Consider the following 128,604-nt stretch of genomic DNA (forward strand, 5'->3'; position numbering starts at 1 on the left):
GCACCCGCCCTGCCCTGGCGGCACCCGCCGGGCCCGGGCAGCACCCTCCGGCCCTCGCGGCACTCACCGGGCCGTGGCGGCACCCACCGGGTCCTGGCGGCACACACCGGGCCCGGGAGGCGGCGTTCACAGCCGGGCTGACGGCGAGCGGAAAGCCGGTCCCGCACAGGCGGCCTGTGAATCACTGCCTGTCATCTGCTGAAAGCCTCTCCACGGGCTGAATTACACTGCAGTGACTCTTCTTACGACAAAGAGAGGACGTGGAGAGTTTAATTATAGCACATCCCGCTCTTTAAAATTTAGGATGTAAAAAAGCACAAATGACAATAAGCATGTAAGCTATTTCTGAGCGTTTTTAATATTAAAATTTAGCCCTTGTAGGTGCAGAACAGCAACAAATCCCCAGGGATCGGAGGAAGACATTTTCAGCAGTTCGCGGCAGAACAAAGGATTGCAGCGCTAGCGCTTTTCAGAACTACAGAAGCTGCTTCCAAAATAAATCACAATGTTCTTTCTTCATAAAAGAGCTCATCATTCTATCGTCACAAATGCACACATTCAGGGAGCAGACAGAAATACTTAAACATTAGAATTGTCAGTTCCTGCTGACTGCTAAAAAAGGCTAAAAACTCTTATTTGAAGAGATGAAAAGGACCAGTGCTTTCACAAATGAAAAGCAGGAACGAAGCTGAACTGTTCATTCCTTTATCAATGGATATGTACACAGTACTATAGCATAAACTGTGAAGAACACACAAAAAAGAACGATCATTAATTTAACCACAAGGACTAAAAAGAACTGCAATTTTTTTTTTCCCTTAGCAGCCACTTTATGTTATAGTCAAGCCTTTGCATATAATTTAGGTAAAATGATGCTCTAGTTTACATCAGATTCACTTCTATAAATTAGTCTTCCACATCCAGAGCAATGAAAATAAATTCCAGAAATGTACTGATAGCCCCAGAATCCTCACTTTTTACCAGTCTTGGTAATTCTTGGAGCTGAGCCATAGTTAGGAATTACAGGATATTTTGGATAAAAACCTTTTAAGCATAGTTGCATGTAAGAAAAAACAGTCTTATTTACACATTCCTTGGTGACCTACAAGGAAAACTATTATAATAAACAGATCTTTCCCTCATTTTAGAAGCACAGAAGACAAGCAGCTTCCACAAGGAAGCATAGAGTAACCTCCTCCCCTGCCATCTTCAGCAGATGGGTATGTACAGCAACAGGAACCTCAAAACTACAGAATAGTGCTGATAAAGAAAAATGAAAATATCAATTCTAATTTCAATGTGGTTTTATATTCCATCCCAGTCTGGAATTAATTCAACAGCTCATTGCCTGTGTAATGTTCTCAATGTAACAAAAGTGTGGACTTTGTCTCCAGGTACCCTTCCTGATGTTTGCTTCCATTCCACTCAAACATTTCTCACAACGCTCCCCGTTTTCTAAACGTGCATCCATTGCTAAGACTCTACGCATTTCTCATTCAGTCAAAAGTACTGAACAATACAGAAGCAGTGAGTATTTTTAACTTGCTGAAAGGAAGGTGCCTGTCAAGCAGTGAGACCAGAAAAGGAGCTCTAATTAGAGACAACAGCATGAAGAAGGTGCAGGTCAAACCCATGCCTGTTTATATGATATATCCACATATGACTTTTGGGGTATAATGATACATCTAATTGTGTTCAAATGTGTTTGTTTTGCAGGATATCCTTCTGTTTATGTGATAAGTGTTTCTGTTTCTGTGAAATCTTTTCTGTATTATTTCCCAGATCCATACGGTTTATTTCCTTGGTGCTAAAGTATCTCCTGTTTTGGCAAGCCTCTCTAACAAGGAATGATGAGAAGGACAGGACAGGGCTGGGACTGATGGTGGAGAGAGAAGAGAATTCAAAGCCTGCCATCCCTAAAGTTTCAGACACAAATCCTTTCCCTGTTCACGGGAACTGCCAGCCACGTGCTGCAGCTGTGGGCACAGAGCTCACTGGCACTGCCCCCTCTGCTTTGGCACACTGGTCCCCCTGATCCTTGGTGGTGCCCTGGTGAGCCTGTGAGACATGTAACAGATAATACACAGTCTCTAGTAATTATGACAAAGTAGGTTTAATCCCCACAGAACAATGCCTGGGTAAGAGTGCTGTATTTGTTTCCCATTACACCTCTTTCATTTGGCATCATTTACATCATCTACTACTACACATTCCTTGCCCAGTGCAGAGACAACATGGTGAAGAGCACAAGCTCTTCTATTTTGGGTTCTATTTTGGCTCATACACAATCAACCCATTTTCTATTCTGGAACTCTTTATTTCCAGCGATGTGAAATGAGCCAGAAAGAACACCACTTGCCTATCAGATGCCAAGGAGAACTCAGAGGAATGGCAATTAGAGTGTTTCTTGATATGGTGAGAGCAGTTGTTATGAAGCGAAGAGAAATAACTGAAATGCAGCCTTTCAGTGTTACATCTGCAGTTGTTTTATAACCACACTTCAAAGTTTTTCCTCTAACTGATGAAAAAAGAAGGCAGATGAAAGCAGGAAGAAGGCACAACAAGCCACCTTGCCAAGTTTATGCCTAGATGGTAGACATTCCTTACTTTTGTGGATTTGCTTTCTCTACTTCATCTCGTATAATGCAAATTATACACTAAATAACACAGTGCTTAAAAGGAAAAAAAGTGTGGGAACAATTACTGGCGATCTTTATGCAAGGCATTAGGTGTATCTATAATCATCTGAATGTAAGTCATGTATTTTGCACATATGTGTGCACTATGAATAGTCCTCTTGATTTCAATGCAATCATCAACAATTAACCTTGCACATGCCTGAGGGTTTGTGCTCTACAAATCATTTTACACACAGCATTTATACACCACCTAAGGCAAAGAGAAGGATTTAAGACTCTAGAACCATGAAAAATAATAATAATAAAAAAGTCAAAGCTATTGCGTTTTCAGCATTTATTCAAGTTCCATCAACTTTACCAGCAGCATTTCCTATGCTCATTAAATGTACATTTTTGGTCTGCAAAGCTTACAAGTTTTTCATGCTTCTGCAATGTAATGTGATGTTTTTACATGAGCAGTTCTTAACTGAAATATTCTTAACCAACTCATTTTGTAAAGCGAACTTTAAAAACTACCAGTCCATATCTTTCATATTAGCTTCAAGGAAATGCCCGCTTTTAATACCTTTAAAAATAGTGATCCCAGTTTGTTCCTGTTGGGCTTTTCTCTTTTTCCGATAATAATTTATAGCTTTGAAATTCAGCATGATTTTCTGTCTAGATGTATGTACGAGAGAGGGATACCTTTTCATTGGAAACACAGAGCTTGGAAAACATTGTGTCAGTTTCTTCCCCACCCTTTCTAGAAAAAGAACCCCCAAAACTACCTTTGAACTGAAATACAAGTTCCCTAGTAAAAACCTTCCCAAGAGGACAAAATGCTACCGGGGTTATGGGTATCACCTCAGATCAGCCCTCTGGAAGCCTCTCAGCATTACAGACCTCCTGATGTTCTCACCCACTCTTTAAGAATAATTTTTTTTCATAATTGGGAGGTTTAGCTTGGACATTTGGACGAATTTCTTCACAGAAAGGGTGATCAGATATTGGAATGTGCTGTCCGGGGAGGTGGTGAAGTCACCATCTCTGGAAGGGTTTAAGGAAAATTAGATGCAGCGCTCAGTGCCACGCTCTAGGTGACATGGTGGTGTTTGGTGGACTCAGTGGTCTCTATTCACCGAACCGATCCTGCGATAAGCTGGAGTCAGAACCGAACAGGTTCTGTGATAAACTGGGGTTAGAACAGAACAGATCCTGCGATAAGCCGAGGTCAGAACCGAACAGATCCTGTGATAAGCCAAGGTTTGAACTGAACGGATCCTGTGATAAGCCAAGGTTTGAACTGAACCGATTATGTGACAAACTGGGGTCAGAACCGAACCGATCCTGTGATAAGCTGCCACACGCCGCTCATTGGAACCGGCTGAAGTGTTTGCTCCGCGCTGCTGACGCCGGGAGCCCGGCGGGCAGACCGGCGCTCGGGCCCCCTCCTCCCTCAGGGCAGCGCCGGAAGCAAAGGCTCCGTGCCCGCCGCAGCCGCCGGGGCTGCCCCGCTCCGATCGCGGGGCTCCAGCTCCACCTCCCGGCCCAGCCGGGCGGCGGGCGGGGCCCGGGGAGCGGCTCCTCCTCTCCCGGCCCCACCGCCCCTCCTCTCCCGGCTGGCACCGCCTCCCGCCCCGCACCGCCCCGGAAGGGGCCGCCCGGGCCCGGCTCTTCCGGGGGCGGCGGGTCCGGCATGAGCGACGTTGTGGAGCGGACGCTGAGCGCCCTGCCCGGGCTGCTGGGGCAGCACGATCCGGGTGCCGGCCCGGGCGGTGCCGGCGGCCCCGGCAGGGTATCGGCCTCCTCCCGGCTCGGCAGCCTCATCCGGAGCATCACGGCGCTCACCTCCAAGCACGTACGGGCTGCGGGGCCGGGCTCCTCTCCCTTCCCGCCCCGGGGGAGCCGCCGCGGGGCTGGGCTGGGGGCCCCGGGCGCGGCGTCTCCCCTCAGCCACGATAAAACCCCGATAAACTCCCCGTGTGTGTGGGTGGCCGCGTTCTGCTGCTCTGGGCCCGGGCTGGGCGAGCACGGCCGCGGTGCTGGAGGCGAGCGGCCCCCTGAGTGTGGGGCAGCGCTGAGTGACCCTGTCTCCTCTGGTTCTTCTTTCACGTTTTGCCTGTGAAAACTATGCGAGGTTAAAACAAGTTTAATTTTTCTAGGAAGAAGAAAAATTAATCCAGCAGGAACTAACCAGTTTGAAAGCAACAGTTTCAGCCCCCAGCACAACACTTGTAAGTTCTGTTAGTGGCTGCAGGCTTTGGAACAGCAACACCGAAGGTGAAGGATAGAGTGTTCTCAGTCTTTATCACAGCTGGATGTGCAGGTTATCTGCATTATAGATATTTAATCATCAGCATTAAAAAGTACCAATACGTATTTTTTTGCAGCATGGTTAAAATAGTGAGAACACTGATTTTGATGGATGTAAATAAGCAGTAACGATATGAACCTACTATCATTCTGTAGTTTCTGAAGTATTGCAGACAGCAAAGCTAGGTGATGAGCTGCTTCCATCAAATAATGCTCTTTGCAGGCTAACATTGTTCTTACAATTAGTTTGTGCTTTTTAAGAAGCTGTGCTTTGTTGTATACGCTATTGTCATGTCTGAGTTTCAGGAGATGATGTATTCTGCTTTGAATTAGTTAATACATACGTCCATCCCATGAGTGAGGATTTTTGAAGGGAAAATGAAATTTTATCTTGCATCTAGTGAAGATACCATCCTACGTCAGGGTAGTAATTGGTAAAAAGTAATAGTCATAATGCTTCAGATAATCATAATGCTTCACATAATTAATATTTTTTATGTTGGCATAATTAATCTGCTGTTGATCACATGCATACTAATCAAAATAAGAACCTTTTTAGGGGTAGAATAGGAGGAGTTCTGCCTTTTTAGCAGAAATTTAACACTGCTTTGCAGAAGAAGTTCATGGCAAAGAAAAAATTATGAATACTGAGATTTTAGAAAATGCGTAAATTCACTTGTTTCTGTGAGATAAAGTTCTCTGTTTCAGTAGAGCAGTGAAGAAGAGCATAAAACATGTTGGACTTAAAATTTTCAGTAAGTTGTTTCTGGTATTTCAGAGGCTGATGAAAGAATGCATGGTGAGACTCATCTATTGTGAAATGCTGGGCTACGAGTCTTCCTTTGGATACATCCACGCAATCAAACTTGCCCAGCAAGGGAACCTTCTGGAGAAGAGAGTTGGTATGTGCATGGAGCTGTAGCCTTTATAATGTTCTCAAACCCCCAGTTTTAAAGTTTTTCAGGATACGTAATTCATGTCAAATACAACCTACTTAAAATGTTCCTCATTTTCTTGGTCTTGTTTCGTGGTCTGTTACTTTTTGGAATTATCGAAATCCTTGGCTTGTGAGGTGCTCTGTGTGTGCTTGCAGCACCGAAGGCAGGGAAATGAATTTATTTTGAATCATCAGTTCCTTCATTGTTTTGAATTGTGACACCAGTAAATAAATAATTTAAGAGAATATTTGTTAAGCACATCAAGCAGAAAATGAATTTCTGTCAGGATCTGGTATCTTTTCCAAGTAGTAGTGCAAAATTAGGTAAGGATGGTTCTGTCAGACAGATATTTAAAATAGGAGCAACTGTTATCGAGCGGGGATTTTTTTGTTGGGTTTTTGTAACTGTTTAAGTTAACTCTTCTTGTGTTACAAACAGTCTTAAAGTTTCTGTCATAAAGTTGCTTATTGCTTGAAAATAGTAATCAAGTCTGTTTTCTTTTAGGTTACTTGGCAGTTTCTCTATTTCTACATGAAAATCACGAACTGCTGCTTCTACTTGTGAACACAGTTGTGAAGGTATAGTGGGGTTTTGTAAAACAAAGAAAAAGGAAAATCTTACAGGCACAGGAGAGGCCATGTGCCAGATGAGCCAGTGGGGAAGAACACCTAGTTGAACAGAGAGCTTTGGCTGTAGCTTGGTGGGAGGGGCTGTGGGGTGAAAAACTTGGACCCATTTTTCCCATTTTGTCACACATAAATTGATTAATTTGATTAATCAATTACTTTGTCACAAGCAAAGACAGGCTGAAATAGCTTTCCCTGCCTTTTTAATTTGATCTTGATGTTCTTGCTCTTGAAGCCATATTTTAAAAGTTCTTTGAGAGGAGATATGCCATAAACTTTACTTTATAAATGGCTGTGGGTGGCCTCTCTAGGGGGGTAGTTCCAGCCTTCTTGTGAAAGATTTGAGGCATGTCTGTGCAGAATTTAAAAGTCTAATGAAAAATTGACTGTGTTTTATGTCACAGGACTTGCAGAGCACTAACCTGGTGGAGGTGTGCATGGCATTAACTGTTGTCAGCCAGATCTTTCCACGGGAGATGATTCCAGCTGTCCTGCCCCTAATAGAAGACAAGCTTCAGCATTCTAAGTAGGTGTTCATTACAGAATTTCAAATGGCCTTGTACAGCTGAATAACTTAATTTTGTAAGTAGTTTTAGTATAGTGTTTCTTCTCTCAGCTGGTCTTTTTGAGTCATCACCTTTAGAAATAAATGCTCGCCTTGTGTTTTCTCTTGGATTCTTGTCTCATTTATTTACAGCTTGACTGAGTATTGAATGGATAGCAAATTTTTTCATGGCCAGTGTGGATAGGTAAATGTAATTGAATTTATTTGCTGGAGTCCTTTTAACCAATATGCATGAAGAAGTGTTTGTTGAGTAGGTGGGGAAACACATCCAGATCCTTGAACTTCACTGACACTTTTTTCATAAAGCTCTTTAGAGAAACTAATAAAAGTGTATCTGTGGTTACCCTTAATTTGTTTGAATTATAGTTTACTATATCCCATAAAGGGAGGAAAATAATGTAATTATTGATTTGAGAGGGAATTGCAGAATGAATTAATTCAGTAATTTCTAGACATGTATTTTTTGGAGCTGCATGTATGACCACAGCCGATGAGTCATGGCCTATTTCATTGTTTATTTGGTGGACATTGTTTTAAATCATTAATCTGACATCCATCCTTACTAGGCTTTAAAGCTGGCTTTGTCACTTCCTTGCTTAGGTGGTATTTGCAAAGTCATTTGTTGCCAACATGTAAAACAGGGGTTCTCATCTCTACAAATCATGATCTGGGGTCTGGCAAGTTTTTTTGTAAAGTCAGGTACTTAAAGTTTTGTTAAATGTAAATCTCATTTCAGGGAAATTATCCGAAGAAAAGCTGTTCAAGCTTTATACAAATTCTATCTCATTGCTCCTAATCAAGTTCAGCACATCCATGATAAGTTCAGGAAGGCTTTGTGTGACAGGGATGCTGGAGTCATGGCTGCTTCTTTGCATATTTATCTGCAAATGATTAAGGTAGGCAAAGAATTAGAAGCACAACTGAATTTGGGAGATATTTTTGTGTTTTTTATTTTAAATACACAGTGTGCTCTACAAAGATGTTGCAGAAAAAATTCACTTGTAGCAGTTAGAAAAGTTAATTTATGTAGTCATGTGTTACATTTGTTTCTGCCAATCCTCCATTTAACTGGGCAAATCCACTTCTTCAGGGTCTGAATGCTCAGCATTGCTGGGTCCTTAGCTAGGGGATCTAAGTCCTACAGTGGGTTAAAGGGAAATTTCCTTGTAAATGTGTCACACCTGCTCCCTGTGCAAATGTGTGAGAAAAGAGCATAGGCTTAAAGGGAAGAGCATATGGGTGCTGAGGGTTGAGAGCAGAAGTCTGATTTCAAGAAATGATGCCATCAGTGCAGGTATTTTGATCTTACTCAAGTTGTGGATGATTTTTACTTTTGAGTTGTTGTATTGAAATATTTGAGTTGAATTTAATTTCCATTATGTAGGAAAACTCATCTGGATACAAGGACTTGACTGGGAGTTTTGTGACCATCCTGAAGCAGGTGGTGGGAGGAAAACTCTCTGCTGATTTCAACTACCACAGTGTGCCAGCACCATGGTTACAAATTCAGCTTTTAAGAATTTTGGGGCTGTTGGGAAAAGATGATCCAAGGTAACCAGATTTTTCTCTGTAAGTAATAATTTGAGATAAAGTAATAGCCTGCACCTCATAGGCTGTAAGAGGCTTTCAGTGTCAAAATTCTTGCACATTTGTTTTTAACCAAGAATTAATTTCTGCAGAAGTAGTTTCTTAGCTTCTGGACTGTCTAAATTATTGTTGTGGAATATGATTAAAATGTAATTTTACTGAGACTTCTATTACAATGTTACCAAATAACAGTGAAGAGCTGGAGTAAAACTGTTTTAAAAAAGTGCTGCCATTTTGTGAGGACCTGGTTGTCCGTGATCCTTTTTCTGTTGACCTGTTTATTTATGCAAGCAGCAAGGGAAGTGTTTTTATTCTTATAATATGGTAAATGTTTCTTTTAAAAGCTTCAAGCATCCTGTTAAATGCCATTTAGGATCATGTTATAGAGCTCTTCTGTGTTATAGCAAATTTGTGAATATGAATAATGTGTTACAGGTTTCAATAATAGCTCTGAACTGTTTGGCAAAATAAGACTACCTGCTTATTAGTGGTGCAATTAATTGTAAATATTTTCTTAAATAGGACAAGTGAATTGATGTATGATGTTCTAGATGAATCTTTAAGAAGAGCAGAGATTAATCATAATATTACATATGGTGGGTAAGGTTATTTTATGTAATTATCAATATTTGGAAAGATAGAAAATGAGTAGTAGATTATGCTAAAATACTTACACAGTAGTTTTGAAAAATCTAATTATAGTCTTAACATTAATTGTATTCTCAAGTGTCCAACTAGTAAATAGTAGCACAAGTGATGCATTGCTGTACAACATTAATTTTTTATCATTAAAGTAAAACACATCTATATACAGGGAATTCTGTTTAGCTCAAAAGCCTTTATCCTGTGTTTGCATTGACCCTGCCCTTAATTATAGAGTCAGCTGCTTCATGGAAGCTTTTAGTGGACATTGCTTAAGTTGAAATAAGCAATAAAAGAAAATCCTGCTGATACATCTCTGTGTGGTAGAAATGTTTTGATTTATCTTTACTGCCCTGAGAAAGGCAATACTGTGCAGGGACAGTGTCAGTTCTTTACAGCTGTGTAGGGTGTCCCCTCTGGGCACAGTTAATAAACATTACACCCCCAGAGTTCAGTGACTGTGCTGCCTGTGGAAGGATGTCTTTGGCACGTGTCTCAATTGAAAATTTCTAAAATGTAGCTGAAGGTTCATTTTGGTAGAAGTTCTTTGTCTTCTCCGTAGAGAAAGCTGGTTTTGTTGCTACTACAAAGCACAAGGAATAGTTGCACTGGTAACTTTTTTCCTACTAAAAAGTTGAGCAATTTATTCGTCTATTTTCTTTGTCTTCTCCTTCCCAGGTCTGAATACCTCCCCAAAATCCCAGTTCTGATGCTCTGGAACCCTGATTAAAAGCTGTTTTACTAGTTAAAAAACCCTACCACCACATTTTTTAATTGTTAAACAAAGCCCTGCAGATGTGCTCAAGTCCCTGTGCTAATAGAATGGAAAGAAAATTGACACTTTGTTGAAACAATAGTGAGGAGTGAAACAGAAAAGGAACATGGCTCAAAGCTGTAGATGTCTAACACCTACATCATACATATGTTGTAAAGCATTGTGTAAGCCTCACTTGCATAAAAAGGGAGGCTTTGGGGAAGTATTCTCTTTTAGTAAATAATAAATGAGGGAGCATCTGTCAGATGTTTAGAGTATTCAGCTGATTGCTTCTGTTCTTTTAGGCAAGAGCATACAAGTTATTAGGAGAAATGTTGACTTTAAATACAAACTATTTGCACTTCCCAAGAGTTAAACATTAAATTTGTTTTGAGCACTTAAGGGGGCAAAGTGGGCAGTTCATTATAATTTGTACAATGACATAGTAGTTTTTGTTTATCTATGGCAAGCATTTTATACAACTGTAGTTGATAATCCCAGACAAAAGAAAAATGTAATTCTGAGTGATTGCTCTTTCTTATAGAGTCATTGGTTATGGCAGGTTTCTTACAGGCAGTTTTGTTGTGTGCTAGTCTTTCTGAGATGTAGTCTGTAATGGCTAAGGGAGAGGGGGCTGTCTGTTGGACAGTTCAGTTAGTCACTGACTTACAAGAACAACATCATTTTAAGCTCTAATTAACTTGGGATATTAACTTGGTCTGTATCATTGCCCAAATTGTTGCCATGAAGGAGTAACTAGTTTTTGTGTATTGTTCAGTTTATTTCTAGATTTTTCTCAAACAACTGTACAAAGCTGTTGGTTTTATTTTCTGGTTTTGTTTGTTTTGATTTTTCATTGGTTCTTTTCTTTCAAGAATGTTCTTGGGATGATTTTGGCTGTTGGTAGTAGCTAAGAAATTATATGAGTTACCAAAAATAATTTGTCTCAAATCCTTTATAGTTGCTTGTTGGCTTTCTGAAGACTGTCCCAGTCCAGTGCCTTGAGCAGTAGGAGACTTCAAGGTTGGAAGAACTTTAAGGACAGAAAGTTGTTTGCAGGGGCTAATTAAAACATGTATGTACTAAAGGAGATAGACTTTTACCTGCTTTTCCTTATGTCAGATGGTACTCCCTGCTTAGATTCAGTGGGAGTGGGATAGCACTGCCAGTCCTTGAGGAACACTGAGCTCATTTGTTTGTTAAAAATTTTGGATTATAGAAGTATTCAATACACATTAATTATGTGTCTTCTCCTCCTGCAGCCATCCTGTTTGAATGTGTCCAAACAATTTACACCATTCATCCCAAATCAGAATTACTTGAAAAGGCTGCCAAGTGCATTGGAAAATTTGTTTTGTCACCCAAAATTAATTTGAAATACTTAGGTAAGGATGCCTGATTTCATTATGCTGTCTTTAATTTGGCCATAGTCGTAGCATTGCCTTACATCACTTGCAATCACTTTCATTCCAGGGTTAAAGGCTCTGACCTATGTTATCCAGCAGGATCCAAACCTGGCACTTCAGCACCAGATGACAATCATTGAATGTCTGGACCATCCAGATCCCATTATTAAAAGGGAGGTCAGTTGCATTTCTAAATGTCAAAAATTTAGGTAATTGTTAAGGTGGGGGATAAGTTTTGTAAAATGAGCAATGTAAAAATGTTATGTTTCCATAATTGTGAGAGAACAGTTAAAAACACAGTTAATGTGAAAGCTGTCTAGAGAAGCAGTGTATCTCATTTAAGAATAGTTGCTCAATCTGGTGTACTAAAGCTGCTTCTTTTTTTGAGTCCTCAGAACCAATTATTTCTTTGTGCTTTCTCTTTCAGACTTTAGAGCTTCTCTACAGGATTACAAATGGGCAGAATGTAATTGTCATAGTCCAGAAGATGCTTGATTACTTAAAAGAAAGCCAAGAAGAATATGCCATCATCAGCTTAGTTGGCAAAATAGCAGAACTAGCTGAGAAATATCCTTTTATTTTTCTGAACTAGCTGAGAAATATCCTTTTATTTTTCTGAAACTTTGAAGTCAGAGCTGAGGCACCTGTAGCACTGATACCTATCAAAGCATCTTTCCTGATCTTGTGAAGTAGGAAGTGTTAGAGCTGTGCTTCCCATCCTTTCAAATGCAAAAGAAAGCACATACAATAATGACTACAGTGTTTCTTGTGTTTCACTGAGAGAAACTAATTGCACACAAATTTTGGCTTTGGAGTTTAACGTTAAAACCTTGTGTTTTAAATTCAAACTTTGAAGCCTTATACCACAGCATAGAGAGAGATGTCTCAGTGCTACTTGAAGTGCTGTTCTGTAATTGTGGGACTGATCTTCCCTGATAGAACTCTTCATTGGTGTAAGGATTTTAAGAACAGCACACTTTGATAGAAATGAAGAAAAGATTTTTTTTAAAAATGCCATAAAAGATGAAAGTAATGATTAGGGATTTGGTTTATTATGTGCATTACTGTTAGATCTGCCACTGCCTGATTTCTGTGTGTGATTTTGTCTGATATCTTGAGTTGTAAACTTTTAATAACAGAGAGCTGCCTTATCATCCTGTTTGTGCAGTGCCTGGCATAGAGTACTGTACTAAAAAAAGCTGTTGTCCTGCAGTATGCAAAAACAAATGCAATAACTCTGAAATTTCTGTGCTGTTTAAAATTTCCGTTTATTAACAGTGTGTTTTCAGGACTTGCCTGACACAAGGCAAAAGCCAGCATTCAAAGTTAGCAAAAGCTGATCAAAAGTTAAATATATTAAAAAAAAAACAGCAAGGATTTATGTGGAGTGCTTCAAAATGTTTTTGTAAAGTTGGTAAATCAACAGCACTGCTGAAAAAGACTGTTTCTTATCATTGATCAAGTGATGCTGGATAAACAAAAGATTGGAAGCCTAGCACAGGACAAATGTGAACTTAAAATAGAGTAGGACAAATGTGAACATATTGTTCCTAATGTGTGTGAGGCCTGCATGAACTCAACTTTTTCAACAGAGTAACTTCAGGCTTTTCTAGCTGGTCACCAGTTTTCATGACATTTACAGGAAACACTTCCTAAAAGATCCAGGAATATTTCCTCTTTAGTTAGATGAAGCTGATATTTGCCCATCAGATCTCCAACTTACTGGGAAGATCACAATGGGCGTTCCTGTGGAAATATACTAAAATAGAGAGAAAAAGTTATGCCTTAGCATTTCATTCCTTAACATCTGGACACATATGCCCCTAACAATGAGTGGTTCATCCAGACAATGAATGCTGTGTTCTCAGTTGGAGGTGATGTTATACATTCTGATATCCCAAACAACTTCCTGAGGCTGTTGGCTGAAGGTAACACCCTACATGCTCTAAAGAATTAGACATGTTCCTTAATAATCTGGGTTTGTTTTCTTTTCTTAAAATGTACTTTGAAATATTTGGTAGGATATGTTATTTGTGTTTCACAGAAACTGTGCTGTTTTCTAGGATTTGATGATGAAAAAGAAGATCATCAGCTCCGGGTGTATGCAGTACAGTCTTACTTGGCATTACTTGAGGAGGAAGATAAATTGTATCCACAGAAATTCCTTCAAGTTATGAGCTGGGTAAGTTAGACACAGGTCAGAATTCCAAACACAGATTTGAGGAAACTTTCAAAGGTGATAATGTTTTTAATAAATATTTATTAAACTTTAATTTTCAGTCACTTTTACTTGAAGTCAAGCTAACATGCTGAAATCTATTTTAGTGACCTCTTTGGTGGATGAGGACTATTAATTTGTGGTTTGTGGAAAAGCTGATTTGCTCCCTTTTATGCAGGGATGGCTTAGCAGCCACCTGAATCTGACTGCACACCATGGAGCCTTTCTGTCTCCATCCAAATTAGCCAGATGTGGTTGTGAAATGCTCTTGTAGCCCTGCAAATGGCTGGCCAGGTGCTGTGCTGGTGTTGTCTGATACTGGGGAAGCTTGAGCTCCCACCCAAGGGAGAGGCTTCAGTTTGAGGAGGTGGTGATTTGTCAAGGCCTGGTTATGTTTAGCTTTCTTTTCAAGACAATTTTTTGATTTTTAAAAAGCCAGATGTTGGAGTCTGTTGAGGTGAACACAAAGGTCACTTCAACCCTTTGACATATAAAACGCAACATGGTAAAGAAATAACTTGGAACATGCTTAAACAATAGTTTCTTGAATGTGAAGTGGATTTATTGTGTTATTTTTAATACCATATTCCAATCTCAAAACTGAGAGCACTGCTCTAAATGCATATTTGTCTGTTCTTTGTGAATAGGTGTTGGGAGAATATTTCAGTCTTGTTACAGATGTTGATCCAGAAGTTATTTTGACAAAGCTGCACAGCCTGCTGAAGAAGACTTTTGTTACTTCTGAAACTAAAGCGTGGATAATGGCTGCAGTCACCAAGATAGCATCACACACTTTGTGCTCAAAAACAGTGGATGAAATAATCCAAGAACTCAGCAGCTCTCTGGATACATGCCTGAGGCAATATGCCTTTGAACTGAAGCATCTGTGTGAAGACAAAGCACTGATGAAGACCTTGCTTCCATTTGATGCTAGTTGCAGTGACCTGGTGGTAAGACACATTCCAGGTTCTTTTTCATGAACCATCCATGGGGATGAATATTTTGGTGAAAAGGTGTTTCCAAAATGAATGATATTTGCAGTTCTCACTGGATGCAAGTCTGCTTAAAGTGAGTTTTCAGAAACTTCTTCAGGCATATGGGATGAATCAAAGTGTTCTATACTGAAAGATAAAGAGCCATGGTGTTTTAGTTAAGTAAGCTGGAGTAGCTTTTAGCAAAATTATCATTTCATACACTGGTTTATTTTTAGTTGCCTTTTGTTTTTTTCAAAGATGAGGTAGGCCTGCTTTAGTGATACAGTACTGCTTTTGAATTCAAAGAGTTTGCTTCCTATTTAAAATCCACTGATTTTGACCATGAAATTTCCACAGTAAATGATGGAAAAGATTCTGTCTATATAGCATCTTAACTGGTAGGTATGTGACATGTGACTTGAAGATCCTGATTTGCTGATAAGACACCATACACCTATCTGGTGACATCTGCCTCACATAGAGCAAATGCTTTCATTGTCTTTTCATTCCTTTAAATTCTGTGTAGGTAGATGCTTCCTTATCTTTTCTGGATGGGTTTGTGGCTGAGGGACTTGCTCATGGTGCAGCACCATATAAACCTCATCACCAGAGACAAGAGGAGAAACTTTCTCAGGAAAAAGGTGACAGTTCACTGCATTTATTTAATACTGTGAAATTACCTGAGAAGTATTAACAGTTAAAGTGTACAGTTAATTTATCTTCTTAAAATAATAGCATCTCAATGCAGCTCTTGTCTGTAGACAAGAGCTAAGTTCAACTTAGATTTTAGTTCCCCCTTTGTCTAGCTGATGTATATAGATTGTTGTTCTGTAGGTGAGAAAGTCTTACTGTAATCCTTGCTGTTCTAGAGGATTTGAAATTTGTGGGATTATTAAAATGAAAGCCTGAGAAGTCCAGCAGTACAGGGATATATATTTTCAGAAAATAGACCTAATTCTTACTTTTTTATGCCTCTTAGTAATTTTAAAATTGTCTGTCTTGCAGCTCTGAATTTTGAACCTTATGGATTGTCCTTTGCTTCAAGTGTGTCCTCATCTGGTGTCACTGGCAGACAGTCCCCCACTGGTTTATCTTTTGGCTCTGATATATCTGGGAATAGTGCTGAGACGGGGCACAAAGAGTGAGTTAATTTGTGTTTGAAGTGAAGTACATTTAAGCTTCTGTTCTTGTCATTGTCATGGGTCCTTGTTGCTTTATTGCATGGAACTAGAAAGAGTGCAGTTAAACTTGGAAACTTATCACATAAGAAAATCAGTTGTTGGCATCTGCGTAATACGTAGGAAAACAGCTGATGTTTCAGACTCTTCTGCCACTTTCTTCACAGACTGCAGTTGAGTGATGGGTAATGCAGTAAAATTGGGGCAGGATTGCCTGATTATTACATTGTTTGCTATTTTTTCTGCTGTATTTCTTTTTCTAGAGATAAAAGTGAGGCTAAGGTTTGCAGTGTAGGATGCTCCTTTTATTAGTGCACTACACATCATTTCCATATGCATAGTTTCATACAAATTAATAACTTCATTTATACTCAGCTAAACTGGTATGCAGAAAACCTTTCCAGAGTCTTTATATTTTACTCCTCACACTTGTCTATCAAAGCACCAAAGTAGTGAATGGTGTTTGAGTGTTGGCATGTTTTTATGAACATGTTCCTGTGGCTGATCCTGCTTTGTTTTGTTTGCCTTTTTAGGACAAATACTCTGAAACTTGAGGGAGTACGCAAGCTGTGGGGGAAAGAAGGTTACCTTCCAAAGAAAGAAAACAAAACAGGGAAAGAAAATGAGCCACAACCAGTGCCTTGTGGCAGCTTATTAGCAGGGCAGGTGGGGGAAGCTCCTGCACTGCAGCCTGAGCAAGGTGCCAGCCTGTCTGAGGAGGACAAAGAGAAGCAGCAGTTAGCATCAACTTTGTTCATTGGGCTGGGATCAAGTGCTGGTGTCAGCCTGGTGAGTGATTCTTTTGAGATTTAACACTTTAAAATTTACATATGGTCTTATTGAAAATTTTAGATACTTGTATGCAAATGGAGATCAAATTAGTGATAAGACAACCCCATCTCCCCAAGTCATTGCAAAACTATTGAGAATGGCTTTTGCAGTGTGATATTTTATTGAAACCTGAAACAGCTTGATGAAGCAACCTCTGAGGCAGGTCTGATTTGGTAACTGGAACTTTCCTCTGTTTACATGTTGTGCTCCAAGCTGTAGTGGTAGTTTTCCTGAACAACTGTTCCTTGACCCAGCCTTGTAGAGCTGTCACCATTCACTTGGATGTGAGGCTAGAATTTGAAAGCCTATGTCAAGACCATTTTAAATTTATGTATGGTAGTACGCATATTAGCCAGCTCAAATTTTGGAACTTAGCACTGGTTAACCAGATACTACCTTTGCTTAGTCTTTTATTAATAAGAGTTTTTAGTTAGTTAAGAGAATCTTGAGTCATTCTTTCATTATAAGCTAATTTAGTCCTCTGTAAGAGATACAGCAAGCCCCTTGGATCCGTTAAAATGTTTGGAATCTCTTTGTATTTGTCATCTGTTTTGATTCCTTGTTCCTTCCTCCCCTCCTCACTGCATGGTATTAACAGTAACACAGTTGGTTGCTAGGAACTTTTCCACCCATTTTTTTTTCTCTTTCCTTTTCAGATGGGCAAAGCAGACACAGCTACTCAGAAGTTCAAAAGGAAATCAAAGATAACTGAAACTCAGCAGTTGAGTGAGGAGGCATCAGACTTCCAAGCCAGTGCTGCTTCAGATTTTGATCCCTTACTTGATACAGTACCTGTTAATGTGGAAGACTCTGAGGGAAGTCTGCACACAAGGTTAAGAAAAGCCTCCCCTTCTTCTTCAGATACTGTAGAAGACAATTTGGCATTTGAAACACCTCAGTCCCTCAGAAAATCTGTGCTGGATGACAGAATTTCAGCTAACAGGCTGTCACAGTCATCTTTGTTTGCTGATGGCAATATTGAAATTTTTCAGCCTTCTTCAAGTGCTCAATGTGAAAGTGCCAATGAAACACCATTGGTCCCTTCCTTACCAGAAGAACTTGAAGAGCTTCCTCACTCTGAAGTGGTGGGACTTTGTCAGAGTGATGCCTTAGCTCTGCATTTATGTAAGGTGTGGACAGATGACTCTCTGTTGCTCATTGTTTTTGTTTCAAATAAAACCACTTCTGCTCTTCATGCTGTGAACTTAGTGTTTGAAGAAACAGAACACTTCCAGGTAAGAAACTTTGTTTCCATTGTGTTTTAAATTCACTTGGAACTTCTTGCTTTTTGCTTACATTTACCAATGCAATATTTGGTTTAATGTGGTAGCCATGCCTTTTTCCAAAGTTTTTCCTTTAAAACCTGTGGTGCACCTGTTACACATAGCTTTAAAAGGAGTTGAGAGAAATCTCACTATAAACTTAAACTGTCACTGGCTATAAAAGTTAGCCTCTCACTTTTTCAGTTCACCTTGATTTTATTTGCCTCTGTGTAATGAATATTTGTGATTTTTTCATTCTGAATGCGAAAAAAGCCCCAAATGCAAACCTCACTGGTCCTGCTTGGAGTGATATGACTTGAGTTCACCTCACTGTGTAGCTTTCTTTTGTCTGGGTTTGGCTATTGTGCATTCATTTGTATTTACATGATAGGCAAACATGATGCTTTCCTGACACCAATTTGTGTAAGCTTTTTTCAGTGCTTTTTCCAAAGACATCAGTCATAGTTCACTCTCATGCATTTAGTTGAGGGTGCAGAGGAGTTGAGCAGTTAATTTTTTTACATTGGTTACATTAGAGATTTAAATATGATTTGGTAAAGGCATGTTATAGTCATAAATAAAATTTCATTTAAATATTTGGAAGGATATTTAGGAATTGCCAATTGATTGATCTATCCACAGATTTTGCTTAAAAGAAGCACAGAATTATTAAGCAACTCCGCAAGTGATAACTGGATAAAAATAATTAGGTGGATTGGTGCTTTTAGAATTGACTTAATCAAGGAACTGCTAATTGGTTATGGAGTCCCTTTCCATTTCTGACTTGAATCAAACTTGTCTTGGCATTGATGGAGAGTGAGCATCTCTTGTCTAGATTTTTCTAATAATTCACCTAAATTCCCACCCAGACCACCACCATGGATAGAATTTCTGTTACCAGTTTGTTTGGAGAGCCAGGGCCTGCTGAGTAATCTAGAAATCCTCCTTTTTATTAGGGGTGTTTTCTCAACTTCTTGTTTCAGTATATGGCTTGATGTGATGCTGCTTGCTTGTATATTAGTTGATGTTGGGACTGAGCTGCAGAATTCAGATTCCTGGTTGCAGTTCTTTAGGGCTGGGACAAGCCAATTGTCAGAGATCAATTTCACTGGTGCTGTGTATCCCATAGGATGTTTGTGGGTGTTAGTGATTGATTTATCCTTCATGAGGGCTGAGATATGGTGGCTCTGTTCACTTGTCAAATACTCCAAGAAAAATCAGCAGAAATAAGAGCCACTTACACAGTTTTATAGCTGTATCTGAATCACTTGCACAACTTGACAGCAAGACTTACATTCTTTATTCCTTTTATGACATTATATAGATTTTGGAGAGTGCCACGTCCCATTTTCCTGTAATTGAAGCTCAAAGTGTGGAACATTGCCAGAAATGTGTGAGGATGAACAAAGTCTGTACACAGGCAATTCTTCCTGCTTCTGTTAGCTACCAGTCAGAGATGGAAACTTGCCTTGAATTTTCAGTAGCTTTATCATTGATGGACTTCATCAGGTAAATAAAATAAACTGCAGTTTTTAAAAACATTTGTATACAGCTCAGTGTTAGACAAGGGCAGGATGATTTGGGTATTGACTATGAAAATACAAGTCTTCACCTTGAGCAGCTAATTCAAATCTGAAATGGCTGATAAAGATAATAAAGGGTTATTTTACACTTGCAATAAAGGGGTAAAGTTCCAGCAAGTAATACAAATGCAGGGAGAATATTGACTGGAACTGTTTTTGAGGAGGTTAGCAGAACAAAGAACAGAAGGACATGATGCTTTAAAATATGGCAGAATGTAAACATTTCAAGAGGAAACAAGTGGTTTGAGTGCAGAAACCAGAACACTATATGAAAAGGTTGAAACTTTTGCAGAGGAGGAAGAAAGCTCACTCTTTTCATTTTTGAATGCTGCATTTATTTTAGGAGTAGGAAAAAACAAGTGTCCTTTGTCCACCAGACATTTCTTTTGAAGTGAAATTTGGAAATGAATTTTTTTTAAAATTTAGAAATCTAAAGCATGGCATAGAAACGTTTTTAAAACGTGAAGTTGTAAAGAGGAGGGGTTTGATTAGTTCAATACATATTTAATTACTTTGTGCTCTATTGTCCAGCTGCTTCCATGTACAGGGGTTTTTTTGAGCCCAAAGATACTCTGATTTATAAATATTGTTTGGCTAAGAAATGTGGTGAACTTCCTTTTAGGCCAATGGAAATGACTACAGAAGACTTTGGGAAGCTGTGGTTGTCCCTTTCTAATGATGTGAAACAGAACATAAAAATGTCATCTTGCCAAGATTCCCTTTCAGCAGCCCTGGACACACTGCAACAGAAGCTGAAACTCCACAGAGTTGATGTTATAGGTGAGTGAAAGTACACTGTGGGGGTGCTCACAGGATAATTTGTCCCAGGAAGACAAGTGCATGGAAGAGAGAATCTTGCAGGTTAAGGGAGGGAATGTTTGGGAGCACGGTGAGCAAGGGACTGGTGTCCCATGGACTTTGTTTGCCTCACTCAGGGGTCTGTGGGAGGGTGATGTAAAGGTACAAGTGTTCAGCAAACAGTTGATTTTACAAAGGAGAAAACTTGCACCGTGAAGAGTTTTGGGTAGGGCAAAGAGGGAATGAAGCTGTATGACAAATCTGAAGCTGGCATTTTGGCATGATTTGTGGTGATGTGTTCCATGAGTTAGAGGTAAACAGCAGACATGGAGTGTGGCAAATGCATTTTCTGTGAAGTCTGCTACAGCAGTTGTTGCTTGCTAACTGTTACTGCCTTCTTCCTTACCTCTCTCAGGCAATGAGGGAATCCTGGCCTGCCAGCTCCTCCCATCTGTGCCCTGCCTGCTGCACTGCCGTACCCACTCAGGGATGCTGGCCCTGTGGTTCAGGTCCCCTTGTGCTGCTCTTCCAGATGGATTGCTCTATCAGTGTCAGAAGGTGATGGAGGAATCCTGAGAACAATAGTGCCTGCCTTAATCCATTTGGTGTGTGAAAGCAAGTCAAAGATTTATACAGTTGCACAGATAATTACCAAAGCTAAACTAAGATACTGCTTCTTCAAGTATTAAAAGTTTTCTTCCAGCTGGCAATGTCCAAGTGGACTTGTGGGGGAATAATGGTGACCTAAATTACCCCTGCAAAAACATGCTCAGGACTGTACAGTACATTAAAGTATTGTTACCTGTGTAAGTGAAATGTATATTAATTTTGTTGTAAATGACTGAAAGTATTTATTTTTATTACACAGCTTTTATAGATGCCAACACTTATTCTTCATGGCAACTACTTAAATATGATTTTGAAGAAAACATATTTCCATTATGAGGTCAGACTTGATCAGTTATTTAATTTTATTTTGATAATTTTTCTAAAGCTATTTTTAAGCACTGCTGGCAACAAGACCCATATTGGTGGTTATATAAAATAGCTTATGTAGCAGCAAATGCATGGTTTTAAAACAGTTAAAAGATTCTAGGGAGGAAAACACTTCCCATGATCTTTGATGTTTACCATGGAAGGGATAACATCTAAATAGGTTTTTGATAGGAGTCAGGCATGTGAAATTGTTTGGAAGCACCTTGTGGGGGATTATCTAAAGCCCTTCAGGTTAGTTCCTATCTGCAGTTCTTCCTGCCCCAGATTTCAGTCTCATTGCCTTTCCACAGGGGTTTGTGACAGCCACTGAGTATCTGTGCATGTCTAATTCCTCATGGATCAGCTCTGAGATGACTGAGCTGGGGGCACTTGGCTGTGGACATGTTGACTCCTTGATTTTTGTTTAGTGAACATGTTCACTGCTTTCCAGTCCACCCTATAAATTTGATCTGGCCAAAATCCCTGTGCATGAAAATTCACAAGGGGAAAGCTTCCATTTATTTTTACTTGTAATTATTTCTAGCCTGGGTATGACTCATCACAGGTCTGACTTGCAGGGATGTGGCTGTGCTGTGTGTGCATGCCTGGGAACTGCAGCAGGGCATGGGGGATTAAATCACAGCAGCAAATGTGGAAAATGTGTCTGAGCAGATTGTCTCCTGTTCCTGAAGTAACCTCACAATCTTGAAAATCCAGCAATCTGAATTTATTTAGATGCTAAATGAAAAATAGTGCTGGTTAGTATTATTTATAGCTGGTCATGTTTTCTATTTAGGCATCCAAGATTGTACACACAGTTCAGACATGGTGCAAAGGGATTCTGTGGTAGAGTTCTGTACTTTGTGTGTTTAATAGTAACAAAGAACCTCTCACGTGTCAGCATTACTGATTCTCACCTGAGAAGCACTGGCTGTAAAGGAAAACAAAGTATTCTTTGATGTTTTGGTAAACATTCATGAAATTGTTGTAAGAATGTTAATGTGCTGATAGCAATTTTTCTTTTAAGTCGAGCTACTTGTGTTATCACAAGTATAATCATCCAAGCAAATTCCTTTTTTATTGTTGTTTCAGTACCCTCTTACTGAGGAATTTAAAGTGCACTGAACCTGTAAATATATTTAATGTTCTGCATACTTAAATGTTTACTTGGCACTTCAAGACAGTTTATATAAATGAAAACTGATTTATAGTGGAATAATTTCCAGCAGATGATTGCCCTGCTGGTAAATCAGACTTGTGTTATGCAATTGGACTTCTGTGATTATAGGAACTCTGATACAAATATCTGTTTGTGGCCTATGCATTTAAACCATTTCAGCAAGGAGATGTTCAGTGTCCTGGTGTTTAAAGAACTGCAAAGACAACAATGCCTTCTGTTGTTAATTAATGTTCTCTGTAACCTTTCTCACTGTATGAATAGTGTATGTTAAGGTGTCAGTATTCTGATTCTAATTGCTTTATGGTATCATCACTTAAAGGAGTGTGCAGGGAATTGTACCTGTGTCAGTCATTTTTGGATTGCCCAACAAATACTGATCTGAATCTCTCACCATATTTGCATTTCTTGCAGTTTAATAAAATTCAGTTTTATTTAAAAAAAAGTTTGATACATGTTAAATGTTCTTTTCCATCACATGTAGCAGTGTTTCTGTATATTAAGAACTATTTTAATTGTTTCTTTTTGCATGTGAACAGTGAAACATCACAGATGAACCTGTTTTCCAGGAAGGGAGATAAGGTGCAGAGAAGCAGGTTAGGAGGAAGAGAGCACATAAAGAGTTTGCATGAAGGAGTTGGCTCAAGAGGCACCCAGAGGCCAGTCAGTCTGTACTGGCCATGCTGGACTGGCAGGGACTGGCCCAAAACTGTAAGTACCAGGGGGCCTCACTGTTCCACGGCTGTGTGCCCTGTGAGTCCTGGACATGGGAGTGGGAGTCAGCAGCAAAGGGATTGTATTTGATCCTTATTTCAACTGTTTGTCAGCTTCTACCACCTCATCCCAAGTATTTTCAGGTATTTTTACTGAAACAAACAGGTAGGAAACTGGAGGAAGTGCAACATGGCAGCTTGAGGCAGGATGTTTTCTTAGATATGGACTAAATCTTTTGGATTTTATTACTTTCTGCTAAATATTCCCAAATCCTCCTCATTCTGTAAGGACCCAAAAGAGTAAATTTGTGTAATGGATGGCAGGATCTTGAGGTTTCCCTGTACTTGCAAGTAGCTCATAAATGACATTGATGGTTTCTAAATATTGGAAAAGTGTTTCTCTCTTTTGTAGAGTCCCACAGCATAAAAAACTCTATTATCTTTTTCTGTATGGGTAAGACTGTGTGTGGTCTTTTTCTGGCATTGATTTATGTAAAAACAAAAATAGACCTGCTTAAGTTATCCAGTTAAAACTTGGTTTTTGCATTTCTGTTGCTGTGGTGAAACCTAATTTTGCTTGTCTGCTTGGTTTTCTTCAGGGGGGCCTGTCTCTGAGAATATTTTCCTAGCACAAATCAGATCACATGTTCAGTCTGATGTGCAGCTCTGTGGTACAGGCACCATTTCATTAACATGTCAGAAGTGGTCACTCCCATGAGAGTTTGTTAAACATTAGCATTCTTGTCTTTATTATATAGAGTTGGCAGTGATGAAGCAAAGAATATTGTGTCCTGCCATGATATGATTCATAAAATTACCCTGACAGAAATGTTTTACCAGCAGGAAGGCTCAAAGCACCACTTAAGGAGATTGCTTTAAAGTTTGATTTTAAGGTAGTTGTCAGTTTTCTCTTTGTGCCAGTATTTCACTGCTTTCAGTATAATTGCCATGTGAGCTGTTTGCAAATCCTGAGCTCTTTCAGCCAAAACAGTTTGCCTTTGCTGGGAATAAGGACAGGAGAATAAATGTTTCCTGTTGAAATGTTCTGGTAGGTTCCAGTACCTCCATGGTTAGGACAGGGCTGTGAAATCTGTCAGGAATATGATTTCTATCTGCCTTAAATCACATCAAGCTAAACAGGGCTGAACATTTAATTGAAAACTTACAAGAAGGTCCTTGGAGGAGTGAGATTTTGGTTTGTGGCACCTGCTCTTTTGCTGCTCTTTGTGCTTGTGATACAACAGAGGTGGTAGGATAAATAAATAAAAAGGAAACAAAAAGGGCAGTAATCACACATTTTTAATCCACAAATGTGATAATACATAATATATTTAAGGTGACCTGAACATTGCCCATATTTTAGCAATGTTTTTACATACCAAGCTACAAGTACAAAAGTAAACAATGAATATACAGGATATGCAAGTATGAGAAATACTTGAAAACATATCTTTCCTTAAGGCTACTCAGATTATTTTTAAATAAAACAACAGATGTTCAGCTGGTGTGTTTAAAATACCAGAATCTGAATATTGATACTTGAAACACAGAAAAAGTCACAAATACAGGATATCTCTTTCCTTTAGACATCTTGAATGTTGAATAATCTTTTTCTGGCCTTAAAAGAAGAACTTAAATTTGTTTGCCACAAATGAAACACACAAAATCTGACATGTGCACTGGGACAGGAGCATTGGATACAAGAAATACAGTTCAAAAGCATCAGTTGACAAGTACATGCCTGGAAGAAATGCAGGTAATGATGCATGTGAATATGGCTCTGCAATGGCTGAACTTGCAACCCCAAATGTTGCTGTTTCATTTTTGTGTTGCAAAGGAGTTGTCCATCTTCATTGCAACTAAATCTATTTTTAATGGTTAAAGGAAATATGGGGGGAAAATTTATACCATTAAAAACTGTTCTGCCAATGTCTTTCATTTTTACTGTGCTTCAGATGAGTTCTCCTGGGAACAGGTAAAAATCCATCTAGAACAACCCAAGTGAGTATATCACCTGGGTGTGTGTATTCTCAACTGTATAAAGGTAGGACAGTAAAAACTTGTTACAAGAGATAAAATATGGTTATTCTGGGGTGAGGAAAGACAGAAGGATAATAAGAATTTTGAACAGTTTTCTCTTAATACCATAGTATTTGAGAATTTATTTAAATGAGAAACATATTTTTTTTTCTTATCCTAAAGTAATGAGTGATCAACCTGTAAGTGTCCCTTAGAGAGGAATGGCTTTCAAATATATTTTCTTGTCTTTGTCAACTTTCAGATACATGCATCTCTCTATCATAGTATACATGATATGGAAGGTATTACCCCCAGATGATGGCACTGTCTGCTCTCTGTGTCAGCTGAAAGGAGAGGGCTCCTGACTCTGCAGTGCCAGGAGACAGAGATGAGTCTGGAGGATAAGATGGAAAGGGGAGATTTCTGAACATGTGTTTTTCACTCTGGATCAGTCTCCACCTACCCAGGTTCTGCAAGGGGCAGCCAGAGCATCCACTCTGCTCCCACACTCCCTGTGTCCAACCATGCCTGCACAAAACCCACTTTCTTGGCAAAATGCTTTTAGTTTGAAGACATCACTATATCTTGCTTCAAAAAAACCCTAGAAAATTCACTGAAATCATTCTGAACAAAAATTCACTCCAGGAACTCACCAGAGTCACTAAGGCTGTTCTGTTTTGACAACTGTGGATATGCTACACTTGGAGGCACTGCACAAATAGTGGATGGGGTTCCTTTGTATCCCACCTCTGGTTTACTGTAGGCACAAATGTCATGGGTACATTAAACCAAGAGTATTATCTAGGCTGAATCTTTTGAGGCTCAGGGATGTAAATGTTGGTGTCTCAGGTGTGCTGCTCCTCACAAGGGCAATTTCAAAATCTTCACTGAGAGTATTTTATTCTGTCAGGCAGAAGAGTAAGAGCAGCACAACCTTTAGTCTGAGCTCACCTGCTGTTACCCAACAGACAAGCCCTGAGAGCAGGGGAATACTATACTATTTTATCTGCCTTTGAGTTTGAACCACTGAGCTGCTTTTCAAATTAAAATGAAACCTCCTCTCTGTTGTTAGCAGGTATAAAACTAAATTGATGAAACTGTTGCTTCACCGAGCAGTTCTTAAGATTTTTCTCCTGCTTGTATGATTTGTTACTCTCTTATTAGATTTATAGACCATGTAAAATCAGAGATGTTTTCTCATATTGATTCCTGATCCTTTTGAAAGGAGTGAACTTAATCCATTACAGCCCTACTTTCTGTCAAAGCCTTTTCAGTTAGCATGGAAATAATAAAAATATATGCACTAAGGGCCTTGGGGGTAAATTCCATGTATTGCTCTTGCCTTCATCTGTCTATTTTTATGTAGCCATGCATCTGAGTTTACTTTCTGTTCACATGTTCAGCCTTGAACACAAAGCTAGCAAGATCATGGTGAATAGCAATCTGTGTCTGAACAATACATATCAGCAGCCTTGTTCATTCTGCTCCTTGAAAGAGACTGAGTTATCTGAACAAAGCATTAAAATCAACAGCTTTCTCATTTAAGTTTTCCACTTCACCACGAGCCTGGTGAGCACCTTCTGGGCCCTGCAGGGGATTGTAGTAAGACTGATGGGAAGGAAGCTTGCTTGCCTACCATGGCTTAGGAAGGGTGGCCAGTTCTAGAGAGAAGTTTTTGGTCGGTTTCTTGCCTTGGAGCGCGGTTTCAAAGAACCTTCTCGTCGAGCAGTTTGTTGATGCCGTTGCAGATCTTTTTGAGGTAGGGCCGGCAGTCCCCATCCAGGCTGTAGAGGGCAGACAGGAACTCCACATCTGCAAAGTGGTTGAAGACGTGGTTGATGCGCCCGTGGGAGCGCGCCGTCAGGTGCCGCCCCACGAGTTCGTGCACGAGCTCCTTGCACTCGTGCAGCAGTTCTGCCAGCACGTTCCTGTCAAAGGTGTACTCCACCTCGTAGAAGCTGACGATGGTCATGGCAGTTTGGTTCAGCTTCTTCCTGAACTTGTCCACGATCTCCAGCTCTTCCTGGTTGAACTGGTTGTTTCGGTAGAGGATCCCGATTTTTATGGCCACTTTGATCAGGTCTTTCATGATTTTATGGGCTTCCTTTTTGTTCCTGGTGTGCTCCTTTGTGACTTTGTACAGCTCGTCGAAGATTTCGCTGCTTGTGTCGTCGATTAGCATGTTAGCCATGGTTTTGGTTGCCATTTTACTCAGGATCTTTTTCTGGGCTTGCAGTGCAAGATTCTTGGAGCTGAAATAATCGGGACCTGGTTTGGGAAAGAAAAAAAAGGGGAAATGTTAATTTTATTTGGTGAATTATTTTTGCAATCAGTTAAGAAAGGAAGTACCTGCATGCTTAAGTGAGACTTTGCACGTGGCACTGACCAGAACAGTCACAACTGCAGGAACGCTCCCAGCACACTTATTGGCAGGTATCCTTGGGGTTCCACCCTTGAAACATGGGTGTAAATATCTTTACACCCATGTTTCAGGTCTTGGAGCCACTTTATTTTAATTGCAATAAAGAACAGAATTTCCTGGCAGGGGATATATATGCTGATTCCATGATAGTAATTTAATTTTGTAGTTCAGTATGAAAGCTTTCTTGGCAGAGAAATCTGCTGAGATGTGGTGGTTGAAATAATACATGAAGTACCTGAGACAAGCAAAAAGATATAGTGACAAGCAATATATGAACCTTCAGAGTCATTGGGAGGCACTGTTGTTCCATGGTAAGGCTAAGCAGATTCACAAAAATGCATTTATTTTGCCTTAATCTGTAATATCAATGCCTTGTCCTTTTGTTATCAATTTGCAAAATTATAGAATATGACTTTTATAAAATATTGGTGCCTCAGTGTATGCAGTTCCTGACAGACAAAAATATCTGAACTATTTACATTTATCAAACAAATATTGTGTTTTTTGTCTTTTACTCATATCTGTGCATTTCTCTCAGCAGAGCACCTGAACACATGGCTACTGCTGGGCTTTTTATCATGAACTATAATTCTTGGTCGAGATTAATTTGACTTTCCTCTGTTCTTCACATTAATGTTGGCTTCTAACCGATCCTCTGTGCACAAAGCAACGGAAATATGGCTATGAAGTAATGGTCCAGGTTAATACTGGGGCAGCAGAGCCTCTGCTGGATCAAAGGGCACTTTATCACTGTATGCAGGTGGTGAAGAGGGTGTGTGTCTGGGGAGGACAGCCAGTGAGCCCTGAGTGATGGCAGAGTGGCCTCTTTGCTCCCAGACACCTTCCCTGCCTTTCCCTCTCATCTGCCCTCAGTCTGTGCTCCTGCAGAGGAGGTGTCCCTGTGTCCCTGCCAGCTGGGACCTCGCTCTGCTCACCAGGACACCTGGCTGCTCCCGGGGGATGGAGGTAACCATGTCCTTCACCAGCTGCTGGGAACCCAAACCACTAAGAGATTAAAAATGACAATAAAAATCCAATCTGCCAGTACTTATTCGATTGTGGGGTCTGAGTGAGTCTTTAAGCTGGTGGGGTGAGCTCCAAGGCCCTTTCCAGCTTTCAGCACAGGAGTGCTGTCACTTCTCCTCTGCTCCTTACACCCTCGTGCCAGGAAAAAGGGGTGCTGGCTGCCAGTGCTCACTTGGAATTTAAAGCCCTCTTTTTAATTCTGATTTTCAAGTTGGATGGAATATTAAAGTTGTCATCTTTGTGCGCCACAGCTGTTAAAGAGTAACATTTAATTTCAACTGAACCACCACCTGGAAAAAATAATTCAATGTGCTTAAAAGAATTGCCTGTCATTTGGAGAGAAAATTGTGGGGCTGAGCTGCTGTCTGGAGGAAATAGGAAAAACTGTGATTTAATCTAGAAATGATAAAAGCAGGATGAAAGCATTCTTTCACTTAGCAGTACGTGGGCATATAAATAGTATCCGTGATGAGTAATTATGTGCATTTGACACACTGAAATGGGAGATTGTTAGTGTCTGTTTCTCTAGTGAGTGCTTGCTATTAATCAAGTGGATGTAGTTGATCAGCACCTGGTTTGATCAAAAACTGAAAAGAATTGCAGTAGATTTTTAGGATATTAATTTTACTGAAGTTCACGACACTTCAGCCTCGTGCCCTTTGCCCAGGGGAGAGCCCAGCTGAATCCTTTGTGCCTGGCCCTGCTGCAGGGACAGCTCTGCAGAGCTGCTGCAGTTCTGTGCTCCAAGCAAAGCCGGCAGTTGGGGTGAGTGAAACATCCCATCCCATCCCCATCCCACACCCTGGGGGGGTCTGGGACCAGCAGAGCCAGCAGCACCTTAAATACAGACACATGCAGCTTCCCTCCCTCCTGTGTGATCTCCGAGACAAAGCTGGACTTTAAATTAACACATAAAAGCTTCTAATGAACTTTTCAGAAGGGAGAGTTGTCTGGCACAGAAAATAAAGTGTGATATATGTTTGTGTGTCCAAATTTCTGTCTCTTATCCACAAAACAGGGCAGTGTGACCATCAAACACAGTGTCCCCTCTTTTTTGGGACACCCTTGGGTTTGGTAGCTCAGACGATACCACAGGTCCCAGTGAAAGGTGCAGGCTGTGGAAAGCACAGCACAGCTGGAAACCATCAGGCCAAGTTTAACTCAGTGTTAAGGCTGGAATGCTTTTCCACAGTGAGCCCCAAGTGTGGGATCTACTATTTAATAGCACAAGACTGAGCTCCTCCTCATCTTTCTAAAAGTAAAATAAATAAATGTATTATTGCATTGCTGCTGTGGCTCCCTCCCCACTTTGTGCTCCTGCCTCTCCATCCTATCCTTCCATGGCATCTGCAGCCCCAGCCATGCCATTCCTCAGGATCCAGGCAGCCCCAAACCCTTTGGGCAGGCTCCTTTCCCCTGGCTCCCTCCAGGGCCTGTGCCCTGCACTGCACAGTCTGCAGGAGCTGGCAATGGTTTCACCAGGAGCTGTATCCCACTCAGCTGCACCAGGCACAGGAGGCTGCAGGGGGCACAGGCAGAGCCGGGTGGGCACAGATTGCAGTGCACTGTTGAATACAGAAGCTGCAGCTGCTGCCACAGTCCCTGCACCACGTCAGGAGCTGCTGCCAGGCTCTGGAGGAGGTGAAGGGCAGCATCCACCTGCTCCAGGGCTGCCAGCAGAGCCCCAGCATGGCCTGCCCTGGCTCGGCTCCTGCTCTGCACTCAGACCATGCGTGTGGGATGGGGAGAGGGCAGGCAGCAGCCATCAGCCCCCTCGTGCATCCAGACAGCGGCGTGGGGGCTGCTCACAAAGGGCTGTGCTTTGGCTCTGGGTGTGCACAGCTTTGCAGCAGCATCTGCTGGAGAGGAAGAGAAGCTGTTTGGATTGATTGTCTGGATTCCTGCCTCCAAAATCCCACTGTGCTCAGACACCCAGGTGATAGCTTGCCTTTCAAAGATCACAAGTGCTTAGCCACATGATCACATTCAGGCTCTGGTGGGGACAGCATGTTTACCGTGGCAGCCTTTTCTTACTGCAGCACATTGCTCACTACACAAAATACATCTTCACCTCCTACATACAGCAATTCTATTTTCTGCTTTCTTTCATACAGCAAAACAAATCAGCAACGACATTATAGATGCTATTAGCTTTCAGGAACATTTCACCAAGGCTAAAAATGAAAAACCACCCTCCAAGCATACTGCTTTGTTGGCTAGTTATTAGCTTCCATTATAGAAAATCTGACATCTTAGTTTTTACTAAAGAAAGGGCCAGTTCTGCTTCAGATCTGCTCTCACCTTCTCTCTGTCATCTAGAGAGCTGTGTATGATAAAAGCTTTTAAAAAGCTCCTCGTGGTGGGATTGATCCTACAGCAATCTTCCATCCTCCTGGAAGTGCAGCTGTCCAGCCCTGTTTCCCCAGCTGTGGTGCCCATGGAGGGCAGGAGGATAGGGAGAGGCTGCCCAGGCAGTCCCATGGTCAGGGCAGCACACCAGTCCCCACCAGTGACCACCCAGCTCCTGGCATGCAGTGCTCAACATGACAAAGATGTCTCACATCCACTAAACTTAATAACACGATTGCTTAATAACAGAGTTGCTTAATAACAGAAGTGCAGAAAAAGTTTGGCAACTCTAGAGAGCGGATGTAGGAGTTTTGTATTTGAGGAGTTTTTGAGACTAACATGCAAGAACATCTGTAATATTCTCCAAACATTTTGATTACAGATGGCTGTACCAAGTACAAAATGGTCAGAACTAAATGCTCAGCAATACTATTTTTATGTAAATCTGCCTTCAGCTGCTCTGTACAAAACACAGGCAAATCCACTCAACCAGAAGATACTTCCACTATGGTGAGGAGGGAGAATGGTCAACATTTGCTGGAAGCAGTTATGAGGATATGGAAAGCAGCCTCCTGAACAATGAATCCATTTTGCCACCAGTTAGCCACTTAGTCAAAGCCATGATACCATTTTGCAGCCAGCATATTTTCTTCCCTGGATAATGGCTGAAAGCTGAGTTGAAGTGAACTCTGGAGAGAGTGTGGCTTCACCACAAAAATGGGGAGAGGAGGAGTTGATCTAAAGGGTTTCTGTGGAGGCTGCCCAGTGCATTTTTAATTGTTTCAGCAGGCTGGCTGGGATTTCACCTGACACTGGGAGCTGTTAGCCAGTGCCTGCTGCAGCTTGTCCTAGGCAATCCCTCACCTCAGTCCTTGGCTCCACCTGCTCCAGAGTGAGACACACGAGGAGCTTTGCCTGATTTCCCACTACCTTGGGTGTGACCCCACCTCAGAGCACTCAGGGCGGTTGTGCTTTCCAGCCAAGGAGTGCACGTGGTGGAGCCACTGAGCAGCCTTGAGAGCATCCTGGAGAGGTGAGTTGAGCTGTTTTTAATTAAAGGTCTGAGCTAAAATCGTGAAGAGGCTGCAGGTCTGAAGAGGGTCCCTGCATCTGTGCCCCAGCTGTGCTGGAAGCAAGCAAAGGGCTGAACCTTAACTGAGCAAGATAGAAATGCATAAGAAAGTAAAGATGATGAAGAGGCTGAAATATTTTTAATACTCCTGAATCTTCACTTTTAAAATGCAGCTTCTGCAGCAAAAGACAGGCTTCAAGGAGTCAGCAGTGCTGCTGGAAATGTGGGCATCCCTCCAGCTGCTAGCGTTGGCTCAGGCTTGTGGGAGATGAACCAAGCCAAGGGCCAGGCACACTCTCAGAGTCTGCCACAGTGTGAGGGGGCTTGGTTGTGAAAATTGTTGTAGAAATGTGCTGTTTTAATGACTTTTGTGACCCACTTTGAATGCATCTGTGTACTTTAACTTAGTAATGTACCTGCCCCTGAGCATGGAGAGTCTGGGAATGGCAATGAGGCAGTTGGATTGTAAAACTCTTGCAGTGGATATCTGAACGGTTAATCCAGTGCTGCTGCTGGTGTTGATAATTTACTGCTTGTTTATAACCTAAAGATTTTCCTCTAATGGCTCCTTTTCTTGACATAAATACAAAAATGCTTAATTTCCATCATTCAGGCAAAATGTTAGAGGAAATGAGCTGCAAATGTGTGTGTTTTATTTATCCATCAAGTCTTACTTGCATGTTATAGGATTGATTAGAAATGTGAACTGTAGGATTTAGGATTTCAATGTAGCTCTAAAAACAGTCCCCTGAAGCCACTTGCAGTGCAGTGTTTTAGCCCTGGGCAGGCCAGGCACGAGCTCTGAGTGTGTCTATTGCTCTTGGACAGCCACAGGAGCACTGCAGAAGAAACATTCAGTGTTTCCAGTCACTTTCAGCCAAGAAATCCAATAGAGCAGATGGAATACATCAGCTTTCAGGGAGGGCCAATTTAAACACGTGTAAGCACCACAGGCCCAGTGCTCAAACTTTAACACTTCCAAATTGTTACTGTGAGCATAAAAGGGTTGCTCATATCCGCAGTGGAACAGGAGATTACAGACTGATAATTATATGATCCTGGGAGAATGTACCAGTGCCCAAATGTCTGAAAGCAGGACTTGGACATGCTGGAAAGGGCAGCAACAGCCCTGTGCAGAGGAAATATGACTGAATGGAAAAAAAGACCATTTTTCCTTTCAGTGCTTTAGATGAATAGTAACTATACCACAAAAACAGCTCTGTCTGGGAACCTGGGGACTGGGGATTCCAATGGACAGTCTTATTTCTGCTGCTGGTTTGTATCTGGCATTTACTTTTCTAGTTCTCTATTGTTGCTACATACTGGAGCTGCCTTTCAATACCTGGAGGAGGTGGTGGAAGGCTGGGGCCCTTCTGTAAAGAGAAGAGCAGTGAGAGCGAGTGGATAGATTGCTGTCCTCTGGGTAATGCAAGGAGCCTGTCCAGGGGAGAAGAGCTCAGCTGCAGTTTCCATCAGCTCTGATGGAGCTGCCAAAGAAGGGTCTGGCTGAGTTTTGCCCCTGGTAGCTGGCTGGGAACTGAACTGCAGTGCTGTGCTGCTCTCCTGGGTCTGGGAGCGGTGGTGATGTGTGGATGACAGCAGAGCTGTCCCAGAGCTGAGCCTGGCTCACAGGGTGGAAACCCTCCCAGGCACTCCCTGGAATACATGGCAGGGCTGACAGCAGGCTGGGATTTGGTATGGCTGCTGTTTGACATTACAAATGAGACATTGTGCTTGGTCACATCCTGCAAACTCGCAGCCAGCCCGTGGGAGAGGAAACCCCTCCCTGCCAAAGGGGCTCACTGGGGATCATCTCTGCCCCTGGGTCCCACAGACCAATGGGCTGGGCCAGGCAGCAGGACCAGCCCTGCTCCAGCTGGCACATGCAAGCAGCAGAGACCTCTCTGAAAGTGGCCACTGAAGCTTTTAATTTTATTAACCAGATAATGTTAATCAGAATCAAAGCTAAACCAGGCTGTGGCTCAGGGAATGGTATCTTTGTAGGGTGACTTTCAAGAGTTCATTTTCAGCTTTCCCCCTTGTATTTTGCAGCTGTGCCAAGGCAGCAGGCACAGCTGGTTAGGTCCTGGCAGCTGGCAGTGAGTGATGCAGGGCTTGCACTGCGCCTGGGGCACACCCAGGGTGTGAGCAAGGCTCTGCCCCCAAGTGAACTGCTCAGGAGTGAAAGTCTGTCTGCCAGGAGTGATAGTGAAATACCAGGGTGTTGGGGTTTCTAAGCTTTGCTATACAACCTAAAGAGGTTTTGATAAACTGACCACTGTATTTTATAAACAGGTTTAAAGTCTTTTGATGTCAGTTTATGTTCATGTCAAAATACAGTGCAAAGAGAGAACAGCCCTGTCCCAATAAAGCTTGTTTAGCTCTGCCTGACACTGCCAGACAAAAAGGTTCCCCACTGACAGCAGAGTTTTGACAAGGGGAGTTTGGTTACTACCCCTGCAATGACCTATGGATCCTGTTCTTGTTTTGAGACAGGTGTTTATGAATATATTACTGTGGGTTTTTTTAAATGCTAGTTTTACTCTAAAAGACTACTTTTGACCAAAGAGGCATGGTGGCACACCCAAAACACTACAGGCAGATCTTATCTAAGCATGGATAGCTCACCAACCACAGCAGCCCTGGTGGCACTCAGGGACATTAATTGGCCAGGAGTTTTTGGCATTCAAGCTGTCTGTGAAGTTTTTTTACTCAATATAGGCTCTCCAGAAATCTTGGGCAGGAACTATTGAAGAATTTAACTTCAGCCTCTGAAACATTTTGTGTTTCATGGCCTTTGCCTTTCCCATGATCATCACATTTATTACACTGTCCTTTCTAGAAGACACAGCAGGGAAAAAAGAAGCTATCATGGGGACTGTGTGAAAAAATACCCAATTAGTCAAATAATTATTATCTCTATAGGAAAATTAGGCTTGTTTTAATGTCTGGCCATGTAATTTTCACAACAGGATTGTAATGAGTTCTTTGATATGTGCTAAGGGGTTGTTTATTGCTTAGAAGGGACAGAGGCTCTTGGGGAATATCAGGCACATAATGAATGATAAACAATTATCTTGTTAAGGAATGAAGGCTTGTAGGGTTCTTTGAAAGGATTCAACCATCATGTTCTACCACACTAAGTTAACAATTATCCAGGAAAGAAAGGATTTTCTTGCCAAAGTGTTGTTTGTCACAGAGACTTAAAAGCCATGTGAAACCTTTGAAGATCTTGCAGCTGTCCTGTTTTATCCAGATGCAACTGTTGTAGCAGCTTCTCTTTGTCAATGATCTGTAGAACTTGCTTGCAGTGGTTCCAAACTGGGAGATTTGCTCTGAACAAAAACTTGAAAAGCTCTTTGAACATTGTGACCCTTGCACAGGTCTGGGGGGCTTTCAGTCCAGTTTCATCAATGACTGGAATTGTTGATGAGCGTGTGCTCATGTGTTCTTTTATCCCCTCCTCTGGCAGGGTGAGGGACAGAGGGAGGCTGTGCAGGCATCTGTGCCTTTGTGGGCTTGGTGCTTGGCAGTTAGCGCAGGCACCACTCCTGGGTAAGGGGAGGCTCAGATTTCCCGGTGCTGCTGCAGCTCAAATGCTTTCTGCTCCTTCCAGAGAGGTCTCTTTAGCATGCAGGAGCTGGTTGTTCCCAGTAGGAACAAAATAATATGCTGTTAGTAAAGCAAGGCCCATCAATATCAGCCCTAAACTTTAAACAAGGCCTCTGTGCAATCTGGGTGCTTTAAATAGTTAAAGTGCAGCTATGAAACAAGCTACTGGGGACTGCTTCACCAACTGCTATTTTTTCCCCCACCCATTTCTCATCCTCTCAGGAAGAAAATGTTGAGGGTTTATTTTTGTGCCTTCAAATTGCTTGCTGTTGCACTACACTGCTCTTTCTCCGGAGATAAAACGCCCTTGCCTTTTGCATAGAATAATTCTATTTTTGACTCTAATATTTTAAGAATGGCATGAAAAATAACCACGTCTGTGCTCTAGGGATGTACAAAATTCCATGAGAAAGCAGGCACTTGGGACCCCAAGGGTAGCTGGTCTGGAGATGCTGTGAAAGTGAGATGGCATTTCTCTGTAGGCTGCAAGAACATGGGAGGGGGAAGCATTTCTGCTAAACCAGGTCAAGGTGATAAACTGCAAAGAACCCACACCAGGGTGCAGCTGCAGCAGGTGTGAGCTGAGCCCTGCCATGGCCAGAGGGAGAGGGCAGCAGCTGCATCCATCCCTGCAGAGCTACCGCAGACATGCCGCCAGGGGTGTGAGAGGCACAACTGCAATTCACTCTGCTTCTGGGGTTCTTGGGTTTATAAACAGGCAAAACCCCTGGTAACAGCCCTGTGTTTTCTCTGCTTGCAGTGCTGTGAGTGCACTGAGCCAGTGTGAGCTGGCTGGGCTGGGTGACACCTGTCAGGGCGTGTGGGAATGGGAAGAGGCCAAGGGCAGTGCAGGGGAAAGACAGGCTGTGGGAGCTTGATGTGAGTTAATGGCATCTGTGTGTCTGGCAAAAGAGGGAGATACTTCTTTAGGCACACTGTGTGCTGTTGTTTTCCTAATTTGGTATTTGGTTGCTTGACCACTTGGTTTTGAATTAAGGTGATGGATGGAAGGGGAATAAAGCAATGCCAGATATCAGGTGCAGCTGGAAAAACATACTGTTGGTCCCTGAATAAAAAGGCCAGAGGAGCTGTTAATTTCCACATTTAATTCCAGCCATGCCTCCAAACTCTGTTTATACCAGAGAAAAAAGTCAAATGAGGGGAAGGTGAAGAGGACAATAATGGCAAGAAATTTCTGACAGCAGTTCACTTTCCTAAGTCAGGAGCAGACACTGTAGACTGATCACAACATGTTTAAAACTATTAAAGAAAGAAGGTTTCCTTAACCTTTTGCATAGGCTATTTATTGTCTAATTTTTATTCTCTGTGTATGTGTTTTCTGGGAGTCAATTTAAAAAGAAATATTTTGAAGCTGCTGATTAGTGCTCACAGCTCTGGAACATGAGGGCTCCCATGTGGAGCACAGAGAGGCACAGCTGAGGCTGTCTTACAGCTGGGAGGGCAGGACTGATGGGAGTGTCACTAAGCAAACCAAGGATGTCAAACCTGCTCCAACAGGAGAGCCTGGTGTGGGCATTAGGGAGCTTCAAGTGAGGCTTATCCCATGATGGGCTGATGTTCCTTAACAGATTAAACAAAAAACCCAAATCCCAACCCTCCCCCTCAATAAAACAAACACAACCCCTTCACCAAGCAGAAAATCCCACTCAAAACCCCAACCCAAAACTACTGCTAGAAGAGGCTCTGCAGATGTGTGTGTCTATTACTAAAGGAATCATTTTCTGAACCCTCCCCTTAGTGATATTGTCTGTGTCACAGAATCATTACTTACAAGGTATGTGGGTGCACTTGTCTCTGTATTTATAACAGTTTTCACTCCCTCCATGAATGCAAAGGCCTGGAGTTGTAAAGGCATCTAATTTATCACTGACTGCAGTCCAAAATTTTAGCTCCTATTCTGAGAAATGTGCAGGAGGTAAAAAAGGACTTGAGCAGATCTGGAAGAGTTGATGCAACTTGTGAAGTCTTTTGGGGTAACGAAGGTGCTCTGGGTTAATTCATGGCTCCCTCTCCTCCTGCCTCCCAGAGCATCCCCTGCTCCCTGTGCCCCAGGGCTGTGTCCCACTGCAGGCAGGGACAGCAGCAGCGTTTCCGAGCCAGCTGTTGAACCGCTGCTCTTGCAGCAGCTTTCAGGTGCAGACCTGAGCTCCAGCGTGGCAGAGAGGCTTTCGCTGCTGCTTGAAGCAGTTTTGTTCTATCCAGCACCAATTAATTGTTGACTGTGCTGCAGCTTTTTGAGCCCAGCACAATACCAGATGGGAACGTTGCTTATGCAAGTTCATAAAAGACCTAAGGGTACCCTTCCTTTCTGAGCAAGAGCTGCTGATAATATCAGTTTCTGAATGATGCCTGCTCTGGTTTCTTTTAACTCTTTTGAAGTTTTGGGGTTTTCTTTAACAATTTCCTTACAGACAATCTCACTGTAGCCTTGCTGAAACAAACCCTGCTTGCTGTTTGATTATAACCACCAGGACTGATATTGCAGAATCCACCTACAGTGAGTTAGTTCAGTGGTGTAGTTATAAATGAACTGGTGGTGTTGCAAGTTTAAAAGAGAAAATTTATTTTTCAATGACAAGCAAATGAGTAAATTCCTTTACCTTGTACTTTAGGCATTTCCCCCCTTCTTCAACAGAGAGGAGATTAAGCCTGTGCTATACTGAAAGAGCTGCCCACATATGAACACTGGAGCTCTGCACAGCTTTACAAGAAAATCTGACCTCAACATGTCAATATCCTCAATGCAGAGTGAAACCAATGCCTTGTTTTCTGTCTGAGGGTGCTAGAAAAGTATTTGTTAACAACAACAAAGCTGAAACTGAAAGGGCAGAAGATGTGATTACTTAGAAGAAGAGTTTGCTGTTTAGTGTTGGTCCCCAAAGAGGACAACAAAACTAGAAGAGTCTCCATGTATTTATTATTTGGAACAATGCTTTACTGTTTGCCTGGTCATTCAAAAGAAAAGGAAAGACATTTTTACGGTTGCAGAACGTTAGGCTGTGTAGAATCCTTGAGTAATTTTATTTTCCTTATTTTTGTTTCTTCTTTCCCCTGTCCCTAGAGAAGGATTAGTTACTGGGGAGATGGCCAACCCAGATTCCAAATGGAAAACTCCTGAACAAAGGAAAAATTAATGCTGGTCAATGCAGCTGGGATTCATCACATTCTGCATCCCTTACAAGTTTTTGTGCATCTGATTGGGGATTTATTGGTAGGAACACGTTGCCTTATGCCTCAGATGTGATCTATAACCTTGTTTTGCTTTAAATGAAGTCTGATTTGGTCTTTAATATATCCTTTGTGTGATCTGCTCTGCACTGCTTGTCTACAGTGTCAGGTCAAGCATCTGATCAAGATGCACAAAACAGTAGGAATGAATATGTGATGAATTCCAGTCCTGTGGAAAAAAGGACACAGGTTAATATATCTGTCTGTTCCACATGAACCAGACTGCCTGCTGGACTCTCCACACTTGTTCTTGGCAATCCTGCCATAGGGAATGACCACTGTGAGAAACTTAGCCCAGGCTAATGAAAGCTGAGCCTTACAGTACAAGCAAAAGATTATTTCTTTTGGAAGGACAGAAAAGATAGTGCAGGAAGGTAGAATTGCAGATCAATTCTGTTCCTCTTTGGTTCCAAACCTGCATGGATATTATCTGCTATTATCTGCTAAATTTATCGTGTTTTAGTGTCTTACACCAATGAAAGAAAACATCCCGAGTTTATACTGGGAAAAAAAATAAAAAGGAGGAGAAACCTGACAACTGGTGATGGTTTCCTTGTTGTGGGTTTAAAGTAAACTGCTGAGCATGGCATCAGTATCTTCACAGTGAGGTGACTGACCCACGCAGCACAAACAACACCCGACAGGCAGAGCTCCTGCAGAGGATAAACACTAATGAAATAATCTGGTTTGTGCTTTTGCCTTGTTCATTGTGTATATACAAAGTACATCATGCCAGGAGGGAAATACTGATGACAGGGATGCTTTTGCTGTCATCAGTCTCTAATAACAGGGTAACAGCAGTGGCTGTAACACCCATGGTGCTGAAGTTCACTCCAAGTACAGCTCTGTATTTCAGGAAAGCAGAAATGGGAAAGATGCTGGAAAAGTACTGAAAGGGTCAAGACAGTTCTTAGAAGCTCTGTTTATTCTGAGGCATGTGAGTAGCAGCAATGTGTTATGTGGGGGTTTTTATATATTTATATATATGTATGTATGCACATGTATCCTCATTACATAACACTGCAGCTCCAAGGAGTCATGATTGAATTTGCACAGGAAAAAAACAAAACTCACTGCCTTTGCACTAGCTACAGAAAAGCCTGACAGGACAAGCCTCAACAAACACAGATAACCAGAATGTGCCATCCCTGCTGGTTTCAATTCTGTGAAGCCTCTGAGCGCACAGGCTCTGATTTGTGATGATGCCCACATGTACAGAGAGCATCCAGCTGGGCCGTGCAGAATGGAACCTCTGGGTGCAGCAGTGACCGTGGCCTCTGGAGAGGCTCCCCAGGAGCTGATCTGGCCCAGGCTGATGCCAAGGGAAGCCCTGCAGCTCAGCCCACACTGCTGTCCTGTGGCTGCCCCAGCTGCCCCAGAGCTGCTGCCTCTGGCTCTGGTGTTGGCGATGGAACAGCAGAGTCCCACAGCCCTGGGGAACATGGGGATCACCAGCAGGAACCCATTCCACCCCACAACTGACACTTCTGAAGGGACTTTGGTCAATGCAGCCCTTTCTTGATCTCAAACATGAATTCTTAGAGTGCCTGTGGTACCTGCTGAAGAAGCAGGGGCACTGGCCTGTTACTTCTCCTTCTGGAGCCATTTTAACATAGGCAACTTCTTGAGGCTGACCTAGAAAGTTCCCAAAGGTGAGTTTAGATCCATGTTATCTCTCCTGGAATTGACAAGGTATTCAAAGACTGAACACCCTTGTGGAACTTTCTCAGATAGACCAGTAGCCACCTGAGGGAAAATACTGCTTATTTTCCTCTTGCTGCTTTGTAGGACTTGGCAAATCCTTCTTTCCTAGAAAATTAATCTTGCATTTCTTAGTCCTGCCCAAGGACACTGGGCTCAGTGCTATTTCTGCCTGAAGAAATGTGACAAAATCCAAATTCTTGCTCCGCTCTCATCAGTCCTGTAGGAAAAAAATGGATTTTGCCCAATCCTATGTTTCCCATTCAATTTCTTCTGCAACAAAGGAAAGTGTTAATTCCTTTCATGAAGGGGGTTTGGGCAGTTCTGGCATGTCCTGCTGCAGCTGGGCAATCCCCAGAGGGGACTTGGTCAGGCAGGGATGGGTCAGATTGCCTGGAGCCCATTTCTCACACCTGGCCCAAGTCCTTTAGTGAGGGGGTCCAGCAACCCCTATCACACACTTGGCTAGAGAAATAAGAGCCCCATGCTCCTGCTTCTGTAGGGTTGGATTTTCCTGCAACAGATTTTCCTATCTGTGGCTCCTGCTTGTGCTCCAGCCATTGCCATAGCATATCCCAGAGACATTCACATCTAAGCACACAAGGAATGAGCAGAAAGCAGAGATCTTTTGATCAAATGAGACGTTTCTATGCTTTCAAATGGAGATAGGAGCCTTACAAAGGAATGACTGTATAGGTGTAATTCATTGCTGTTATTTCATAAACCACAATAATCTTGAGATTCCTATGGGTTTGCAGCAAAAAGCCTAGAGAGTGATAATCCTGTGTTTGAGCTCTGAATATAGGTATTGCTCATAGGGAGTAAACTGCTGGCAGGAACACTTCAATAAACTCTATCATCAAGCTGAATGATACTTTAAAATAATTGTTTTACTTTTACTAACAGTTATTATTAATTTAATGAAGTTTCTCAGGATGCTTTAAACCAAACGAGAGAATGTTTGCAGTCCTCTGCATGGAGACACCACACATTACATATTCAGCAGGAAAGGTCTGGCAGAGGAGCCCTTTTGTTTATTCTCATTTCCTTTTAGCCAATGCTAATCTGAGCTCCTGGTCTCATGCTGTTAAACCCTACACTTCAGTATAGCTGAAGCTTCCCCTGGCAAATAACTGAGCAGCAGTTTAACCCTCACCTTAGTGAGCTGGGTCTGCTGCCAAAGAGAGCTGGCCTGCTTTTCTTTTTTAGGTTTTTTCCCCTCCTTTCCCCCACCCAAGTCTATTCAAATAGTTTCTTTTGCAGCAATCTGTTCTCTTCCTGTGGGCCTGATGCTGTTGCTGAGGTGCCCTTGGCACGGAGCTCTTCAGGCCTTTGCTCATCTGCATTTCCTCAGCTCCTGCCAGCATTGCTCCCTCCCTGCCCAAAGGGCTCACAAGGTTTGTTTCAGGAGCAGCACCTCCCCATCAGTCAGCTGTCTTTTCTCCAAACATAAAACCAGAAGGTGCTTTGCCACTTGCCACTTTTCAGTATTTTCCCCCCAAATACTCTCATGCTTACATAGAAGCTTTAGCTTTTTGGCTTGCCTAACAACCAATGCAAAATATGTCTGTGATAAAATTGCATTTTCTCATGGCAAATGGGCTCCCCAGTGAGCCTCTCAGACTCCCCCCTGTGTGAGCTCTCATTAAGTCCAGCCCAGTGGTGGTAGTGTAATGTTGCTTCAGTGGACATTTATTTGACTTTAATACACAACAAATTGCTTGTGGAAAGCTTTTATCAAAGAAATAAAGCTCCAGATACCAGAACTCTGTCTCTTATCTAGTGAGAGATAACCTATAAATCCAAGCAGCATGTTGGAGATTGCAAGATTTCTAACAAATGGAAAGAGTGGGGTAAAAATAAGAAAGTCAGCTGTCATTGTGTGTGTTCTGGTCCCATGTTCATGCTCGTGGCTGGCTGATGCAATTTCTTCTTGGAACTCACACAAAGGATCCATCCTAAGACAGCAGCTGAAGAGGGATTTGTATCCAGTGACTTTGGTTAAGTGAGACCATTAATGCTCTGAACGCAAGTCTGTAAATGTGATGATAAATATGGTTTATTCAGGGCAGCTCTGAGTTTCTTAATCAAGATGGTTACAATAATGATACTGTTTTGGAAACTGGTCAAATAGAACCTGATAAATCTCCTTAACAATCTGATGGATATGGTTTGTAAGATTCTAGAGATGCTTGACAATTGTACAGCAATCTGCCTTGTTCCAGAATAAAACTTGGTCCAACACTATAAAAAGAATGTAACATATTCCAATATTCTAAAAGTGTACACTTGGATGTCTTAGTTTGGGCATTCCTGTAATGGCTTCTTCGAATACAATTTAATTGCTTTCTTATTTTACATTTACCCATAAAAGTTCTTTATTTTACAACCAATGAAACTATATGCATTTGGAGGCAGTTTTTTCCCTTCATTTTCTTTCCAAAGAGAAATTTACAAAAACTGAAATATATGGCCAAGATGTTGTTGTAAGAAAAAGTTATCTGCTCAGATAAGCTACAGAAAACAAAATGTTTAAAGAAAATACTTGCTTTTTTTCTTCACAAAGGTGAAGAAAGTACTGCCTTGTGGAGGAGCATTTGCTGTATGGGGATTTGCCTCTGAAATAGCTGGGGATCCCAAAGGTTGCATATGGACAAGATTTAGGACTCCATTCTACTTCCTTTTACGTAGATAAGAATCATTTTGCTATATTCAGAGTTTCATGAAAGAAAATCTTTGCTGATGTAAATGATATTGGCCCAAAGTGGCGAGGTAAAATTCTGATGTCACATATGATGACACAGAGCTTTCTTTTTCCACGATGTACTTAGGTTTGACTCAACCACTTCTCATCCAATTCTGACTTAATCTCCAGCAGGTTCTCTTTCCTAATTCTCTTAGAGGGAACTCACTATTTAAAGGGGACATATCCCAATCAACCCTTATATATATTTTGGGTGCACTTCACCACCTTTCTCAGAAAGCATTTTGGTACAAGACATTTGATGTTATCATTCTGATTTCCCACAGCTACCAAAGCATAACTCTGCATTGCACAGTGGCTCCAGTCTGAATTAATGTCTTGAATTTAAAAAGTATGTCTGTCTCAGGCTCTCACTTTCCCCACTGGGGACTGAATCAGCAAATAAGAGAAGGACTATTTTCTGGTTTCTTTTAGTCATGTTTATTTTTCACTAAGACAACTTTTCAGAGAACAAGCTGAAATCTTACTGTGTCTGCTCTTACTTCATTCTTTTTTTTTTTTTTTTCCTCACCACAAAATAATATAAATCATCTGGAATATGGGATATAAATTATTTATGTCAATGGCTACATTTAGGAGTGACTTTTAATGGCATTATCTTTGCTTCAGAAGTGAAGAGACTACAAGCATAGGTCAATACAGCAGTAAAGGAAAAAACAGCTTCAGAGACAGGAATGGAGAAATGTGTGCAGTGGATGCTTTAAAGTTTTGAAGTGTAATAGGCTAATTCCACCAAACTCTAATGATTTGTCAGATCTCTGAAACTCTAAGTTCTTTGTCATTTCTTGGCTGTCATTTTTGCCATGCATGCTAATTACTGTATTTTGGTTAAATATGGGCAACTGTAATCACACTCTGTTCTTCCAGTCCTGCTTGTGCAATCTTTCTTTGTCACACAAGAAAAATGGACTTTCATCTTCAAAGGTTTACATGGGACCTTTAAAAGATTCCATGCCAAAAGTTTCCTCCATTCCTTGCAGAGTTTGCAGTGTCCCATTGCAGCTTTACTCCCATGAATGAGCTCCAGGGAGTGAAGCTGCTGGGGCTGCTTTCCCTGATTGAGATGTGCAGAAATGAACTGAGCACTCTAAGTGGAACAAAGAGATCCAATGTGGACATTTCTGTGTGAGTGTAGTGTGGATGTTTTTGTGTGAGGGGACCTTTGAGGTCCTATGACAGTCTGTGAGGGGTTGTCACGCCAGCAGAGCCACCCCCACACAAAAATATAAAATCCTTATCCCTTGAACAGCTGCCATAAGGAGCCTTTTCTCCCCAGTGAGTCCTGACTGAGGCACTGAAGTGGGAAGGAGTGAATGAAAAGAGGTTTGGCTCTGCATTGCCAGGGCACAGCTCTGAGAACAGAGCTTTTCAGCAGTACCCTGATTGGAATGGCTGCAGGCTCAGGGGACTCCCTGTTGCCAGCCTTGGCACCTTGCTGATTTTCAGCACTATTTGTTACTTTTTTTAAACCCAAAGCCAGTTGAAACTAATGAAAACACGCTTCCTTAGCAGCCAGGGATTTTGCAGCCAAGCGCTGCTTAAACTTTCTAATGTAAATAGCTTTGTCATTTTATAGGGTATGTTCTGAGTTAAATGAGCATACCTTACTGGGAAATTGAATTTAAAAATATTGATTTCCACCCTTCCTCATATCTTTCCAAATATGTCCTTAATTTTTGCCAGTTCTAAGGTGACCCTGTTCATGCAATCTAATGTTTAATAGCTATATTGAATAATATCCCAAAGATGAGTCACGGCGTGGCTGAAATTTGCACTGAAGTCATAGAAAAACATAACCCCTGAATCAAAAATAATTTGTGGTCTTTCCTATACCCTCTGGCCCTAGGTACAGAATCAGCCTCTGAAAAGGTTTGCTTGTCTTTAAAATAAGCTAAATCCTCTGGTTACACCAGCACAATTCCCCCTGTGCTGGCACACTGCTCCAGTTCTGCACCCAGAGAGGGAGCACTCCTCTCATCACATTTATTTTTAATAAGTTGTCTGAAGAACAATACCCACTCTGCACCTAATGAGACTTAAGACTGGACAAATACCACAACTTTATCTACTTATGCAGTTGAGAACAGGGAAATCACAAGTTACAGACTGTCTCTAGCATTCATATAAGCTGGAATTCTTGAGCTATTTTGACAGAAAATGTTGGCTGGATGAAATATTGTTGGAAGTGCATGTATTTTTTCCCTAAAATCCCTAGTGATTTCCTGTCAATCTCCCAAGGTTTTCAGCCCTTGCTTCTTGAGTCTGCCATTTGAGTTAGCCTCGCTGCACTGATTTTGGCTGAAAAAGTGAATTGCTCCCCAATGCAATAGGGAATCCAGCTCAGTCCTCCTCTTCGGACTAAGAGAGCTGATACTGACTTTGGTCATGTAGACTTGGTGTCTTTTTGGAAAAGAATCCCAAACAAAACCATCAAAACAAACCAAAAACCCCAGAAAAAATATATATGTATAGATATGTTACACAAATTTTTTTTTTCAGGGAATTTTTCATTCTCAGTGACAACGCAGCACCACTAGATTTTGCAGTGCAAAGACTGGCTTTTAATAAAATCTAATCTTGCATGCACTTATGTAGATCTCCCTAATGATAATTCCATCTCTCTGACACCACAGGACTGGTAATACTAATTGTTTCAGCATGTTATTATTGTTTTAGTTGTTATTGCTGTCTGCTGTCCAAAGCCTTTGTCATTTCACAGGACAGCAAATGCATTTATTGGGATATCCTATTTCTAAAATATCCAACAGAAAAACTATTGTTATCATAAAATGTTCTAAGTGTATGAAGCATGAAAGGAACAACCCTATTTATACACATTGAAGAGTTAAGTCACATACTTTGGGAACACTGTCGCTCATTAAAAAATTATTTACGAGTTGAATTGTATCACTTCTAAATATACGAAGAGTTGGGATGGCTTCCAACAATTACTGAAGAAGCCAGCCAAGTGACGCTTTCCAATTAAATCAGGCTGAGTTGTTTGGTTTTCTTTTTCTTTTTTAACTTCTCAGTGTCCTGTGTTCTTGCTTCTGTTTTTGATGATCCAAACAGACAATGCATTGACCTCGTGCAAGTGCAGTCTCACACGTCTCCTCTCTGGTCTCCTTTCATGTGCTGGGGAGCAGGAGCAGTCTCTGCAGGTACTCCCCACATGAAAGGTGTCTTTCTTGTCCACAGAAGTGCTGCTGCTGGTGCTTCAGTCCTTGCTTTTATTTAGAACCAGTTGTTATACAAAACTTCAAAGTTTTAAACTTCAGATAGCTTATTTATATTTGTAATGCTCAATCTTTGATAATGACTGTGTTAAAAAACCTGAGTAAGGAGTGCAGAGCTGAAAGCACTGACTTCCATGGCTGTGCCTGTGCAGTTCAGGCTATACAAAGAGACAGATGAAAGTCCATGATGTCTAATTTATTAGAGGGGAAGTAAAGAACAAATTAATTAAAAAGAAAAAAGCTGGACAAAAAAAAAAATTACTAAGCCCTGAAGTATTCCCTTTCCTCCTTGTATTGGATGAAGCTGAGATGTTTACAGGGATGTCATGCACCACTACTCACGTGTGGTATCACACTGGTACCAGGTCTTGATAGAGAAAAAATTCCACAATTCACCACTGGTTTATTTCCTGGGTGAAGGATGTTATAGAAGGTTACATCTTTATATCCAGGCTGAGTCCTGGACTGTAGACTGGAGGATATACCCAGACCACAGCAGCCCATGAGCTTTTTACAAGATGTCTGAGAAAAAGGTAATTATGAAAACCTAGTCAAGTCTTTATAAGCCTAAATTTACTGTAAGCACTCTGAACTGAAAAAAACTTATATAATCTGCAAAATTAAACAGAACACTGAAAACACAGCAGCAGACTATTGAGTGCTTATTCCTTCCCATAGCTGGCTACAGTCATCTTTGCTGCAGAGCTCACTTTGTTCTATGCTGAAGAAATATGTCAGCTCCAGAGAACATAGGGCCTGCCTTATTGCTGGGGTTGGAACTTTGCCACTCAAAGATTTAATCAGAATAGTTTATTTTTTTCATTGCTCTGGAATAGATAACAAACTCATTTGGGTTTCTGGCATATTTATTTAGCTCTGTTACAGGTTCACCTACTCACCCATGATGGTTTACAAGATTTAAATAAAGGTTTCTCCTTGATTAGTGCTGGAAAACGAAACCAGCTTGTGCAACTTGGAAAAATGATTTAAAATGATGGAAATTATTCCTGTACGAGGAAGACAGAAATAGCCCAACACAAGTGCATTCTGCAGTTGCCAGTTGAAACAGCAGCCTATTTTGTGCTGTGCCTTTTACTGATTAATTTCTAGGGTTGTTCTCTAAAAGGAATCTACAGTTAGTGGGACTGAACTGCTGCTTTCTGTCAAGTGGAAACTGAGTGGCTGTTCCATAGCCCTTTTCCAAAAGCTCCCTTTGAAAGCTGAACACTGGAGCACAGAGATGTGCCAGAGCCTGCATGTGGGGATGCAGGAATGCAGCCCTTCCCCAGGGTCTGCAGGTCCTGCCAGCTCCTCCCTTTCTGCTGGGACAGAGGCTGTCACTGCCCATGCCACACTCAGCAGCTTCAGCCAGAGCATTTGGGAAGCCAAATCCATGTGTCACATGTCTGCATCTTCACCAGCCTCTCCAAGAGCATCCCAGGAACAACGTGCAGCAGTCCTGCAGGTGCAGCAGGGCTTGACACACACTCTCCTTCCCAGAATGGAATTTCCCTGCCATGCTCCTGGCACTTACAGACCTGTCTGCTGTTTTCAATAAAGATTTCTCTGGTTGGTTTCAGGAGCCCAAGTTTTCTGGGCACGGCAGTACCACCTAGCAACAGACAATCTTTAGGCCCTTAATGAAGTGCATCTTATGGGTCTCTTTTTTACCCACGTGAATTTCACAGTCTGAGCTGGGATCAACAGATGAAAGAGTGGGAGAAAGGGAAGTTTTATCCCTCTTCCACCCCAGTTCTGCTCAGCTCACTCATCTCATTATCCTCCTCTCCTGGGTCAGGCTGCATCCTCCCCTGCCCCAGTGACAACAGCTGGTTGTTCAGCACATGTCCAAAATAGCACTGGGCTGTTCCAAAAATTGCTATAGCTTCTCCTCTGGGGCACAGCCAATGTGGTCTCAGTCAAACTATTTATTTACAATACATCTTAAAAGCCCTCTGACATCCCAATCAGTAGCAAAATGAAATAAACATTGATTTGTAACAAGATGTATGACTCTTTCTACCATCAGGGAGAGGAAGGAAAATAGAAGCTTTAGAAACAATCAGAGTAATAAGTTTTGAATCCTAGTCTAGAAATAGCAACACACACAAAAATAGACATTTTTAACATATAAAGATCCAAAACATATTTTCTACATTTTTGTAATTTGAAGGCTCTCAAAGCATAACGAACACAAATATCTTTTTGTTTGCAGTGTATATCCTGCTTAATAAACCATCACACAAAGCATTTTGGCTCTTAAAATAACTGCTAAAATGAAGGCTGTCTAACAGAGCATAGATTGAGATGGTTATTAATGCTAACACTTGGCACCTAGCTAGTCTGTCAGAGGCTCTGCTCAGTAAGAACTGAGAAGTTCATTGCACTTGTCTCAGAAACGTCTCTCCATAATATCCATATTTGGAAAAGAAATGGGAAAAGACACTGAAGCAAAATATTCTTTTCCTCTCCAAGGAGAACTTAAGAAAATGTTATATTATCTAAGATTGTATAAAAAAAATGCTTTCACAGCAATCACTTTCTGAGGTATTTAAAATTCTCTTACTTGACTTAGTTAAAAAACAATGTCACTGCTATCTCAAATTTGCTAGAAAGAGACTGACAGATCTGCCCTGAACTTCAAATATCAGGCACTTGTTCATTGTTCTTTCCTAATGAAATATCAAATTTTCACTCCTGTTTGAAAATCAAATGACAAGACTGTTTGACTACAACAAAGGCACTAATTAGAAAATTCCCCAGCAAATGACACAGCCAAGACTGATTTCTGTTCAAGACTATGATGTTTACCCTTGTTTGGGTAAATAAGAAATACAGAAGACAAGGATAATTAGTTATTTTGTGTATCCTAAACATTTTTAGTACCAAAAAATTTCCACATAAAATTATACTTTCAAATCTTCTAAAAAATCCCAGTATCATCTTTTACTTCCCACCTTCTCCTAAGCTGTAACCCTTTTCCTGCTGTATATGTTACCCATGTCAGAAAACAAATTCCTTTTGTTTTAATTTATCCAATCACATCATCTTTGCTTGTACCCATCAGATTTGACACTCAAGCTGAGAATTTTCATTAAGGCCTGCAAAAGGAAAGATTTTGGGACACAGCTAATCATGATTCCTTCATCCTTCCCATGTACTACAAACCACTTGAGGAAATGTCAACTTTCCAAAGCGTTTTAGCATTTGAACATTTTGATTGAGAAGGAATCCTCAGCCTGTCAGTGGTGCTGGTTTGTGCTTTTAAACATGAACGGTGTCTCTTTCTGCTCCTGGCAGGGATCCCACTTCACACATCAGCTAATTAACCACAATTTACACTGAAGTACCAATGATTACTCTGCTGTAATGCTGCTGTTTCTTAGCAACCATGAAAGATATGGTAAAGGATGTGAGACAGAGACCCAAATAACATCATTTCCAGGTTGAGAACTTCCACCTAGACTAACCTACAAGTGGGACAGTAAATTAATTTTAAATTTCCATTTCCTTACTTCAGTGCTATGTGCCTTTTAGCCTCTTGACAGTTTTTCCCAGTCCATGATGACAGGTAAGCATTTAACTTCCCCAGAGCTACTCCAAAAAAAACTTGTAAGGCCTAATTAGAAAAATATTTCCTGCATTATTCCCATGTGATGACTTATGTCTAGCACTAATTCCTCACTTGATGGGAGTTCTACCAAACCAAAGCTGCAAGGTTAGGCCTTGCTTCAGTGTTACACAATAAACAAAAATCTATTTTATTAGTAGCAAATTGGTAGTAGGTAATTATGTTTTTCCTCAAAATCTTAATAACGTTTTTTGAGCATTTAAATTGCTTGACTCTGATCTGAAGATACTTTTTTATATATTAACCAGCTTTATACTACAAGACAATTCTGTCAATGCTTTTCAAAACTATTGACAGAGTTTAAAATGTCTGACCACTGAAAGTCCAATTAAAAATCAAATTCCTTTAATATTTGATGAATCCTTTTATGACTTGCTATGTATCTCTACTCTGTGATTTCTGCTTCCATATGATGATGTCAAAAGTGCAGATTTAATTTTTACTCTGGAAGAAACGGAAGATTGGTTTCTGTGATCCTATTTATATTCTGCTTTTGAACACAGGAATGACTGATGCAGAAAACCAAAAGACAAACTTTGAAGTACCAAAGTAGGACAAAACCTGGTGGCTCCAACTCAGATGAGGCAGGTGCCCCCGTTTTGGATTGTGTGTCCGAGGCACACGGGGTAACACCGCCAGCCCTGGCAGCTGGGAAAGGGATGAGCTGCCCTGGGAGGGATGGGCTTGATGCAAGAACTGGGGGTCTCATGGGTCACCTGGGGGGCACAACCCCTACAGGATGCATGTGGCACTCACATTTGCTGGAAAAATCCCTTTGCCCGGGATTTTCTCCTGGGAAGCTGAGAAACCTCAGAGAAAAAGGAAAACATTAGTGAGCTGATTTGCTTCTCCTGTGTTTTGCTCCTCTGGAATGTGTTTGGAGATTGCTTACCACAGGTAATTGTTTCATTGGATTCTGGTGTGTTTTGACTCAATGGTCAATCAGGGCCAAACTGTGTTGGGACTCTGGAGAGAGTCACAAGTTTTCATCCTTATCTTTTTAGCATTGTGTAAGTATCCTTTCTGTATTCTTTATTATAGTATCTCTTCAGATAATATAATAAAATATTAACTTTCTGAGAACATGGAGTCAGATCCATAATTCCTTCCTTCACTGGGGCAAATACAACAGATGCAGAACAGTGTCTGCACCACCACTGTGGTCAGCCTGTGATGGCAAATTTACCGGGCACCAAGGGCAGAACAGGGATGCCAGCCCTTTGCCAGCCCTTCTGCACTGGCACCTTCCTGGGACAGAGCACAGACCCAAACACATTAGTGCTGTCCCCGCTGCACCAGGTGTTTCCCATTGGCAGAGCCAGGGCTGCACTGAGCAGCTGCACCTGGGGCTACAAGAGTGGGAGAGGCAGGGGAGGGGGTTATTCCTGCAGGGAAGGCTGGAGGAGAAGGTGGCTGTGCAAGGCTGGAGCACGGGACACGCAGCTTGCACGGTGAGTGAGCAGCTCCTGGCTGCTGCTGGTTCTTTGTCTTCTTGCTTGGGGCTGTTTGTTTTGAGAAATTGCTCTGCTGGTATCACAATGCACTCAGTTGTCGTTTGGGGTTTTGCTGCTGTGAGATGTGGTGTGCTGGGCTGGAAGGAGCCCTGGTCCCCCTGGGGGCTGCTCTGCCCAACAGTTCTTGGGACCTACAGGTAAAACCTCTGTGAGAGAGGGTGGCCTTGTCACAGCACCCCAGGTCTGCATAGGGCAGGCTTTGTGCTCCTTTTTGCTGCTCTGGCAGCAGGTACAGGCGGAACCTGGGGCTGTCTGGATTGGTGATGAAGTTTTGTTTCATTATCTTGTGGAACTGAGAATGGATACAACTACTTGTATGAGTTTTTCATTGTTTTTGCTGAAAGAAGCTAAATGTAAAAATCTGACTTTACAGTTTTTTATTCATACATTCATAGTGGTGTCTGGCAGGGCATTTGGCAAAGTTCTGCAAGAACCAAGGAGTCAATTCCCCTGGCACTGTGTGTGGTAACACCTCCACCAGCCAGGCTGACTATGGGTTTAAAGGACACCTCTTCACTCTCTGACTTTAAAAGGAAATCTAGTTTGGCAATGTTTGGAGTCTTGCTTGTTTAGATTGTGTGGTTTTCTTTTTTGTTGTGTTTGGTTTTGGCTTTTTTGTTGGTTGGTTTTTTGCCATTTTAAAGCAGAGATATTAATTAGTAGTCTGAAAAAAAAAGAGAGGAAACCATTGAATTAATCAGTACAAATAAGTACATTCTCCATGCTCAAGAGGAGTTCACAGAAAGGGTATTTTCTTGTAGAGCAAGTTTACATGGTCCTTGGGAATACTGTTCTATTATCATTTTACCTGCTTTCTGTTGAGCTACTTTATTTTCCTCTAGAAGAGCAATGAATGTGTATCTCCTTTAATATTCAAATGCACATCACCAAGGCTTGATAAGTTTATTTCTGGTAGCAGCATAGCTGAACATGATACCACGATGCCAATCACTTTGTTATAGTAGTGTTGTTTGTGCATTGCACTTCAGTAACTTTGCTCTGATGTGCTTTTCTTGTACAGCTCAGAGAGACTTTGCAGCTCTCCCCCTGAGAGGAAAAATTACTTTCCTCCTTGTCTTCCCTCTAGGCAATAAAACTTCAGAAAACCTTTTTTTTTTCCTCCCCCTCTTTCAGTCTGTTTACATTTTTCCAGGGAAAAGTTAGAGCACTATGAAATAAGGACTAAGGCTAACTATAACTCATAGGTTCTAACATTCCTTTTTATTTCTGGTTAAAAATCAGATTCCCAAGACAGATGGTCTGTTTAGTCTATCTTGGGTCACTTCAGGAATAGGTCTACTTTAGTAACACTCTTTTTTCCTGCTATGTATAGCTGTGTTATAACAAGATTAAAATAAAACCCCCAGATGTTTAATGTATAAAATGACATTGTCTAGTTTGACAGAAAGTGTGTCTGCTCCTCAGCACCTACACTTGGTACTCATTTGTCTCCTGGCCTCACTGCTCTGCTGAGCTCTACATCAATGTATAATCAGTCTGTAGGCTGGAGTAGATGGTGACTTTTTAATTAAAATCCATCTTCCTATTTTTCCAGTTGTAACTTATGCTTACTAGCAGCACTTTGTGGGTATTAGTCCAGTTGCATCTACAACTATCTGTGGGTGATACATTTTGCTATTAATGAAGAGGGGGAGGTTTGCCATGAGGTGTCAATAGTGGCTATAGGGTATGGAGGTACCAATGTTATTGACAGACCACCAGGTACAATCTGTGATGACTGGGACTGGCTCTTGTGCTGCCTCCAAAGCCGGCTGGCCCAGCAGGTGGCTGCACCTGGCTCCTGCAGGGACATTGGCTCCCAGACAGGTGAGGCCAGGCCAGGCTCCAGGGCAGTGCCTGCTGCAGCACCCGAGGTGATGCTGGCAGGAATCAATCTGGGGAGATGAGAATGGGTTGGGAAAGTGATCTGACAGCATGGGGTACACCTGATCTCATGGCTCAATGCCAGCTATGGTTTTTTGGCTGCTGCAGACTGGAGGATAAGAATATTTGAGTATTTTTTTTTCATCTGTCTTTAAGATCCTCTGCAACTGAACTGTCTGCATTTACACCTTGGAAAGCAATGCTTGTGTTAAAATCAGCTGCAGTGTCATTAGGTAACTGATCACTGAACGAGGTGCAGCTGGCAAGGGCTGTTTGCTCCATCCTAACACCAGCCAATCCACACAGCTATTAACTGAAGGAATTGTACCCTCCAGAACCATTGGAGGCTTTGTCTAAAAGGCTATCAGTGTTAAAATGAGATGGAGTTAAGGAATGAGTTTTGGCGAAGTTTATTCTGTGTGCTCACATGGAAAGTGAGTCAGGTTTGGTGTAAATAATGGTTGTTTACATCACTGAGCTAAAGCTTTGAACTTCTGTGTATTGTTTCAGTGCCATAGAAACCTGTGGGTGAAGGGAAAAAAAAAATATAAATCATCTAATCCATTCCTTTCTCTGATAAGGCTGCCAGGCTAGCAGAGATAGTTGTCTGCTCTGTTCCTCAAGACCAAGGTTCCCTCTCAGTGGCTGTAACTCTGATTTTCCCAAAGTCAGGCTGCATCTCCCTGGCTGCGAACCTGCTGAGTGCCTCTTGTCCCTCCAGCAGACACTGATCCCCTGTGCAATAACAGGGCTCAGCATTCCTCCAGTATGTGTGACTGTGGAAAATGTTGTCTTGCCATGATTTCATTTCTAGGTTAAATAAACTGATCTTGAGAAGTGACAGAATGAAAATAACATTATCCACTACAGCTGCTCACTAGGAAGGGCTCAACTTGTGTTTCGACAGGCAAGGTGACTCTCAGAGCTCTGTTAAAGAAAAGCTGTGTTTGGCTGGAGCTGACTTTGGAATTTGTTGTATTTCAGGCCAGATTTGTTGTATTTCACCTGGCTTTGTAGAATTTGAGGGTTAGTGCCAGGTCACCAGATCCTGCGACCTTTGAACAGGACTTATTGTTTCTTGCGCTGAGGCACTGCCTGAGATGAGGCAGCATTGGGCAGATGGTTTCAAAGCACAAATTCACACCCCAGGAAGCCAGCTTCCTGCAGGGAAGCCTTAACAGACAGGACTGGAAAATGTCCATATTCCTTGGCCTGCACACAAGGGAGCTTGGCAGCAAGCACCTCTTGGGAAGAGGATTGTGTAGGTGGGTTATGTATGTGGAGTCCACACAAACTCCTTTATGTGCAAGAACTGAAACCTGGGCTGCAGAGCAGGTAGTGGCTCTCTGTGAGGTGGGAACACTTTTCCCTGTGGCTTACAGCAGGTTTCTCATGGATGATGGAGTGTTACACCATGGTGTGGGCACAAAGGCTGTGCAGGAAACCCTGTGTCCAATCACTTGATCAGGATTTTTCTTTTGTGCTTGATCCCACCTTGCAAAGACTTGTATCACAGAATACAGCAGCAGTCATCAGCAGGATAATGCTGCCAAACCCCTTCTGGTAAATTCTCTCTGGGTGAATGGCTTTCCTTATTTCAGAAAGAATATATTAAAGGGAAAAGCAAAACAAAGTAACACAGGGTAACTTCAAATTGTGGGGTCTGTTTTGATTCCAAACATATTTTCACTGCTAGAAAGCAAAACAGTTGGAATCAGAAACAAATGGGGAAATGGAGGGGAAAAATGTGTGCTCCCTTTAGCTCAACTGATAAAAATATGAATTGTCTACTTTTGCTTGTAACATTGCTTTGTCTCATGATATGCAGTAGCACTGTTTATTGAAAAATATAATTTCAGTCATCTGATTAATGTGACAAAAAGTCAAGTTTGGTTGAGATAAAGTAGTGTACAAACTGCAGTCTTTTTCATAACTGAAAGTCCTTATTGAATGCATATGCATCTTTCACATTTGAGATGTGTGAACTGCAGAAGTGCAGATTTCTTCTCTGGTAGGGAAGGAAGCCCTCTGATAATACACCTATAAAAGTACCATGAGGGACCATGCCTGCATTGATATTAGTATTTACATGTTGTTCATAAAACATCTCAGGGTTCTCACTGCACAAGTGTAATGAAAGACATTCCTCATCTAAAAATAGTGAAGGTAAAAACAGACAAAGAACAGGAATGGGAGGAGAAATAGACACAAGTGAAAAACTTGCTTAAGGCTGTCATTAAGATCCTGCTGACAGCCCAGTACTTTTTCCACCAGATTTTGAAAAGTCATCATATGGGAGGTTGCACAAAGAAATTAGCCCAGTATCTTTACAGTGTCCTTAGATTTCCAGTTTTACTTGCTTTGAAATTCAGGAAGGTGTTATTTAACAAAAACCTAAAGCTGCAAGGTGTATTTTGAAAGATATATAGATTACAGATGCCTTTACAATGTACTAAATTGGTTTAATATGAATACAGTGTTATTAGTGCACAAACTTAACTGGGATGTCACACAAAGAAAGGATTCCTGCCACTGTGTTTTTTTTTGGGTTTTTTTTTGTTTGTTTGTTTTTTGTGTGTGTGTTTGGGATCCTTTTTATGAAGGAAAAACTTATTTGGAAAAAAAGATAGAAAGAAAATATCCAAATGAGGATGTGAAAACATGGCAAAGCCTCTCAAATATTGCCATTCTCTGTTACTCTGCATGTCTGTCCCTGAGTACTGTTAGAACATCTCTGAATTACATAAACCCCCAGTCAGCAATCCATCTGTTGAGATCTGACACATCCATGCACATCCTGCACTTCCTAAACCCCTTCGGTGCAGCCATCTAACATTTCTTCTGTGATATCTGCTCTACCTAAATAACTGCTGCTGCAGAATCAGAATGGCTCAGGCAGCCCTGTCCCAGGATTAATTTTTATTTGCTATAGACAAGATTCTGGCTCCCCTTTGGCATCATGAAAGCTGGGTGTCTGTGAGCCCAAGTGGAAGTAACTTTAAATACCAATTTTGTGTGTTTGTGTTCATATTAACTCCTTTGTGGTGTGTCTGCTAAAAAGAAAAAGAGAAGGAAAGAATCGAGTAAGAGCACCTGGACCAACTCCTCCCACGGTCCATGTCTGCCACCCTCAAGGGCTGAGTGGAAGTTACAGAAGGTCTGCATGCAGGATTTCCCCCCAGCAGCAGCAGAATGATTCCCTAGGGATGCAGTTTCCTGGCCATGGTGTGCCTGGGCAGCTCTGGAGGGCAGGGACTGCTCTGTCCCCACTGGCTCTGCACTTCTGATGGCACTACCATGCCCTGTGGCATTCTGTCCTCCCCAGAGCTGTTATTCCACACTATACATCTCAAGAGTTGTGGAGGCTACACCTTCTCTGGCTTATTGTGACATTTATTAAAAATATTCAGAACTCAGTGTCAGCTACTGATGTGTGTGCAGCTCCCACTGATGGTAACAGGGAATGGTGATCAGCAGAGTGAAAAACATGAGCCGGCAGGATAAACGACTTCCACTCTGCACAACTCTGTTCTCTTTACTAGGTGTTTCTGATGTTCTGTGTGTTCCTGTGCAGGAAATTGCTTTTTTATTGTTTGTCCTCCTGCCTCCCTGGGGATGGTGCTAACAAACCTCCTGAAGTCTGTGACTTGAAAGTCTTCAGATTTCCTTCTATATATAGCATTTCCTTACTTAGGGGAAATCTTTTTTGTCCACTTTACATATGTATAAAAAAGCTTAGTTATATTCAATCACGTGCTGTTTGTATAAAATATGTTTTCAACTCAAAAAATGCTAGACCAAGGCAAGCTTCAGACCAAATGAATTCAAGTAGATAGCTGTAAAACTACTTCAGCAACAAAATTGCTGTGAGCTTTATGATCTCATATGTATTTTTATCACTTTATCATAGTAAAGAAACCACATTGCTTTAAAAGCAAGTTAAGTACTTATTTAAAGATTTGTTTTCAATCTCTTTAATGGCATATGAGCAGAGTTTGTATTTGAGTCAGTGATGAAGTGACTAAGCATAGGCCTTAACCGTCCCTAAAATAATGGCCATAAGAAGTGTATCCACTGCCTTAATGCCTGTAAAAGAGAGGAAAAAAGGGAAGTATTCCAGAATTGGTTGTTTAACATAATGCCATGCATGCTATCTGAATTCCATCAGAGGAGGCTACGAGGAAAAAGGAATTATAAATACAGAAAAGCTTCTTCAGTGGCAAGTATATAATTATTTTTTTAAACAACCCCTTGCAGTCTGCATGGGTTATTTGCTGTGTCTAGTCATGCTGTATTTCAGTGCTCAGCCAGGGGTGTTCCACGTGCACACTGCTGCTTGTCATTGACTGCTGTAACTTCAAGGAAATTAAATTCTGTTCTACCAAAATATGGAAAACACTGAATAATCTCTCCCCCACCATCACCCCAAGTTCTCTTCCTACGTGTCACATGTCTGTTCTTTAATGCAACTCAGCTGTTGCTAAGGCACCACTTCCCTCAGCAGGTCCTGGAAGGTAAATACAGAGCTCAGCCGGAGCAGGGCACCTGCACCCACCCTGCAGCCATGGATGGCAAAGGCACACAGGGCCTGGGCAAGCTGAAACAGGCCCTGGCTGCAGGATGGGGATTGCCCTGCTGCCCTGTGCCAGGCCACGGGGAGGGCAGGGCTGTGCCTCCCTGTGTGCCAGGCAAGGCTGTGCCCCTCGCTGGGCACTCACAGGGTGATGCTGACCCAGGACATGGCTTGGACAGAGCCATCAACCCAGACAGAGGTGCTCTGGTGGGAAATGGGGACCCTGCTTCTGGGAACCTTGTTTCTCTCCCCCAGTGATGGAAGGTGAAACCTGAGTGTCAGGGTGGCTGCTGACCCTCCAAAGGGCAGAATGGGCTCAGTTTTAGTTTGAATTAGCTCAGGGCAGTCAGTAGCAGAGTGGAAGGGTGGATGTGGCCCTGTGCTGGTGTTCTGGTGAGGCTGTACCCACCTGGCAATCCCTGGGCTTCAGCCCTTCCCCTGAAGCCTCCCTCAGTGCTCTCATTCCTGTGCTCTCATCCCTGTCTTATTAGCAGAAGAAAATCCAAATAGACATTCTCGTCCCAAGTGAAGATGAGTTTAGTTTACAGAAGCATATTTTGCCTTTGTTGCCTTTTCATAGCTGTTTAAAGCTTCTGATTGCTTTCTAGAGGCAATTTCTGTGAATGCTCTTCTAATATTTTTTAAATGAAAGCATATTGTCACTTTTGAATAAATATAGATTTGTTACCTTGTGTGAGGGAGATCTGCATGCTGTGATTCAACACAAAACTCTGCAAAATGCTCTGGTTTCCTTTATTCCTGGTAGTTAAGCTCTATCAGTAGAAAGCAGTGTCCTCCTCTGACCTCCTTTGATCAGTGCCAGTCACAGGCTGCTGTGTCTGGTGACAGATGCAATTCTCCCCTGAACCTGTTACTCAAGCCCAATGATTTGAACTTATAGGGGTGAAGATATACTGTTTCTTTAGGGAGTTGTTCATTCAGGAATGCATTCTGGAAATAGCTGGGAAGCCCTAGTGAAGATGCTATGTGTTCTCACTTTTTGGAAAATATTGCAGCTACCTGTTTCAGTATTTCAAAATCAAATTAACTTTCCTGATCCCACTTGGAAGCCCACTGTCTGTACTTTTTGTTTGCCAGAAGAGGCATGTTAGTTCCTGTTTCTAGAACCTTTAATTACAATGCCAAGTCAATATCTTACTTCCATCAATTTCCCCTTTCTTGAAATATAACCTAACAGCATTTATTCCCTTCTTTTAGTGGTAGAAATCATAAACCCAAGAGCATTTGAGAAGAAATGAGTTAAGGAACTAAAATCAGATCAATACTGGAAGATTTGAGGCTTGAGGAGGATATCATATTGGCTAGGACAAAGAAAAGTGAGAAATCAGTGAAGTGCTAGGAAGATGTGGGTATCTGGAGAATGGACACAAATTGTTAGTGTAAGATATGAGGTTAGATAGGAAAAGAGAGAATTTACAAGTGTTCTAGAGGTTAGAAGATGGAGAATGTAGCCAAAATGTGGGTGCCTGCCTTCCTGCAAGAGCCTTGGCCTCTTTGGTGGCAGGGGCAGCCCAAGCAAGGGTGCAAGGAAACTTCAGACCTGCCTTGCCCTCTCCATGTGCCTTTCCTCAAAGCAGGAGGAGTCTCTGCCTGTCCTCCCTCACTGCTCCTGATGGACTGCAAACATCCGTTTATACCAGCACAAGTTATGTGGCAACACAATACTGAAAGTGGCTATTTTCTGTCTGTCCCCAACTGTCTAGGCTTTCAAACTCCTAGCACAGAGTAAAATCAGCAAGTTTGAGAAACTTGTGCAGAAGTGAACGACAGCAATTAGTTAAGAGCTCTAGCTCACAGTTTGGCTTCAGAAGTACAGGAGATATCCATGTCTGGAGGATAAACAGATGCCAGCTGATTAACTACTCAGTATTGGGACTGCTTTAAACCCTCTGGCTTCTGATTTAATCCAAACTACAAAGTTAAATCATGGAATTGTGGAAAACATTGGTGTTCATCTGTCCTTGAGACAATTTGTTCTTGGCTTTCCATCAGTTCTGTATGATTTCTGTAAAGGGAAATGCTCTACAGAGAAATGCCAGTGGTGACTGTTTTGGATGAGTGTACAGGTCTGGGGGTTTGGGGTGGCTGTTTTTGTTTCTTGTTGTTGCTTTTGCATTTGTTTGTGGGTTTTTGATTTAGGGAGAGGAATGGACAGGGCTGCAGGCAGGAGCAAACTCTCTTGGGGCTGCATCTGCCCCAAGGATGGAAAGTGTTACATCCTTCTTAGGCAGGATAATCTGACCTTTAAGAACTGGTATAGAAATAGACTCTTAAAAACAAATGCAGGGAAGAGAGAAGCCACAGGAACCTCAGCTGAGGTCAGGCTAGATTCAAACACCAGAAATTTCTGATAGGGGTGAGGTTTTAATCACTGAACAGAAACTTCCTCTCAGGTATATAGACCCTGGTGTATTTAAAGAGCAGTGGTCAGTCCAAAGGGATAAGAACAGTATATTTTATACACTGGCATGTACAAAATTTGTGTAAGTGGTTTTTATGTATACTTAGGCTTGAACTTTTTTATCCCATTCTTAAACCTGTAGTTCCAGTCAATATTTTTCCTCACCAATTCTTTATCACTTTCTAATTAATCCAGTAGCTATGCATCATAATGACTGCACTGATTACTTTTGTATCTACTAGTAAACATTCTTCCTAACAGTGGAGATGATTAATGTATAAAAATAGTGAGGTACCAACTATAACTTGCTTTGAAGTGAATGTGAAGGTCATTCTTGATACCTTTAGCCTACTTCCTTCTCACTTCTGGGAGTCAGAGGGAAATGATGCACAAAACCACAAAGTAAAATTAAATGCAAGTAAACAAAAGCTACAGATATTCACCTGGCATAACACTATATGACACAGAGCTTTTGCTGAAAAAATAATCTGAAAATAGTTATCTTAATAAAAAAAACTAAAAATACCCCTGACTTGAAAAGTCTAAGAAACCTGTATTTGTTTGATCTGCATCTGTCAGTGATTTGACCATCTAAACTAAAGGCTCTAAAAGTAAATGGAAAATTATGTGGAAAGGAAGCACTAACACAATAATAGTGTTAATACATTTCTTCAAAGAGAGAATTTAGCTTTTCCTGCAACACAAACTGCTTGGATAAGCAAAGTTAATGCCAGGAATGAGATGGTGATAAGTGAGGTACTATGCTAACTTTTGCTATTAGTGTTTCAGAAGATTGTCTTTCATGTTAAGCTAGCACTAGTCAGAAGGCCTAGGAGAATGTCTCCATGGTGAAGTGTTTGTTTCATAGATGGAACAATCTTCCTGCCCTAGTTTGTGGTGTTGCATCAACAGATGTCAGCCAAAAAACACACCTGTACAGAGGGACTGGTCAGCCTGTTCCTCTGCAGAAAGGCTGAGCAGAGCCAGCTGCTCAAACCTGACATAAACCAGCATCTGCACCAAGGAGGGATCAGTGACCCCTGGAAAGACATCCAAGTGACTCTTGCTCTTTCCCAGCCTATTTTGTTAAAGATGTCTGCCTTAAAGAGCAGAAAAACTCACTGGCTACCAGCCCATGTCTGAGCTCAGCCTGGCTCCTCAAGATGATGGCTTGGCTATAAAGCTGTAGTTATTGCAGCGAGTCTCAGCCTCCCATGAATCTCCCCCAGCTGCACTTGTCAGCCCATGAGATGACCTCCCATAATGTAACTGGCAAAGAGTTTTCTGCAGGCAAACAGCAAATAACACACTTTTAATTGGGCAGGGCTCCAAACCCAGGTCTGAGCCCAGGGAAGCTGCCCTGAGCAGGGTCCCTGAGCAGGCACCAGGGGCCACAGCAGAAGTGAAGAGCCTCTGCAGCCTGCTCTGACCACAGGGTCTCTGTCTGCAAATACACCAGCACAGACCCTTTTGTCCAGGCATTGTCCTGCCATCTGGATACTGCCTGAATTCTTTCCCACACTCCAAATGTTGTTTAATTCATACTGGCCACTGTTATCCTCTGTCTCATGCCAGGACATTTAGTGGGAGGCTATCTAGCATGGGCTGAAACAGTGCCAGGAGGAGTATTAATAGATAAACAGTTTAGAGGATTGTGTACCACTGCTTGGGCTCACAGCCAGGTTCTGCTTAGTTTACCAGATAAAACAGGGAGGTCTCAAAGTTACAGCGTTCTCCTGCCTTGCTGGGAGGGCCTGTCACCCTAAGGCTGATGCTGTGGGTAGGATGCAAGTGCCAAAGGTTTCTCAGCATTTTCAGAACTCTCTCATGTGTTTGGCACACTGTTGTCCTTTTTACCTGGGATTTATAGCTTGATTGCTCTGTTACCAGCTAAATAAGGTGACATACTCTTCCCACCATGACTTTTTATAGTCTTTGCTGTAGAGGAGATGAAAGGCTAAAAGATTTATTTCTTCAAAGAGGAAGTGTGAGTGTTTTGAGGCAGTGCACTCATTGCTTTGTACAGGTCACTCCTTACTGCCAAAATATCACTTTAAATGGAACTCAGTCTCATCCCAGACCTTTGGCAAGGCACACAGGAATGGCCAATAATTGCTGTGTGGCAGCAATTGCTTTGTATTCCTACTTATGAGTTTAATATGCCATCATAAATTCCTTGTCCATACCCACATATTAGAGATTAGAGGCTTCCTGCTCACTGACTGCTAGCAGCACCAACATTTCAGGTGGGGAACAGCTTGGTCATGATCTTGCAAAGCAGATGAGCTTGAGCTTCCAGCCAGTGCTTCATGAAGTTCTTATTTGCACTTGATTTTAAGAACAGAGCCCTGAAAAAATTGACTTGTTCAAGTGAATTAATGTTTGTCCAAGGTGTCTATTCAAAATGATAAAAGTGGAATTATTCATGGTCTTTACTATCCTTACAGTGTGATTAGAATTTTTCCCCTTTAAAGTTTTTAATCCTTTTTTCCCCTGCTGGACAAGGCTCCCTGCGTGGCAGCTGCTGTGCTAATGAGGGCTGTGTATGCAGACCAGCAGCCCAGGTGATTCCTGGAGGGAACACTAAAAGAAAAGATTCCCCCGGCCAGATCTTGGCTCACATCCCTGCCCTGGCTGCTGCTGCCTGCTCATCCCAAGGCATCTCTTGCCCACTCTCTTGGCAGGCAGAGCTGGACCTGTCTCAGTTTGCAGGGTGATGCAGAAGCCCTGTAACACTCTGGTGCACAGGTCCATGGCAGGTTGGCTCATGTCTGTTGTCTGTCCATCTCTTGTTTAATTAGCTTTGTTTTCCTTTGTTGTCCAGCAGAAAGCAAAGGGAGAGCCTTTATTAGATAGTTGCTAGAAAGAACTTCATAAAAATTCTTTGCTTTTTAAATATTTTTTTAGTTTTCATACCTAGAACATGTTATCTACTATTTCTTCTGGCTTGTCTGAAGTATAATAAATATTCTTGTTTATCTTTGGAACATTCTATGTAGAATCAAAACAAGGCTTTGGTAAACTAAACCCCTCCTCCTTCACACAAATATTCCTTGGGGCAAAGGCTCTATTTTTCAAATGTGTGTGTGATACTGCAAAAGGTTCAACAAGGCTTACTTGCACTATACATCACATAAGCATGTTACTGATTCCTCAAATAACAATTCTTAAATGTCTTCATTACACTTTCTAATTAATTTTGCATTTACAAGAATATATTAACTCTTGAATGGCATTAACTCTGTAAAACAGTGATTAAAATATATAACAGGCTTCAAAGATTAACATCACAGAACTACAGATAGTTCACATAACACGATAAATAATTTGCAGAAAAAATTACTTGCTAAGCATTGCAAATCAAATACTAGTACAGCTCTAGAAAAATTATTCATGTCTGTAGAGGTCGTTTTACCTCAGTAAATAATGTTTAAATCTTTTGGGTCTTTTACCAAGTATATATTTATTGTCCAGGGGAAAGCTCAGATAATTTATCAAATAATTTTAAATGCATTACCATTTTTTGTGCTAAGAGTTCCAGGGTAAGATCTTGGCTCTGTTGAAGATATACTGAACTCATAATCAGGCTCCCAGTGCCTAAGTCTGGTGATAAGGTCACCTTCATCTTGTTAACCTTGCCATTATACAAAGCTGTAGGCTTCACACTGTCAATTCTTAAAAAAGCCCCAAAAACCAAAGCTCTGCCACCAATTTAGAGCTCTAGTTGGGTAAAAACTGCTCTTTTCTAGGCCAAGCATCTTTTGACTTCTGTGGAAAGAAACTCAGAGGAGGGACCAGCAACAGTTTGTTCTCCACAGAATGTTAAACTTCATGAGGATAATCTGCATTGTTTCAGACGCCATACAGGCAATTTAGCCTTTGCTTATCTTATGTTACTATTGTAACATAACAGCTCCATCAAAACAAACATGAAAATCCATGCTGTGACTTAGTGGCTTGTATAAAGGCTTAAATCAGTGCACATAAAAGCTACATGGCCAAATTCCAGCCTGTTTCAGCCTGGGAACCTAGGACAAGGCACACCAAATGAAGGTCTCACACCTTTATTCTCCTACATGCAGAATTTCCAAAGCCACTGTGAAATCATTTCTGCTGGTGATGACCTGAATTTCTGTGAAATGTTACTCTGAAAGATGACATGGAGGATCATTCTTTCATGTGGCAGGATGCCTATGAAAGAGCTGAGGGAAAGGAGACCATTACTCTATTGAAAAGGGCTTTTTTGAAACCCAACCTCTCAATAGGTGGACATTAAAAAGTGAGAACAATGTTCTATTTCAAGATTACCTGTTCAGTTCTCAAAAGCTCTTCTGTAGGACAAGAAAAAGAGAATGTGACTAGTCACCTCTACAGTAAAACTAGAAATTTCATTAGCTAGTAAGCATGTAACTTTTCTTCTTTTGCACCACAATACATATTTTTTTTCAGAATCATGAAGACCTGTTTAATGCTTTTATTAGGAGTCTGTCTCATGAGTAACCATTTTTGAAAACCAAAGCTTTCTGACCCTATAGACATCTCAAGTGGAGAGCAGTAATAGATGGGTGTGGGAGGCTTGTGGGAGCCAAGGCTGTAGAGCTGGATGTTGTTGGAGGTGTGGTGGTTTTGCTGTTTGTTTGCTTTAAAGTACAGCTGACATCTTGCACTGCTCGCATATAAGGAGCTTTTTGTTTGCACCATATGAATATGAAGATGCTATTGTGACAACGTGTTCGGAATAAATACAGAAAAAATACTTCTGCCTCCTTGAGACTCGAGTTTGAAGAGGGCTCTTAAAGCACAGAGGCTGCTGGGATCTTGGAGCAGGACTGCAGCTGGTTCTTGGAAGCCACGTGTGTGTGGCAGATGGAGGGGGGGCACCAGGTATCCTCCTGCACACCCTGTGAGCCCAGGAATGGCAGGGGTGCCCTCCCTGGGGCAGGACAAAGGGCTGGGAGAGCAGTGCAATCCCTGAGATGGAAACATCTGTGTTGCACCAGCGTGGTGCAGCCCTGGAGATGAAGCACAGTGCCCCCGGGGGCTCAGGCACGGGCCAGGCTCAGCAGTGCCCGCAGGGAGCCCGAGCTGTGCCAGCTGAAACCGGGCGAGCGCGAGGGCTGGTAATGAGGAGAGCGAGCTGAACGCTGGGCTGCTCTCAGCTTCAGTGTGAAATTCCAGCTGCGCTAAAATCAGTGTCCAAAATCAAGCACCACCAGGACTTCGTCCCAAATTTTCCCCAAGGCACTGTGCTTGCCCTGTGTGGGGTGGGCAAGGGGGTGGCTGAGCCCTGCTCTGAGCCCCTCAGCTGCTGTGCCTGCAGCACTGACTGACAGCCTGACTGAACACCCACATACAGAGAGAGGCTGCACCACACATATGGCAGAGAACAGAAAAACACCCAAGGAAAGCTAGCAAAAATATCTATTTTTCAGAAGACATGGGGGATACAAAGAACATGTAATTCTTTAGTGCAGGAAAAAAAAATTGCAGCTGGGTAAGACAAAACATCCAAGTTTTCTCTCTGTTTTCCAATTTTATTCTACTGCATAGGCATCTGCCATGTATGGCCAAAATATCAGATTTTTCTTCTCTTAAATGGAACAAAGAAGGAATAGAAAAGAGGAAAGGAGAATGAGGAACATCAACGCTTGGCAGCTAGGAAGTGATGACATGAAAACCACTTATGGCAATCTCTGAGCATAGTTATTTTAAATTTATTTAAAAGAAATTCCTATTCAGAACAGGAGTAAATTGTTGGCAGGAGCTCTATTATATTAATTTGTCTATAAAGTAATGTTTGTAACTTGCTCTTCATGCATGGCTTGGAAGATTTGTTTGGATGAAAAATTATAGCTGTTGGTGGTCTATGCAAGAAAGCTCAGCCTACCAGAGCTCTGTGAATATAAGGAGCTCTGTGACCTGTTGCTGGTCTTCTTCAATTTTCTAGATCTCAAGTAAGAAGATACAAAGCAAGATATCAGGAGTAAATACCCCTATATTTAAAACTGAATTAGATTTCAGATTATGCTATGAAATGTTCTCCTGGGAGACTAGAAAACACATTTATCTTATGACTTCCTACTGTTGTTTATCACTGCTGTATTAATAGGACAGGTGAACTATTAAAAAAAAATGCTTTTCTGCCTTTGTAGTTAGAACATTGGTGCTCAAATCCTTCTTTTTAGGGATGCAGGGGGGTGTTAGCTGGCATGAAGTATACATGCAACCTGGACTGGTTATGGTGAAAAGATTTTTCTCAAAGATCTAATAACATGGCAACTTTCTATTTGGATTTATTATGATCACTGGGAGTATTTCAGGCATCATTCCAATTGCACTTGCATCTGATGCCAGTTAAATGGCTTCAGAGAAGGCTGTCTATGACTTTCACTGTGGGAAGCTGGAGGTCAAACAGGTTCCTCCTGCGCCTGGTGTCAGTGACAGCCCGAGCATCTGTCAGGTGCCAGCCGTGTGTGTGACACCCCTGCAGCCCAGTGCAGTCTGTCTGTGTGTGTGACACCTCTGCTGCCCAGTGCTCTGTGTGTGTGTGTGACACCCCTGCAGCCCAGTGCAGTCTGTGTGTGTGACACCCCTGCAGCCCAGTGCAGTCTGTGTGTGTGACACCCCTGCAGCCCAGTGCTCTGTGTGTGTGTGTGACACCCCTGCAGCCCAGTGCTCTGTGTGTGTGTGTGTGACACCTCTGCTGCCCAGTGCTCTCTGTGTGTGTGACACCCCTGCAGCCCAGTGCAGTCTGTCTGTGTGTGTGACACCTCTGCTGCCCAGTGCTCTCTGTGTGTGACACCTCTGCTGCCCAGTGCTCTGTGTGTGTGTGTGTGACACCTCTGCTGCCCAGTGCTCTCTGTGTGTGACACCTCTGCTGCCCAGTGCAGTCTGTCTGTGTGTGTGACACCCCTGCTGCCCAGTGCAGTCTGTGTGTGTGACACCCCTGCAGCCCAGTGCTCTGTGTGTGTGTGTGTGTGACACCTCTGCTGCCCAGTGCTCTGTGTGTGTGGCACCCCTGCAGCCCGGTCCTGGTGTGGCACCTTGGTGCCCGCTGTGCTGCGGGTAGGGTGCCACCCCCTCTGCCCCAAGGCTCGGGCACCCAGAGCCGTGGCCGGGAGGTGACAGCGCATCTCGGGGCCACGTGCTGTGCCGGCAGAGCGAACCTGCCTCTGTGTGTTTCACACGAGTTTGCTGTCCCCGTTTTACCATGTGTGCAGGGTGTTCTTTGCCTATGGCATCACCCATCGTTTGTTTCGCGTAAGCCACAAGAACGGGAAGGTTTGGAAAGGGCAGGAGAGGTTCTTAATTTTTTTTTCCTTCTGTCTCATCCAAGAACTATGCGGGTTGCAGCAACCAGACAGCATGGTTCCTGTGACAAGTTAAGACTTGAAAACAAAAGCCCAGCATGCCGGGGACTCGGCTCCGGACGGGGGCGGCCCCGCTTGGGAACGCGCGGCGCTCCCGGAGCCGCAGCGGAACAGCCGCGACCAAACCCCGAAAACTTCCCAGCCCCTGGGTATGGAGCACAGCCAGCGGCAGCACCGCGATGAAATCAGCGGTCACGGCGCAGCCCGTGGGGCAGCTCTCCCGCGCCCGGCACAGCGGAGCCCCGAGCCCGCGCTCCGTGCCCGAGAGCCGCGGGACCGGGGGCGGCGCTGGGCTCTGCCGGGAGCGGGGACGGCGCTGCCCGGAGCCGCCTCGGGCACGGGGACCCGAGAGCAGCGGGGATGGCGCTGCCCGGTGCCCTCAGCCCGCCAGCGCTGCCCGGAGCCGCCTCGGGCACGGGGACCCGAGAGCAGCGGGGATGGCGCTGCCCGGTGCCCTCAGCCCGCCAGCGCTGCCCGGAGCCGCCTCGGGCGCGGGGACCCGAGAGCAGCGCACGGGAAGGGACCGGACCCGGACCCCGCTCCCCTCCGCCGCGCAGCCGGCCTTACCTGCGGGCGAGACCAGCTCGCCTTCGCTGAGCTCGGCCGAGTCCGAGTCCATGGTGCCGGCTCCGCGGGCCGCCGCTGGCAGGCAGGAGCAGTGCCCGGCGCGGGGAGCGCTGCCCGCTCCCTCCCCGCCGCCGCCGCCCCGCCGAGCGCCATTGGCTGCGGGCGCAGCGGGGCGGGGGCTGCGGGGGCGCGGCCGGGAGCGGCTCCTGCCCAGCTCTGGCGCGAGTTGGGCGGCGCGGCCCGGGGCAGCGCCCCAGGCAGCGCTGCCGAGCGCAGAAATACCGAAGTGACCGTCCTGTGCGTTGCCAGCGCATCGCCCGTCTGTCTTTTCCATCGTCTGCTTGCGGGCATCTCCCCTGAGCTTCAGTCGCCTTGTCCCTTTCCCCTGGTTCCGTCTCCTTTACGAGAAGTGTGCTCAGAAATTAGAGAGGAAGCCAATGGGGAAGTGCCCGTTCTTGTTGGGTATTAGTGCCCAGAGGAATAATGGAAGTCTGAAATCTGTTCCTTCCTGATTGTATATTTTTCCGGGGGAGACAGCGCAGTATCTGGTAAATAGCCGTGCCATTAGACGGTTTTGAAGTGAAAACTGGTCGAAGTTAGATTCTGCAGGCTTTGCTTCTGTCGTACAAGCTACTGCAGATGTGAGCAATCCTTTAATTCAGAGGGTTGAGGTCACTTTTTCAGCTCTGAGGTTAGCCAGATCTTACCCTTTGCTTTTATTAATTTCTAGTTTTTCTTGCTGTTATAGACCAAATGGGACTCAAATTCTAGCACAAAAATCTTAGGAAAGTAGTAGCAAAAAGTACTTTTCTAACTGGGAACAAAGTGCCATCTTAAAACAGGCCCTAGATATCTGATGGATCCATGGCTATGTCACATGCTAAAAGCTGCCTGGGGCCCTCAACACTTACCTGCAGCATGCTGAAGCTCCAGCCAGAGGTTTATGCCTGTAGCTGTAGACCACGGCTTGAGTCTGGAATTCTCTCCCCAAAACCACACACCCCTGTTGCTGGAAAAAGCCATGTCTGGATGCTGCTTTCAGCCTGCATATAGAAAATTATCTATTGCATCAGATCAAGCTTGACACTCTTGACAAGTGTGAAGACTTTTTCTTAACATAAAGCATGAGATTAAAAAAAGAAAAGTATTTCTTTTAACTTGAAGGGCCCCGTCAAATTCTTTCCAGGGATGGCTTATCTTGTGCAATGCTACAATACTAAAAATTAAGCCCATTTTATGTTCTAAGGTTGCTTCCCTGCCTTCAAATCAGGTTGAGCCTGAAGAGACAAAATACCTCAAACTTTCTGACCCTGGAAAGCACCAACAAAAGCTTCAACCTCTGGAGTGAAAAGTTAATTCTCAAGTAATTTGGGACATTGCTGTCATAACCTCAGCCCATACTGTTAAGACTCTTATGCGTTTTATTCCATGAAAACAAATTCTGACTTTTGTTTGTAGATGTTTTCATTAAGTTTAAAATGACATTCTAAATGCTGCTGAACATAATTTCATAAATTAGTATCATTAGAAGCATCTAAACCAAAGTGATTCTAGGATCCTGTTGTGAAAAGCCAATGCAAAATTTGACTGCAGAATATGTGGGGAATCTACAGTCGTGATATAAACAATGTAGCAACAGAAAAGTCCCAATATTATATTACAGAAATAATCCCAGATGCCACACCAAGCAGAGAATCTGAGACCTGAAAGGATTTTAGTCTCTCTCTCATTCTCTTTTTGTTATTGTTGTTCTTGTTTGCATTTATGGTTGTCAAAAGCAACCTAAATCACCTCCCTAAAAAGCACAGTTAGCAGGAGGAGCAAGTTTGTGTTTGAGTACAATTAATTAATTTTGTGGACTGTCTTCAATTGCTAGAAACTAATGATAATTTCTAACCTGGAAGAATTCTGACTATTTAATGGCAATGGCTGTAATCAGATAAGCAGAGGAACATGGGGGTTTTTGAAGGGATGTGTCAACAGAACCCTTCCAGCTCTGTCAAAGGGGGCTGCCTCTGCAGTGAATTTTGGCTCATGCATGGGGCTGATACAATGCAGCTGTGGACGCTTTTCTAAGGTGTGTTCCATCCACTGGCCTTATCCTATTTTCTGTGTGGGATTTTTTCTTTTCTGAGTGAATAGCCTTTGCTATAATTGGAATTAAATGTTAAGGTCTTGAATAGTCCTGCTTCTCTGCTACTGATCTTAGTTCAGTTAGCAGAAGGAAAAGTTATTTTTCATGACCCTCCCCAAGATGGAAGTCTTAGCATGGAATACTTAGAAAAAAAGACCCAAGCCCCACTTATTTGAATTCCTGTCAGTTTTTTATCCTTGTATAAGCACACTAATAAATGTAATGATGGAAATGGTATAACTCAATCAACATTGTATTGCATCATGCTTGCCATACATACATTGAGTATTCTCATAACTCTGCTGTAATTACTTGCTGCTTGACAGTAAATTCTGCCTCAAGATTACTTTCCCTTTTTATTACTGCTAACCATAAAGCAGTTAGAAAAGTTTTCAGCTGTAACAGAATGAGCATATTGTTTCATTTCAAAGCATATGGTTAGAATTCAGGGCTTTTTTCCTCTCAGTGTTCCCTGCCCAGCACAGTCCCGCACTTGGTTTAACATGTGACCTGGAAAATTCCATATGCTTAGAGCTCTGAGCTTCATAGTTTCCACTCCATACAATGGTGGTGCAGAGAAAAGCACAAAAAGTTTATTAACAGCAAATATGCACTTATCTAGATGCCCGTTCAATGAATCTCCACATGGAGAAAGCTGGCATTTCATGATTTATTTTTGCATTTGGTACAAATAGTGCAATTACTTATTAATTGTTATAGACTGAATCTCTGTGACTGTAGCTCTGCAACTGCTTCCTTTATTCCTTCATAAAGACTGGGATGTTTAGAATCTGGAATGTTTTTTCTCAGGAGCCAGTTAATATATTTGCCTATAAATCTCTACCAACAGGGTGTAGCAGGGGAGCCAGCAACACTGGAGCTGCCCCCTGTAATCCCAGTTATATGATGCTGCATCTCTGTGTGGCTCCTCCATTCACGTTTCAGCTGCATCTGGTCTTGATCTTCATTCCATATGGAACTTAGCTGAGACTCTCCTCTGCCCACTCATTGTGTGAGTGCTGGAGATGTGCCTATGACAGCTTTGGGACTCATGCTTTTGCAGTGTTCCATTGGCAAATCACACTTGCATGTTCACACAGATACAATTTCATTGTATTCTAAATGCTTAGGGTGCCAAGCTACCATTCCTTCCATGTCTTACATTTGTCCTTACAGGCCTGCTGTGAAATCAAGATAGTAGTATTTTTCTTTTTTATAGTAAAATGAGCTACTGAAAAACTGTGTTTTAAAGTCAAATATAGAGCACAAACTTTCACCTGAATCCCATGAGCTGTAGCTGAGCAGTCCAGTTATCCCTTTCTGCTGAATGAAAGGCTGGTAAACTGCCTCTGCTTTGCTACTTAAGCTTTCCCCCTTAAAACTGAGCCTTCAAGCCTATGATAGAAAACAGTCTCTTTTTTCTGCATTGTTACATGTAACAGAACCCCCTCTACCCTCTTTGTGTTTGACTTGTCTCCTTTACACTGTCCAGACAGGTGTGTAGGATTGTATATTCCTCTCAGTTATAAATGTAAAAATGCAAGGTTATATATTTTACTCATCAATTATTTCTTTATTTAAATTTATCTACCCTAGGTACTGTTTCTAAACTTGTTGAGTGATATTTTCATACATGTTAAGGAACTTTTCAGGTCTGACCGTTTCTGAGACTCTCTGGCAGTGACACTCTAGCCTAACAATGCCCAGCACCATTGCTACTGAATGTATTAACCAGAGCAGCATCTCCACAGGCTGACACACTCTTGCAATGTGCTGTAGCAGGTCTTAAATTTTTTTCCCAATTTCTTTCTGGTGTATCTGTATATATTTCATGAAGAAAACTACCCCACACCATTATTGCCAGAACATGAATGATTGGTGTCAGTAGATTCTCTGTCAACAGTTTTGTCATGTTGGCAGCTTAGACTCTTGCTGGTGTTTGGAAGCCAATCAGCGTGCACTGCAGATATACATCTTGTGTGCACTGCTAGGAGATTTTCACTGCAATCATGCATCTGTTGTGATCTGCAAACAGTCTGATTTGATTTGGAGTTCAAATGATGAACAACATGTCTGTGTTATTTAATTCTTTCTCATGGGCCAGTAGGCATTCAAAGATTGAGATTTTTGTGACATGATGTAGGCAGTGCTTGTACATCCTGTGTTGAGAGGATAAATATGGAAGAGTTCAGTATTTCCTGTTCCCTCCCATTTTAAGTAACTGTAAGAGATGGGGAGCATCGGTTCTGGGTACCTACCATAGCATGGATGTATTTTTAGCCATTGGTCTTCTGAGTTATGTTCTGCCTCTGGTGCTGACTTCCCAAAGCAGAGCTGAGGAAGCAGTCACAGGCTGGGGCTGCAGCCTACTGCTGCTGTGAGCCTGTGCTGTGCTGTTTGCAATGCCAGATCTGAAGATGGAGGCTGAATTTCAGTCCTACCATCTCAATGCCTTGGAAGCTGCTCTCAGGAGATTTTAATTCCAAGTGAAATAAAGTGAAAAAGCAAAGTAGTAACTTATCCCATTTCCTCTTAGCTTGTAGAAACAGGACTCCTATGGGAACTGAGCAGCAGAAATGTTCATGTACACTTTTGGCCATGAGGATGTTGTTACTTTTCTGTTCAGTTTTAGTAGGATTTTGCCTGTAGAGTAAGGCTTTTTGTATTAAGCTCTAAATTGGATTTCCTGGGCAGTTCTTGGTTTTCCACTACCTTAGTGGTATTGAGTTTTATTTTCTTACAGAAACTTGACCATTCCTTTGTGTGAGATGGTGATTTATCCTGATTTATCCTGTGCTTAGAAAGATACAACTCTTCTGAGTTATAGATGCAATTACCTGTATATCGGCAAACTCTTGAATTCGTAACCTGGCTTTTTAAGTGATTAAAGAAATGAAAGTTACTTTCCAAATGAAAAAAACCCTGCTAATTCTGTTGGTGGGAAATTTCTTATGAGGAATTTCTGCATGGAAATTTTATTGTTTAAAAAATAACTCCTCATAAAAAAGGGAGGAATTTAGGCATTATAAGTAATTATCAGGGCTTTAAAATAATTTTAATTGCTATTTTACATTTCATTACAGATAGGATACTAATAATAGTAAAGGATAAATTTTTCCTTTCTCTGTTCTGGGAGTGGGGAAATAAATTTTAAAGAATTTTTTCTCAAGGGGATCACTGTGAGCTATAGGAAACCAGGGGATTTTCTTTTGTTTTATTCCTGTTCTGAAGCTGTCTAGGGAAGGCAGGGGGACAACTGCCAGTCTAAACCTTTTTCCTTTCTGCCATTTTCTTTGGGAATTATTTTTAATTCTTGTGGTGGTCACTGAAGTTATTTTAAAATATGTTACATTCCTTAGTTTTCACATGTTACTGAGTTATGCCCTTCAGTACAAGGGCTGATCACCCTATGGCTGCATTTAAGCCTTTGACCTTGCCTAATATGCAAATTAAACACGCTTAAGCCAGCAGTGCCTTTTTCTGAGCTGTGTTTCAGGATGCTTTGAGGCAGTTTTATGCTTCTAGCCTGGAAGATGGGTCATCCTTGTTTTCATCCCTGATTTCAAATTATGTGTAGGAGGATTCCACAACTTCACCATACTCTGAGAAAGCAGAGAAAATTGTGTTGCTAGGAAACCATGGAGGATCTATACTGTACTGTCTTTCCAGAATGTTTATAGGTAGCATCAGTTACTTAATTAACTTCTCTAATCCTGTTCTTTATGCTAGCATCCACTTTTTATAGTCATGCTGTTTGTTACATGCTTCTGTAGAAAATGCTTTCTTGCTGTGGTTATTTCTGTATAGCTTTATTTAACACACAAACCCCAACTTCCCTAGCATTTCAAATTAGGTTGTGTTTGGAAAGCTCTTATTTATTCACATAATAATGATTTATTTATTCACATAATAATGATGCCTATGCATCCTGATTTATTAGAGCAGGTAGGTCACACTTTCCCACAAAAGACAAATGCTGAAATCCACGGGGCTGCATGTTCTGTGCAGAACTTTAATAAATTGGATATTATCAGGACAAGTGTTAAAGCATTTAGTGCTGTGCAGCTGACTGGGTCTGGATGCTTCTTTACATTTGATGCTGACTCTGACTTTGCAGCCATGAGTGGTGCCTGCACACTGGCCAGGTGACAGAACCCATGATGAGGATTCCAGCCCAGGAATGGCACAGCTGTCACTGAGAGGGTGACGCAGCAGCTGGGGTTGGCCTTGGGGCCGAGTTTCTGCTGAGAACTATAGCACCCCTTGAGCTAAAGGGAATCTCAGAGGCAGCAATCAATATTTTGTGGAGCAATTCACTCACATCCACAAATGGATCAGAACGCTCAAATGGCAGAATGTTAATATGCTCGTTTGTGGTTTCTGTAGAGCTTGATGTGATTTTTGGAACAGCATGGAAACATCATCTTCATCTGACTGTGTGGGCATTACTTCATGACCACCTCTAATAGCATGGCAGAAAGCACTCTGCTGCCCACCTATCTATAAATAACTAAATATCATCAACCCAGGAATAAAATTGCATTTTATGGGTAGTCTTGGGAACATGTAACATAGGCAATTAGATTACATGTAGTCCTACAACACTTCCACTGAAGGGAATGAAATTACTTAGAAACTTGCTGTCCAGGCCACTTGCAGGTGAATTATTTCTCTTGCACACCCATAAATACAATATGTGAGGAACTTGAATTCAACTTGGACAATGCAAATCTGTCTTTAGATAAGATCTAGAAACTTTATTGTTTCTAATGAAATTTTTGGATTGTAGATCTTGAGTCCTTTTTAGCAGCTAAGACAAAAGACTAAAGACATTCTTTTAATATTGTTGGCATCAGTACTGTGGGATGTCTCAGCCTAATAATATCTACTCAACAATTTTATGTGAATTCTACCTATTTCCAGTATAGAATCACAGAATCGTTAAGGTTGAAAAAGGCCTCCAAGATTGAGTCCAACCTTTGGTCAAACACCATCAGCACTGAAGTGCCACATCTATTTCCCTGCTGCTACAGCTGTTTGTATGAGGGGTCATGGTTACTGTTTATACTCCTTCAGGAAAAAGAAATACTAATCTGAAGGAAGGGAAAATACCTTGAATTTCTGCCTTTCATTGCTGCTCCATGTTTAGGACATAGAATAGAGAGAGGGAGTTTGGGACAGAGCTGCTGTGAGAAGAATTCACACTGTGGTGCCTGAAGTCTCAGATTGTTTTCACTGTGTGATGGACTCCCTTTGCTCTTTCAGTGCTTTATTTTTCAGAGACATGCAGAGAAAAGTAGCTGGCAAAAACAAGATTGTGCAATGCATAATGCAGTAGTGCTGCATTTAACTTGTGTGATGTGTGTGTGGCTGCCAATGAGGCTGTAAAGGTGCTTGGGATCACAGGGCAGTCCAGGCTCTGTAAAGGTATTTGGGATCACAGGACAGTCTGTGAAAGCACCTCAGGACATTAACCAGTCAAACCTCAGAGGATACAGCACCAGTCTGCAGGGCATCTTCCCTCTTGGCGTGTTATGCACCTGAAAAGACATAAAAATTAAAGAATTAAACCAAAAACTGTAGGTAGGAGAGAATCCAGATCCATTATCCGAAAGCACTTTAGAGCCAAAGATGATAACCCAACCACTCCTATAACAACGCTTTCTACCAAGGTTTTTGTCATAATAAAATGGCAATATCTGGGTATTTGAAAGGAAGGTCAAGTAAAGATTGAGTCATGAGGGAGGCTGAGCATTTCCCTCATTTTCAGAAAAACAGGTGGAAGTGGAGGCTCAGCATCTCCCAGGAAGCACTGAGCACCACGAGGGGTTGGAGATGCCAGGGAAGCTGAGTGTTGGTGTGGAGGGTGCTGGAGTGGGATGATCAAATGAGCAGCACGTGGTGCAAAACCTGAGGAGGAGACAGCTCTAGGTGTTTTGGAATGTGAGAATCCAAACCCTCTCTGTTGTGCAGGGCTGAGAGGCCCAGCTCCTTCCTGAGAGCAAAGTGAGGGAACAGCTTGGTGCTGGTGTCCATGGGTGGGTTGTGTAACACCACTGAGCTCCCATCAGGGGTTCAGGGAGCAGCTGAGTCACTGCAGAGACTCATTGTGAGAGCACAAGCCCAGGGGCAGAGCGGTGGCTGCAGCAGGTGTTATAAGAAAAGAGTCTGAAGAAGCACAGAAAGTCATCCCAAAGTCAGTGAACTGAAATGCTGCAGGGGATCATCAGGGTACTGAGGCAAGCATGCTCCTTCCTGAGATTAAAGAAAGTTCCCCACCATTTTGAGGGACAATGAACCCTGATTGAACCCAATAAAAGACAATAAATCACACCCAGAGAACACCAGTCTGGCTAAATGAGACCACATAACCCTAAACAGAACATTCAGAGCCTCATTAGAGCCAGCCAGGTGCCATGAAGTTATTGGTCTGCTGAGAATTTAGAGAGAAGGATCTATAGTAGTGGCTGATATCATTCTGGAGATAAAAAATATCTTATCTGGGGTAAAACTGAGCCTGGCTACTCGTGATTTTACTGAAGGACAGCATTCTTTGTTCTAATGAGTTCTAGGGATTTAAGAGGTCTGATAACAGAGTTTAGCACTGAGGGAGGAAGGCATCCTGTGATGTTGCTGCCATCTCACAGCATCATACAATAGCAATGAGGACTGAGTCAAATATCCACAGCTGGGGCACAGTTGCAGCTAAATTTTGGTATGAAGTACTGGAACTATGAGGAGAGCAAATCCTTAGTTAAATGGTTATGTAACTTGTAAAATTTTTAAGCTATGCATAGATTTAAGAGGTGGAAATGAACATAAATATAAGTAGTACAAGGATATCTACAGTTGTCACTACAAAGCATCCAGGATCACACTGACCACTAGCCACCTACTTTGGGATAACTGCCTCAATTTCAGAAATGCACTTTAATTCTTTAAAGTGAGATGCTATTGAAAAAATGCTATTTGAAAAGGCAATCTCACACAGCACTGGACAAAGTGTATGTGGGTTGGATTTAAGCAGTCCATTTTCTGTATCCCACTAATGTGCTGTGATAAAATGAATCCTGAAATACCTTGTATTATGACTCATCTGATATTAAGATGTGTCAGTGTTCATAAACAATGCTGTTCATCTTCTGTGTGTGTGCATGTGTAAGAGGTGTAGGTGGAAGCTGAAGTTTTAGTTGTGATGACTCAGCCTTTATACACTGTTTCTCTTATTTCTGATTTATGAAGAAATTCTCTTCTTTCCTGTGCACTTAGATGGGTGAGGTTCAAGGGCTCAGTGAGGAATGTAATATGTTCATTTCCTGGAACAATCCTGAGATTTTTATGTCTCTGATATTTGACTATTGAAAATTCCATCTTCTGTCCAAGGCAGCCATCTGGATTTTGGCCCTCATTTCTTCACTCCCTTTCTTTGTGATCCCCTTGAGTTAATGGAGAAATTTCACCTACCCTCTCCTCTGTTGGATTCTATATGATACGGCTAAAGTGGTTTTGTGGGTAAAGGTTTTAAAGAGAAATATGCCTTTTATGAATTTCATATTCTCATTCCAGACTATTTGATAAGCAGCGATCTATTAGAATACAGTGAAGAATGTGTATGCAAAAATTAGGGAAAGTAAGTTTTGGTGGCGATTTAGGTCTTGGTTGGTACAGAGATGAAATAGGCTGTTCAAATTTCCACCGTGCGGGGGATTTTTTGTTTTTGTTTTTAAATGAGAACTTGTATCATTCTAAGTATTATGCTCTGTAATTTGCATAATCCATCAGGTGATAAAATCTCCTTAAATAAAGCGTGAAAAAGGTGAATTGTTGAGTAGCAGGGCTGGGTTCAGGCAGTGATTTGCAGCGGGAGCCGCAGGCACCCAGCGCGGCCGGCAGATGGGGAGGGGATGCTCCGAGCCCTGCTCGCCTGGCAGGCACATCCCGCTGCCAAAGGGCTCCTGCACTGCCCGTGCCTCGTGTTTCTTACAAAGCAAGAACCTCTGCTGCAAAAGACGGACCCTATCTTTTCTTCTTTTTAAGCTATCTTTTCTTTTCATCTATGATTTTGCGCCATCTCTTTTCACATCTCTCATTTTGTGACTTTTAAAGCTTTATGGATGGTGATGGCATGTAGAAATCAGGTGATCATTACAAAGGCAGGACATGAATTCATATATGTGGGAGTGGAGGGAAGAAGTGTGGAAGGGCTGAATGTGTTTCTTTTTAGCATCATGAAAACTCAAAGGTCCATAATAGAAATAGGCCTGCCCGTCTCAATATATTGCAATGGTGTGTTATGTGTTATAAGCTAATGATAGATTATGAGGCTGCAGGAGCATTCTAAGTGCACAAATATACATGGTAGTTGCAGCTCTCCTCTGGCTGTTGAGTGCAGATGTTGTTCTGGAACTTCTCAAAAACCTTGTTGTGTCTGGTCGAGTGGATGCAATATTACTGATAGAGTAATCCCTTTGTTTAGGGCAGGTTCAATCTGAGACTTTCTCTCTTTATTTTGTTACTCCTGCTTACTAAAGCCACTTCAGTACCAAACCTGTGTCAGCCTAGGGAGTCCCAGGAGCAGGAGGGCAAGGGGCAGCTGTGCCAGGGGAGGTTGGAATGGTATCACACATTCTCTGCCAAGTTCTGCTGTGCTCTGATCCCCTGCACTTTGGGGAATAGGGGCACCAGTAACAGAAGCAAGCTGTTTGTGGCCCCCCCAAGTTTTCCCCTTGTCTATTCCACAATGGGTTTGCTGGACCATCTCCCTCTGTTTCTTTTGAGCTGGTCAGCCAACACAGCAGGGCTTTTCCCCGGCTGCCTGCCATCTGCCATCTCCTCCTTTTGTTTCCCTTTAGGAGCTCACTCCTGTGAGGCACTGGGAGTCTGCCATGAAATCCTAAACAGTCCTGTTTCCTGCTGATGTTTAGGAAAAATCATTGCTGGCCATCAGTGAGGAGAGTTCAGCATGTTGAGAGAAGGGGCAGTGACTTGTAAAGCCAGCAAGGGCAGCCCTGCTTGAGCCATGTCTCTCAGAGCCTTGTAATGATGTCCTAATGAATATTTATCATTATTTGTGATACCCTATTTTCAGCAGTTGTGTATTCTAGTAACAGCTGACAAAATGTTCATTTTGGTTTGTAATGAAATTGTCTCTGTTTTAGCTGCTCATTATGGTGGGGATGTCACTCCCCTACCATTGTGTCTGCCATTATAACCCAGCTGGATTATTGGCAGGCTAGCAGGGTTAAAGGCATATCTATCTGAGAAGCTTCCTGTCAGGATGAGGGTCTCTGAGTGGAAATGTTAACTCTTTGTACTGTGCATTTATCTTGTAGCAGTGGGGGTTTTTGGTTTTGTTTTTAGCATTAAAAGCATCTTCCAAAACTTCCCAAATTTAAGTGGCGCAACCACTAAAATCAAACTCTTTCAGTAAGAAGCAACACAGAAATGTTCACTGATAAAGTAAATTAAATTGAGTTAGACTCTTATAATTTTGTCAGTTGAAGTTGTCAAAGGGATGCTTGCTGGATGTGTGCCACAAGAAAGCTCTGTGTGCTGTTTGGCAAGGTGTGATTAGGTAGTGATTTATTTTGAGCAATAACCAAGCCCTTGGCTCATGTGTCAGGCACTGTACATCCTTTTCCGTATCCTTATCATTAGGCCAACACAGAAATCCAGAGGCTGATTCCTGTAACATGGACAAGGCATGTGGATGGGTTTTTTGTGCATGTATTCTTTCTTTCACTGCAAATGCCAGCTGACACAGGAGCTGTGTATCTGAGCAGTCCAAGGAAAGCTGGTTTGGAAGCCAGGACCTTTAACTTCTTTCCTGCCCATGTCCATTAACCATGGTCCAAGTGATGCATTAATAATAAACCCTGAACCTATTGAAAGTGGCACACAGCCTTGGGTTTCCGCTACCATGCAATTATTCCAGATCTCATCAGTGAAAATAATTTATAATTTTACAATTACATTTAGGAATCTGGTCCAGGTCTTCCAAGTGTTTTTTGATTGTTTTCCCAGATTTAAGTCTTAGAACATCCCATATTGGTCTGGAAACCTCTTCACACTGTTCTTTTTCCAACTATGAAACCTACATGGAAGTGCTCATTTGGCTGAAGACAAACTTTTGCCAACAGAGAGAACAGCTTTAAATAAACAGTATTGTGGGATTTCTGTTTCCCTTTTCTCAAATAATGCTGCTGTCCTGAGGATGCTTGGTTTAGGCAAATGACATTTTGATAAAAAGTGACTTTATTAAAAATTGACATCCGGCTCTAAACTAATTCTGTATGATGGATTAAACCTTTTAAAATCCTTTTTATCATAAGATTGTCTTTGCACTGTTAATTTTGAAGATTCAGACAAATCTGGTCTTAGTCTTAGCATATAAACTGAAGTTCATTTACATTGGAGTGGAAAAGGAATCTGGATGATTGGGTCTCCCTTTGGGAAATCTCCCTTCCACTAAAAATTGATAACAAATGGGTCTGATACTGATGTAGAAAAGTGTACTGCAGTTGGGTTTTCACTCTTAAAAAGAAACTGGAGTGATTTGGATCTTCATTGTTCACAAATTCTGGACTTAGCTGTAGGAAATATCTTCTCTTTGTACGGTATGGCACAGAGCATTAAGGGATAAGTTTGTCATGCAGTACATATCACACCACATCTGGTCTCTCCTTACATCCTCAGCTTGGAAATGGATGTTCAGATGGCACCACAATGAGAGAGCTGTGCTGGCATTTTAATTTTTAAAAAGCACATTCTAGAATTCTTAAAGCAGGAGCATCCTATCAAAATTGTTGTCCAAGCTCTCATAAGAGTGTAGAAAGTGTTAATAATATAACACAGCACACAAGAACAGATGTCCCATGGCAAAGTTGAAACAAAATTGGAAGAAATTAACACCCAGTTTGATAACGCACAGCAATGGAAACTTTGTTCTGCATATGGGGGCTCAAGCTTGGATGCTTGCAACCCCTCCCCTTCATTATTGAACAAAGAGGAAAATAGGAACACAATAAAAATAGAAACTGATAAAGAAAGCTCAGTCAGTGCATTCATTTTTATCCTGTAGCAGAATTTCATTTGCTGATCCACTTTCTTTGCATAAATACCAATGAATTGAACTCACCTTTAATCTCTGAAGCTTAACTCTTAATTGCATAGATTGTCCATAAAAGGCATGAAGCATTATCCCAGTTCCAGAACATTGTTACTTTGATCTTTTCCTGAACCCTCATGTCATATGAGGCTGTTTGAATTCAACAAACTTGGAAATTTAAGGCGTTTAGATAAATGATTTCAGGTGTGACTTGTCAAATTGAAAGTGGAGATAAAGAAATACTGTGAATAAAGTTCAGAGTATCCAGTTTCTGAAAAATGGTATGTGAATGTTACATGTGGTAACCCTGTAAATTTGGAGGGTTTTGTCCTCCTCACAGTTCAGAAATCCATATACATATTTAATAGCCAAATCTCATCTTCCTTATTCAGTCTTGAGCTCCTGGGTCAGCAATGTTTCAGGACAATGCCTAAGAGAGGATGCCACAATCAGTCCCTTTTTATGTGGAAATCTTTGATAACTTTTTTGTTGTTTTGTGACTTTATTTTGTTTTGTGTTTTATACTGTATGTTATTCTGAAGATATGATGAACCAGTGACCAGGTGAGGACTGTCTGAAATGCAAGAGAACTTTGTTACATAGATGTTATTTAATCACATGAGTGAACCAAATATGTATTGCTGAATTATAAACATTTTGCTGCCCAGTAAGGACTGAGAATTGCATTATTAGTTTTGGCTGCTTTATCAGAATGGTTGTTGAATATCATTCCTTTTTAAAACTTAAAGGCAAGGAAGAGTGATTAGTAGACTATTTATCTTTAACAGTCCATATCAGAGTTTTCTACTTTGAGTTTATGGATTTTCTGACTGTTGGTCTGAGAAGCTTTCCCTCTAGGTAGGTAGATGGGAAGGTGCTGTGGTAATTGTATCATGATTGACCAGCTTTGGATTATTTTAGGATTATTCAGAATGGAAAATACAGCTTTTACTACCTTTTAAAAAAATATATTTTAGAAAGATTTGTCTTTTAACAAGGCTTTTTAGAATGTAATCCTGCAGTCTCTCAAAAATGGTTTCTTTCTGTGAGTGCCAAGAATTAGCTTTTGTTCGTTTTCATCCAGGAAGCAATAGATCAATTTCATCAATCAATTTAATGCTGTGCCTCTGTTTTTCCATTTCTGATAAAACCCAATTATCAAAAGATGCAATACTCTTTTACAGCAGTTGTATTAATTAGACTTTCTCCAGCACGGAATCATCCTGAGTACTTCAGTGCTTTCAGTTTGACAATTTCCTACAGTCCTGCAGAGATTGTGGAGCTATGTCAGCATCATTGCGCATGTTTTACCTTACCTAATACATGTTCTGAGACTTTTAAATTTCTTTATTGGTGTTTTTATGCAAAATTGAATGGGATTTTTTTTTTTCAAAAAAATGTTTTTGTTGGGTGTTCTGACCAGTGATGGGGTTTTGCCAATGGATTAATTTAAAATGTTCAACTTTTTATATGCATGCATGTACTTGATACAATCACCCCCATAACAATCAGTGCTTTGACACTCTTTAATAACAGCCTGACAGAATAGCTGTGATGGACAGCTCTGTTGCTTATCAGTTGTTTATGTTGTACATAAGCATCAGTCTAATAAAAGATAATTATTTCTGGGAGTCATTGCTCTAGGCCCAAAATGATATGCCCTCTTGGCAAAAACATATTGCTTTTAATGTATTTCACCTGAAAAATAATTAAAGCCAGTTTGCAATGAATGTTTCATTCTTGTTGTTTGTCTTCAAAAGATATCTCATTCTAAAGAGATATTGGATGCAGCTTATTCCCTAAATAATTTTAAAAATTCTTCATGTAACTTCTCTTGTACATTTAATTTTGAAAGCACAATAGATCTGACTTTACAGTCCAGATTTACTAACTGATATTTTTACTCCTGAGAGATAATTAAACTAAAAATTATTTGGCAAGTGTTTTGTCTAAGCAGGACTCTTGATGTCCATATTTCATCCACATGGTGCTCTGTCATCTTCTAAGGGATAATATCAGAGTTCAAGTGTTCATCCAGTTTGTTCTCAACAGAAGCAATGTTTTTTTGCTCAAGAAGTTGTGTGGTTTAGATCCAGCGATCCCATTTCATTCTTTGTGGTTCATGGCTTACAAAGGCATTTCTCTCCCTGGTACAGGATTCCCCAAGGGCTGGGAGGGAGACAAAAAGATTCTGTTTGGAGAATAGGAATAGAGTTCTGTGCAACCAGGATTACGAAAGTCCAAGTTATTTCTTGAGCTTACTTTTGTTTAATGAGCTGTGAGTGCAAAGTTTTTGTCTTTGTAAGAAAGCTCCATCACATGTAATAAATTAGGATTATGGGGTTTTTCCTCAGATGCAATGTTTTTGTATTGCTGCATGTTTTAGAAAACTGGTATATATGGGACTGAGAATAGTTTAAAAATTTTCTTCCCTTCCTCTTTTTATTACATTAAGTACAAAACACTTTTGGGATGAGAGCACACAAAAAGAATGTACCATTGCAGAATCCTTATTTTTGACTAAATGGGATTAGCAATGTGTAGGTTATTCTTTGATTTCTGCATGTATCTATGCATGCAGTAGGTGAAACAATCCTTGTTCCTCCCTTTCCATACTAGGATACACACAAAAGATGTGATGCATAAAACATCTTTTAATATCCCAGCAGAATCATCATTAGCAAGGGGAGGGCAATTATTTCTCTTCATTAAACTTCTCAGTGCTCATGTTAAAGTAATCATGAGACTGTGTGCTTTACAGTCTTGCATAGTTAAGGCATATCCATTTCTGCACATTCTGTAACACCAAAACCCCAAATTATACTGAAGGGTTAGAAAATACTTGTGGTCAAATGGTAATTTTAGAAAGGGCTCTCAAGAGGTGTTAATGAAATCTTTAGTTGTCCTAGATATGTGTTTTAACTTTTATACAGAAATTAATACAGATGTCTGGCTGCTACAAGAATCTGTGAGCATTTGTTACTGAATGTAACCTGAAGTTAAATCTGCAAGAGTTGAGAAGTGTTTTTTTTTTTCTGGATTTGAAGACAATTCAGATATGAGTGCTTTTTTCTGCAAGGCAATTCAGAGTCTGAGCATGTTTTGCCTGCACAAAGCCAGATTGTGGCACAAAGTGCAACCTTAATATTCCAGAATTAAAATACTATAAAAATAATAGTGGCAAACCTCTGCAGATGAGGTAAACTACACAGTATCTCAGAGGTCAGGCTGAAGGAAGACAATCTAGGATTTATGTTGTACATGGGTACTGCTGTGTGTCACTCATCAATTAGAAGAACATGGAGTCTTTGCTATTAACTTCAAAATGTGTTTAGGATTAAATTTTCCTTGCTTTCAGGAGCAATCATAAAACATAGACCTCTAAATCCCACTGGCTTTACATGACATTTCATTAGACCTGCTCAGAATACTGAGATGAACCCCTCTAAACCACACATTGTAAGTTGCCTAAAGGCTTGGTGAATAAATGTCACACTTCAGTTTACTTTTTAGATTTTCAGACTGGGGACCAATATATAAATACTCACTGGATTTGTAAAGGCTCTATTCCGTTAATATTCATTTAGGGTTTTTACTTTGATCCAAGTCCAGTCAGTGGTATTTTGGTGTCACTGAAACACTTCTAAATTATCAGCTTCTTCAGAAGCCAAACATGAATGATGTTTTGTATTGGTTTAATCTCCTATTGCTCTAATCATGTTCTGCTTCTGCTCTCTTTTCTGTGGAGAACTCCTTGAATTTTCAGAGGAGATTTGGGAACTTAAAAATTTAATTATAAAAAATCAATGCGGAAGCAGATACAGGTTAGCAGGCTTAAACAGAAAATTTTGAAAGCGTTTTGAAATTTAAGTAGGTCTGTTATTGAATCCGCTCAAAAATTTGTGATCCGTAACTTGACAAATTTAAAGGACATGGCAAAACTGAGTCCTTAATAGTTTATAAATTTGGACACTATTCCTGCATGTCAATACTGCATACTGCATCATTGCCCTTATTTCAGGAAGTATGCTGGGTTGTTGGTTGGTATAGTGGTGAGTTTGGGGTTTGTTTTTTTGTAATACAAATACATGTATTTGGACTCTTTTTTCGGTCTTGGCCATCTGAAGATTGAGTTCTTTCACAGGGCTTTTTGAGCTCTCTCTTTCCAGAGAGCCCAGCAGGGTAAATGCTCACTAGGGAGTACAACTTTTCTGTGTCATCTGCAAAAACTTTCTCACATGTTTGTGTTAATCACAAACCTCACCAGCTTGTGTCAGTATTTTGTACTAGAGTGCTGCATGAAAAGCTTTAACCCTCGAGGATGCAGTTCTCCAAAACAATTTATCCTTTGTGGAGTTGTGTCACAGTTTCCATGGCATTTCCAGAGCCATGTAGTGATAAGAGACTAAATTAAGAGAATTTCAATGGACGTCTGCATTTGCCAGGTGACATGCTGCTGTTGACAAACAGCTGTAGTGAGTAGCAGGAACTGAAAACGGGGAGCTGTCATTTCTTGATGTAATTTTAAGTAGCTGTTGAAAAAACAGCCAACCAAAGTTTGAGGTTCTTGCACGTGTTATTTCAAGTGGGATATTTACCTTCAGCAAAGGGAAACACAATTTACTGCTAACCTATCATTATTAACCGAGTTAATAATGATAAGGAAGCAATAATAAATCACAACTGGCATGTTTTAACAAGATGTATAGATCCTTCTGGAAGTGTTCTTGTATCTCAATTATGTAATAAAATGATACATTTGTATTATTAAGGTCAAGCCTGTTCCTTCCAGGGTGGGGTGTCACAACAGGGCATTGTGTCCCCAGTTCTGACAAGCTGTTCCTCCTGATGCTGATGCCTTCATCCTCACCTGTAGGTTCTCTGGAGCCACATTTACAGTAGGAGCTGGATCACCTTCCCATTTCCCTTTAGCCTGAAGCTTTCTGCTGTCCCTGAGTTTTACTGGAGGCTGCAGCCAAAGTATTGTCAGGGGCAGTTCCTGCTCCACAGCCTTTGGTTAGACTGTTAATGGCATGGTTTGCACAGGCAAATGTTTACTGTGTGTGCAATCTTGTTTACCCACACCATCCTCATAGATGCAGGCTCACATATCCTGACACCTAAGCAAAGACATTAAAAATGGATTTTTGTCCTGATGCCTTGGTGTTTTGACCAAACCTTGTCTGAGTGAAGGGGCCCATGAGTTATTAGGTCCAGAGCTACACAAGTACATTGTTTTTTACTGTAACCTTTCCTTGAGGCAGGAGTTTATCAAATCAGCCTCATTGCAAAGATTTAATTGATTCTCATAACATGCTTTGGGTTCATTAGGTGAAGTAATACAATAGATTGATAACACTTCTGCAGAATGAATTTATCTTCCTTGCATTGTCCTTAACGTTAGAAGGAAGACCATGCATACGCTTTCATTTGTGTTTATACATCTGAACTGGTGATATTCCATTTGAAAACATTTCAAACAGAAAGAGATCCATTTGCAGCTGCTTTAGAATTCATTCAGTAGCTGGACCAAGTTCTTTTGCAAAACTTAATTATGTGCTTTCTGAAATGGCAGTAAGTGGCAATTTTCTTAATGCAGTTAGCACCATACTTAATATCATAATAATACTGATTTATACTCTTCTCATGTCTCTCTTGAACTATTGTTTAACACTGAAAAAGATCTTCCAATATTTGTTGGAATTAAAAAAGGATGAATATAAATACAAATGCATATAGGTGTTAGAAGGTGCAGTTTCTGAATATAGTTATTTTGATCTATAATTACTTGCCAAGAATATTTCAATGATTGTTAAATGGAGAATGAAATTCAATTCCATCTACATATCATTACAAGGTAAGGGTAAGTTTATAAGGCAGTGAGTGAAATGCTAATCAACCCTTCTGAAATTAAAGAGGAATTAAATGATTGAAATCCAGTGGGAGGTATTTCAGCTCTAATCAGGTTGTTTAATAGAGTTTGGCACATTGTGCCAAATATGCCCTATTTTGAATGTGACTTGATTTTGGCCAGCAATTAATTAAAGAATAAAGAGTTGTTATGAAGACCTGCTCAATTCTGATAAGTTGGTACCTTCTGCAGAAGTGTGGTGATGCTCCACGAAGTGTTGGGCCCTGCATTACTCATGAAAATCTAACTTCAAAGACCAGAGTATTTCCTTAGTGATTGCTGTTCTACCGTGGAATAATGCCATAGAGGCACTACATTAAATTAAGCCAGCAACAGGGAAAATATTGCATTAAGATATCATATTGAGAGAATGTGTTGGTATCAGTACATCAAATTAATTGTTGAATTATACTTAAAGTACTAGCAAAGCCCTACAGCTTCTCAGAAATCATTTTGAGCCCTACCAAGTTAGGTTCTGCTGATCCTGATGCCAAATGATACATAAAGATTCGAGTAGACTGGGAGAATTCTTCCAGCAAAAGGTGATACTGGAAAATGTTCTATGCCAATGCTAATTGGAATAATGAATAAACGGAATATTAAACAAGCAGGATGATTGATTTCTTGCCAATAAATTCTGTCCCTGGGCTGGGTTTTCTCTCTGTCTCCACGTCTCCCTCAAGCAGAGTTAATACCTGAGTGAGAGCAGGAGTGTCTGGGCTTTCAGCAGGGCTTGGCCAGGGCTGAGCTGCGCTTGTGGCAGGGGGAATTCGCCATCTGCTGGCCCTGCCGAGGTTCCTGCAGAGCTCCCCGGTCCCTGGGCAGGGTTACCTGCGCCGAGCGAGGGGCAGCAAGTCCTGCAGGGGGAACAGCGCATCCCCGGGGCAGCGCTGGGGCTCCTTTGGGCGCAGGGATTCACCTGAGGGAACGAGTGCTGCAGGAGAACAGGGGGGCGGGATCCTCTGCTTGCCCACACTGTGGAATTAAAGGTCTGTGCTGGAAAAAGGCACAATTATCACAGCATGCAAACACGGCGCTTTCATAAATAGATATCATCAATTTTAAGGCTTACAATAACAGTAGGTAGGATTCAACGCAACATCGCCTAACACTCTTAACCTCTTAAATCCTGATTAAAAATATGTCAGGTGCAAATTCCAGTTTTAAATTACAAAAGAATTTACTTCAAACAGATTTGTCTTAAATTCTGTACTATTTTCCTCTGTCAAACAGTACTGCATTCCTTTCTACTGGAAACTGTCAAGTGGAATTTTCTTTTGAGGTTAGAATTGAATTTAATAGGATGTTAACTGAGGCTATAAAATTGGATTGTATTGTACAGAAAATGAACAATTTATAAAATGAAAATTGATAAAATGAAAGTTTATTATTGTTTAAAAATTACTAATACAGCTTATGAAATTCTAAGGTAAATATTTTCAATATCAGGTCACTGAAAAATCTATTTGCAGCTATATTAGAGTTTTGTGGTCTTTTAAATTTTTTTTAGTATGCCACTTACTACCTTCCAGTTCCCTGTCACTCAGCCAGATGTTTATAATTCTTTAAGCTTTTAATTTGAATGAAAAAAATTAGGCATTGGATACAAATTGAATTTGTCATGCTGTCTTTTTACGAGCAGAAAATGAGATTAAATTTTTTACTTTCAACTGTATAGTCAGTTAAATTATTTTATTTGTTACATTTTTGAATTGCTTTAGATACTTTTCTCACTGACAGCTGAGTCCTTTATTTGCATCATTAAGCCAATTTTTTTGGTTATATTAACAAATATCTGTTACCTTAAGAACCACCAAAACCTACCTCTTCTCCCTTCTTTTAAAGCTTTGATAAAGTGCATTCCTAGGATTAGTGTTGTATCAATTTAAATTATTTTAACTATGCTTTCTTGCTATCATGAAAAATACCTTGGCAGTAATATAGTATCTAAAATCAGTGGGAATTTTGATTTTAGAACATTGTGGAGTTCATCCTTCTATCTAACACATTGATCTGTTAATTCATGCAGACATACTCATGCATTTTAAAAAAATCTTGTGATTCTCAGATTGGGAAAACATGATGAGACATGACTTTAAACTCTTTTGCATACAACTTTTATTTTTGATGTTTATTTTATTTGCTGACAACATTCACATCCATGTGCTGTGAGCAGCCCATGATAACAGTGAAGTATAAAACACATTTGAGTTTGTTGTGTGCAATGCATTGAACATTAATGGAGCAGTCAAGTCATGACCGTGGGCTTGGCGTGGTTTAAAAAGCCACTGGGATTTGTGCAGTACCTGGTGGCACAGCACTGTTTAAAACCAGAGCTCTGTTCTGTACAGTGAAAGGTTGAACCTGTTCGTACCCACTTGGCAAGTTCTGAAACTCTGCTGCCCCAGCCGCCGCTCTCGAGCAGGGTGAGATTGTGGGATGGGGAACGGAGCCGGCAGCGCAAATATCCAAGCAAATATCCATGCAAACAGAGCACTGAGGAGCAGCCCCAGCAGAGTCAGGGCGAGCAGCACTCAGACGAGCTGAGCTCAGATTAATCACAGCTCTGCTGTCCAAATGGGGACCAAAGTAAATCCTGCAGAAACCACAGGACCAGGAATGCTGTGTTCAAAACATATCAGACACAATGGGAAATAACTCTGTCTTGCTGAGAAAAAGTAAAAAATGATACTGCTTTATTTGGACCAAAAAATAATTATGGTAATAATTTTTCTGAAGTTCCTGCCTACAAATTCAACAATATAGAATACATTCAAGAAATCAGAGCAGCATGCATTTCCCATCTATTTGATTTCATAAAATTACTTCAAAATTTGAATGATAATTTATTAACTTCATGCGTGTAAAAAATTTTACTTGGAGGAGGCCTATAATTGTGAGGTGGGAAAATCAGACAGTAAATTATCACTACAAAATTGGTTTTGTGTGTGAAATAAGCAAAGATATGTATCCTGTGTATAAAATAGTAGTTTATTCTCAAGAAAAACAGCCTTCAGTGGATTTCTTTTCAAAGTTCTAATGCAAATAAGAAATACATGCTCACTGAAGTACCCTGAAGTGTTTTATGATGCAGATAGAGTAAAAAGGTTTTAAACATGGTTGTGTTTGTTTGTTCTTCTCCCAACTGCTTTATCAATTTCCTAGTTTAAAGGGTACAAAGAATGTAGAAACAGAGGTCACATTAGATATTACACAGATTTATACCACTGTGGCACTTTATGACCTAAAAAATAGAAGTCCTAGGAAACATAGAACCTTTTACTTTAGAAAAGACCATTGAGTCTTACCATTAAATTCTGTTTATTTTTATCTTAGACTGCCCAGTTTTGTCTGCATATACAGGTGGGTACAGGATTGCACCTTGCTGTTGTAATTTTTGGTTTAATGCAAAGGTTATGGACAAAATTTTAAAAGTAACCTAGCTGCAATAAATTCTTCAATAAATGCTTTCAAGCTTGATTTTTTAAAATTACTGTACAAAATTTGTATATTGTTTTGAGAATTACCCTAAATGGGCAGCTCCTCTTCTTTGCCACCATTCCCAGTTTAATTCATTACCTTTGGGTGGGGCACATGGTTATTTGTTGGGTCTCTGCAGTTTTTCTGTGCTACTGGATAGATCCTTCTCTTCTGGACTTGTGCCTGAGATCAGTGGTCAGAAGAAATAGATTAATTAATGAATTTTATTTATATTTTCAAAGTGAAGACACATTTTTCTCTTTTTTCCCTTTTTTTCCCTTGCCTTCTATTATAGTTTAAATGACTTGGAAGGAAAAGGTTAATATAAAGCCCACTGTACATTGGTTGGTTGTCTTTATCAAGGCACTTCGTCTGGAAAATCCCTTTCTTTGTGTTACACAGTATGTAAACTCAAGCTTAATGAAAATGGAAAGTCTCTGTCAAGGAATGTTGTCATTTGGCCAGGAAGATCTTTTTCTTCTTGACCAAGCTGGCAGCTCCTCATTAGGCTACTAAAGATATCAATGTCTAGACTGTACAAATTTCAAGATGGGTCAATTCTGAACAGAAAGGTTGAGTAGTTTTTCCTGTTAGGGATTAAGTATAAACCCCAGCCTGGTTTATAGTTAAAATAAAATCCTGTGTATGCAAAATGCCTTGAAGAACGTTTCCTAGAAATCTGCTTGTTAGTTCAGAACTTCTCTCCTTTGTCACTACCAAACTCTGGGCACTTCCCCAGTGAAATTTGTCTCTTGTGAGAGTGTTTATAAACTCGGAAATTCTGCACATCAGTGGGCGTGGAGCAAGAGAGAGAGCAGGACACAGCCCAGAGCTCCTACAGAAGGAGCGCCAGGAGTTGTTTGGATCATTAGGGAGGGACACTGTCTCCTGCTCTGGTGTGGGAACATCAGCAACAACTCCCAATCTTACTCTCTGAAGTGGAAACGAGCAACTAAAACCAGGTCAAAAAGGGATTTGGCACACCTTAGAGGGAATTTGACCACCTTCACTCAAGATGAGGGGAGGTGGGAAATTTCTATAATCAATCAGATGAGGAGGTGGGGCTGAAAGTCACCCCACCCATGTGGGCTGGTGATGAAGTTTGGTGCTCATCACCTCATTCTCACCTAGCTTTAACTAAGATATTTACAGATCCCCTGCAGCAGGATACTGGGTTTTAAAAGCATAGAACTGTTATCTCAACTACCATTATTACCTAGTACTCTGCAAGCTACTGCTATTGGTAAAATCTGTGTGACACTGTAAATCTTTGGTATGTGTTCAGCAGGACAGCAAAACACGGTAAAGAAAAATGTTTGAGTGACTTGTTCAAACATTTCTTTACAACTTATAGATGTCTTGAATACTTTAAATTGTTTCCTAGTCTTGAAATGAACTAATATTATTCATTCAGCTATTTTGGAAACAGATAGCGTTTTTGCTGTGGTCAAATATTGCTAGGTCCAGCTTCAGGGAGGTGGGGGAAAGGGAATTAAGCACACATCAGGGATGTTGGTTTGTTGACCCTCAAACCTCTGAACTGGCAGTGTTTGAAAGGGAAGGTGTAACTTTGTCTAAACTCTATGGTTTTAAAATGTAATCAGGAATTGTATAGCATGGCTTCATCTACAACAAAATTATTCTGTGCTTTCAGTCTTTGCAATTCTGGCCTTTGGTTCTGCTGCACAGGCAGAACAAGGTGTCACCTGAAGTCATTTAGGGGCAACAAAACATTTTACTTTCTGTATTTAACTAGGAATGATGACTATTTCTTAGAGGTTGAGAAAATCCTGTAACTTTAGTGCTGATCCATTCTATCACCCTGACTCTTGTCTGCATTTCTTCTGGGTGTGAAAACCATCTCCAGCAGAGGCTGCCTCTCTATGGGGTGCATGGATAAGTCATTGTTTTTCTGGATGTTGTTCAGGCCTCTTCCTTTCACTGTCTGCACTCTGCAGCGCCTCAGGAGAGTCACCAGGATTGCCTTCATCATGACCATGGCAATGAACTTCCCCACGCAGCTCCGGGGGCCGAACCCAAAGGGCTGGAAATAGCGGGAGGGGACCTGCGGGGAGCAACGGGAGCAGCAAACTCAGAGACAGGTTTTTCTCCTTAAAAGCAGTGAAAGCAATGATGGAAACTGGCAGTAGATATTATTGCCAGGCCTATGTACAAATCACAAATGGGACGGGACTGCTGGGAACGTGCCTTGAGCTGTTGTATTTTCCAGCATCAGTCTCATTGCATGGTTATGACAATGGGAAGATGCCAGCAGCTTACATCCCAGGCAGCAGACCAAGAACTTAATATTACAATTGACTTTAGAAGTTTTTTGACCGATCACACAAAGCAAAAGCACGTTGACAGTAGTTCCATCCAACCACTATAGGCACACGTTCCTTCAGTTGCTTGCTTATTTCAAATACAATACCTGCTTGTAAGCCTTAAGACACAACGCACAGATCTCCATTATTAAGCTTAGAACTTCCTAATATCTCACTAGATACACTTTTCTGCAGCTTAGGGAGTTATTCTAGACCACCATTAATACACAGACCATTGTTCTATTTCTCCTTACTTTTCTACTTACATAATTTTTCTGCTGACCAATCTTATGGCTACTGCTTAACTCTGCTGTCTCTGAGGCCTGCCTTTTGCAGCTTTCCCAAAACCTTCTAATTTTAAGGATTCCCACAGATATACTCTGAAAAACTTGTGGAAATAAACTTTTAAGAGCAATTCCTCATTTCGCACTGGAAATCCCAGGCCCACCTGCAGGCACTGACAGAAGTGTGGATCAGCCCTTGGAAATTCAGAGGTAGCAGGGATTGTACAGTTAAACGATTGAATTCTGCTCATGTGTTTGTCCTGGGAACTACAGGGATTTCACCACAAGCTGTGAAATGGAGTGAAGCCTCTGCTCTTCAAATGCATTAAACTTCATTAAAAAGTTCTTCAGAAAATGTTCATTATAAAGCTTATAAATATCTGAAATACAGGCTGATGCCTTGTCTAATGATAATCACTGAGCCATACGCCTACTCCATTTGCAATTATAAAGCTAATATTTCTGAGAACTAATTTGTCGTGAAATTAAATGTTAAAATTTTTCATATTTAATAGAGAGATAACACAAAACTATTGTCTTCTGCCCTGGCAGCTGAAATAGGAATTGCAGGATTCCCAGGATTCCTGAAGAGTCGACAGCTAGTTTCTGCTACCTTTATTGCCATTGAATAGATCAGTTAAAAAGAATGTCTGGTTATAAAGACATTATTTTTCTTCATCTGTGTAACTTCTTTTTAAAAAAGTGAGGTATTAACCATGTTCTGATTTCCTATTTAACAAGAATAGAGTAGAAACCATTTATTTATATCAAATCATCTGGAAAAAGTGTACTGTTTTTCCTTACTTTCAGACTGACAAAAGTGTTCAGTTTAATTTTTTTTAAAATAAACTGAGCCGTGCTTTTGGAAAAATTATAGATAAATACAAGTGTTTATAACACAGAGCAAGTACAGCAGCTGTCAGTGCAGCACAATGGCAAATGCACAGCCTGTGAAAATGGAAAAATGTTTAGATTCTAACAATGGCATCTTATCATAAATAATGCTGTGGATTGCTATTCACTTAGAGAACTGGAGGGAAATTGTGCCTGCCAGAATAATTATGTGGCGAACAGAATGCATCAAGTCAGATAGAAAATGTGTGGTTAAATATTTGGTCAAGGGGAAATATTTTTAGTAGCAAAATGTCCTCGTAAATTAAGCAAGATATCAATTTTTGATAGAAACACTTGGAATGTAAATAATGGGTGGCAAAATGGAGTCTATTCACAGGGAATTGTAATTTTGATAAAACTTCATCACTTACTCTACTTGAATTTTCTGCAAAAACTTTTTTTGAGCTGTTGTTTTTAATGCGGATTGCAGGATTTGCTCAGCAGTTGAGAAATATGAACCAGGTGGATTAATACTCATTTTTTGTGTGTGTTATATTTGATACGCTTAGTTTTGGTAAGAAATAGGTAAAACTTAAAGTTATTTTCTGGCTTGAACACTTTTTTTTTTTCCTTTCTTAGTTGTTGCTTCAGGTGTTTTAATGGTGAGTCCATTTTTGGTGTATCAAAGTAATCTGTTCTTTTTTAAAGCTGAAGTTGTTGCTGCCAGTGTTCATGTGTGCAGCTGCTAACACAGGGCAGTTTTAATCTCTCCAGGTTATTATTGCTGAACAAATACAGCTTCACAAAACCAATTGTTTAATCAGTAATCAGCAGAGCAGAGGTCTGAGTAAATAATCTGAAGGATGATTTGAACCAGTGGGGGATTACAAGAAGAAAAAATAATCACATATTGCTTTTGATTATAGTTCTCCTGATAGTTAGAACATAACTTGATTTGAAATTCAGAGCTGAACGGGAACTTAATTACTCAACATCTGCAGTATTAAGTTAGTTAGAACTTAACATTTTCATTATGGTCTATAAAATATTGTTAATTTAAAGAGAAAAAAAAGAATAACATGGGCACTGGATCCCCAGTCTCTCAGAAGTTACTGCACTGCTCCACCTCCCCAGAGAATGCTCAGCTCTGTGGGCTGCTGGCATGGCTCTAGCCCCATAAAGCCTCTTTATTTTGTCCAGCGCCAGGGGATATAATGGCAACTGGGTGTGTCTGACAAATTTAATCAGATTTTTTAAATCAAAACTATTATGTCTGGAAAAACTGTTTTCTGTATTATGATTATTTTTTATTTAAAAGACAGCTTGACAAGAAAATATCTGCCCAACTCTAATAGTAATAACAATAGTAATCAGCAGGTTGTAATCAGCAACTGGGCACTTAGACAAAGGGAAAACAGTCTTATGGCCACAAAGTTATTGAGCAAAGAAAGAGGAAGAGACATCAGCAATAAATAATATCCAAATTTCTGTAAGCAATGAGATGGAAAACTTACATTTTTCTCAAAATTTTCAAGAGAGAACTCGTTTGGCTTTGGGAAGAATTCGAGTTTGTGCATGCGGCCGATGTTGAGGATGATGTTGGTGCCCTTCTTCACGGGGTAGCCATCAATGACATCGTCCTGCAGTGCTTTCCTCATGATCAGGTCCACCACTGGCTGGTATCTCATGCTCTCATAAATAAAATTCTCTACAGTTTTTAAGTTTGGCATGTCATCACTTTGGATGTCTCTGTCGCCTTGTGGAATAGAGCAGAGGGTGAAGAGAGTAGTTGGTTAGGAATTTAATAACTTCATAACTTCATTGTACAAATATCAGAACATTTTGAGAAAATTATTTGGTTCTGAAGTAGGAAGAATCCGGCAGCTTCTAAGGAGTTTTGTGTGGCCTTACTTATTGAGGAAATCTGGTATATTGTTCATTAGCATAAATCCTAGTTTATTAATTAACAATCTTCTCGTCTTCTCACTCTTTGTTCTTGTCACCAGCAAAACTCTGGGGGTCTTTCTTTGGGTTTTGCATGAGAGAGCAACAAGGAACAACAAATAAATCTTCCAGGAGCTGACAGCAAACAGACCCTGGGGATAGTCTGGAGCTAATTCTGTAGGGATGTTAAATTTCCACGATGTGGTGAAGCCGTACCTTAGAGGGCAAGGCTTCAGAAAGAAGCAGGGAAAATGAGTGAGTGAGTACTCTCATGAGGACAGTGCAATGAGGATTATTAAAAGTACCTTAGAAAAAGAGTAAAAGTCTTGTGATACATTTTCTGGTGTTTAACAGACCAGAAGTAAGACTTAAATAAGAGTGGATGAAATTAGTTTCTATATTGGTTCAGTGTCAGATTTTGAATGAAGGCTAGAGAAGGGGAAGAATACAAATTTGGAATATCTTGATTGTGTTTTGAATAGTTAGTAATTAGTACTTAGAGGAGGCCAATTTGAGATCAAAATGGATGACAGCAGAATATAATTTTAATTTTGTCTAGTCTTTTCCTCCTAGAGTTATAATGAAACTTAGAGAAGTTCTCTATTTTAGCACAGAGAAATACTGGTGATTAGAATTATTTGAAACAAGTGCCCCTTTTTGCTATTTCAGGGTAACAGGAAAATAATTTCAATTAAACTTGAGGTGAATGCTGATATTACTCTGTGGTTGCTGAAGAGAGAATAGACCATATTATTGCTAATATATTATCAATTCTGATGATTTCTATTTTATTTTATAAATTTCTCACATTTTTTCATTTGCTCTTTAATATAAATTTTTACATACAATAGCAGTTCATATGTTTTACAGCAAACACTTATGTTGGGAGAAAATGCCTAAAATTTTCAGGTTTACATAAATTAAATTAGATCTCTGCTGAAGCAAAATTATATTCCCACATGACTGACTTTGCAGTTCCTGCTTACCCACAACAGTTTCAATTTCTCTCATCATCTCCTCTTCCACTGTGGGGTGCTCTGCAATCAGGATTAGCATAAAGAAGAGAGTCACAGACAGAGTGTCAGGAGCAGCAATCATCATCTCCAGCACACACTGGTTCACATTCTCAGCAGTCAGATCCCCTCTGTTCTGGAAAAAAAAAAAAAAATTGGAAATTTTGGAGAAAATATTGATTGCTGACCTCTGATGCCAACAAAGGTTTACAGACTGCACAATTTCTGGACAGTCTATCTTACACTAAATAGCATTTATTTTTTGTCTTTCAGAGAATGACAGAAAGCTCATGTTCTGATGGGTGTCTTGCAGGAAAGCAGAAATGTGTGTTCTTAGCTCAAATTCTTTTTAGTTTGTTGCATTTACTCAATGACTTTGTGAGCTGTCAGAGATTACACAAGGTAGGAGTGATATAACATTTGAAACCTTTGCAAACAAAAGGCAATATATTAAATAATACATAGGGGTTAAAAAAAGACTGAAGGACACTCAGGGATAGATGCAAGAGTTTTCGGGATGTTGTTTAAGCCATGAAATAAGTATGACAAGCACCTGATCCTGAAATACAAGCATTCCTGTTTGAGTCACTCTCAGGGACTCCCCAGCACCCACTCAGCATCCCTTTATGATGATGTGACTTTTGGAGAGGCATGTGAAGAGTAAATTGCAAGGCCTGTGTTCAGGGGCATGTCAGAAAACCCAAAACTTGCCATATTTTGAGTAAATTCCCAATACCTGTGCAAAAATCAACTGGGATGCAAAATCCATGTGTTCATCCAACTTTTCCACAGTGGAAAGCTTTTGTCGCTTCTGTTCTATTAAAGTTTCCATTGCTCCTTTAAGATCCTTGCTGTAAAGAGATGAAATGCAACATATTTATAAATATCTGCACCAGAGTATGACTAGAAATACAGAGATATATCAAGAAAAGCACCTAAGGTTGGCAGAAAATTAAGTATTCCTAAGAATAGTTGTATGGTTCTCTGCAAAAATAGTAATACTTAGGCAAAGTGTGTTTTCTTATTATTCTGGAATGAATCTTAATCTCTTTTTATAGAATAGACTGAAAAGGAGAGAAAAGTGTCTATATACACTATTAATGAATAAAGGTTTTAAAGATTTATTACCATTTCCAAAGAATTATTTTCTTTCCTTGTATTTTATATTGTGTTTTATCAGTAAGTAAAATGAATTTAGAGAACATAAGGGATGTTTTTTTGAGACAAGTATTAGAAAAATTGTATATTGGAGTAGAGTTTAAATAAACTTTTCATATTTGAATAGTAATACTGTGTCAACAGTTTGTGTTCCAGTGGTGGAAAAAGTAAAGTTCAAAGGTTGTTATAAATTTTGGGGGAATTTTTAATTAATTATAGATTTGAAAGTAATTGTTTAAAAAAAGTATTTTGAAAAGGTTTTGAATGGAATCTTCAGGTTTTTCAAATGTGGGTTTGTTACTGTTAATTAGATAATGTGTGTTTGTAGGGTAAATATATTTAGAATTTCAATTACCATAAAGATTTCAGTATTTATAAATATTTTATGTATTAGAAATAATTAGTAGTCCTTTTTGAAAAGTTTATCAGAAGAATATTACAAGTCTTCATATCCTGTGGTGGTTCTTTGCATTGTCTTAAATCCAGAAATCTTTTCTTTTTTTTTTTCTTTGCAATACAAAATTATTAATAAGTTCTTTTTTTATGAGACTGCTTTTGAAATATCAATATTTGCTTGCAGAGGCTTTCTGGTAATAACTGGCCTATAATAGTTTATCAGCATCACAGGATAAAGCAGTAATCAGTGCCATAATAAAACTAGCAAGCAAATATTAGAGAAGGTGAATCTTGTGTCCAGTGCTTAAGAAATGTCAATTAGTTTGGGTGAACCTGATCTTCTCCTTAAAGCCTTTGCTATGTAGCACTATCAAAGCAATTTTTTGCCTATCCTTCTTAAGGAGCAATTTCACTTACTAGATGGAAAACAAATCCAAAATGAAAACAAGTGACTGCCAGCTCTTTTTAAAGCCAGCTCTCTTTTGGCAGAAGACAGAAAAGAAGATCACAAAACTGGAAGAGTAATTTTGTGTTCTTGCAATGAGGAAAATGGCAAAATGTATTTGTTCCTTACTTAGGGAAAAAGCCCTCCATCTTGAAACGGATTATCACACTGAGCACCAAGTTTTAACTCATAAATGAGTGTTTGACTCAAAAATGCATGTAGAGAAATACAATAACCAGAAATTGTTCAAGGTTTAACTCTTTGGGGTCTGAATACAGATGGGTTTCCTTGTTTGGATGAGCTGCAACCTGCTCTGATTGTCCTCAACTGGACAGCAAATAATCAGTTCATCCATAAAACAGCTTTTCTTTGTCTGAAACAAAGCTTAGTTTCACATTTGAGTGTGCATGAACTGATATTTTGGTGAATAAATTGGAACTGGATAGACAAAGCTTTAAACTGGTTCCAGAATTCAGCTACTTGTACCATCAGTGACAAACCTGGTTCTGTCTTGGCTCTGCAAACAAGGGACCTCAGCAGCCACCTTTGCAAGTGTCACAATTTAGTGTCTAAAAGGCAGAGGAAAGATCTGATTCATTTCCCTTGATTTCCCATTGAGGGAAATGCTTCTTCATAAAAAGAAAGACTCTTATGCAATCGCTCTGTAGAGCGGTTGATACTCACACTGCGTCTTTGTACTTCTTGCACAGCCAAGAAATCTTAAAAAATATGTCAGGCTTTAATAAAAGGGCTTGCCAGGCATCAAAGTAGTTTTGAATCTTAAGCACAATGGCATTTTCTGAAAAGAAATGTTAAAAAAAAGGTCATTAGTCAAGTAAGGTAAATCTTTCAGAAAATTAATAATAAGGTTGGGTTCCCTACTCCACTAAGTTCCTGGGAATCTGATAAGCAACTGGTAGGTAACATTTGAAGCACAGTGTAAGAAAGGTCTAGATCTTTGCAGAAACTCTTGGTAACTTGCTGCAAGGACACAGAGCTGTGTCAGCCAGACCAAAGAGTCTCCCATAGAAGAGCAGAAGCAGAGCTATTGGAGAACACTGAAATGGGCAATTTAGACATCCTGATAATATTATTTCTGTTATAGGCTGAAGAAACAGAAAACATAATTTTTTAGGTGAACTTTTCAGAGCAATCATTTAGTTTGGTAGAAAGATTTGATTCTTGCATGAATATAATTTAATGTTGGAATTTTACCAAATTGGTGCATAAACATCTCTTTAAATGGCACAATTCATTAAGGTGGGTGAAAAGCTAATGCATATTTTTGGTCACGTAAAACTTTTTTATAACTACCATGATACTAAATCAATTCAATTAATTATTGATATGGTGATACAAGGGTCTGGTCTTGCTCTGTTATGTTGAGACAAAACAGCTGAGCGGTGTCAATGAATTTTCCTTGGATACGCATTTCAGACCCATCCTAAGGCCCAGAACTGAATCTGTCAGTACCATCCAGAGGAACCCCAAGGAAGAGCTTGTTGGAAGTGTCGAGCATGATCCTCCTCATGAGGTTGAGCACATTGATGTTGCCCAGCTCCGTGGCTTCCTCCTGCAGCTGCTCCAGGTGCTCGATGGTTGACTCCACGCAGATTGCGATCATCCGCACCAGCCCGGGGCCAGACAGAGCTGGGACATTTGTGCAAAAACACAAAAGGTTTGTTAGTTTTTGTACCTTCTTTATGATGCCTCAAGTGGTGATAGCAGTGTTGATGAAATGACAAATTGTGTCAGTGGCTGGTGCGAAACCATTCTGGAGCTTCAGTGGTTTATCGTTCTTTGAAAGGAAAATCCAGGGATGGATTGTAGCAGCCTGAATAGCTGCTGGTATAGTCCAGGGTAAGGAAGCAAAAAGGGTCTTTACTAGTATGGTACAGGGTAAGGAAGCACAAAGAATCTTTGCATAATATCCACACATGTTTAACTCGACCGCAGGGTGAGATGTTCAAGTCCTGACCCCTACACACAGAGGGTCTCCCTTACTCTCATAGGGGCCTGGGGCCTGACCCTGGTCTCGGGGCAGTACAGGGGTGGAGGGACAATCAGGGAAATGGGAGGAGTGGCTCAGGGACATAGGAACAGGGGAAGGAGCCAGTGGGGTCTAACAGCTTTTTGAGGGAAGCTTCTCGTGTCTCCTAGAGCAGGGAATGCCCCCTAGGGTCTCCACAATGGATTTCAGACAAACACGGCGGCATTCCAGGGAGGGTTGGCTCTGTGTGTGTCACAGTGATGCGGGGTGTCTGTGCACGCTGGTTACCTTTGGTGAAAAAGGGTCGAATTTCTTTCCAGTGAGCTGGGTTGTTGTTAAATATGATCCCATTCTCGTACATGCCAATGCACTGCAATCCAAGCTTGCTCCCAAACCGAGACACGTAATGCCAGTGCTTCATTACATGGAACACGCTGGAGGATCTGGGGAGGGAAGGAGGAAAAAGCCCCAAATAAAAGAACTGTTTCATGGACTAAATACAGCATTTGTATGCTGACATTTTACAGTTGCTCCCAAGTGCTGACTTGCATTCTTAATTTAGCAGCAAGCACAATGCTTAGCACGAAATGTTGTTCCTTTTACATAATTAAAAATCTGATCAATGCTTTCAGAATTTATATTAAAGCAATGAGCTGTTCTGCTCAGATTTAAACTATTTTTCAATTAAAATGCAAATAGTTGATGAAGGATTTTTTTAAAGGATTTAAAACTGAATAATGTGTATACATAGAAATGTGCAGATATATATGATACACTTAGGTAGAGCCCAGTGTCAGATATTTCAGATGATGAGGTGAAATATTTGATGTGTACTAAATTACAGCTTTACTGTTGTATAGTCAATGCTATGTACTCTTTTGTAGTTCTTTGATCATTCTCAGACACATATTGAAAGCATAAAAACACATGCATCATTTGAATATGCATTATCATAGTACAATGGTATGTGTGGTGTAAATAATAAATATTCTTAAAGAGATGCATAAGGGAAATCCATGATATGCATAAAAATTGTATTTACCACCACCAAGATTAATTTGGTGGTGCTGGCAGACAGCATTCTTGCTTTAGGATATAATTTCCTTTAGAGGGAGCCAGCATTTCAGAAATGTGCATGTGATGAAACACTGATCAAAGGAAATCCAACCAAAAGAAAGAAAATCAGATCAAAGATTTGAAATGAAACAATATGCTTCTTTCTTTACTGTGTAGTATAGTCTATGGGCCAAACCCCAGACTACTAACACGGGTTTAGTTTATTTTTTCAGTCAGATAATATAAATGTGGCTTTTGCTATTGACTACAAATATCCTTGGTTTTACAGTTTTGCTTCCTCCTGTCCCATGTGTCTCTGTGCAGGAGACACATCATAATGTTTCAAGGCAGGGTTTTGTCAAGTGACCTTGCATAAGGAGGTTTTCCTTTTGAAACTGTTTAATGAAGTCCTCCAAAAGACATCAGCTATTGTAAGCAAAACTGCAAGTCCTTCTCTCTTAGCATTAGCACCTCAGTATTAGATTTGATGCTAAAAGTTCAGATGGCATTGGTGAAAAGAGATGACATTGATTTTCTTGTGCAGAAGCCAGGTTATGTTTAGTTTTGCAGTGAATTTAGGATCCACTGAAAATTTTATTCTATATTCTTACTTTAAAAAAAGTTAAATATTCATTTTCTAGGTATAGCCAATGATTTAAAGCCAGAAATGTCTGAAAAGAAACAATGTATAGACTGTAAATCTGGCATTGTTTAGCAGCACTCCTGGTTTGTTTCTGATTAATTGGTAGCACAAAGACAGCTATAAGAGTTGGTCAGAATTTCAAAGCTTTCAGAGCATTATCAGAACATTTTACTTTAGTTGATATTTGTAACACCTTTGTAGGATAGGAACATAAACAGTTTTCTTGTCATGATAACTTCTTTCTACTGAGGTTTAAATAGAGATGAAGCTGACTTGCACCATGTGGCAAATTCTGTGATTATTCTCTATGCTGCTCTTCTTTCAAAGGCTTTTACTTAATGAAGGTATTAATTGATTGACACTGTTACTTAAAAGGTTCTGATTCTTTATCAATTACATGTGGTAAACCTTTTACTGCTTTTTTTTTCTTTTTCATGGCATGACTTGTAGTAATCCAATTTAAGAAACCAATGGAGCTAATAAAATGATAGGCTGAAGTTTAGCATTATGTTTAATACTGTGCATAATTGAAACCTATGAATAATCCCATTAATTGGAGTGGAATTATTCCTAATACTATAATGCTGTATTTGCTTAGTTAAATCACTGAATTGGAGCCATAACCTTCAAGCATTTACTTCCACTTTAAGGATAAATTTAAAAACACAGAAAATGAAAATTTGACTTAATAACACATTGCAGTAAGCCTAGATCCCTAAACTGAAAGTTATCTCTATAATAAATGGATAGTAAAATAGATGGTAAATTATTTCTAGGATTTAGCCACAGTGCTTTCCTATCCACAAAAAAATATTAGGAGAATTCACCAAAACTTCAACATCAGAGTCTTTAAACAGACACAAGAAAAAGGTTTGTGAATAGCAGAAAGTAATAGGCTTTTGTCGGGACAATTTTTGAAAATAATAACTTCAATTCTGCTTTAGAATAAAGTAGCAAAGAGGTTGTAAGGACATAAAGCTTTTCAAGTTATTAAGTATAGAAAATAAGGATTTACTTGCTAATTATAAATGTTTCTTCACCGCCGATCCAAACTCTCACAAATTCTCCGTATGTCTTGTTGTAGTAGTTGCAGGCATTCCCTACTCCCATCCAGAGAAATCTGCCATGAGAGATGAGGGGGCCAATTCCCATGCAGTATCCTGGCCCTAAGAAACAGGGGAGAGAGGGTTGGTCTCTCAGTGCTCACAGACAAGAAAACACCTTTTGAAAGGAGGTTTTACACACGGCAGGCACAGCCTGTGCTGGGCAGCTCACACGAACTGTCCTGCTCTGAAACTGTCTCAGGAGCTGCAGCGGTGCTGCTGCAATCTCACTGTCTGAGAGGCCTGTAGTGCTTTCAGTGGTACCTACAACAAATGACATTCTTTGCTGCTTTGGAACAGCTTCCAGCTGCTGCTTGCTTTTGGAGGGACGAGGGCTCCATCCTAGGAAGAAGAAATTCTCTTTTAGGCAAGAATCTTTTCCCAGAGTTTCTTCCAGGAGCCACTGGTTTAGGGTTATTCCTGTCCAACACCTGTGAGAGGCTGTGCACCGCTCTCCTCCCTGCAGCAGGGTGTTGCATCTGGTGGAAAATAAGCTGAGCCACTAATGTCTAAACAGGCCCCCAGAAGTTCCAGAAGGGAAAGGAGATTCGATGTTGTTCTGTTCTAGAGGGTTTTCAGTGCTAAAGATAGCAAAACATTGATAACCTACTAAAATCTTAACAGCTTCTTACATAACTGTCTAGAGTAAAGATAATTTAGAGGCTTAAACTTTAAAACATGCAAAAAGTAGTTTATAATGCGCATGAAAATGAGAGTTGTAAAACAGAACAAAATAGTTGAAAATCCTGAGTTGTAAAATAGTATTTTAGCTTTCTAGCATACACAAAATAAAGCTGAAGACGAAATGTCATATGGCCAAGCCACAATTATTATGGAAGTTCTGAACTTAGAATATGCCTGATTTCCTTTACCAGGAAATTTTAAGAGTCTGTATTACTTAAACTGATTCATAACAAATTTTGTTGTCATACCATGATTATTCAGCATTAATTTGGCACTTAAATCTGAGAAACAAACAAAAATTACTCTGAAAACTTTAATGTGGCAGAAGGGCTAAAGCTGACTTACCTGGTATTGATGAAGTCTCTTCATGATTCCATATGAGGAAGAGAAAGCACATGAGGATGAGTATGGGCACGGTGGCCACGGGCATCGTGTCTGGTACCAGGCTGGTGATGTTGAAGTGCATTGGGTTCAGGGTCTCCAGGACCATCTCTTCAAAGAGGTTCTGCTTTGCTCCAGAGAGAGAGAGGAAGGGAGAGAGGCAGAGGCTGTCAGAGGTGTTCAGCTTTGCTTGGTGCCTCTCAGCCCCTTTGCAGTCCCTACAGATGAGCAAATCCGCTCTGGACGTGGCTTTATAACCAGGGGGACTGCCTGGAGTGATTGCCGGGACAAGCCTCATCACAAGTCAGAAGAGACATGAAGCAGACACATTTTTTTTGCTTGGGAATAACAAAGGTTTTCTGACCTTGATGTTGAGGCATAGTTTTGGATATTTTGGCTGTCAGACCTTTTATCTCTGATATCGGCTTTGCTGGCCAGCACTGAGGTTTACTCCTTGCACATCTCTAACCAAAACACAAGAAATTAAACTTTCAGCATGTGTGCAAGCATTGAATGAGTTCACTTGCCAGCTTTTGTCTGTCTTATTTAGCTGTTCACTTCCTGCATGCCTGTAGTGCCAGAGATCCTGAATTTCTAGAATAACTATGGTAGTTTTCAATGATTCAGATAAAGTACCCCAGAACCACCGTTTTTGTCTGAGACATGTATTATAGCTTTCTTTTTACTGCCAACCTTCCAGTGTAACATAATGAAATATAATGTAAAGCATTATGTTTTTTCTGTTAAATACTTTGAAAAATATAATATATGCCATAACAAACAGTGTCATAGGTTATCTGTTGTCATATTTTTACTCAGGCTGTAACCAGCACTCAGCACAAGAAAGAAAACCCAAGGACAGCCAACAGGTCTCATGCATAAAAAGAATAGAAGGATTAGCTCAAAGGTTTTTTTGCATGTTTTTGAATTAAATAGTAAAATATAAGAAGCTGGGTTACCTGGGAAGGAATATGTGTGAGGAGGAATGTGAGTGAGAATTCATTTAACCACAGAAAGGTACTGCTTGAACATGCACAATATTTTATTAAAAAAACATCTTAATTCTGCTCTGGCGATAACTAAGAAGAGATTTGTTTTGTTTCTTCCTGCAACAGTAATTCAAAGTTGAAGGATATATTTACTTAGCAGAAGCTTTTAGATACAGTTTACTTTCAGCAAGTGCTTTCTTGCTTGTTCTGTGCTTTGGCTGAAAAAATGGGAGCTTGCTTTGTAGTGACCATCAGTGCTATAATTATGTTAAACTAAGACAAGAATGGGATAGATGCTTTCTAGATAGGAAGAATCCTGGTGTGTATGCTCCAAGGAGGAAATATATGGAGTGTAGGAAGGGAATATGGGGAAAGGGAGCAAGCAGTGGTTTAAAACCTTGCAGGTGCATGCAATGCCCCTTTTGTGTGTTTTGTGTCCAGGCTTCTGGGGTTTTTATGATGCAAAATGACCAAAGTGCCAGGTGACCTTTCAGAACCATCCCTGCTGTTGCAATGGGGAGCAGCCCAGCCCTTTTGAGGGTGCCCAGGGACAGGTCCCACCCTGGACACCTCCAGATGTTCCACTGCCCTGTGAGTTGTGAGAAAGAACTTTGTATTCACAAGCATTTCCATCATGTCATGGTATTTATTAGTATTTATTATGAGTGCTAGTCCTTACCACAACAAAAGCATACCTGTGTATATGTGAATGTTTTATCAGCTTCTGTCCCTTTCACTAAAATGAGTTCACAGCATTACAGAGGGAGAAAACCACACTTGGGGTGTATAGTTCCATTTGATGTTGCTTTCTCCCTGGATCTGCATAAACTTCATGTTTTTACTCCATTGCCACAGATAGGCTCTGGTGTACATTGTGTTTTCTGTTTTTTTTTCATTTCCAAGACATTCTGGTGTGTGCTCAGTAGTTTCACTGCCTCACATTCCCTGTGCAGACGAGCATGGAGCTGGTTATGTGTTTGGGTGCTGTGAAATAAACCAATTTCATGCCTCCCAATGTGGATGTGTGAATAGTGAATATTATATCTGCAGGGTGAGCCCTGGTGGAGTTGAAGGCCCTGATATGTTTGCACAGTGTACTTTGCAAGTATGAGTCTCCCCCTTCTATCTCCTAAAAATGAGTTTTGATCTTGTTAGCTCTTAAATACTCACAGCTAAAGCTTATCACTGTTTTGACAGTGGAATGCAGACAGGTTTCTGTTTTTTCAAAATATACAGATAACAATGGACTGGGTTTTAGATTCTTGATTGCCCCAGCTTCATGATTTTACAGTTTTTAGTAAAAGAATTTTTTCTATGTCCAACACCTTGCTGTTACATTTATAATTTTAACATCCTGGATTGTTATGTCATGTAGATAAATGTACTAAAGGCAAAGTATTAGGTTTGAATATTTTATACACTCTTGACCTGATCTTAAACAGCCTTTAGTCAAAGGGGCTTCTCAAGCCCTTAAGCAGTTGATATTTCCTGTATTGAGGGGTTCTTTGCTTAAATTCAATGAATATTAATGAAACACACTTTCAGGGCTTGCATTTTTAACCTCCTTTTTTTTCATTGCAAAAGCCAGCTGGGCCATGAAAAATTCACCTTAAAGATATTTCCACACAACTGCTTATCCCACTTTTTATGCATTGCATCTTTTAAGAGCTGACCACGAGTGAAGTCTCTCCTCATAAAAACTCAAACCCATTTGGACAGTGAGTAGGAATGGAACTGAGTCAGAGTGCCCACTGCGCACGAAGGAAGGCTTCTCTAGTCTTGCTCATTTTGGCTTTTTTGCTGTAAGTAATTTTTCCTTTCCTTGCAGTTGGTTGAGGTGGCTCAGATCAGAGGGGTTTGTTGGTTCAGATTTTTATTTATGGGGCAAAACTTTTAAAATCCAGTGGGGGAAAAGAGACTCATTGTAGGAAAGGGGTTTTGGGACAGAATAGATGGATGTGGCCAGGCTGTCTGGCCTGGCAGCAGTGACAGATCTCAGCACCTGGGAAAGCAGCTGCCAGCAGAGGGCCTTTGAGTTTACTCATTTTTGAGATTGGCTACAAGGCACTAGGAGAAGGTTCTAGCTCCTGTCAAACGTTTTCTTGCTAAAGGTGATGTGAGGAATGATGTCAAGGTCCACAATAAGGAGAAAAACTCATACATCTGAAGGACACCTGTATTGACACCTCTGATTCTGATTACAGCTTTATGCTTAATGACTCTGCAAATAAAGGAGCAAATTCATAAAATCATATTATAGAATTGGAGCTGAAAATCTTTCTTGATTTTGAAAAAGAGTTCATAAAAATGCCTCATAACTCTTGAAGAGCCACTCTTGAGTCCTGGAGTTGCTTCCTTTGGAGTGCTTTGTCTATCAGGAGAGAAAAAATCTGCTACTTGTTATAAATTCCCAAGTAATAGTAACTTGTATTAGCAGCATCTGAAGCAACTTTTCTAGGTTTAAAAAGTTTAGGAAAATAAACAGACTTATTTCATACAAACCCTATTTTGTTTTAGAGATCTGCTCCCATTGTACCACAATTTTGGCCAATGTTGATATAGACTGAAGGAACACAGTACCTCTGAAAAACAAAATAGTAGGTTTTAATTAAGTTGAAGAGGACATTTATCACCAGGTGTACAGCATATGTCACATCCTTGAGAGAGGGATTGTCTTGTTTCCTTGAAAGGCTGTGGGATTTAAAGCTGAGAGCAGGTCAGGAGACTTCTAAACTTGGGAGTGCTCACCATTCCTTGTGAGAGGTAAATTGCCCTGTAAGCATCAGGCTGCACATTTATTTAGTGCCACCCTGCATTCTGTGGTCTCTTCTAACTCTTCAGTTCTCTCAGAATGCAATGTGGATGTCACTGAGGGTTTTTCCACCACAATTTGTTGGTTATCTTATATTGCACTCCTCTTGTGACATTTTTTTGTCTTTGGTACACAGTACTTTTTTCATAATGACTTTTCATTGGTTTTATTGCTTAATTATTTTTATCACTTAATAATTTCTCACTGTGTTTTAGTCACCTGATCCTTTGCATCTGTCAGACATCTCCCATTACAGGTGGGTTTGCAGTCCCAATGTGCAGATCTAGCATTTTAAATTTGGGTGTTTTCATTACTCTGCTTCTGCAGCACTCTGCCTTCTTTAGGAATACTTTCTGCTTTTAACTCAATCCTCTGCATCCCAAAAGGAAGATAAATATAGTAAAATGTGAAAGGGAGGGAATAAACCCCTTTTTCAGTCATTCCTAGAGTTTAAGTCAGTGGACTGGAATTTGTGTAGCTGTAGAGGTCTATCCCATCTAATTACTATGGAAATGTATTCTAGCAGTGTTGAATGATTATTACAGCCTGGTAGATTAATCCTGCACCACTTGATTACTATGAAATCTAATCTAAATAGCACTTACGACTTCATCTGTTGTTTAGGTTAGAGGAGGAGGAGGAAGGGAGAAGGAAGAGATGACAGCTTTCAGCAAAGCTTGCAGGTGGGAATTTAGTAATGACCATCCTGGCAATCTAAAGGGGCTCTTGACAAGTAAATGAGGAGGTAGGAGCCTAAAGTTGTGTCAGAGGGCAAGGGAAAGAGAAAGGCAGAACACAGCCATGATTTTGTGGTGTTGAAAAACATCTGTACTGTGTGATAAGAAAGATTGTTACATTTGATGCCTCTGCTATTATATTGAATTTTATTTTTTTAATTTTGGTGAGCGTTGTTATGACAGGGTTACCTTGTTTCACAGCTGAATAGGATCTGTCCCTAGAACCTGCTTCTCTGAGATTAAGTTCTGTCAGCTGCCTTTGATAGGACTTGTTAAAATGCTGCTGCAGTGCTACAGGGCTGCTGGTGGCCACAACTTTATCCACACAACTCAATTTCTTGTCGCCCTTTCTACTCAAGGTCTACAGTGAGTTCCAATGTGCAGAGAAGTTTGGAATTGCAAACTTAAAATTACTGTTGTAAATGTTGACATTCCTACTGTCTGGAGTCAGTTTGGTCAGTTTTCTTAGCACCACCCAATACTGGCATGTGACTGGAAATTAGCTGGTCACTAAACACTTTTCCAGAAACAAATACATTACAAATATCTTCTATAAATGTAGGACTCCATTTGAATATTAATGGAGTTCTGTTGTAAGAGCAGTGTACCTTTTTATGGTGGTTGAGGTGTGATTTGGAAAAATAACTTGTCAGTTTTAGCACTTTTGTGAAAAGGTCTTGTTGCTTATGAGGCACCACAATGTCCATGAAAAGCATCGCCCACATGGGATGGTACCAGGGTTTCCTGTGACACAAACCATGTCCTGAGCAGAGCAGGGGTGCCAGTGCTTGCAGGGCACCAAAACCAGCTGGGGATGTGCAAACCTCTGCAGGAGGGGCAGGGCTGGCATTTACTTCATCCCAACCTCAAAGTTTCATTACACCACCACAAGCTCTAATCAAATCAAAACCAATCAGAAAATGAGTTGTGGATGGCAAATGAAATCTCTCTAAAGTGCTTTTGGTCAGACTCTTTATTGTGGCTGTGGCAAAACAGAACTGTTTGAGAGGGTTTTCTGTAGACAGCTGCTGTTGGTTTCTGTTACTACAGGGTAGGAGTTTTGTTTCTAATTTCTCAAACAAAACCCAGCTCTCTCTACCATAGTCATGTTACTGCTGTTGTACTTTTACTGCTGGCAAATACCTCGATCAATTTAAGCAAAAAGTGAGTTGACACAGAAGGGATGACTCTCAAAGAAATATTAATTAAGCTTTTGACTTTTTCCTCTGGCTATAAGTATCATATATTCTATCAAAGTATGTAAATTAGTCCTGAAGGAAAGTTTATCTGTGTGTTTGAAAAAAAAAAAAGACTGAGAAAGAATGCTTGACAATTCTCAAACCGTTATTTTTGCAAATGACTTTATTGATCAGATATTATGAACTGAGATATAACAGCTAGAAGAAAGACAACACCTTTCCACAGCAAGCACCAATTGAGATATACCAAGCTTTGGTTGAATAAAAAAATCCCCAGGGTCAGTTCAAGACTTGTTCTGCCTGAGAATTTTATCCTCACTTTATTTTAATCTCGCTTTTTAAACCTCACTTACAATCCATTTTTCCATGCTCTGACACTGATGTTTGGAAATGTCAGTTTGTCTAAAATTCACATCTTCCCAACTAATTCTACATTGCTGTGCAGCAGCAGCTGGCAGTGTCTGTCCCATGCTGTGTATTCCCCCAGAACTTTGTCATGGTACACATGAAAAAAATCCACTTGAGAGTCAAAAGTATTAAATCAGACACCACAGAAACACTGAAAAGGTTTGGTTTTTAATCTATGGGGTCCACATCTATAAAAAACTGAAATTATTTAATATTTTCTGATGTAATGTAAACAGCTTGGAAGTGTATTCATGAAGTGAATACGCTTTCTTAGGATAACTATTCTGCAAGAACACTGTGCTGTTTTTTAGAAAAGAAACTTCATAGAACACTTGACAAATATATAGCATATTGCTGCTGTTTTACTACCAAGAATTTGGCCAAAGACCTGCATATTTTCCGCTAAAAAACCCCTCTGTTTAGGTAGTGACAGCATATAATTTACACAAAGATAATTACAGTAGCAGATCAAAGCAGCTCCAGAAGGCATACTTCCCACTCAAAACAAAAATAAATCCCATTTATTTAACGTCCTACCCAAGCAGTTTGAAGAAAAATGCCAGAATATGAATTGAAAAGGTACCTGTGTCTTCGTGTCACTTGTGGGTTTCTGCTGGAGGAGAGTGCTGTCCTGGCTCCTGATGTGCTCCTCTCACAGGTCTGGATAGGTTGTCTGGTGATCACTCCCTGTAGCATCTTTTATGCAGGTGCTTCATGTTGCTAAGAGATCAGTTGCTTGGAGATGGAAGTTTGTTTATTGTAATAGATCAGGGGCTGTAGCTTTGAAAAGAAAATTTTGTAATTTTACCTCTACAGCTCAATGTATCTGCTGCAAAACAGCCACTGACAGAGATACACATGCTTGGTGCTGATTAGAATTGTGACTGGAGAGTAAAACAGAGAATTAAACAAAGTTTATAGTTTGCGTTTAGTGGCTCTGAACAAGGAAACAGATTTGTTGTTTAACTGGAGATACAACTAGCAGAAATTATGTGAACTCTTTCTTGTGTGTATCTAAAGGTATTTTTGATTTCCAACAGCAAGGAAGTCCAAAAGTTTTATTCTAAAATAAGAATGTATGGAGTTGTCAGAGACATTCTGTAGGACACAATCCTTCACTGCCATTGCAGAGGACTGACTGCTGTCCTACATACTTTGCTATTTGCTGTTTGCTCTCTGTTCCCAGCTGGTTTGATAACTCCCAGAATGACTGTACAAACTAAGGCTGGTTTCTCTGCTCTGTGGTTCTTCTCCTTTTTGCTGTAGTTTAGGGCAACTCAAACAAGCTGCCAATTGTCTTGAAGAACTGCATTACGTGATTACAGGAAACATTAAAGTAATGTCCAAAGATCTATAGGAATAGGTGTTGATGATGTTAATAGAGGAGACTAACACAGAAGCATGAATAAAGTGCTTGTGTCTGTTACTGCTTTGAAGCAAGAGAAATCCAAATTGTCTCAATGTCAGCATGGGGAAATCCTTGGCTGGCTCAGCTGCCTCTTCTGTAAGTTTACCCCATGAGTCCAAACAGACTGTTTTGGGAAATTGGTCAAAATCATCTTTTTTTGCTTAGTACTCTTTAGTTGGGAAAATTCAATGACTCAATTCTGTTTCCAGCAGGGCTGTGTAATATCCTGTGGCAGTAAGACACTGGGCATCCCTGTCTTCCACTGTCAGGCCACAAATGTAAAAGAGTCTCATAAAATGTTTTCATTCTTCTTCTTTTGAAGAAAGAAAATTACTTTTGAATTCACTCAAGCTTTAGCATTGGCATTTCTATAATGAGAAAACTCATCTGATGGGGCCTTACACTTAGAGCACTGGGATCTCACTTGGAACAGAAGGTGTTCAAAGCTTTTGTACAATAGTTCCAGTGATGGAATCTTTTAACTCAGGGAAGGATGAAAGAGACCTAGAATTTTTCTGAATGCAAAGTCTCTTTTGAGAAACCTTTGTTAAAGTAAATAAATAATGCAGACAGTTTGGGGAGAATAAGGGCTGAATTCATGCACAAATTCTTGTGGTATTACTGCAGCCCTGTGGAAGATTAGACAACCAGAAGCAAACATAATTTCAATTGGACAATTGAACTCTTTCCATGTGTGCACACCCTTCCATGTCTATTTATTATGCAGAGACTTGTTTGCAGTACAAGCAAAAGTGGGCAGAACTTCAGTTCTGTTGTGTTCTGGTTTCCACCAGTGGCATAGTGTCTGATATTCTGAAAGTGTTAAAATTACTTTGTTTTATTTCAAGAAGACACAATACCTGGTTGTAATTTTTGGGCCTTCCTGAAAGTTTAGAGCAAAGTCATGCATTAGCTTTTTTTTCCTTTTCTTTTACTAGCCAACTGTATATTCTTACTGCTTGTAGACTAGAGATATTTACATTCTGGAGGAGCTGAGGTTTGGGGCTGATTTTGGTCCATTGTATGATGCATTTCTTATAGATGGTTAATGTGGGCAGGTTAATATAAGTGATCAGTTCTGAAGCAGATGGATAATTGTTTCAGAGACACCAAATTAAGAAAGCTTTGTACAAGAGAGCTATCATAGAAAGTTTCCAGCTCTTCCCCATGACTTGGAACTGGTTTGTGGCATTTAGTGTGGTTGTGGTTTCAGCTGCTGAGAGCAACAGCAGCTTGTGTTGAACTTTCTGTGCTGGTTTTCTGGTTGTGTTTTCCCTTTGTGTTCTGTGTTTTCTCAGAAGCCAGACTTGGTCCTTGTTGCCACTGCAAACACATCATTATCATTGGTTTTGTATTCTGTGGAGGAAGAAGGCAAAGGGAAGTTCTGACACTCCCAATGCTTTTGTGGTTGCAGCCACCTCTCACTGATGGTTTGGTTTTGTTTTATTGGTGATGGCCAGGCTTTAACATTGGAGAGTGACTTGGCTATTGGTGAAAGAGCTCGCAAATGCCTTGCTTTCATTAGTGATAAATTGTAATTAAAACAAATATTAGCTTTGTTTGGAAGCACCTAAATCCTTAGATATTCTTAATTATACATGCACAAAAGAAACTACTTAAGTACTCCTTTTTAAAAGCTCATCAGAATGATGAGATTAGTGAAATACAAAGTTGATATAAGGAGTGTGAAACAAATTCAATTTTTTTCTTGGTCAGCAAGTGTTACTTGAAGTTTAAGGGGGACCAAGAATGGCCAGTCTCTCACACAAGGACATTTTTATTTCTTGCTCCATGATAATTTATTTAACCAAAAGTACATGTCTAAAAATGAAAAAATCTGTTAAAGTTTTTGTTGGAGCTCCTTCTTCTGAGAGTGCTATGTATCTACTCACTGATACAAAGAATTTGTGTATGAATTCAGGGGTAGGAAGCTGGTCATGAAGTAGCCTCAAAATGGGTAAAATAGCATGAAAGTGATTGTTTATATTTAAACTAGGTTTCATCAAGATTGACTTCTGTGGGATACAACTTTAAATCAAATAATATTTCCATATACCAGACAAAATGTATCTTTCTCTCATGCCAAAGAATTCCTGGAACTTTGCATAATGCAACCAGAATGATTGGACTTGTTGTTCACTACAAAGGTCTATGTTGAATACTACAAATTCTTCAGAGCCTGAGTAGGCATTCACTGAATTAACAAAGTTGGGTTTTATACCATTAAACAAAAATAAAGCAGGATTTATTTTTTTTTGTTCTAAATATTTCACAATAGGCTGTTGAGGGAAAATGATGCAAAATGCTCTTCATAGCTGAGCAGAAGGGTATGTAAACTTCTAGGGACCCTGTGCCTCCTATGATAACATGATAAGGGTTGGGTTTTAGTCATAAGGGCTTGATTCTCCCCTAGAAACTAGGTAGAAAGAAAATTGCTTACATTAAATCAGTGGCAATGAAATCACTGGTATAAGAACCAGCATTGTGAAACTGGTGAGATGGTGTCAGATCTTAATTCTTTTTGTGTCCTGGTGGTATCAGTGCAGTCTCAGAGGTGTGAGGGAAATGCTTGCTTTGCCCCAAGGATGCAGAGCCCTTGGTGGACCTGTCCTGTTGTACCCCATGATGTGTGAGCAGACAAAGAAAGAGGGAGCAGAGACATCTGTGTGAGCAGAGCTGTCAGCACAGGGTCCTGCTGCAGATCCATGGAGATTGTTGCTCCATCCTGGGTATTGGACAGAAGCAGATCCCAGGTGGGCAGTTTAACCATGGGACAATGTGTCTACTTTCTTTGTGCCTTTCCTTCACTATATAAAAGTAAAGGAATCTAAAGTGGCACTCTCAGACACCCCTATGTTTGCAATAATGACTGCCTGTCTTTCCTAGGCACTTAAAGAAAGGATTGCTATAATTTAACCAGACATTTTATTCTTTCTTTTTCTTTAAACTTCCCATGTGTGCTATTTTCCTGTTACCCTTAACAAGTCAATTATCAAGAACTGAGAGAGGTGAGACTACTGCAAGTGCCTGTCTCCAAATACTTCCAGTGCTGCTTTCTGACTGGGGTGTGTATCAGCCAGGGGAACAGGTGATGTTCAGCCTGGCAGGTTCTCTCACTGGGGAGCAAAATTGTCCATCAAACACATCCTGTGTGTATAAAAACTTATCAATTCCTGAAAGCTGTGTCAGTGAACTGCTTGCAGATTTTGAGTCTGTTTCAGTCCACTGTTGTTAAAGAACTAGCGAAGCACAAAATGCTGCAGAATGTTTGCAGACAATCAGATTTTAGCCCTTGCCTTCATTTCCAGCCACATTTCTAGTGGGGGGTGCCTGGGTGCTGCTTCTAAACAGCTCCTTCATTTGGCAGCATCCCCTGCACCCTGAAACCTGTTCATGTCCCCTCCACGGCTGTTTCTGGTCATTGTCATAAATGCACCTTTCCAAGAACAGTGTGCATGCAGACAGGTGTATTTTGAGTGCATAGGCAGGTATAATTTGAGGGATTTAGTCACACAATATTGGAAATCACTCATTTCACATTTGGTATGTGAATTTTTCTTGTGCAGTGTCTTGTAAGGAGCTGTCTTGTTTGGCCTTTCTAACATTATATTCAGTGCAGGGATGGTCTTTTTTGGCCTCACAGCAGAATTTTCTTCATGCAAACTGGAGTTTGGCTTCCCTAGATAATACCATTTAAAAAAGATCACTGATGTACTCTTATATCAATGTAATTGGTTGAACCCATTTATACTGCCCATATTTTATCTTTCATGTCCAGCTTCAGAGGGTCTATACTGCTTGCAGTTCTAACATCAGCCAGATTTGGCAATTCTATTTCACAAATCTTCACAATTCTCTTTCTGGCTTATTGTCCAACCCCCAAACTTTAGAGTGTGTTGAGAGGTGTAGGTGCTCAACATCCAGAGTGTCATGGTCAGCAAATTTCAAAAAAGAACATTGGCTCTTATTCTGGAAGGAAAGAAAAGCTTTAGGAGAAGCTCATGATATTGTCAGGTACAAAACAATCCATAAGAGCCTCTTGAAATCTTTCTGCCTCTACTGCCTGGAGACAGGTACAAGTCTTCAGACACCACCTTTGGGTACTTGGGGCTTGGTGTTTATGGTTTTGGTGGGTTTCTTTTTGATTGTAAATGTTGTTGATGTAAGGAGCTTTATAAAAGATGTTCCATGTGGCTTTGAACACTCAAAAAAAAAAAAAAATATCTTCAGTGATTTCTTTGGTCTGGAACAAGTGCAGGCAAAATGGTCAGTTTTCAGTATGACTGAATGCAGCCCCTTAATTTCTGCACATGAGACTGAATTTTCTTCAAAACCGGTCTCCTGTGATGTTTGTGTGCTCTGGGCTTTATTACAACCACTCTTCCCCTGAATAATCCATAAGTGAGGAGGTGCACAGGAGCCAGGGGCTCGTTCAGCTGCTATTTGAGGGTCATTTTCACATCCAATCTGCGAGGAAGAATCTCCTGGCCAAACCCTGAGAGGTGTCCCTGCTCAAGGGGAGAGCGCCCTGGAGTGCAGTCAGGGGCAGTTTAGAGGGAGCTTGGGTTGGACTCATGCAAAGCTGTGTCTTTAGCAGAATGTCTGTCTGTCCAGAGCAGCCTCCAGGGGAAGCTGGAGGGGAGATCTCTGCCCTGCAGCCGCGCAGGGAGGGCCCAGAGGCGGCAGAGGCAGCTCACAAAGGCTCCCAGGGGTACGGAGCGCAGTGTTTGGCTCACAGTGAATTACAGAAGGGACCCCTGTGCACTGCTGCTCTCTGGGCCCCCCTCCTCCTCTGGGGGTGTCCTGGAGGGGTTTCTGGCCCAGCTCTGGGTCAGGCCTTTGCCCCTTTTGGGGCCAAACACCTCATTTTCTTAAGCAGTCAAGTGCATCTCTCACATTGCCCCCAAAAATCACTCTTCTCCTTTTGTCCATATCAGACTGATAGAACAGCAGTAAAAACACCAAATGAAAGCCAAAATGGAAAGAGTTAACAGTATGGATATTTTTCTCCTATTAGTCTGCCTACATAAGTTCAGATCTTGAGACTATTGTAGACCACACTTGTTAATTCAAGAAGCACTGCCTATTTTGAAGAAGGGGACAGTGTGTTCTTGTCACAGGCAGAGGCAGCTGTAATGGTGAATTATAGGAACAGGTCATGCATGCACTGTCTAAAACTAAATCTCTATTTATTAAGTGCCTGAGCATCTACACTTTCAGCTTGTTAGCTGGTCAACTTGTTTTCATTTTATTCCTTCTCCTGAACTGGCATTTCAGCTGGTGAGAAAAAGAAAGAGGTGTGTGATGATTTTTGTCCTTGATGTGCAAGAACTAGTGAGGACTGTCTTAGATTTTCTGTCCGTGGGCATCAGAATAATTTGAGAGCAACACTTTGGAGAGTGGAGAAAGGTGCTTTGAGAGACAATCTGTTCTCTTGTCATGGAAAAATGTGCAAGATGTTCAGAGCAGTTCAGGATGAGTCTTCAGATTGTTACAGGATTCTTTGTCAGTTAAATACTTTTTTCTCCTTGGTTTTTTAAGCCCTGCTGTCACAGGGATGTCTTTGTAAGTCTCATGCAGTGTTCTTTTATGTCTGCAATAAAGGTGACACAAACTTGTGAACTTGCAAATACTTCCCCTGTTTTCCCCCCATGTACCATCTATTGCTGCCACATTTAGAAAATGCTCCAGTGTCCATTTACTTTTTCTAAGCAAACTTCTGTTATTTGGCACTTACATTGGGAACCTGAATCCACTGTCATTGTATCACATCAAATTCTTTTTAATGCTCACTTGGATATATTGGGATGATTCAGGCATCCTTTTATTTAACAAGTGGGAATACTTTCCATGGGAAGTCCAAAACAAACACGCTGAACTTTTGCTGAAATGGAAGTGCAGCCAAACCTCCTAGCCAAAGCAGCCCTGCTTGGAGAGCAAGAGCATCTGCCGAGCTGAAGGTGCTGCAGGCATTTTCTCAGTGGAATTAAAGCACTGAATGCAATACTAAAGTTTAGCTTGGAAAGAAGTTACGAGGCCATCAGGTTAAAATTCTGTTCACTGCTTCTGTTCTGAATCCTCTAATCTGCTTCCTCGAGTGCTGTTAGTGAAATCAATTTCTGTGTTAAGGCAGCTTTGGCTGCACAGTCTCTGAAGTGAAGAGGATCCAGAGAGGCCTCTCTGCACCTGCTTTGCACAATGCAGAGTGTGCTCTTGTAGGCACAGCAGGTTTGCAAAAACATTTTATGTGCACTGGGCTTGTGGTTTATACAGAAGAGTTTTTCAGTGTTTTAGGACTATATAATTTTGCTTGTATATCAGACCAAGTTATGAAGTATTTTGGGGCTCATTAGATTCTCATAAAGTGTTGTGGTTTTTTAATTTATGCTGTTTTGTTAAATAAGAGTAACATATATTTTGAAATGGTCTAAGGAGGAAAAACACTCCATAACCATTAATAAATCCAACTTGAAGCTGTGTAGGATTTCAGGTTGAAAACGCTCCTTTAAGATAATTCCCTCTGTGTTGAAAAATATTCTTTTAACCTCCTGTACTATTATGGCTCCACCTTGTAAAAGCTGCAAGCCAGTTTTGTAGAAACATGTGTTTTATGTTTAGGGCCTCTCATGTAAGAGTTTGATGGAATATTATATTTTCATGCTGCACAACGCAGTGTGACAATTGTAACCATCTGCAGAGGAAGCTGTGGGCACAGAGTTACCTGTGGCTGTGTAGCAAAACAGCCAAAATTGCTCTTTGGTTGTGAGCCCAGAATTCATGACCCAGAATGTATGGGAAATGCTGTGATCTCAAAACTTATCTTTAAAGCTGTATGTAAGTATGCTTAGTGCAGGTCATTCCTGATAAGTTCTGAAATGCAAACAAAGCTGAATGTATCATAACCTGCACAGGTAAGAATTATCTGTAATTATGTTTATCAGCCAGCCATACAGTGAAATGTTTACTTGTCCATTGCGAAATTGCTCACAGTTACTGGGGTGTGCAAACAAGTGAAACACAATGTATTTTCTAAAAACCCATTGGTAACAAGATAAACTCAAGCTGAAGAAGCAGTACTGAAATTTATTCACCTGAAGATACCTATTTGCTGAAGATTATGTCTAAGAGAGCAGCATAAGGGAAATGGTGCAAAATCCTCTTCAGTGTTTGGTGGAATCCAGTCAATTTTAATGCCTGAAATGTTCAGAATTATTAGGGATTCTGAGTTAAGCCTTTGTAAATAGTCTCAAAGCAGCCCTGCACAGGGCAGTACTCTGTGTTAGCTAAGCTAACTCTGAAGGAAATACCTTGGCAGCAGAATGGTTGTGTTACTTCAGTCTCTGCCTTTGATAATTCCCTCTGTTCCCAGTAAATGTTCTCAGATGGAAATTCCTCTGCTGTGCTTGGGTGACTGAAACCACTGGCTGGTGAGGGTAATCAAGAGGAAATCTCCTGGTCTGTATTTTCTTAATGGCTTAGATTGTATTTCTAGGCTCAGGAGAGGCCAGGTCCAGTAGATCTTCCATAAAACTAAATAAATAATTGATCCAAGGCTTGAGTAATAAGCAGTAAAAGTCAGGTTAGAGTATTCTAGATTACAACTATTCTTTCTTTAATGAACAACCAGACCCATCATTATGGCTTTGCTTCACATAAATATTTACGTATCAAATCATCCTCACCTCTGCTTGCCAGACTCTGTACATATCTGTAATAAATCCCAATCTAATTCTGTAACACATAAATGACAATCCCCCATGCATATGAGCAAGAATTCTAAAGTTAGTATCTAAATGTTTTAAAATTATAAACATATAAATTTAGGTGGCTTTGTGTAGTTACTTAAATATGCAAGGACGCTTATCAGCACCCAAATTACATCAAAAGTAGAATATTAAAAAAAATTTCGAGGATTACCCCACAATCAGTCTGCATCTCATCTCTTCTGTAGAGTAATATAATGTGGTGAAATCACTCTGGAAGGATCAGGTTTTTTGTTTGGTGGTTTAGTTTTTTTTACTTAATAGTTGATCTGGCTGAAGAAATGCTGCAGTTCTTCCTCACTGCTGCACTTCCCCTGCCTAGCAGCTTAAGCACAGATTTCCAGCCTTCCCACCCGAAGAAATGTGTTATCGTGTTTAATTGCATTGCTATTAAACCTACCCTAACATTAGTTACAAACTGTACATAGAGATCACAAATACACTGCATGCACTAAGTGTTGTGCCCATCGATGTCATTATTACATGCAAACTACTCCTTACAGAGGACCCCTGCACTCACAGAAAAGGGGCTGGGAATGCAGTGCTGTGGCATCCAGCCATTCATGTTCAAAAACCTGATAAAATGACTCTTTTGTCAAGTGTCTTTCTGACTTGAGCTGCTTGTTTAGAAAATTATTGATTTTTTTTTGAGTTGTGGTATTTCTAGTCCTTTTGTGTTATCTTGAGATGTTTCACTGTGGAGACAAGGAGCACAGATGCAGACAGTCTGAGAGGCTTCTTCCCAGACAGGGAATGTGCCAAATCGCTGCCTGACGTGGGTGCAGCTCCAGTGCCTGCAAGGGAACTGAGTATTCTGCCAGAGTGCCCCCTCCATCCTGTGCTCCCAGAACAATCCGAGTGCTGTGGCACAGCCATGTGCCGTTCCAGATCTGCACAGACTTGCACATTTTCTGCTCTGCAAATCAAGGCATACACAGCTCTGGAACAAGGGGAATGCACCCCTTCCTTCAGCTGGAAAAACCCAAGTGCCTTCCACACTTTCTCCCTGAATAGGGCAAAATACACAAAATGCAGTTTTATGTCTGTACCTGTTATTATTGTATGTGCAGCTTTTCTGAAAATTGTGCTTCTGGATAATTTATATTTAGAAAAACGTATTTCAAATCTAATCTAATAAGGAAAATGCACATTTTATCTCCTGTTTCTTGCCTTGGTTGCCTTTTCTGTTGTCTTGAGGTTATGGAGTCACTGGAATAGAGAGTCTGTTAGGAAATGTGTCTGGATAAAGTTTGTTGTAGTATCAAACTTTCCCTGGGTGGTAATACTTCTGTGAATATAATTAATTTTCCGTAACTCTAGACATTTAGGTCCGAACCAGTCTTTTGGCCCTGCCTTGTCAGTGGTAGAGGAAAATAATTTCTAGGAGTGGCTGTCAGTGTCTGCTCACCAAGATCCCAAATCTGTCTAAGAGGCACTGAGGTGTCAGGGTAAGCTCATTAAAGGCTCCTCTTTAGTTAATCCAGTGGATATTATTTTAATCCTGATTTTAGGTGAATAGGTAGTTGGCAATTATTTGGTTACTGATGGAAGCTTTAACTCTTCTAAACGAAGAGGATCCAATTCTAGATTATTGCTAGATTTTAAAGATGAAAATGGCAGATGGATTTAAATTGCTTTAATATAACTGGTTTTTATGTCACTCTAATGCATGGTTTTACTGTTAATTGTCTTTGTTGCCTCTCTGTGTCTTTAAAATTGCAATGGGTTTTCCTATCAGGACCTGAAAGAATATGTCCCACAGTTTTGATATGAGTGGGCAAATAGTGCCTATAAAAATCTACCTAATACAGAGCAGTTTTCTTGGGAGTGTTCTGGAATCACACTGCTGTTCTCATTTATAAATTATCCCAGTGCAGTTGGTGCATTTATTTTTCAGCTGTGTTTGGCTATGACTGTGTAAAGTTTTCTGAAACTCAGAGATACCAGTAGTAAATTCATTATTTGACATTTCTTCTCTATGACATATTAAACACTGCTGTTATATAGTGCTATTTCTTTCTCTTGGCTTTATAAATAGTCTTAAAATATATATTTATGGTTTGTATAGTTCTATATCAAATTAATGTGTTAAAAGTGCTCGAATAGGCAAATTTATATTTAATCCCCTGTGAATCACAGTGGTAAATATGAATGACAAAAAGTTGAGGAGAATAAAGCTGGAATACTGCTTGCATTCCATATTTCCTGAGTGAGCATTGCCAGGAGCTGCAGAGAGTGGATTGTGACAGGGCTGGTTGAAGCCCTAGGCAGCAGTTGCTCTAAGGTGGTGGCTGCCATGCACGGTGAAATGATGTGGAGAGAGGTTTTGGAAGCAGAGAGGCAATCTTAATTCTGCTCTGTTTTATATTCAGATGTTTTATTTCTCCCAGTCTGTTATACCTGGGCCGCAGAGACATCCGCTCCTGCTCCTTGGACAGACCTCTTACCAGTGGATGGTGTCAGAGAGTTTCCAGCATGCAAACTCCAATTTTTATTGTGTTGTTGGAATACCCTTACCAAAAAATGTTCTTTGTTGCTTTGTATCTCAACATGGATGTAACATAATTTTGATTATTTTTTTGATACTGGATATTTAATATTTAGTTCCTGACTGTGTTTCAGGGTAGTTGAGGAGTGTCCTGATCCTTTGTTTCCCTACTGAACTGCAGGATTCTCTGCAAAAAACAGGGACTATTTTCAAGGATAGCTATCTGGATTTCTACAGTTCTTCTCATTGTTTTCAGATTTCAGTGGTGGTACAAAGATGTGATAGATCTTTTAAGTCACTTCCTATTTGTCATGTGTTTTGATCAGTTGCTTTACCCCCATAATTTGGATTATGAATGGGTTGTTGTAGCCATGGTGTCTGAATTGTTCTCTTTCTTTGCTCCTTAAGTCATCTTTGTCTATGATGTAGCTTTGATTTTTTTCTAATGTGTGTTGGAGGAATTCTGAGCAGTTTTCTGGGAAAATAGTCTTTAGCTGCCAGTGCCCAGATGAAACATCTCAAAGGCATCTTCCTCCAATTTATTGAATGTGCATTCAAAGACAATGAGACATTCTGCTGATGCCACTGAATAGTACTCTTTGTGCTGCAGCTCTTGCAGATATTTATGGGTTTTACTTTGAACTTCAAACACCAACTTGACCTACCTATTAAGAAACACTTTTCACTGAGTCCTAATTTATGATTTATAATAAATCCAGATATTCCAAATTAACAGCTGGCATATTCTTTCCTCTGGATAGATTTGCTTATTCTGTAATTCATAATGTTGATAATGAATGTATCAAACATCTGGTGTATTGCAACTCTGTACTAACTAGGAGTTTCCTGAAATCAGAAGTAGTTTTCAAGGTATTTGTGGCTGATTCCTCGAGGAGCTTTATGTATTTGTGCCACTGAAAAGCACAATACAAGATTTAAGGGTTGGGGTATTACTCCATCTTTTCCACACCTCTGATACAAAATCATGAGAATTATAGTATTTTCTTTGTATTGTTATCTTCTCCCAGTAATTTTTTTTCCTTGAAAAGCAAGCCTGTATCCAGTATGCCATAAGCTGTGTGGAATGTATGTGCAGAAATGGAGTAGGAGGCATTCTGGTGTGTGTGCCTGATAGAAGCCTGAATTAATTCTGTGGGGTGAGGTTGATCACACAGCTTAGTGTGGTCTGGATCACTAAATCTGCTATTGTGCCTGACCTGCAACTGCTGCAAAGGCATTTCAAACCTACATGCTCCAGTTTCTCTGAACATGAATATGCAAGGACCTAATATGAATTTCAAAATCAAGCCTCTTTTTGCATATAGTCAGAAGCCTTTTTATATTTTAAAGCTAATTCTTTGCTGTAGAAGCAATGTGCCAATATTTATTTCATATTTTCATAAATTTTATATTATTTCAGGGCCAATATTAAAGTGTAACTGTGGTTTGGATGGACAGACTCTGCTCAGCTGCTGGTGCATGCCATGGTTTGAGCAATGGGAGCAGGGGTGAGGAGAAGGAGCATTTGCAGCCCTGCCTGAGCACATCCCTGCTGAACACACGGCTGCAGCACTCACCAGGGTCAGCTGTGGCAGTGGAAAGCACAAGAAATTTACTGGAAAGCCTTAATTGTTCATCAGTTTGACAGCCCAAAGAATGATCTTCCTCCTTCTACTTTGTAGGTTTGGAGTCTATAGTAGCTTTGGAGTGGTAAAATTAATATATCAAACCTCTGGTGTATTTCTCGAGAAGAAGGGAGATCCAATAAAATCTGTCACTTATCATGGCAGGTTATGAAAGCTTTAAAAGATCATTTTTTCACTTTAACTAGGTCAGGAAAAGAGATTATTTTCTTTCTGATAGCATTCATAAGGACTATAATCTGTCTGATCTTGTCATGGCATGATCAGAGGCAGTTTAACTGTCTCATAAGAGCATTGTCCTCAGCACCTTGGTCCTTCTTCCAGCATTATCTACCCAAGTGAAATAATGTTCTAATCTCCAATGTGCTTTATCACTAGGGCAGCTGCCAAAATAGATGAGATTTTAGTAATAACAACTTCTACAAAGTAAAACATCAGTGGGAGCATTAGTTAAGTGTGACACCATCTGAATACATTGTCAGCTTGAGGATAATCAAGGAATATTTTTTATTATACACATAGTGAGTAATTTGGATACAAAAATACCTCTTGTGGGAATGCTATGTTTTATTTTCTGGGAATTAATTTCAGCTCTGCAAAGCTGGAATTCTAAAAAGAAAAAACATGGTGCTGCTTCTGCAGTTTGCATATTGGTAGCTTCTATTTGCTTCCAGTGCTGCTTGGGCAGATTTATGTGACCCTTCTATGCCCTGTCAGTTATGATGCACAGTTAGGATGTGCTTTAGAGACACAGGCTCTGAATGCCAGGAAATAATTGAATTGCTGCTTGCTGGCATTCTACCTAACTGAGAAAATGATGGATCTAGGGGATAACACTTTTCTCACATGGGTTTAAATTGCTACTGAGCAAATTTTTCTGGTTTTTGAGTAGGAAAATAGCAGTAAAGTTCCTAGAATTTACCAATAGCATTCCCAAGCCTCCATTCTGCTTTGCTGATCACCATTGGGACCATTGGTTTTTGTCACTGTGAAGGAAGAGAGGCATTGAGCATGAAGTGCATTGCAGCTGGTAACAAGTGCTGCATGGATGAACCAAAATCTCAGCTGTGTCACACAGGGACAAGAGATCCAGGAGCCACAGCACTATCAGGCAGTAGCAGAGGATAACATGAGACATTTGAATGAGCTGCTGTTCATATGGGCTGGAGGAGCACTCAGTGGAAGGCAGGGACAGGAATGTCCACAGCCCAGTCAGCTGCTCCTGCCACTGGAGCAGCTAAAAGAACTTGCAGTGCAGTCTTGGGAACCTCTTTGCCATGACATTGAGCTGTCAGCTGATTCCTGGCTTATAAAAATGGGGCAGTTTCTCACCAGAGGTGTAACGGTGTGTCCTAGCAAGCCAAGGGCAGGTCTGCACACACTGCCACAAACCTCTGGTATATGTTGGGGCCTGGGGAAGGACTCTGCCACTCTGCCATCCCAGCAGGTTCCTGACTGCAGCCTTGGATAGGGTGTGCTGATCCAATGGCCCATTTCTTAATGAACAATGTTCAGTTGCTTTTTGCTTGTAATGGAGAGAAAACCTTGCAGAATTAGGCAGATGGGAAAACAAGGGTGCTAAGAGTGCTGTGTTGCTTTTGTTATTCTCCAAATTGTAGCTCATAATTATTATACTCTCTTTTTTTACTCAATCATTGCTCTTTGAAATGGACAATAAAAATGAAGAATTGCTGTTAGTTGTGCTGTATGGTCTCTGAGGTGCAGTTCTATTTGTTCTTGGACAGAAAGTTTTAACTTGCTGGTGTGATAGATTCTTACTCATTTTGTTATGTCTATGAATTATATAGTAAGCCTGCTTAAGATAAGTCTTCTGGGAAATTCTATGCAAGGTCTTATTTCTTTCTCTTCTTTCTCCTTTACAAGTGTAATACTATAAGTAAAACTCAAATATGCACTTCTGTGCTAAGCTGGGACATCAACTGCAGAGTCTCCTGGTTTTGGCTGGGATAAAATGATTTGTTTTCCTGGCAGCTGGTGCAGTGCTGCACTTTGGAGTTGTGGGATAACGCTGACAGCCAGTGACACCTTGGCTGGTGCTGAGAGTGCTCACCTGCAGCCAGGGGCTGGTCAGAGCCTCTGAGCAGGTGCACGGGGAGCTGGGAGGGAGCACAGCCAGGACAGCTGAGCCCACCTGGCCAGGGCATTTTCCACACCCAGGAGTGTCCTGCTTGGTGTGGATATATTGGGGGAAGCAATTATTCTTGTGACCCTCACTGACATCAGGAAGGTTATTCACATTTATGGAGGACTTTGTGATACCTTCAGAATAGTTTGCCAAGGCCCAAAGCCTCAAATGATTTTTCAGCAAGTGTTCGCTCATTTAGTTTTGTAATTATTCCTTAGACTATCTTAGAGTAGGTTTGGACTAGATACAAGGAAGAAATATTTTGCAGTAAGTGTGGTGAAACACTGATATGGGTTGTCCAGAGAGGTGCTCCATCCTGGAAACGTTCAAGGCCAGGCTGGATGGGGCTCTCAGGAACCAGGTCTGTTTGATGGTGTGCCTGCTCACTGCAGAAGGGCTGACTTTTAAAGGTGCTTTTCAGCCCAAACTACTCTTTGTTTCTGTGCTGATAAGCCTTATGCCTTTGGGTGCATGGTGATTTTCTTCTGTCTCATCTGCCATCATGGGATGAGATGGAATGATTGGTCTCTCTTTCATCTTGTTTGACCTATACCTGTGGGAGTTTCATAAGGAAACTCTCTGATGCAATACCTGAGCACCCCAGCACTTTTTGCAGTAATTTTTTATTTCAGAGAGAGGAGAAATTTAATATGATGGAGTTGTTTTCCTATCTCTGCTTCTCTACTGTGCTTAGGCAGCTGTAGCAGAACTGAGTGTATTAAGTTCAGATTTGGTTTGACCCAATAGTTCATCTGTCAATGTACTGTGGGATTAGCATGAATTACAGGTCAATGGTGTAGTCAGAATGGAGACAAAATTTATGTGATCAGTTGCAGCAGAGAATTGTCACTGTGACAAAGGATGAAAGCCTTCTCTTGTAGGAAAATTGGCATTCAAAAGCTGGGGGTTTCTTGAGGTCGGTTTGAAACGATATCAATGTAAGAACGTGCATGGCTTTGATTTGAAATGTCAACTTTAAAAATAACTTTTTTGAAAAGTGTTTTTGAGTTCGAGAGCTTTTACATTCTTCATGAAGTCTTGGTATTCAGTCAGATTCTGCTACATGCTCTAATTCATTTTCTTATCTTTGCTATGAATTAACTGATAACAAAATTTGCTATATGAAAGGTATCCCATGTGACAGAAGGTTTAGCAGTAGTGATTTGGGAAAGGTCTGTGCTTGAATTAACTGATAACAAAATTTACTATATGAAAGATACCCCATGTCAGAGAAGGTTTAGCAGTAGTGATTTGGGAAAGGTCTGTGCTTGAACGTCTAAAGCAACGGGTCAATTTTTGTAAGTGAATGACACATGGTATTCATAAGAGAGCTCACTGATGCTGTGAACTGCAGGACCCGTGTCACGGATCAGTGTGATGACGGGATCTGTCTAGCGGGGGGATTTTTATTATGCAGTCTCACTGCTCGACGCCTGGAAAACCCCATGTACGGCATCAGCCCGTTTGTGTCACACGCTGCGCCAGGCGCATCCCGCTCTGGCAGCGTCCGAGGGCAGTCCCCGTCCCGCCCGGTTTAGCGGGGCCGGTGCCCAGC

The 128,604-nt window shown here is 40.9% G+C and overlaps 3 protein-coding genes across 4 annotated transcripts; 1 reads left to right on the forward strand and 2 right to left on the reverse strand.

Annotated features, from left to right (window-relative positions):
• Positions 1–4,290: 4,290 nt before the first annotated feature.
• On the forward strand, positions 4,291–22,830 carry AP4E1 (adaptor related protein complex 4 subunit epsilon 1). The gene is made up of 21 exons (XM_058811389.1): positions 4,291–4,476; positions 4,781–4,852; positions 5,710–5,833; positions 6,374–6,447; positions 6,900–7,021; positions 7,797–7,956; positions 8,445–8,611; positions 9,170–9,243; positions 11,306–11,428; positions 11,517–11,626; positions 11,877–12,016; positions 13,265–13,377; positions 13,513–13,631; positions 14,315–14,617; positions 15,168–15,282; positions 15,647–15,782; positions 16,353–16,608; positions 17,307–17,885; positions 19,237–19,421; positions 20,118–20,275; positions 20,709–22,830. The coding sequence occupies exons 1-21, from the start codon at positions 4,315–4,317 to the stop codon at positions 20,867–20,869; spliced, it is 3,453 nt and encodes a 1,150-aa protein (XP_058667372.1). The 5' UTR covers positions 4,291–4,314; the 3' UTR covers positions 20,870–22,830.
• Positions 22,831–24,446: 1,616 nt separating this feature from the next.
• Positions 24,447–68,684, reverse strand: TNFAIP8L3 (TNF alpha induced protein 8 like 3). Of its 2 annotated transcripts, none has more exons than XM_058811311.1 (2): positions 68,570–68,684; positions 24,447–27,445 (listed from the first exon to the last, which is right to left on the reverse strand). In XM_058811311.1, the coding sequence occupies exons 1-2, from the start codon at positions 68,619–68,621 to the stop codon at positions 26,883–26,885; spliced, it is 615 nt and encodes a 204-aa protein (XP_058667294.1). In that variant the 5' UTR covers positions 68,622–68,684; the 3' UTR covers positions 24,447–26,882. The 2 variants fall into 2 exon arrangements, with proteins under 2 accessions (XP_058667294.1, XP_058667295.1); XM_058811312.1 differs by lacking the exon at positions 68,570–68,684 and adding an exon at positions 39,439–39,521.
• Positions 68,685–89,878: 21,194 nt separating this feature from the next.
• Positions 89,879–105,709, reverse strand: LOC131561884 (aromatase). Its single transcript, XM_058811375.1, has 9 exons — positions 105,421–105,709; positions 104,304–104,454; positions 101,878–102,032; positions 101,073–101,249; positions 100,284–100,398; positions 98,337–98,451; positions 97,574–97,736; positions 96,158–96,399; positions 89,879–93,266 (listed from the first exon to the last, which is right to left on the reverse strand). Exons 1-9 carry the CDS (start codon positions 105,563–105,565, stop codon positions 93,000–93,002), a joined length of 1,530 nt encoding a protein of 509 aa, XP_058667358.1. The 5' UTR covers positions 105,566–105,709; the 3' UTR covers positions 89,879–92,999.
• Between the last annotated feature and the right edge of the window lie 22,895 nt (positions 105,710–128,604).

The sequence above is a fragment of the Ammospiza caudacuta genome, chromosome 10 (assembly GCF_027887145.1).
Source record: "Ammospiza caudacuta isolate bAmmCau1 chromosome 10, bAmmCau1.pri, whole genome shotgun sequence".
In the NCBI taxonomy this organism is placed as follows: Eukaryota; Metazoa; Chordata; class Aves; order Passeriformes; family Passerellidae; genus Ammospiza; species Ammospiza caudacuta.

Coding starts and splice junctions, on each gene's coding strand:
- TNFAIP8L3 (XM_058811311.1), bottom strand. CDS start 68,621: ATGGACTCGGACTCGGCCGAGCTCAGCGAAGGCGAGCTGGTCTCGCCC. Junction 27,446..68,569: donor CGAGCTGGTCTCGCCCGCAG/GTAAGGCCGGCT, acceptor TTCCCAAACCAG/GTCCCGATTATTTCAGCTCC.
- LOC131561884 (XM_058811375.1), bottom strand. CDS start 105,565: ATGGTCCTGGAGACCCTGAACCCAATGCACTTCAACATCACCAGCCTG. Junction 98,452..100,283: donor AAGAAGTACAAAGACGCAGT/GTGAGTATCAAC, acceptor ATCTCTTTACAG/CAAGGATCTTAAAGGAGCAA. Junction 93,267..96,157: donor TTGAAAATTTTGAGAAAAAT/GTAAGTTTTCCA, acceptor TGCTCCCCGCAG/GTCCCCTCCCGCTATTTCCA.
- AP4E1 (XM_058811389.1), top strand. CDS start 4,315: ATGAGCGACGTTGTGGAGCGGACGCTGAGCGCCCTGCCCGGGCTGCTG. Junction 13,632..14,314: donor TCCTTCAAGTTATGAGCTGG/GTAAGTTAGACA, acceptor CTTTGTGAATAG/GTGTTGGGAGAATATTTCAG. Junction 14,618..15,167: donor CTAGTTGCAGTGACCTGGTG/GTAAGACACATT, acceptor AATTCTGTGTAG/GTAGATGCTTCCTTATCTTT.